Source organism: Xyrauchen texanus, chromosome 47 (assembly GCF_025860055.1).
Source record: "Xyrauchen texanus isolate HMW12.3.18 chromosome 47, RBS_HiC_50CHRs, whole genome shotgun sequence".
In the NCBI taxonomy this organism is placed as follows: Eukaryota; Metazoa; Chordata; class Actinopteri; order Cypriniformes; family Catostomidae; genus Xyrauchen; species Xyrauchen texanus.
Window position 1 is genome coordinate 15,268,572 of NC_068322.1, and position 137,359 is coordinate 15,405,930.

The 137,359-nt window shown below is 37.9% G+C and overlaps 6 protein-coding genes across 7 annotated transcripts; 3 read left to right on the plus strand and 3 right to left on the minus strand.

Moving 5' to 3' along the window:
* Positions 1-1,707: 1,707 nt before the first annotated feature.
* On the plus strand, positions 1,708-16,626 carry slc26a4 (solute carrier family 26 member 4). The gene is made up of 21 exons (XM_052121103.1): positions 1,708-1,850; positions 2,954-3,145; positions 3,253-3,392; positions 3,480-3,590; positions 3,867-4,069; positions 4,259-4,423; positions 4,598-4,750; positions 6,116-6,198; positions 6,577-6,724; positions 7,420-7,533; positions 7,619-7,696; positions 9,457-9,552; positions 10,045-10,151; positions 10,766-10,835; positions 10,976-11,068; positions 11,165-11,260; positions 11,396-11,632; positions 12,162-12,216; positions 12,502-12,647; positions 16,321-16,404; positions 16,512-16,626. The coding sequence occupies exons 2-21, from the start codon at positions 3,012-3,014 to the stop codon at positions 16,533-16,535; spliced, it is 2,337 nt and encodes a 778-aa protein (XP_051977063.1). The 5' UTR covers positions 1,708-1,850; positions 2,954-3,011; the 3' UTR covers positions 16,536-16,626.
* A 14,322-nt stretch (positions 16,627-30,948) lies between these two features.
* Positions 30,949-37,361, plus strand: slc26a3.1 (solute carrier family 26 member 3). The gene is given in 16 exon segments (XM_052120596.1): positions 30,949-31,137; positions 31,268-31,420; positions 31,519-31,601; positions 31,721-31,868; positions 31,959-32,072; positions 32,741-32,914; positions 33,161-33,267; positions 34,296-34,367; positions 34,438-34,522; positions 34,524-34,550; positions 34,644-34,739; positions 35,002-35,106; positions 35,109-35,231; positions 35,332-35,386; positions 35,471-35,625; positions 37,185-37,361. Coding segments are annotated over 16 exon segments (1,863 nt in total).
* Positions 36,924-42,481, minus strand: LOC127639031 (E3 ubiquitin-protein ligase Hakai-like). Of its 2 annotated transcripts, none has more exons than XM_052120850.1 (6): positions 42,436-42,481; positions 41,677-41,832; positions 41,472-41,578; positions 41,295-41,378; positions 41,110-41,183; positions 36,924-39,405 (listed from the first exon to the last, which is right to left on the minus strand). In XM_052120850.1, exons 1-6 carry the CDS (start codon positions 42,446-42,448, stop codon positions 38,370-38,372), a joined length of 1,470 nt encoding a protein of 489 aa, XP_051976810.1. In that variant the 5' UTR covers positions 42,449-42,481; the 3' UTR covers positions 36,924-38,369. The 2 variants fall into 2 exon arrangements, with proteins under 2 accessions (XP_051976810.1, XP_051976809.1); XM_052120849.1 differs by having other exon boundaries at positions 41,677-41,835; positions 42,436-42,460.
* A 3,372-nt stretch (positions 42,482-45,853) lies between these two features.
* bik (BCL2 interacting killer) lies at positions 45,854-48,894 on the plus strand. Its single transcript, XM_052120935.1, has 6 exons — positions 45,854-45,927; positions 46,015-46,043; positions 47,164-47,264; positions 47,422-47,562; positions 47,712-47,820; positions 48,552-48,894. Exons 3-6 carry the CDS (start codon positions 47,170-47,172, stop codon positions 48,666-48,668), a joined length of 462 nt encoding a protein of 153 aa, XP_051976895.1. The 5' UTR covers positions 45,854-45,927; positions 46,015-46,043; positions 47,164-47,169; the 3' UTR covers positions 48,669-48,894.
* An 85-nt stretch (positions 48,895-48,979) lies between these two features.
* On the minus strand, positions 48,980-51,307 carry mcat (malonyl CoA:ACP acyltransferase (mitochondrial)). The gene is made up of 4 exons (XM_052120934.1): positions 50,637-51,307; positions 50,415-50,502; positions 49,507-49,724; positions 48,980-49,407 (listed from the first exon to the last, which is right to left on the minus strand). The coding sequence occupies exons 1-4, from the start codon at positions 51,057-51,059 to the stop codon at positions 48,997-48,999; spliced, it is 1,140 nt and encodes a 379-aa protein (XP_051976894.1). The 5' UTR covers positions 51,060-51,307; the 3' UTR covers positions 48,980-48,996.
* A 3,259-nt stretch (positions 51,308-54,566) lies between these two features.
* On the minus strand, positions 54,567-115,566 carry rap1b (RAP1B, member of RAS oncogene family). The gene is made up of 8 exons (XM_052120768.1): positions 115,487-115,566; positions 75,502-75,581; positions 68,346-68,414; positions 66,911-66,967; positions 63,907-64,047; positions 61,983-62,126; positions 55,506-55,621; positions 54,567-55,306 (listed from the first exon to the last, which is right to left on the minus strand). The coding sequence occupies exons 2-7, from the start codon at positions 75,556-75,558 to the stop codon at positions 55,535-55,537; spliced, it is 555 nt and encodes a 184-aa protein (XP_051976728.1). The 5' UTR covers positions 75,559-75,581; positions 115,487-115,566; the 3' UTR covers positions 54,567-55,306; positions 55,506-55,534.
* Between the last annotated feature and the right edge of the window lie 21,793 nt (positions 115,567-137,359).

Below are 137,359 nucleotides of genomic sequence, written 5' to 3' on the forward strand. Positions count from 1 at the left end.
TTTGTCCATTTTCATCTCAGGTGATTTTACATACATTTTTATGGTTTTCATTGTTGCAAACTTCTATAGCACTCTGGCAATGTGACCTACTGACCTCAAACAAGGTTAAGAATATCCACTGACTACCCTTCTGTATTGCACACCCTTTAGTTTGTCAATTTTCTTCTCACATGATTTTAATAAAACATTTCAAAATGTAGAATTTCAATAGCTCCTTGGTCATGTGATCTACTGAAGTTAACCAAGGTTCAAAATGTCCATTGACTACCCTTCTATATTGCACACTCTTTAGTTTTTCCATTTTCATCTTACATGATTTTACATGCATTTTTTACATTAGAATTTCAGTAGCTCCTTGGTCATGTGACCTACTGCCCTCAACCAAGTTTCAAAATGTCAACTGGTTACCCTTCTATATTGCACACCCTTTAGTTTGTCCATTTTCATCTCACGCGATTTGATAAAATCCCACCCTTAAATACATTTTGTGTTAAAAAATTATTTAGACAAAAACAAAGTTACAGTCAGGCACTTGTAATGGAAGTGAATGGGCCCAATACTGTGGAGGGTTTAAAGGCAGAAATATGAAGCTTATAATTTTATAAAAGCACTTACATGAAATCGTCTGTATTATTTGAGTGGTAAAGTTGTTTTTACAGTAATTTTAGGGTTTACTGAGTTACATGAAAGCAACAAAGTTGTAAAATTGGCTATAACTTTCCACAGAAAAGATAAGTAAGCATTTTTATCTCTGTGAAATCATGTTAACATGCATATTGTTTATGTCTTGTGGCAATACTTATGAAACAGTGAGTTTATTAACTTTTACAGATTGGCCCCAATTAATTTGTATGCCTCACTGTGAACCAGATTGTTTTGTTTTTTCAAGTCTATATAAATGTTTGTGGTAATCAACATTATGCAATAATAATTTTGCTGCTGTTGATTGAGCTTTACGTTCAGCCCCCACATACTCTAAACACATACCCCAGACTGTTGTGTTTTGGGATATTTGACGTAGTTGGACTGTGTTTCTAAAGAGAGTTTTACAGAAATGGACAGAGATGAATAGGGGTCTCACCAAGGATGACTCAGAAGACTTCAACAACATGTCTGCTCCAACACCTAGCAATATGACATAACTGAAAAACAGCAGTCCTATCTAAAAATGAGTTTGACACAAAAATCGGCCATCTAATTTCAGAAGAATTTCCGAGTCAATTCTGGCTTACTGACAGATAGTCAGACACTTTGTATTAAGGAGCTGGCTCAGGTTCTGAGGAGAAATCTGGGCATATCTAGACATTCTGTACTGACAGGGTAAGTTCAGATCACAACGTGCACAGATCAAATCATTCTTCCGAGAGTGTTCAATCGCACCTGAACCTGTCAGTATGTACATACTGTACGTAAGCACAAACACAGACAAAGAACACAGGCCACCTTTGACAGATCACAGACTCTTTTATCAATACACCCCCACTACCTCCCTAAAACACATTCACAACACACACTCATTTACTTACAAGCAGATTCTAACACTTTCTCACATGGTTGGGAGTCACCCTTTGGCAGGACGCATACTGTGGGCCTCTGATGTAATTCCCTTCTGCTTCCTCTGGGTGCCTGAACCTGATACACCTCCCACATCCCAACTCTGCATATAAATGCAATAGTGGTGTATGCTGGTTCCATTAAGAAAGAGACTAAGAGAAGAGGAGAAGAGATATTACCTATTTTGACTCTGAAAATATGCTTTTTTAATGGATGTCTGGCATGCATGCTCCCTTTCTTAAATCTGAAATTTCTTTCTGACATCAGAAGGAGTTAGCTGGGACTGGGACTTAGAGGTAAGACTTTGTAACTAGATATTCAAAATTTTTAAGAGACAAACATTGAATTTTGGGGCTGAGACACTCAACTGTTTCGGTTACAGCTCTGCCAAAGAGTTATTTTTAATAATGGTAAGAAATTAATTTATTCTAATCCAAGTTATTGATGTGGGATTTCATTTAACAACAATGCAGTTTAATGTTATAGTGCAACTGATTCAGATTAGGTTGTTTAGATAAGTAACACATTTATCCACTGAACACGGATACAGTTTTCAATTGTGTGAGCCATTGCTTTGTGTTCTTAGAACTTAGGGATCTGATTCAATGACCTTTAAATATAGCTCAAATGTGAGGAAGAGAGCTAGCTTGGATGCAAACACAAACCCTTTCTTTCAGAGTGTGAGTTTGCATTTACCCGCCTCTTTAGCTGAAGGGCTTCTAACATCAACAGGTCGATCTTAGAGTTCAGTGATCTTGGAGACCTGGGAGAGTGCTGGTCTGTTGAGCAGGGAGGTATACTTTCGGAGAACGCGAGAAGGGCTCTTTTGGTCTGTTCAATCAGATTGTTCTGACACTGGGAAGGCAAGCAACCTTTAAGTACTTGCTTATCTAGACCAGTCATTCGAAAATAGAAAGAATTAATGAAAATGCAAAGGGTGTACAAAAAGTACAACATCTGATTTCAATGTTAATTGCAGTGGTAGTACTATGGGAACTTGTAATGTACTAAAATCTAATAATGACACTCATCATGAAAGGTAATGTAGTAAGGTGGATGATGCATAACATGTCCATGGACTTCTTTTATCAGCATGAACATTTTAGGTAAAAATGTATATGGATCTATAAGTGGAAATTAGTTCAATTTTAATGGTTATGCATTGTGGAATTATTTTTTAATAAGTACACATATTCCATGTAATCTTTTAATTAATATTAAGTCATAAATGCTGCTTGAATAATAAGCTAAATTAATTAGCAAAATAACATTTGAAATAGTATACAATAACCTGCCAAACCGCAGGACGTTAGCTAACTAACTGCAAGCATATTCAACATAAATAGCAAAATCTAAATGAATCTGAATGGAACTAATCTAATAATCTCTTCTCTGACAGATACAAGGCTGCAAGCATAACACACAGAGCACAATTTAAACACAAATCAGGAGTCGTGATGGCTACGTGTCATCATGAAAATGACTACCATGTATTACGACCTATTTACTCAAACTGCGTCTTTGACGAAGTCAATGAGAGACAAGCCCTAGAGGCCAGAAGTTTACAAGAACAGCTGAGCAGAACCTGTAGGTGAGTCAACAAAACACAATATGAGAAGCTTACCACAGACCATGATATAGCATACAGTGTGTGTTTTTCTGAGTTGACATCCTCATATCTAATCAAATACACTACAGATGCACTGATAAGTGGGCCATTCAAAAAATGAAGGGGCTTCTCCCAATCCTGGATTGGTTTCCTAAATATCAAGTCAAGCAGTGGTTACTTAGTGATATCGTCTCTGGTGTCACCACAGGACTAGTATGCTGTTTACAAGGTACGTTCCACTCTGTAAACACAACCATGAAAATTGTAATGTTGTCATGGCGTTTTAAGGTTGTCATGGTTTCATTGTGTTGTACAGGTGTGGCCTATGCATTGCTGGTTTCTGTGGCACCAGTCTATGGACTTTATTCAGCATTCTTTCCTATCCTCACTTACTTTGTCCTGGGCACCTCCAGACACATCTCTGTGGGTATGTCCCCTAACATACAGTAACTGCTAAATAACTAATGTACCTTTTTCTCATTGCCCCGTTTGGAACATAGAAGTAAACTTCAGTATAACAGTTTAAACTTCTACAGAAGTGAATGGGACTGTATACTGGTATTAAATTGTATTAAATGAGTGAACCAGTATAAAATGTTCAGTGGTATATCTTAGGTGTGAAAGGCTGATCTTTCACATCAATGCTATTGATTCGTTTTAAAATCATACTATGGCATTCTCTTACTTGCCTAATCCCCTTCAGGTCCATTCCCAGTCACATGTCTGATGGTGGGCTCTGTCGTTTTGACCTTTGCCCCTGATGAGCACTTTCTGCGTCCAGTGAACATGACAGGTGTGAATGAAACAATAACAGAAGAAACATTAATGGAGGTGGATGTAGAGTCCCGAGAGGCCCAGAGAATCATGGTAGCTTGCACGATGACAGTGTTGGTTGGATTATTCCAGGTAAACCTGCAATAAAATAGTCTTAATATTTTATTATAGCAATATTCCATCCCTATCCTTCAAGAATATTGGATGTTAGAAAGTTTGATCTTAAATATAGTCCTTTCACAGATTGAAATTGGGTAGAAATGTATTGTCTATTATTCTTGAGCTAGTTTGTTGTAAATAAAATGTTTTGCTCAATTCCAGGTGGCCATGGGGCTGATGCAGGTGGGCTTTCTAGTCCGATATCTGTCAGACCCCCTAGTAGGGGGCTTCACAACGGCTGCTGCCTTCCATGTGTTCATATCCCAGATTAAAACCGTCCTATCCGTTCCAACCAACAACCACAATGGATTCTTCTCTTTTGCTTATGTGAGTCTCTTGCATCATTAATATCTTCACATCTACAAGCTATGATTCTTCCCTGATTTATAAATCAAATATGAGTTTCCCAAAACATGTCATCATGTTTTGGGAATGAATACAAGTCATCTACTGTATATAATGTACATAAATGTTTTCTTCCTCTATTTGTTTCAAATCCAGACTCTTAGTGATGTAGGTAGGAACATCAACCAAACAAACGTTGCAGATCTAGTTGCTGGGTTACTGACAATCTTCATAGTTATGGCTGTGAAAGAGATCAACACAAAATTTCAGCACAGGATCCCAGTGCCCATTCCAATAGAAGTGATTGTGGTATGTACCACAATTCCCAAAATTCTCAACTGTAAAAAACAAGATCAAACTTTTGTCAGATAATGAAGTAATCTAATCTAATGAAGAAAATGTTGAGTTTACTTAAAACAATAAATAAAGTAAATGTTTATGCCATTTAAGTCAGAGCAACTTAATTTTTTAAACAGTGAGCACACAATTTCAAGTTTGGTGTTGAAGGTAGAACTAACAGGCTTTGAGTATGCCCAATTTGGTAGAATAATCCAAATAAAAAAAAGTCGTCATCAGGGTGATTAGTGTTCATGATAATAAAGTCATTAAGTTGACTGTACATCTAAATGTTTGAAGTACTTGTTACCTGCACCACCTAATAATTTGGGCCAACTGTTTGGTACTTGTTGGGCTGACACATGACCTCATGCAGAAATGTTTATATGCTTAAAGTTGCACTTATTTTTATGTCGAAGTATGGCTTACACTGACACCTAGTGGCCTGGATGCTGCATCATTCAAACACAGTAGTTTTCAGTTATCAATGCCATTGTAGAATTTCACTATGTGCACAGTAATCCAGGATTAATTTATCCATAAATTGGTCCTTTCTCACCTACAGTCCTGGGTAGGGTTACACCAGCTTAAATTGGGATGTAAAGTTCACACTAAGGGCTTAGTACCTACTATTAGTTTGTAACAAAGTCAGTGCTTAATTTGGTTGCACCACCTGTTCTTAAGGCAAGACTTAGCTAGTAGGTCGTAAACTCTCCGTAAAGTAATGTGAGGTCACATAATATGAGGCTTACTTGTATTGATCCAATAAACAGCCTTCGAATTTGGACACAGAAGTGTTAAAAAGCCGTGAATTTCAATTTGATCTTGCTACAGTTGATGTTCAAACCTTGTTTACTCACGTAACTGCTACCTGTAATAAATTATATCCCCATTAAAATACCATACGTAATAAAAGTATATTTGATAAATAGTATATTTGCCCTGTGTAAATGACAATATATAAGGACTGTGTCTAAAATAAATAAGGGGGGATAAATAAATACTTATACAACAGGCTGGAAAAATAGACTTTTATTCATTTTAATATCCTATAAATTTTTTGAATGTGTGGAAACATGACATCAGGCGACGCACCCTGAAAACTGCACCGTTTGAATGGTTTCATGTGGGTTCAAGGAACTTGCAATCCAACTTGAATTTGAAGTTGATACAACTAAGTTGAGTTGCTTAAAAAAGTTTACTCAACCTTTTCATTTTAACATTGTATAGAGACAGCAAACTGAGCCTGCCTTTATGATATTCTCTTTAAAGTGAAGCTTTGATGATCAAAAACATACAACGATTATTAAAAAAATTATTTTGCTTCTGATCTGATAGACACTGATAGCTTCAGCAATCTCTCATGTGATGGACCTGAACTCCCAGTATGGCGCCAACATTGTGCACAGCCTTCCAAGGGGGTAACAGCACTTCCTGTGGCCTTTCATGCTTCCTGATGTGGGCTAAGTGGACATTCAGTCCCTTTGTATTGAATATATAGTATTATCACGGTATTGTTTCTTTAAAGTTATTCAACAGTCTCCACTAGAGCTTGTGTAGACTTGGAAATGTTTTCTTCAGAACAATGAGATTGACAAATGAATGTTGAATGCCTTTTCCAATAATAACTTGAAACAGAAAGGCTATACACAATAGCCGAATAAAGCCTAGATGGCAAAAATAAAAGTACAATATTAGAAAGTACATCAGAGGGCATAATGTGAAAACAAAGGCTTACAGTACAAGGACAGTCGACAGAACCTATGAGTCTACAATTGTTATGTTTCTGCGTCCCACAGGTTTGCTCCGGCCCAGTCACCCGATATAGCACTTATTGGAAATATTCTGGGTTCCAGTTTTTCGACAGCAGTGGTTGGTTATGCAGTAGCAGTCTCAGTTGCCAAAGTCTATGCAGCAAAACATGACTACACAGTTGATGGCAACCAGGTAAATGAGAATGAGTGTTTGACTATGAGAGGGCATGTATGCATAGTCTGTACCTTTAACAAAATATGTGTGCTATTTAATGGGGAGGTAAATTAAAGGTGATTGTGTGTGCATAACTTACTTTCAGAAATATAATAAGGGTGAGACAAGACCTCTTCTCCCACAGACGAAGAAAGTACTGTAAAGCAAGGGAGAGACAGAAAGATCTAACTGACCTTCTAAGGTCACTATCACCTGCCAAATTCATGACAAATGGAAGAGAGTTTACAACAGCAGCTGCTATCATTTGTGAAGCAGAGAGTACAGCTGAGAGCTTTTGGACATAGTTCAAGATTTTCTATACCATAATACGCCTGCTTAACTGTCATGAAAATTGATACCGAATGAAATTATACTACAGATGTGCTGTTGTTTGTTACTGAATTTTCCTCGTTTGTAATTCATTTTGGATAAAACCATCAGCTAAATGACAAAATGTAATGAAATATAAACTTATTTCTCAATGCAAAAATCTACAAAAATTGGCTTCATTTAATTTATTAAAATATATAGTAATTAGCTTATGTAATGTTTTCTTGGATTTATTTTGGATAAAGTACAACCAGGGCATATTTACAAGTACTGATATAACGTTTACAAGCCCTATGATATAAAAATGATCGGATGCAGTGTTGCTTCTTTTTTATATTCATCAGGAGCTGATAGCTTTTGGTGTCAGCAACATCTTCGGTGGATGTTTCTCAAGCTTTGTGGCCAGCACTGCATTGTCACGGACAGCAATACAGGAGAGCACAGGGGGGAAGAGTCAGGTGAAACACATACACTTACAACAACACTTTCACATGTGCATGTGGAAATGCACATTTGATTTATGTGCTCTCTGTTCTGTTGCAGGTTGCTGGTATAATCTCAGCTGTGATGGTGATGATTGTAATCTTGGCCCTAGGGCCATTTCTCCAGCCTCTACAGAAGGTATGGTTGACAAATCTTATATGTTAATAAAGTTAAAGGAATAGTTAACATAAAAGTGAAAATTCTCTCATGATTTACTCATGACATCCCAGATGTATATGACTTTCTTTCTTCTTCAAGATTTTTTGAAGAATATCTCAGCTGTGTAGGTCCTTACAATGCAAGTGAATGGTGACCAAAAATTTGAAGCTCAGGAAAGCACATTAAAGGTGCATTCAGTAACTTTTTGATTGTGTCATCTTGGACTTACAGTGACACCTAGTGGTGTGGATGCAGCATCATTCAAAATCAGTAGTTTTCAGTTACAGATGCCATTGTAGAAATTAACTATTCATGATTAATTTAATCCATGAGTCAAAGTGTCCAAAGCAATTAATATAATTATATATTTAATATATTACTCACTTAACTGAATTAAGTGAGTAGTATTCAGTTGTTCATGTGATTCTAAAATGGTAGTGCCCATGAGGGGACCCTCTCCATGTAGAATAAAACAGCTTTTACTCTATAAGGTTACTGATATGACTGGAGTCTTCATCTCATGTGAGTGGTCATGATGTTATATATATGTTTCAAAACTACAATTAATTTATTTTGGAGTAAAACTTTTTTAATGGAGAAAAAATTACTGAGTGCAGCTTTAAGGCAGCATAAATGTAATCCATAAGAATCCAGTAGTTTAATCCATGTCTTCAGAAGTGATATGATAGGTGTGGGTGAGAAACTGATCAATATTTAGATTGATCAGAAATAGAAGGTTGACTTTTCTTTAGCTAAAATCAGTCTATGCTTACCGAAATTCGAAACACTGTCCCCAGTGGCCAAAGTGGTAAATGTTTTTGGCTGTATGTAAGTTACATTTTCTTTAAATATTGTCAACGGAAGTGAGCCAAAAGCAAGTTTTAAAGTGAGTTGTTTCCAGCTGCAGGCTGTAATATAGTAAAGATTTTACTATACTATTTAAAGAATTTATAGTAAAAAAGGACTGTTTCTCACCCACACCTATCAAATAGCTTCTGAAGGTATATTTTTAACCACCAGAATTGTATGGATTACTTTTATGCTGCCTTTATATGCTTTTTGAGGCTTCATAGTTCTGACCACTATTCATTTGCATTGTAAGGACCAACAGAGCTGAGATATTCTTCTAAACATCTTTGTTTGTGATAAGCAGAAGAAAGAAAGTCATACACATCTGGGATGGCATGAGGGTGAGTAAATGATGAGAGAATTTTCATTTTTGGGTGAAACCTTGGGAAACATTTGGGTGAAGAACATTATAAACATGAAAGATTTAAATATAGTCTGAACAGGCTTGATTACCTCCAATATACAGAATCTCTTTTATTAGAGCTTTGGGCCTGGTGCAAGTATCAAAATAAGGTTAAAAATAAATAAAATCACAGACCAGACTGTCATTTAATTGATTAGATAATCTGACTTGTGATGCCACTTAAAATAATATAGATATCAAATAGGTTTTATAAATATATTTTCCAAAAACTACACTAAAGACAATACATACATAGTGATCAGTGTATCAAACAAAGACCTGAGACATGCCTTATCTATGTTATTCTAAGTATTTGATCCTCTTTTTCTCTTGATGTGACTTTTGCATCACATTAGGTCAAAATGTATCAGGAGCAAAGATAATCCTTACTGGTTCACAGAGTTTCCCTCACGATTATTCCAATATGGATGATATTGATCATGAAATAGAGAACTTATCTTTTATGACTTCCCACTTTGTCCCACAGTCAGTGCTGGCTGGCATTGTTATAGCCAATCTGAAAGGCATGTTCATGCAGATCTCTGATGTGCTCGTACTCTGGAGACAGAACAGGACAGACTGTGTAAGTACCATCACAAGGCTGATAAATAAACACTAACAGCATCAGATAACAAAGCAGGTTCAGTTGTTTAAAGAAACAGTGAAAAGAATGTGTTCAACATAACATACAGTATAAATGTAGGGTGTGTATGCAAGTGAAGTCTTAAGTGTGTTTTTATATTTACATTTTCTTCCTTTTTCCTCTGTATAATGTAGTTGAGATCTGGCATCGTAAGTGATAAGTGATATGGCATCGTATTTCATTTTGCTACAGCAATAACAAATAATCCAAATTATTAGAAAGTGTCCCACATTGTATGAAACAATGTAACGACTTATGAGTCTTGTAAGCTAATTACGTTTTTTGCTGATTTACTTTGAATCAGAAAACACATAGAATTACATAAATACTTGGTAACAAAAGTGTTTCGATATAATGTTCAAAATGGTGTAATACACTCGCAGACTGAAATGAATACTGTAGGCTACATGTGAAATCCTTATTCTTCTGCAGCTCATCTGGATAGCTACATGCCTGGCATCCATCATCCTTGGTTTAGATGTGGGCCTGCTGGCTGGTCTGGTATTTGAGATGGGCACAGTGGTGGTCCGAACACAATTGTAAGTATCATCGGTAGAAATCTTTGATTCATACTAGAATCATACATGAAAATGTGTGATCATTTTGTTAGCACAGGAATTGCAAAAATAAATGTTGTTTTCAAAACAGCTTTCTGAATACACCCCCCAATCTGCCATTGGTCAAAGAAAGAGATAGTCCTGCCACCAACTCACGACAAAGTATTTTAACACAGAAAAAGTGACATACTTCAGCTGCGTTTAAGTACACAAAACTTGTGTCAGTTTTTGGCTGATGCAATAACAATTCATCATAACTGGGTCATTGGCTTTGGGGGCTCTGTTTGTTTACAAATGTAAGCACTACTTTTGAAATTAGAGTCATGCAGCTTGATGTTTAGGATCAATATATGAGTTTTAGTATTACGTGGTGTCATAAGGAGGCCAGAAGAAATGCCATTTATAGCTCTCTCGATAATGGGGCATTACAATCAATAAGCATGTTATTTTTATGTGTAATATTTAACAGGATTCTATGGACGATAAGAGAATAATCACTGTGAAATTCAAATTAAACAATAATGCTTTATAGTCAATTGTGTATTTGAAAGTTGCTTGGTATTAATTAAGACATTGGTTTCTCCCATTTCATTCAGCCCTTCCTGTTCAACCCTTGGAAATGTCCAAGACACTAATATCTACAAAAACATGAAAGATTACAAAAATGTAAGATATACATTCTATAGTGTCAATAATCAATTATTGCAAGAATGCAGTGCTCTTTTTAAAATCCCACAAACTCTGAATAATGTATTCCTTTAAGTCATTTTTGCCTTAAAAGGATTCAAATATAGAAATATTTACAGATTGCAGAAATTCCTGGGATAAAGATTTTCAAATGCAACTCACCCATTTACTTCGCAAACATTGACTACTTCAAAGAGAAGTTAAGAGATGAGGTCAGTTTCCTTAAGTGCGTATATAACATGACATGGAAAATTGAGCAATTAATAACTTTTTTGTATAATGGGCTAAAACTATGTGAATTCTTACAGGTGGGTTTTGATGCAGTACGGGTATTCAAGAAAAGAAATAAGGCCTTAAAGAAGATTCACAAACTCATTAAAAAGGGGAAATTAAAGGTTTCAGAGGTATATTGTGCACAACACTTTCTGAAATGCATTTTTTGTATATAAAAGTGTGATTTGGCATATGGCTGACCCATCACTGACCTGAGCTTCTGACACCAAATTTTGGTCCTAACCTATTTCTGCTGTTCTTCACAGGATAGTTTAGTACCAGTGGCCTCAATGGGTTTAGATAACAAAGCCTTTGAGACTGAACAGAGTCCTGAGCTGGTGAATGGGCCGGCTCAGCCAGACCCAGAGGTGAAGGTGCAGGTGGACTGGACATCTGAGCTGCCTGTCAGTGTTTCAGTACCCAAAGTCCATATCCACAGCCTGGTGGTGGATTTCTCCGCTGTCTCATTCCTAGATGTGGTAGCAGCCAAGTCTCTCAAACTGGTGAGCCATCTTTATTGCTTTTTGCTGTGTTATTGTATCACTGCAACACAGAGGCTTGGCCAAGATTAGAGCAATCTATACATTAGAAACAGCATTCTTTTAAACCCAAAGTCACTTGATATATCTTTTTTTCCTGTATGCACCACTGTAATTCAGGGCCTCAAAGGTGATTTGTGTAAATTTCCGAATAAATAATTTCCCCTATCCCAGCTTCATATGCAGAGACAACTACTGTATAAGTAATCCATTTGTAGGTAAATTTCACCTAAATGTGTTGTGATGTGGCTCTGTTTGCTTACTTGGACAAACCAGCCCAACATAGCAACATTGGCTCAACCAATGGCATGAGTTTGGGCTAGGACTATCTGTTTGCTGACTAATAGAAGATTAGGAGAGTTATTACACAGAAATTACACACTTGATCTATTACAACAACAAAAAAACAAGTATGATGTATTGTATTGTGTTTACTCAGTAATGTTTCTAAACTATGCAGAGTGCTGAAAATTGTAATTTTTTACCTTTGCAGGTTGTAAAGGAATTCCTACGAATTGGAGTCAGTGTCTATATTGCAGGATGTGATGGTAAGATCTGTCCTGGATTGGTAACACTCAAGTTGTGCCAAATTCATTTAATGTGCTCTAAACAAAACTTAATAAATTTCCTTCAGATTTTAACAGTTGCTATTTTCTATAAAATAGCAAGTACCAGGATGAAATATAAAAAAAGAAGGCCTGGGTGAAAAAGGGTCACCAACCCGTTTTATTTCAGTCACACTGGCTCCATTTGAACATGGCATGCCTCAGACTTCAGCCTGTTAATGGCAGGTTATGACACTGTGAATAACCTGAAGGGTTCTCATGTCACAGGTGAACTTGTCAGGAGAATGGAGGCGCTGTCTTTCTTTGACGAAGAGGTTACAAGAGACATACTCTTCCTTACTGTCCATGACGCCATTCTCTTCATCCAACTGGAAACCATCAGTAGAACTGCACAGGATCCATTAGCTGACAAGGTTAATGCATTATATTAACTGGTGTCTTTGATTATGAATGCCAACATAGCTGTTTGATAACAAAGATTACAGCTATAACTTCAAATGGTCCTGGACGAACTGAATGATAACAGGAATTCATGCAGTGAGCAGGTGACTGGAAATGTTCACATCTGTTTATTGAGATGGCCTGATAATCTGTGAGCCGTCCAAATCCTGATATCCAAGAAATAAATAAGATATAACAAAGTGAATGTTTAGCACATGCCTGCATTGTTAAATGGCTAAAGGCATTGTTAAGAGAAGTAAATAATCCCAACCACCATAAAAAACACAATATCTACATGTTAAAGATGTCCGCCTTAAAGGGAAAGTTCTCCCAAAAATGAAAATTCTTTCATCATTTCCTCACTCTCATGCCATCCCAGATGTATGTGCCTTTTTTTTTCTTCTGTGGAACAAAAATGAAGATTTTTAGAAGAATATCTCAGCTCTGTTGGTCCTCACAATGCAAGTGAATGGAAACTTTGAAACTCCAAAAAGCTCATAAAGGCTCTTTTAGGCAGCATAAATGTAATTCATTTGACTCCAGTGATTTAATCCATGTCTTCAGAACATACATTCTCCTCCCTGTTCAGTAGGGGGCGAAATGCACGAAGCATGCAAATTGCCAAAAACAAAAGAAGAAGAATGTGGAAGTGAAAGTGGATATTGATAGTAAAAAAGGACTTAAATATTGATCTGTTTCTCACCCACACCTATCATATCACTTCTGAAGATATGGATTTAACAATTGGGGTTTTATGGATTACATTAATGCTGCCTTAAAGGTGCAGTGTGTAAGATTCATAAACCCTTGATATTAATGACACGTGTGGCAATTAAGCGAACTGCAGCACCTACTTGTCGCTCGTGCACACACTCCATAGGGACGCGAGTGAGCGTGCGTTGACCAAAACAAGGATGGAACATACAAAGAGACTGAACGTGATTCACCGGCATCATGCTAACAGATGAGGTAGCATAATTAAAAATACACCATTATGATTGTTTTACTACAAACTTTGAGACTGTATATTATAACTTACTCTCCAGTGCTGGAACAGGGCTAAAACAATGTGTGGATGTAGGTCTGACTATGCGAGATTGTAGTTTGAAGTAATCACTTTCTTTGCATGATACATTGACTGCATTTACAGGTGAAACTCGAAAAATTAGAATATCGTGCAAAAGTTCATTAATTTCAGTAATTCAACTTAAAAGGTGAAACTAATATATTATATAGACACATTACAAGCAAAGTAAGATATTTCAAGCCTTTATTTGATATAATTTTGATGATTATGGCTTACAGCTTATGAAAACCCCAAATTCAGAATCTCAGAAAATTAGAATATTGTGAAAAGGTTCAGTATTGTAGGCTCAAAGTGTCACACTCTAATCAGCTAAACACCTGCAAAGGGTTCCTGAGCCTTTAAATGGTCTCTCAGTCTGGTTCAGTTGAATTCACAATCATGGGGAAGACTGCTGACCTGACAGTTGTGCAGAAAACCATCATTGACACCCTCCACAAGGAGGGAAAGCCTCAAAAGGTAATTGCAAAAGAAGTTGGATGTTCTCAAAGTGCTGTATCAAAGCACATTAATAAAAAGTTAAGTGGAAGGGAAAAGTGTGGAAGAAAAAGGTGCACAAGCAGCAGGGATGACCGTAGCCTGGAGAGGATTGTCAGGAAAAGGCCATTCAAATGTGTGGGGAGCTTCACAAGGAGTGGACTGAGGCTGGAGTTACTGCATCAAGAGCCACCACACACAGACGGGTCCTGGACATGGGCTTCAAATGTCAAGCGTCTTACCTGGGCTAAAGAAAAAAAGAACTGGTCTGTTGCTCAATGGTCCAAAGTCCTCTTTTCTGATGAGAGCAAATTTTGCATCTCATTTGGAAACCAAGGTCCCAGAGTCTGGAGGAAGAATGGAGAGGCACACAATCCAAGATGCTTGAAGTCCAGTGTGAAGTTTCCACAGTCTGTGTTGGTTTGGGGAGCCATGTCATCGGCTGGTGTTGGTCCACTGTGCTTTATTAAGTCCAGAGTCAACGCAGCCGTCTACCGGGACATTTTAGAGCACTTCATGCTTCCTTCAGCAGACAAGCTTTATGGAGATGCTGACTTCATTTTCCAGCAGGACTTGGCACCTGCCCACACTGCCAAAAGTACCAAAACCTGGTTCAATGACCATGGTATTACTGTGCTTGATTGGCCAGCAAACTCGCCTGACCTGAACCCCATAGAGAATCTATGGGGCATTGCCAAGAGAAAGATGAGAGACATGAGACCAAACAATGCAGAAGAGCTGAAGGCCGCTATTGAAGCATCTTGGTCTTCCATAACACCTCAGCAGTGCCACAGGCTGATAGCATCCATGCCACGCCGCATTGAGGCAGTAATTAATGCAAAAGGGGCCCAAACCAAGTACTGAGTACATATGCATGATTATACTTTTCAGAGGGCCGACATTTCTGTATTTAAAATCCTTTTTGTTTTATTGATTTCATGTAATATTCTAATTTTCTGAGATTCTAAATTTGGGGTTTTCATAAGCTGTAAGCCATAATCATCAAAATTATATCAAATAAAGGCTTCAAATATCTTACTTTGCTTGTAATGAGTCTATATAATATATTAGCCTGCCGATGTTCACGCTAGTTTTTGCTCGACCACGATCACGTTCCCGCTTAGCCAGATGGGATTCGGTAGATAAATGTTTTTTGTTTGTTTTTTGGCTTACTCTGAGTTTGTGTAGGAGTTGGTGTTGTGCCGGATGCCATCTCTAATATAACGTTACCTAGTGTTGCAGACTGTCTGTTGACACTGTTGAATAGTGGAAGAGAAGCACTGAGGCATGGTACGCATAAATGTCACATACTTTGGATTTTCCCGGCAAAAGCGACCTGCACCCTTCACATGAAAATCAGTCTACAGGCTTTAATAGGCAACCTAGGAAGTCTCATCTTTTAAGTTGCATTACAAGCCGTTCATACATTGGCAAAGTAAGGGTTAATATAACATGAAAATTGTTACATATTGCACCTTTAATGTGCTTTTGGAGCTTTTAAATTTTGGTCCCCATTCACTTGCACTGAACAGAGCTGAAATATTTGTCTAAAAATCTTTGTGTTCTGCAGATGTGAGAAAGTCATACAAATCTGGGATGGCATGAAGGTGAGTAAATGATAAGAGAATTTACATTTTTGGATGAACTATCCCTTTAACATGATGAGTTGCTTTAGGGTTACAGTGAAATATAGGGGCGGTGGTGGCTTTGAAGGGGCAGTGGAGGCTCAGCGGTTGAGGCTCTGGGCTACTGACTAGAAGGTCGGGGGTTCAAGCCCCAGCACTGCCAAGATGCCACTGTTGGGCCCTTGAGCAAGGCCCTTAACCCTATCTGCTCCAGGGGCACCGTATCATGGCTGACCCTGCACTCTGACCCCAGCTTAGCTGGGATATGTGAAAACAAATAAATGTATGTAAAATGTGTGACCAAAATAAAGGCTTCTATTCTAAATATATAGGGGGAATTCTGGTAAAATGGCCACATTTGACAGTTGAAAAGTAAAATGAATAAATATCAGAATTCACTCTAATGAGTATTGTAATAATATGCCACCCTAAGATACCTGATCTGTTCACTGTGTTCAGATTTCTCAGTTGCAGGATGACAAAGAAACGCTTCCTTTTACTGACAATGAGGACCTGATTGAGACCTATGACAACCAGCACTTGGTGAGCTCGCAGCATGTTTTGAATTATGGTTTCAATGTAATCTTGACTCTTATTATAAAAAACACAAAAAACAGCCCATTAAACAAGCATTTCTGTTTCATGTGTAGGCTATTCATGGACTTTCAAACTGAGGATAAACTTGAATTCCTCTCTTTGGTTGGCTGGACTCACTGGGACAGAGAGACAGAGTCTTCCTCTTCATCTGCTGATTATGAGTCAGGAAACGTCCAGTTTTGTCCTGGGAGGACTTGAACTCTGATCAAGAAAGACGCTCTGAAGTTGAGCTAAGAGAGAAGAAAGCTGTCTGATTTGTGACTTTTCACATCTGAATGAATAAATTACAGTAAATACAACTTCAAACAAAAACTGAAAGTTATTCCAACAAAAGGATAATATTGACTCACATTTAACAATTCACATTCATATTTACAACCTAATTTTTTTGAGGCAAATACAAGTATTCATCTGTATTCATCTCCTGGAGATCTGATTATCAGTACGGACCGCAGAGGCCCATGGATAAACAATACGTTTACTTCCTTGCAGTAACTCTCATTTATGGGAGGGCAATGAGGTGTGAAGAACTTCTATCTAGAGGTGGAAAAAAATGACCAGGGACACTTCCTGTGTGGGGAGTTTACAGCATGACTGATACTGCAGCAGGAGGCCCCTTTTTGATAGACCCACCTGTTATATATGTGTGAAACGATGTTTCTTTTTAAGAACTGTTCATTGAAGAACAGAAACATTTGAAATTTGAAAATAAATTACTTGTAAAATAAGAGTTATACATTGTTGTGTGTTTGTGTATTTGAAAAGTCTGATTGACATAATTTAGATGAGAGCTCACTGTGGTTAGAATGGGGAAAACATGAGTCAAACTGAGAAAGTTATTTATAATTAGCACAGCAGGATTCCATTTAATAAATAAAAACACTAGAAAGTGTCATTACAGTCAGGGACTAAAAACAGAATGTTTTTCATTTCAGTGCATTCTGAGCAGAAACTGTATTTTTTCATTCAGGACCTGGTGTTCATCTGCCTCCTTTCCGATTGGTAACTGGTTAAAACTAAATTAAAGAATGGTTAATAACATACTTTTTTTTGTGTTGTTGATGACAGTACTTTGTGCTAAGGGTGGGTAATATGATATAAAAAGATGCAGTGTTACCAGATCTCTCAAGAAAAAAAGGAAACTGGTCTGGAAAAACAAGCTCAAAATATGGTGAAAATGTGAAAACAAAAATAAGTGAAAATGAGCAATATATATTTTTCACAATATATTATTATTATATTCCCCACAATATATATTGTGGGGAATTATCAGCTTAGAAATCATAACAAGCAAAGTATAGCCAATATAAAATAACATCTTTTCAATAAATGTATTCTTAATATTAAATACTGTTGGAATACCGCACCTCTGATGGATCTCACCTTCACCCATACTAAGTTTTGTTGGTCCTCGTGGGCAGAACCACGTTTTCTAAATTGAAAGAGAAGTTTACTACTGCCCTCATTCTTAATACTCCCGACCCTTCACATCAGTTTGTGGTGGAGGTGGATGTGTCAGAGGTCGTTGTCGGTGCTGTTCTGTCACAGCACTCTTCCTAGGACGGGAAGGTGCACCCGTGAGCCTTTTTCTTGCACTGCCTTACCCCAGCAGAATGGAATTACAACGTCGGTAATGGAGAATTGTTGGCTGTAAGATTGCCTTTGGGGGAGTGGCACCACTGGATAGAGGGTGCGGGAGTATTTGGAGAATACCCACGGAGCCAAGCACCTGAATTTCAGACAGGCTCGTTGGGCACAATTTTTTACTCACTTTGATTTTGTTTTGTGGTACCGTCTAAAAACATCAAGCCTGATGCCCTGTCTTGATGTTTTGAAATTGGGACCTCCGCTGCCCCTCCGGATTCCATCCTTCCTGCCTCCCTGGTGGTGGGCATTATTGGGTGGGGTTTAATTATTTGTTTTAATTATAGATCTGCTTCTCGGTCACAACCCGGCAGCATTAAATCTGTATTAATGCATCATATCTAACAATAATTCAAGAATTAACTGTGCAGTAATTATACATAGTTCTCAAAAAGGAATGTCATAGAAGGCTTCATCCACAACATGCATTAAGACAAAGAAATGTGTAATGCAGCAGTTTCCTTCAGAATCAATTATGTTCAACTAAAAAGAGAAAAGCCTAAAATGTACTGTGACAAACCATTTAGAAATTTTTAAAATAACAGGTTAATAACTGGATACCAAAATAAAGTTTTCACTCCGGAACAATTGAAAGGGACTTTGTTCCCATTTTCAGTAAATTTCTGCAAAAATGTTTGTTCTTTTTTGGTTTTCGTTTTCATTTCTTTGAAAGTTTTCAGTCCCTGATTAAAATTAATACACAGTGTAGACATTCATTAAAATGTCTAAATTACTGGGGCATATATTTTCCATGCAAACACTTGCACTTCTTTTAGAAGGAGGAAAGAGAGACCTTGCTGTTTGTCAAAGATTAAACAAATTGTAAGCTTGAACATAAAACTCTGACTTTCCTGTGTTTCTTTATCTGGAAGTATTGTGTGTACTTATTACATTCATGCACACACACACACACACACACACACACACACACACACACACACACACAGCTGTGTTTCCATGTTTTATGGGGACTTTCCATAGACATAATGGTTTTTATACTGTACAAACTTTATATTCTATCCCCTAAACCTACCCCTACCCCTAAACCTAACCCTCACAGAAAACTTTCTGCATTTTTACATTTTCAAAAAACATAATTTAGTATGATTTATAAGCTGTTTTCCTCATGGGGACCAACAAAATGTCCCCACAAGGTCAAAAATGTCGGGTTTTACTATCCTTATGGGGACATTTGGTCCCCACAAAGTGATAAATACACGCTCACACACACACACACACACACACACACACACACACACACACACACACACACACACACACACACACACACACACACACACAAAGACAGACAGACAGACAAAAAATATATATATTTCTATATGAAAACGTGGATTACTAGGTGTTTAATACATTTTCCCATGTAAAATATAGTCTGTAGTGTAAAGTATAATCTCCGTAGTATAGTAAGATTCATATCATAAAGATAAAAAAATTATTACAAAATAATGACAAGGATTAAAAATAAAATAAAATTAAAAATAACATAATATTAAATCATTTCAAATAAAAACAAATATCTATTAAATATAACACCTATATACAGTAAATGTATATATTGGTTTCTTGATGAAATATCTCGTTTAAATTTCAGTAAAGAAATTATGTTCCTGTGTCCCATTCATGACAAACTAGAAAATAGTTAGAAGTTCATTATATGTAACTGTATTCTGAATTAATGTTTAAAATAAAAAAATATTTATGTATATAATTGATATTATCTGTTCATATACTTGGCCACCTTTTCCTCTGACCTGCCAAATATCAAGTACTGTACATCTTCTCCCTCATATAATTTATTTTGTGAAAAGGGGTTATACTTAAGCTAATCTACTGTATACAGTTATCTGAGAAGCCATTTACAATGTAATCTCACAATGTAACAGACACATCTTAAACCCCTCATATCAAACAGCTGCAAGATCTGACGCTTGCAACTGGACTTCGAGAAAACAGAAGTGTAAACTAATTTGATGATAAAAGACACAGGTTCGGATCAAAGAGAAGGGCTGGATATACTCATTCACAAATTTCATTAAAGGACATGTTGACAAAATGTCTACTTCTAGAAACAACAGAAAACAAACAACAAAATGCAACACATTAATGAAAAATTGTCACTGGTCTAAGTCTGAAACTGTTAACTTAAATTGAAAATGTAACAAAAAAGTTAAAAGTCACGTTATTTATTTCTACAGGCACATACACTCATACCAACATACCCGCATCGCACATAATATAACAAATATCTGAATGCAACGTCACTACTCACACATGATGAGAAATGGAAGTGATTTGTAAAGAATGAAAAGAATTTGGGAAAGGATCCAGTAATTTCTGCTCAAATATTGGTCAGTTGTTTTTTAAGAATTATTCAAAAGGTAAGTGCATTATTTTCAATTCGTAGTTGAGCAGCTTACTTTCATGACAGACCAACAGTGCTGTTCCATAATGGACTAAACCAGGGCTTTGTTCTATTAGGTTATTGACCAGTCCTTTTCATCCTTCAAAGGATGCTGAGATTAAAGACTAAATACAGCTGGAGCTGCTGACCTACTGCTGTACATTATGAGAAAAGAAGAAAAAACTTAAAGAGACAGTCACCCAAAAATTAAAATTCTGTTATCAGTTACTCACCCTCATGTTGTTCAAAACAGCCTCAGTCAACATTTCATTCTATGAAAAAAGATGCAGTGAAGGTGAGACTAACATATTGAGTGCCAATCTTTTAGAGTTCCACGGAAGAAATAAAGTCCTGGTTTGGTTTGGAACAAAATGAGGGTGATTAAATGATGACAAGTACGAAAAATAACTTTAAATATCATGTAAACCTTTATCTTGATACAGGGATAATTAAATTGTAGAAAATCGAAGAGAATCTGTATCTTAGATTTATAAATCTAAACGTACAGATGGGCAAACATGCAAACTTTCATACACTCTTAGACAGTCAAGTGAACTGATGCACGATGTTGCATGATGTTTACACAGTGCATTTGAGTGAACACCTACTGCCTTACACATAATGTCCCAAATTGTCAGTTCAAATACAAATTTGATCAATTCTGCTTGACAATTGCCAGTGCTGTACACATAGTTCAGAGGGATTTTAACCCCTACAGCTCTACTGGCTCACAATGCTCCTATCCTCATCACAGAAGCATGTGGTGACAAGGCCATTCTATTCAGAGGATGCCTTTGAGGATTAACATGCAAAAGTTTACAGGAAACACAAGACTCTGCTGAACCATGTTAATCAGTACTTCACGTAAGCCAGAACGTTTACTTACTAAGACGTGCAGAGAAATATCTTCACACTGATCATTTCTGATCATTAAAGGCTAAATATTATGTGCTACAACAATTCATTGCTTTGATTCTGAAGTATTTTAACCTATCTTCTTTCATAAGACACCATGGTTATGGGGCGGCTGTGATTCAGGTGGTACAGCGGGTCGGCCACTAATCGCAGGGTTGGTGGTTTGATTCCCAGCCCACACGACTCCACATGCCGAAGTGTCCTTGGGCAAGTCACTGAACCCCAAGTTGCTCCCAATGGCAGGCTAGCGCCTTGCATGGCAGCTCTGCCACCATGGTGTGTGAATGAGTTACAGTGTAAAGTGCTTTGAATACCGTTAAGGTTAAAGGCAGAACAAAAGCCATCCACTACTAAAAACATCTCCCATCATTAAAAACATTTTGTTGAGGCCACATCCTACCATCTGGTCAACTTTTAATCACTTACGGTGAATTGCATTGCTGAAACATTTGCAACACAATTAAACTATTAAAGGAGATGCATGATAGGTAAAATATGATATCAGGTCCTGAGAATGTAACATTAGATAATGTGACTGACTTGTGATTAGTCATAACTGAGTATCTGCTAAGCACTATATGTAGTCTATTGTTAGATAACTCTGTTAAAGTAAAAAGTGCATTTATCAGGGACCTGTGAGTCAAATGATAAACATGTCACTAGGAGAGATTGTCCAACAATGCATTACATATTGAACAGAGGAAGACTTTTTTAAAATTAAAAAGTTGGCAGACAAATAAAGAAGTACTATATTTTCTCTCACAATTATTAGTAGTCTGTCCCTGGAAAATCTTCTAACTAACCTTGAGAGATGCTGAGCATGGTGAACAGGGTTTTAGATATAAGAGGTATACTCAATAAACAAGGGCATCCACAGATCAAATCTGTAGCAATATTGTAACTGTGGTACCCGGGTTTGGTTAATAATTATCTTTCCACTTCTTAGGACTAGCCTACAGTTAGCTGGCATCTATTTCGCCTCAGCATGGATTATATGCAGCTTTTTCCCTAGTCCATATTTATTTTCTCCTGGGCACCTCTCAACACATTTCTGTGGGTGAGTTCCAGTTCTGGTTATAAATGATACCAGGTTATGGGGATGAGATTTACAACATGGCATTGCTGACATGCAAAGTCCCATTTAAGACAAAACATGGTGCACTTGACATCTACTGTCAAGAGGCTTCTTGCTCAGGTTAGCTGATCCTGAAAGTATTAGATTTTTACTTCCATTCTTATTCATTGCTGCATTGATACACCAGTAGCAGATGTTAGTTTTAGCACCACTATTTCCAATTTGGAACCATTAAGCAAAACCATGTGAGATGCAGCATTAACAAGGTAGCATTATACCAGTGGTTCTTAACTGGTTTTACATCAAGATTTTAATTCACTACACAAAACAATGTGGTCTTGACAAAACATGTCCTCATTTCAAGAAAAGCCATTTTTACGTAGTCTATTTTTAGAGAATGATTGTCATGTCACACAACCTTTGTTGGTCTGCCAATGTTGGGAGAACTCGGCTAGTCGAAGAGCATTGATGATTGGTTAAAACTAATAGTGGGTGGGGTTTGGACATGAGGTTTTTTTATTTACAATCACGCGTGCCATTTGAGGAGCCGTAACTAGAGTTGGGGTACTCGAGTTTGGACTCGTCCATGTCACAAGTCCAATTTTAATGGTCTCGGATGTATTTTTACACGGACTGACTTGGACTCGAGCCTTTTGGACTTTTTTCAGAGTCTGGCCGGGTCCATGGCATTTATGACCATACGTCCTCTTTTCCCCAGACATGTCCTCTTTTCAGACCTGAAAAAAGCATCTAGCCGGGATTTCAAAATTGCCTCTAAATGTCCAGAATTTGGCTTTGTCTTCATATTGATGTGCTCTGTACAGTTAGTACTAGCATACATTCTGTCTATTTGATACTGCGCATCAGTATTTAAACGTTTATGTCTTTACGTGTGATAATTCTGGCTGAAAGCAGCAGCATGCACTCTTTCAAAGTTATTTTTTTAACTCTCTTGCCCATGTGCCCATACTGTATGTGTGTGCAGGAAAAAGATCACTAGATATGCTCTGCTACTCTCATCCAGAAATATCAATAACACAAGCACACTTTAAAAAGTATGTTCCCCAAATCTGCAAATTATTAAACACATCAGACTGACAAAATGTTGACTATATCCAGACAATCAAATTTACTACTTATCAGGGACATTTAAACTAATATGATGGATGAAAGAGACCATTATGGAAATTGTAGATTAGATTATATTTAGGACTAGGTGATACAATCCCTTGTGTGTTGCACATACCTTGAGGCCTTGCTGTTATGAGTGGGAATGATGATGACATCTCAGGGTTTTCAAGTGGGTACCCTCCGTCCTCAGTGTTTACGACTTATCAGGGACATTTAAGCTAATATGACGAATTAAATAGACCATTATGGAAATTGTACAACTCAGTCCGTCACATATTTGTAGGCAAACTCTGTGTGTTACCTGTAAAGCTGGCACTTGGCACTTACAGTGAAGAACACAAGTGAGGGGTGAAGTCTCTATTCACCTATAATCCATCAGCCCGAGGTGAGTTTGATCTTGACTTTAGGGAAGTAGGCTACACCTGAACACAGCAGGTGGACCGAAATGTGTGAAGTGTAAATCTGTTGTATATAAATGTTTGTAAATGTTTATTTAATGGTATCTGATCTTTTCTGTTTTTATTTGATGTTGTTTTATTTAATTTATGGGCATTAATAATGTTTTAATATTACCATTTATTAAATGTATTTAACACATTAAATGTTTTACATTTATTACATAAAATTTATTTCACCCATAATTTTAGATAAATCTAAACTAAATTGAATGGACAAATTTTAAATGAAGTAGAAGTAAAAATTTAATACAAATTCGAAATAACTAATGACTAATGTAGATTTCACTTTCTTTGCTGTATGTTTGGGTTGAGGGGAAAAAGCAACAAATAACTGAAAATGTCAACAGATCACCATAAGAATTGTGTTGAAGGACAGTTTTTTCTTCATACGACTAAAGAATCTGCTTTCATTCTAAAACCACTTTCTAAAAACAGATTCATTTGGACTCGACTCGGCCTGTTATGGACTCGGTCTTGAGTCCGACTCGGTCCCTTTTGGACTTGGACTCAATTCTGACTTGATTGTTTAAAGATTTTGACTCGACTAAGTTGGACTCGAACCCAGCACTAGTTGTTACCTAGGTTACTGTGGTTAAAATGGATAACTTTAAGGTCCGTCTCTCAGAGATTGTGCAGAACTATACTTTTTACATGATTAGCAGCACAAACTCAAAGAAAGCGTAGCCACGACAAATGAGTGGAGAGATTGGAGTTTTAAAAAAATGGAAGGGGCTCTGTGACAAGTTCAATAAAGCAAAGAAGTGATACAGTGCTTAAAGCAGCAATCCATGTAGAGAAAAACCTGCATTATTGGCATTACTTCCATGGCTGGAACAGTACGTTAAACACGTGACATCACCCTAAATTAAATAATTTTAAAAGATTTTGTGCGTAGTATAAACGTCGGCTTCTTTTGCTTAGGGTCCTTTAGTTCATCCAGGAGAAAAAAACTTTTGGATTTTCCATAGTATAAATCATGCTTTATGGATCACTTTTATGTTTCCTTTATGTGATTTTTGGAGCTTCAAAGTTCCGGCTACCAATCACTTGCATTGTATAGACCTACAGAGCTGAAATATTCTAAACATCTTTGTGTTCTGCAGAAGAAAGAACGCCATACACATCTGGGATGGCATGAGTAAATGATGAGAGAAGTTTCTTTTTGGGTGAACCATCCCTTTAACTCTGCACAACATAACATATTGTTAATATAGTCTGGATCATTACAATAATAATAATTACAGTACGGACATTGAAATGTATTGCCCTGGACACATCTGCAGTCCTCATGCCTCCATGCAGCATGCTTAAGGCTCGTTCATGCAGATTAGCAGGGACCCTGGGCATCTTTCTTTTGGTGTTTTTCAGAGTCAGTAGAAAGGTCTCTTTAGTGTTCGTTTTTATAACTGTGACATAAATTGTCTACCGTCTGTAAGCTGTTAGTGTCTTAACGTCCGTTCCACAGGTGCATGTTCATTAATTGCTTATATTTCATTGAACAAGCATGGAAAACTCTGTTTTAAAAAAATGCTATTGACACAGCTTTCCATTGCATTAATTTAACAGATTGTTGTTGTTGTTGTTGTTGGTGTTACATAGAGTCAACCCACGGAAGGCTGCTGGTTCAGACAACATTCCTGGCAGAGTGCTCAGAGGATGTGCAGACCAGCTGGAGGATGTTCTTACCGACATCTTCTACATCTCTCTGAGCAGCACCGTCGTTCCAACGTGCTTCAAAGCCACCACCATTGTCCCCATGCCAAAGAAGTCTTCAGTGTCCTGCCTCAATGACTACTGTCCCGTCGCACTCACACCCATCATCATGAAGTGCTTTGAGAGGCTCGCCATGAGGCACATCAAGACCCAGCTGCCCCCTCACTAGACCCACTGCAGTTTGTGTATCGTTCCAACTGTTCAACAGATGACGCCATCGCCACCACCCTCCATCTGGTCCTCACCCACCTGGATAAAAAGGACTCATACGTTCGAATGCTGTTCATAGACTTTAGCTCAGCATTCAACACAATCATTCCTCAGCACCTGATTGGATAGCTTAACCTGCTGGGCTTGGACACCTCCCTCTGCAACTGGATCCTGGACTTCCTGACTGGGAAGTCTCAGTCTGTCCAGAACGGGAACAGCATCTACACCACCACCACACTGTGCACTGGGGCCCCCCAGGGCTGTGTGCTCAGTACACTGCTGTTCACACATGCAGCAATGCACAGCTCGAACCACATCATAAAGTTCGCCGATGACACGACCGTGGTGTGTCTCATCAGCAAGAACAACAAGTCAGCATACAGAGAGGAGGTGCAGCAGCTAACGGACTGGTGTTGAGCCAATTACCTATCTCTGAATGTAGACAAAACAAAAGAGATGGTTGTTGACTTCAGGAGAGCACAGAGAGACCACTCTCCTCTGAACATCAACGGCTCCTCTGTGGAGATTGTCAAGAGCACCAAATTCGTTGGTGTTCACCTGGCGAAGAACCTCACCTGGTCCCTCAACACCATCTCCATTACCATGAAAGCACCTTTGCCCGGCAGCGCCTCTATATTCTTCGAAGGCTGAGAAAAGTATATCTCCCACCCCCCATCCTCACCACATTCTATAGAGGGACTATTGAGAGCATCTTGAGCAGCTGCATCACTGCCTGGTTTGGGACTTGCACCGTTTCGGACCGCAAAGCCCTGCAGAGGATAGTGAGGAAAGCTGAGAAGATCATCGGGGTCTCTCTTCCCTCCATCAAAGACATTTACAAAAAACACTGCATCTGCAAATCAACCAGCATTGTGGATGACCCCACACACCCCTCACACAAAATCTTCACCCTCCTGCCATTTGGCAAGAGGTACCGAAGCATTCAGGCCCTCATGGACAGACTGTGTAACAGCTTCTTCCCCACAAGCCATCAGACTCCTCAATACACATAGACTGGACTGACACTAACACACACACACACACACACACACGTGCGTCCAGTGTTGCGCTTAATTCATTGTCATTTTATACCTGGCTGCTACCTCAATAACTGCTATGTCCATAGAACACTATTTCATAGTATGTTATCTTTACATTCTGCATTTTTATAAATTGTCATCTTTTTGCACTACTCAGATTAGAAATGTATACTGGTTTCTCACTGTCTCTTACTGTGCCTATTGTCATGTTTACTTTTTAGTAATTATTGTACTGTCCTGTACTTTTTGCACATGTTTGCACATGCAATTTATATGGGAATGTGTAGGTCTTATTCAGTCTGTGTAATCTCATGTGGTTCTGTGTTTGTCCTATGTTGTTTTATGTAACACCATGGTCCTGGAGGATCGTTGTCTTGTTTCGCTGTGTACTGTACTAACTTTATATGGTTGAACGACAATAAAAACCACTTGACTTGACTTGACATATCCCGACACAGACTGAAACCGGACAGGAAGTCAGGATCCAGACCCCATGTTCCAGACATCAAACAAGACAGACCAAAGAGCGCACAGCAGGAAAACAACTCCCGGCATCCCAAAAACGGGAACATCAAACAATACACAAGACAAAATGTAGACTTTCTTGGCTCTCAACGAAGGCGGTCCTCGCCTTCGCCGCTTTGTACCCCCAGTCTGACAGGCGGGTCTGTGACCAGCGCCGAACATGGCTGCAGGTCCGGATGGCTGCTTGCCTGTGCTGGGCCACCTCCACCCCCCAATCCCCTCCCCTGTTGCAAGTCTTGTTCATGTTGTAGAGTGTACTGATTATGTGCTAATGTTGCTGAGGTGTTTTTTTTCCTGTTCCCACACTGTACTTCTTAAGGAGCATAGTCTGGGGGCTGCCTTTTTTCTCCTCTCCTCTCCTCATGTCATGCTGTATTTCTTTCTAAATTCCCTGTCTTCCTGTCCTGTATACCCCCTTGTATGGACAGGTCGATGGCCAATTTCACTGGTTTACTATGTGACAATAAAGCACTACTACTACTAACAGAAAACAGAAAACACAACAGAAAGGGAGATAAGGGACGGAAACCAGGGAGGGAACTTAAGGAAAGTGGCGGGGTCCGGCAGACTGGAGGGAGGCCTCAGGCCGGAGGCAGGGTCTGGCGGCCTGGGAGGAGGCCTCAGGGCAAAGGTGGGATCTGGTGGCCTGGGAGGAGGCCTCAGGGCAGAGGTGGCACAGTACTGGGCAGCGGCAGCTGCATAGAGGGAAATGGACTGGGTGGTGGCTGCTGGACAGGGGCAGTGAACTGGACAGTGGCCACTGGACAGGGTTCAGGAGGGAGTGGCTCAGGGGGCACAGCCTTGACCGTGAATGCTGGCTAAGACTGGGAAATGGCCTCCATGGCCGTAAGAACTGGCAGGGAAGGGGGAACGGTTTCCGTGGCCATTGGCACTGGCATTTACAGGGGAATGACCTCCTTGGTCGTGAGAACTGGCAGTGACAGGGTAATGACCTGCTTGGTTGTGAGCACAGGCAGTGACAGGGGAATGAACTCTGTGTCCGGGAGAGCTGGCAATGACTGTGGAACGGCCTCCGTGGCTGGGAGCACTGGCAGCGACTGGGGAATGGCCTCTGTTGCCGAGAGCGCTAGCAGCGTCTGGGGAATGGTATCCATTTCTGTGAGCACTGGCAGTGACTGGGGTATGGCCTCCATGGCTGGGAGTGCTGGCAGCGACTGGGGAGCAGGAGCCTTTCTCCTCCTCCTCTTCTGTGCAGCCATGAGCACTGCTGTGGGAATGGCTTTCGTGGCCGAGGACACAGGCTGTGAGATGGCCAAGGCTTCAGGCGCTGGCTCTGGACAGATGAAACTTTAGGTGCTGGCTCTGGGATGGATGAGGCTTCAGGCACTGTCTCTGGGATGGACAAGGATTCAAGTACTGGCTCGTTGACCGTGGTAGGCGTAGGCGCTGGCTCGTTGACCATGGCAGGTATGGGTGCTGGTTAATTGACTGTGGCAGGTGAGGGCGTTGAAGCTGATTGTTACTGTGAAGCTGATGTGTTACTGTGGAGCTGATATGTTACTGTGAAGCTGATGTGTTACTGTGAAGCTGATGAGTTATTGTGAAGCTGTAAACTAGGGAAGAGGTCAATTAGTCCCCTACATGTATTTGAAGAATCCAGGTCCAGATGTCCTTCCTTGTTACACTGGCATGTGTTTTTTTTTGGGGTTTTTTGCAGGACAGGAAACTGGACGTTGATCCAGACACCAAACCAGAAACAAGACTGAAAAGCGTACCATCTCAAAACCTCCCCTCTGTAGAACAGATAACTTCACAAATCAATGTAAATAAACAACTAATTATTTTGTAGGTTGCAGTTTTGTGCTTCGTGTACTGTATGCTATGCAAAAAGAAGTAGCCTTGGATTAATATATGTAAATGTGTCATGTCACTAATTTGAACGAGGATGTTTTACATACATACACATGTTTTATTTTTTCTGTTTGGATGTGTATTTTTTATGTGCACTATTTTTATTCTAAAACAAAGAAGAACACTTTTACAAAATATGCACTGTCTTTCTTTGCTTGTAACAAAATGTTTTAAAGAAATTTTGGGTACATTTCCTGTAACAGAGACAGGTACCAGATGAAGATATTATTTGTTTACTGTTGCATGTAATAAATCTACTTCCTGGCTGTAAACAAACCATTGTGTGTTCTGGAAAATAAGTTGAGCTTGAGGAAGTGAAGATATAGTGAGATATAAAAAGAGAACTGGCCCCCTTTTTTTTTAGGAAACATTGCTATTTATACTTATTTTTTTACAGATTTCTTTTAACAGTTGATGAAGTTAATTTCACAGTATATTGGGATTGAAGCAGAACTGTGGGACAAAGGCTAAGCATAATAAAAATAAATACATAGACTGTGCAAGTATGTTATTTTAATTACAAATAAAACCAAGATTTTAGTATAATTTTTTTATTATGATTTTTGGTAATTCAGTTGCACACAAATTAGCTGGTATTTTAGAGAAAAAAATTTTTTATATCATTATTTAAAAATGTATCTTGCATTATACACTAATCTGAGTTAAATCAACATATAATGTGACTAAGTGCAGTATCCATAATCTTTCCTGTTTACTAAATCAGTTTATAGAGAGATTAAATTTATTAAAATTTTTTAAAGAAAAGGAGGGACAAGTCAAAATAGATTTTTGTGGTATTTAATATTGTCACAAATGCTGTTAATTGAGCTTAACTTGTATTGAACCCGGAATATTCCTTTAAGAAGCTGTATTGAACTTGTTTCTATTTCTCACATTGTAGTTGTGATTCAAAACGTGCAAAGAATGCAGCTCTTTCACTTCTGCCCATTATTGGATGGATGAAAAACTACAATATCAAAGAATGGCTGTTGGGTGACATAGTTTCTGGCATACGCACTGGATTAGTTGCAGTGCTACAAGGTAATGGCAATTGAGTAACATACTTTAAGAAAAATAATCCAGGACAATGTGAATAATTAGGTTAGAATGCAATGGAAAAATGTTGCTAAATTCTTAAAAAAAAAAAAAAAAGTAACATGCTGTCAAAGCTCAGGAAGCATACACTCAAAAAATGCAACTGTCTAAACTGAGACAGTTCGTAGAGATAAATATATATACAACAGGGCTAAAGGCACGTCTCAAGGAAAAGTGTTTTTTCTGGTCACAAAATGTATCAAGAGGAAAAAAAAATATTTTTTTAAAAAAACTTTTTATTGAATATTCACTCAATATTCTATATTCAATATATTTTTAGTGAATTCACTTTCACTGTATGGACAAAAAAGATGAATGGTAACTGGTGCTAAATTATGCATGACATCTCCTTTGGTGTTTGAAACAACATGGGGGTTACTGCTTTGACATATGGAATCTCTTCTCCTCATTTAGCTCATAATGGGGCTACTACATGTCGGCTTCATTGTCATGTATCTGTCTGATACTCTGGTGTCGGGATTCACCACTGCAGCTGCTGTTCAAATTCTGGTTTCCCAGCTCCGGATTGTGTTGGGACTAGACATTCCTGGTAGAAATGGCCCAATCGCCATTATATATGTTTTAATTATTAATAATTAATGTATTAATCCTGGAACACTTTTAAGGTACCAGCAATGAAGGAATTAGTATTCAGTAGCTCTGTATGATTTGTTGGTGGACATATCAAACATTTGGTTTTTGATTTCAGACCTTAGTGGACGTTTTCTCTCAAATCACTAACACAAACGTGGCAGATCTGGTGACATCTATTGTGATCATGGCAGTAGTGCTTATTGTGAAAGAGATCAATGATAAATTAAAGTCGAAACTACCTGTGCCAATACCTATAGAGGTCATCGTGGTGGGTATGATCATTGAGTTAACACATGAACTTCAATATTAAGACAAAATAGCTTTCATTAACCAAACCTCACCACTTAATTTACACCTATTCATCAGACTGTAATTGCTTGCAGAGTCTCCTTTGGATTCAATTTCGAAGAGAGATTTGGCGTGGTCGTTATTGGGGAGATGGTAAACGGGTAAGAAATCTAGAATATTGACGGATGCCTTCAAATGTATTTAAAGTAGAAATAGATATATTGTCCATGTAAGTGACTATTCTAAATGGAAAGACTTGACATCTCTCTTTTGATCTCAGATATGAATCTCCTGTTGCTCCAAATCTGGAAGTCATTGAGCAGAGTGCAGTGGAGGCTTTCCCTATGGCCATAGCAGGATTTGCTGTGGCTTTCTCAGTAGCTAAAGTCTATTCTGTCAAACACGACTACACCATTTACGGAAACCAGGTCAGTCCAAAGCAATGCAAATGCTGGGGTAACACCTCAAGAGTTACTTTTAAATAAAATGGACACATTTTTATTTATTTAACTGCATAGGAGCTCATTGCGTTTGGGGTGAGCAACATGTTTGGTGCATCTTTCCGTTCATTTGCTGCCAGCGCAGCCCTTTCAAGGACTGCCATATAGGAGAGCACAGGAGGGAAGACGCAGGTAAATTCTTATGCCATTCCGTCTGTTCTCAACACTTTTAATGTACTCCACTTAACATATATGGATCCATTTTTGTTCCAGTTTTGCACATAATGCAAGAACAAAAGCTTAAATAATATTTTTTGTACACTTAATGGGAGCTTTAGTCTTTAAACTCACCATCACCCAACATTATTAATGTGTGTGTGTGTGTGTGTGTGTGTGTGTGTGTGTGTGTGTGTGTGTGTGTGTGTGTGTGTGTGTGTGGGCAGGTTTAAGTGGTTAATGACCAATTTTAGGTTATAAACTGGTAATTATAAGTGTATTATGCTATAAATGTGGTTTATGAGGACATTTCTAGTGTCCCCATAATTCAAATCGCTTGAAAAACATACTAAACTATGATACTTTTTTTTTTTTTATGTAAAAATGCAGAAAGTTTTTTGTGAGGGTTAGGTTTAGGGTTATGGGATAGAATCTATAGTATACAGTATAAAAATCATAATGATAGCTGCACCAACATGTGTGTATGTGTGTGTGTGTGTGTGTGTGTGTGTGTGTGTGTGTGTGTGTGTGTGTGTGTGTGTGTGTGTAAATATTTTGTAATAATTCATAAAGAAATTCCTATATCTTGCTCTGAAATTATCCACTGACTAGATACAAATTAACTTGTTTTATAACATTTGTAGATAGCTGGTATTCTATCTGCCATGATGGTACTGATTGTCACTGTAGCAGTTGGATTCCTGCTTGAGCCATTACCCAGGGTGAGAATTTCAACTCTTTAAAAACATAATACAAATAGCATAATTTAGGCTGTTAATATAACTGAAGTTCTATATAGTCATTGTAGTAGTGTAGGAGTTGATCTACTAAATATGCACAAATAATGACCATTTTGTGATGTGAGTTTGTGATGTTGTTTTCAGTAACTGTGACTTCAACATCTGACTTTCAGCACCAGTAGCAACAGTTTCTTAAAGCTGTTTGTTATAAACAACCAAATCAGATGCTCTATTTAATTAATTAATGTATTATATTATTAAGTTGATCTAAATAAATGTATCTAGATCAGTATTTCAAGCCAGTATCTTTCACTTCTTTTTCAGGTTACCTGGGTGGTGACCTTTGTGGCATCTATTATCCTGGGGTTGGATCTGGGGTTGGCTGTGGGCATTGTGGTAGAATTGTTCACTGTGGTCTTCAGTGCTCAATTGTGAGAGGATGAATCCTTTAAATAAAAACAAAGTCTAATGTACCTGAGTGTTCTTGCGTTAAACAATTTTAATAATTCAAGTAATTCAAATGTGGTTACTGTTAGATAATTTTGTCATCCAATGTATTTAATTTATTTTGTTGATCTGCAATCCCTGTCTCGATATGGCTCAGCTGAGGGTAGAAAGAAATGACACAGACACCCAATGGTATCAAATCCTTCTTCCAAGTTTATTGTTCAGCATTCTGTTATATGGTTCAGAAAAAACACATTCCACTGGACCCCCACCAATGAAATAGTTCTTTACCTTATATGTGGGTGACATACATGTTTGAGCTACGTGTGTTACCTGAGAGTAGAGACAAGAAACACATTCCTTTAGAACATCTTTAGAACAATGAGCAGCTGCAGCTACCCAACAAAAGAAGTTTAAAAGAGGCCTTCATTATTCCACATTACATCACCAGAGATGTTGTTGAGGAGCATTAATTATTTCACAGTTACTGTGGTAAAATCATGGTAATTTTTTTGCGAGGGAACACAAAACTATCTCCAGCGTGTGATGGACGCAGAAACATTCGCTGTGAACAGCCCCTTCCTGCATTTTTCAATTATCTTTCTATGTAAACATGCGCAAGACGAACGTTTTTATGGTAAGCCGATTTAGCTTTTAATGCTTCCCGCGTTACTCGTTGTAATTGCATTTGTACTATTAATATTTTAAATAGAGAGTTCTACAATATATTTTCTAGTAGTTCAAATTTAATTAATAGTTTTACAAATAATTTTTATTTTATAATTAATTAAAAATAATTAAATTGATTTTATTCAGTTAGAGTGCTCTGTAAATTCTTACTAGTAAAAATGCTATAATGGCAGTAACTTTGGGAACATTAACAGATAATTCGGCCTTCCATACTACATCTCGCTGTTTTTTTTAGCATCTCTTGCAATAGTGCTGCGATTTTAGATGCAGTGTAAGTCTGAAAAGCCCCTAACAAATCCAAACTATTGTTTATTGTTTGCAGCCCACGATGTTCCCTCCTGGCAAACATCACTGAGACTGACATCTACAGGGATCGCAAAGACTATCTGTCAGAGTACTGGTCTCTATTCAACTTCCTTTAGATTCCTCTTTCTTTTACAAATACCAAAGAACGTTGCATTAAGCATTTTAATGTAATTTTAGATTTACGAACCTGAAGGAGTTAAAATATTCAAAATACCCTCACCCATCTTCTTTGGCAACATTGACTTATCATTAACATAAGCTGGTGAATGCTGTAAGTTTCTCTGACTCATCTCTCAAGTGCCTCATTACCCCTACAATCTGTGTGTTGTACATCTGGAGTAAATCTTTGTTTTGTATTTTCCAGGTCGGTTTTACTCCCTTAAGAGTTTTGAAGAAAAGGAACAAAGCCCTGCAAAAGATCAGAAAAATGTTGATTAATGGAGAACTGGAGGTGTCTGACGTATGTCCTTTCCATTATTACTATTCATTTGTACATTTTAATGGACTAAAGCCTGTCTTTGCTTAGTCTGCTCAAAGCTGAATGTGTTATCATTTTTATTTTATTTTTTTGTTTAAATTGATTGAATCAATCTAAGAGTAGTCTGCATCTTTCTGGTAAAGTTTTTAAGAAGCATAGATTAGTTGAAGTCAGTTCAAAACTACTGCATGATTTGGGATTCCTCCGGTCATAGTAGGCCTATTTGCATCCTTTCCGAATCTAGAGGGGCCTTCAGATAACACATAAACCATCTACTGGCAATTCAGAAGATGAAAGCAACATAGAGGGTCTGGACCAGCCCACAGACAACTCAAATCTTCCCATCCCATCATGAACTGGAATGCCGAACTTCCTGCCAACATCTGTGTCCCTCCTGTGAACATCCACAGTTCGGTCCTGGACTTCTCTGCAGTCTCGTTCCTTGATATATCTGCACTCAAGGGCCTTAAAATGGTAAAATATCTTAATAGGAGGTAGGCCTACAATATATTCTACACTTCCACTGGTCTGGTTTATCTAATTGAATAAACCGTGGTCATGTTTATTTATGCAGGCCCTGAAAGAGTTTATAAAAATTGAGGTGGACATCTACATTGTTTCCTGCGATGGTAAAACAACCTAATTCATTTTCTATATTACCAGCAATTTTATCCCAAATGCTCTTCATTAAGGGAGCTCTGCTCTCTTTACAGTGTACATCATGGAGAAGCTTCTTCAATGTACATTTTTTGATGACAACATAAATAGGTCCATCTTTTATCCCACACTACATGATGCCATGGTGCACATTCTGCAGATGCATCCAGATTATAGACAAGCAGAAAAGGTACATAAGCCGTTTTATTTTGTAAGCATCATGAAATGTACATAACCGGCTTACAGACTTTTTAATGTAAATATGTTTACAACAACCATAAAAAGGAATGGTCCACCCAAAAATGTAAATTCTCTTATCATTTATTCTACCTCATGCCATCCCAGATGTGCATGACCTTTCTTCTGCAGAACACAAATTAAGATTTTTAGAAGAATATTTCAGCTCTGTGGGTCCATACAATGCAGGTGAATGATGACCAAAATTGGAAGCTCCAAAAAGCAAATAAATCTTATCCATAAGCCTCCATTGGTTAAATCTACATATTCAGAAGCAATATGATAGGTGTGGGTGAGAAACAGATCAATATTAAAGTCCTTTTTTTGGTGAGTTACTTGACTGACAGTAAAGGAATTCATCTGTTGTTGGTGGATTGGTGAACTGTCTACAGGACAGGTGGATGAAGTCATATGGGGCCAGGGGCATAGATTTCAGGGGAAATATGCATCAAAACAAGTAAGTTTTATATTTATACCAATACTATTGGAAACATGTAAATGCTTCACATTGCTTGAGTCCACACCATCCCAAAGAAGATGAATATAATGTGTGCTGCAAAGCATGCTGAGGCCATTGTTATGTTCTGTTTATATATCATGTCTGTTACGGTTAAATTGCATATTTTAGTCTTTTGTGTAAAAAATGTAATGTGGAGAGACAGACAGACCTACACCGGAATGATGTATTAGTTTACAGTAACAATGTGAATTTGCAATACACCTTTAAATAAAAAAATATTTCATGTAAATATGAGATTTTTGTAATACATACTTAAAACAACTTTTGATAAACTAAGTAAAAACCTACATTATGTCTGATATTCATTTTGCAAAAATATTTATGTGATATGTCTGGTGAGATAAATATGGATGCACTTATTATGCACATATTTTTTACAAGATACATTTTACAAGATGTGCCTTGCATTATGTGTATTGTGAACATCACTCAACACATCATGAAAAGCATTTACACTATTCATGTTTTTCCACTGCCTAAAGATGACAAAAACAACTTGTATAGAATGAGAAAGATATTCCAACACTATATTAAAGGTGTCACGAAATGCTTTTATTATTATTATTATTATTATTTTAAAATGTTTTTTTTGTTGTTGCACAAAACAGTCATATTTTCCGCTCTCATTTTGACTCTGTCAAAAACTATTTTGGTGCAGCTTCTCCTTTAAGACTTGACAGTAAATGTGCACTGTTATGATTGGCTCTCTGCTCTTGACTGACATGACCCTGACTTGACTGACATGATTAGTTTTGCGGCCCATTTCCCAAAGCTATTGTAACATAAAGTATTACACTTTTTTGGTACATTACTGTAACGGCAAGAGAGGAGAAAAAAAACAGTTGAAGTGTTTAGAAAGTCACATTTATTGTTCCTGAGAATCTTGCCGCTGGGCTGGGTCAGACCAAAGAACCTCATCAACATCACATGCAATGCTAGCCCTGTCCAGTCAGCTGGGGAAGTACCCCCAAATACTGGCCTGGCTGTATCTGTTCTTGCTCAAACAATCTCAGAGATCATCAAGAAGATGTGTGTCATTGTGGGCCCAAGATGCCTTGGCAGTGGACTACTCCTTGGTGGATGACGGCAGCACACATTGTTACACTGCCGCCACACTTACCCAGAACATCGACAATTACCCGGTGGCCAACAATGTTGTGCCCTCTTCTCCATCATGGAATTGTTTATAGTGTAAGCACTTGAGAAAATCTGTAAATACCTAAAGCTTTATGTCGAGACATTAATTTCAAGATACATAAGATTATGATTCTCTCTCTTTTTTTAAACCTACAAGGCTAATAATAATATTAATGATAATAACTAAATAAATAAAATGGATAGTCAATATGTATGAATAGTTAAAATTAGTTAACAAATAAAGATTTTGTGTGGAAAATTGGCAGCAAAGTGGTGGCATAATTGTTGCAGAGAACTCTATACATTAAAATGAGATGAGAAAAAAAAAGGTCAGTGACAATGGTTTATAGAAACACTCTTAAATCAATTGTTATTGGGAAATGAGGCCCTGCTCTCCTTTTGCCATCACTACTAACCACTACAGGGAGGGTCCACGGAATAAGGTAAAGTAGGCATAGATGTTGTTGTGGAGGCGGTCAGATGCAAATGTCTACCACAGTGTGACATCACAATGTGGAGGAAGTACATGAGTCTTTTGGCAGCTTGGCTTCAACAAATGCTCTTTTTGCAGAGAGGAGGAAGTTTTGAGTTATGAAACTTACATTTTATATTTATAGTACAATGACCTCTTTTATGTCAAAAGACCAAGGTCCATTCGATTCCTCGTGTCATGACCCATTTAAGAAGAAAAGAATGACCTGTAAGTTAATTACCATATGAATAGTAAAACTGATTATTTTAGTTAAAAAGTCCAGTCTAAGTGAGAAATACTAGGTCAATAAAACAGTAAGAGCTTCATTTAATTTGTATATGTAATTATGATTACATTCAACAAAAAACACATTCAACAATCAACAAAAGCCCCTAAATTGCAGCATGTGTGGGCTCAATCATTAAAAACAAAATGTTTGAATATTTGACACAAACAAGACTTTAAACCACCATCAAGTCCTGATTTTCACTATTCAATTAAGAGTTTTCAGACTAAAAAATGAATACTCAAATCCCTGCCAGGTTACATACTATATCAATTTATTCATCAGTAACTAATTAACCACCTTTTACTGGTAATATGGTCTATAGCGGCCCTGATCTGGGTGATGTAGCCCAGGCATCTGTCCCTGTGGTGGGGGGCCCTGCATTCGGGGTGGTGGGGGCCCCCGGGGTGCAGGCCACATTCCTGGACTCAAACCCCCAGGTTGGTTGAACGGTGGACTGAGAGTGCTCTTGTCCTCAGGGAACTGGGGGTTGTAATGGTGGGGTGGGGGGCCATTAACAGGGTGACCTCCGTGCTGAGGGGGAGGCCCTGGTGGAGGGTGGTTCATAAACGGTGGCATCTGACCAATGTGGTGTCCAGGAGGTGGAGTAATGGGTGGGGGAACAGATGACAGTGGAGGGGGTGCTTGGTTAAAAACCATATGGGGTGTGTTGGAGCCCTGCCCTGGGTGTGGCATGGGGTGACTGATTGGTGGAGGGGGAGGTGGGGGCCCATAGTGCTGCTGAGGCGGTGCCATCATGTGATGTGTGTGGGTAACAACAGGCTGCCCTTGATAGTCTCCAGGGTGGTGGTGAGGAGGCGGAGCGTTGCCTGGCTGAGGGTGTGGCTCACGCGAGAGACCGGAGCTTGAATCATCCTGGATTGGAACCGTGATGAGGTTGCTGTGTTTCCTTGTGGTAACCGTTGAGATGCGGAAGGTCTCTTGAGTGAGAGAGCGGGACGGCCCCATGTCTGCCGAATTAGACGGCTGGCCTTGTGGAGGTCGGAGGTCATCATGGGAGCCAGAGGAAGGCTGGCTGTAAGGGTCATGACCACCGTGAGACAGCGGGGGAGGGATGATTACATGGGGTTTGGGCAGGTGAGGTGGGGGTACACGGAAGCGCTCAGGCACCTCCGAGGTAGGAGGAAGGTGGACAGGGTCAGATCGGCTGCTAGAGGTCTTGCCTGATCTCATATGTCTGTGATTAATGTGGGCCTGCAGGTCTCTCTGAGAGAGATATGTGCGTTTGCAGCCCTGAACAATACTGCACATGTAGAGCGAGCCACGGTGGGACTGCTCAATCCGCTGGACTGGGTCTGTACAGCTGTACAGGTTTAGACTGAAGACAAAGAGATATGCAGAAGCAAGTCAGCTTAAAAGACACATATCAGAGAACCGCAGTACTGTAAATATTAGAACAAACTTGAACAGAGCGATTTATTGAATAGTCTTGATATATTTGCAACAATTTTGCATGCAATAAAAAATTAAGAAACACTGAATATTATGATGATTTTAATGCGCTTTTCATTTGGCCATTCCTAAATTTCCTGAAGACTAAGGGTGCTCTGATCACCCACCAATCGGTATCGGACAATATTCAAGTCCTATGACTCAATCTGTGATAGGTAAATTGGCAGAACGCCAAAACCAATCGCTTATGTCGCAAAAGACGCATGGCTCCTTTAAGACTTCAGCAGCACTGTAATGGCATCACAGTCTCGGAGTGTGGGGAATACTGGTATAGTGTTGTAAGACAACAAACTTGATTCAGCAGGTAAGAACAATGCAGTGGGAGAGCTATGGTAAATATGAAATGTTTGTGTACTGTACTGTTAATGTTGCAAGCTTAATTTGTATGGGGCTAGTTATCTTAATATAGAGAATATTCTGTTAGCCTTTTTTCTCAATACAACTTGTGTTCATTTAGCATTTTGTATTTTACTTCCATTAAATGTATTAAATCTGCCGAGCTACAATAGTTGTTTGGATGAAATGTTGGTTGCTTAAAGGAATAGTTCACCCAAAAATGAAAATTCTCTCATCATTTGCTCTCCCTCATCATCCAGATGTGAAAGTGAATGTCACAGGCACCACATGTGACATTCAGATGTAAAAGTGAATGGCTCCTTTTTGACTATTTCTCCCCCACAGCTATCATATCATTCTGAAGAAACAGATTTAACAACTGGAGTCATGTGGATTACTTTTATGTTTCCTTTATTTGATTTTTGGAGCTACAATGGTCTGATCACTACAGAGCTGAGATATTCTTCTAAAAATCTTAATTTGTGTTCAGCAGAAAGAAAGAAAGACATACCCCAGATGTGGGATGGCATGAGGGTGAGTGTGGGATGGCATGAGGGTGAGTGTGGGATGGCATGAGGGTGAGTGTGGGATGGCATGAGGGTGAGTGAAACATGAGAGAATTTTCATTTTTGGGTGAACTGTCACTTTAAGCTCCTCATTCCAATGCTGTCATCTCCTACATGTCGATGAATTAGTTTTGCAGGATAAGTTAACTTAATAGCCAAAATATTTGGAAATATGTGAATGAGAAAAAATTTTTTTTTCTTCCAAGTAACAAAGCATGCAATGTACAGATCATGCAATTTTGTAATCATTGAAACATGTTGCATGAATTTAATTAATTGCTTAAATTATAACATAAAAGGATGAGACCGTAAGTTTATAAGGTTAGAATAGGAAAAAAAATTGCCCCTGTAAAGGTAAAAAAAAATGCACTGGAAATCAAATATTTCCCTAAAACAGAAAAGTTTATTTCTGACCCAGGTTTCATCTGACCTATACAGGATTTAAGTTTCAGTGTTACGAGTTTTATCCCCCACCCCCCATTTTCAGAAATGAATTTCAGGCCCTGTTGACAATAGAATTTTTTTTTTACCTATAGCCCAGCACTACGTCTGCACAAAGCATATTTAGCACCAGTAATCTCTTAGATACAATGTTAATTAATGACAATGAGTCAGAAAAGTCAGTGCACATGCCTAAGACGACATAAAAAACAGCTCATTCAACTTACCCTGGACACATCTTATCACCCTTTCTTTCATGATGTAATGCACACTCATAGCAGAAAACATGTTTGCATGGGATCTGCAAAGAAAGTTTTCATGAAGTCACATCAATATTAATTCAGGTCATCAAGCTACCACGTTTTTTAAATTCAGCATATTTGTATTCATTATAACTGCCAATGATTCTCACCATACGACCATATGTTTTAATTGGCAGTCCACATTTGTCACACAAATGAACTGGGATGTCATCTTTTTCACCAATCAAGTTTAGCTGGAAGAAAAACGAGACACAGTGTGACCACAGCACTTTATATACTGGCATCTGAGAGTTAAGCAATTCAGATTCATGCAATAAGGCCTTTACCTTGTAATCCCAGTACAGCTGCTGTGGGAACCGTCGCTGGCTTGCAAATGCATCACCTGCTTTCGAGCAGCTATCAAACCTCTCTTTCTGCTTGAAGTTAAAGCTTTCTAGCAGGAGCACAGACCAAAAAACATTGTTTATTTGTATCTTGATGACTGATCACATGCTTAATAAGCATGCATTTTGAAATGTATTAACTTGATACCTTCATCAGCAGAATTGGTTTTGGAAGGTAACCGTCCAGCAGGTCTCTGGGGTCGCAGAGGTTTAATCCTGGTCTGTTTGGGAAGGAGTTTAATTGGTATCCTCCTCCTGACATCAGGACCACCTAACGGACCCTCCGTGCCCTGCATATCGTTGTCTGCTTGCAAGAAACAAACAAATCAACAGTACATATTAAACTTTGATACGTTTTAATGTGCAATAAGTCAGTGTTCTACACTAACATATAACAAACTTATACATAACAACACGTTATTCGGCAGTGCTAAACAAAACTGCAACCTCAAAGATGCGTTATTCCAACACACCAAACTCTGCATGTACAAGACACATAAAAACGGATATTGATGTACACTGAGGTTTGATGTGGACTCATTTATTTACACGCACTAGCAGCATAACAGCAAACACACAACTCACACACATGAGCAAATGACTCTAAAACAATCTCATAAAATGCATGCTTTCAATTAATGTAGTTGAATTTACTTCGACGATTTTATTTAGCGATTACTTCAACTCAAGTTCGACTCAAACTCCGCAATAGATAAACGCCACACTGACACAGAGGCCACAAACGATGATGTCCGGAAATGCCTGTAACTTTCCACAAACATTATTCAGCTCGCTTATCTATATGTAAAAGTATGCATAAACCTAGCACAACTTATATTGCGGTCATTAGCAACGCGTTCTGTATCAAATAGACTAGAGAGTGAAAACTTAACATTTCCCTGCTTACCATTGTGGTCCATACTTGTGTGAAGTCAACGTACATCGGCGCTTCCTGTTTCCTGCCCTTCAAAACAAAAGTCGCTCATCGAGATCATAACGTCAGAATCAGCTTTATTGCCAAGTATGCTTACACATACAAGGAATTTGTCTTGGTGACAGAAGCTTCCAGTGCACAAACAATACAAAACAGCAACAAGACAGAGATTAAAAAAAATGAATAGAATATAAGTAGCCTGTATATTGAAATACACAATAAGACAATATAAATACACAGGTGGTCAAAAGTTTGGAATAATGTACAGATTTTTATGTTTCTGAAGGATATTGGTACTTTAATTCACCAAAGTGGCATTCAACTGATCACAAAGTATAGTCAGGACATTACTGATGTAAAAAACAGCACCAACACTATTTGATCAAATCTAGACAGGCCCCATTTCCAGCAGCCATCACTCCAACACCTTATCCTTGAGTAATCATGCTAAATTTGGTGCTAGAAAATACCATTATATCAAACACAGTTGAAATCTATTTGGTTCATTAAATGAAGCTTGACACTGTCGTTGAGTTGTCACAGTATGCGATAGACTGGCATGTCTTAAGGTCAATATTAGGTAAAAAAAAATGGCAAAAATTAAACAGCTTTCTCTAGAAACTCATCAGTCAATCATTGTTTTGAGGAATGAAGGCTATACAATGCTTGAAATTGCCAAAAAAACTGAAGATTTCATGACAGTCTTCAAAGACAAAGGACAACTGGCTCTAACAAGGACAGAAAGAGATGTACAACTAAACAAGAGGATAAGTACATCAGAGTCTCTAGTTTGAGAAATAGTTTGAGAATCACATGCCCTCCGCTGACAGCTTCATTGAATTCTACCAACTCTGCATGTACTTTTTTTTTTTTTTTATCTCTGTCGTGTTGCTGTATTGTTTGAGGCAAAGGGTCAAAGGGGGAGAAATGGGTGCTCTGGAGTAATACAGGAAAAGGGCCATATGCAGATGTGCCAGACTTACGGTTGACCTTGTTCACCTCAAGAGCACGAGTATGACCTAATCACCTCACAGAAATAAGTATGTGGAACATCATAAAGAGGAAGAGAAGAAAACGGTCAGCAGTTGCTAAATATACTGACTCACTAACGTGTGCACTGCAGCCTGCATCTGGGGTCAACTGAACACACATGGAAGGCCAGAAACTATACACAGAGCAGAACAGCATGTGCAATTTCATATTTCTCACACACTGGAAGATTCTGTCAGTTTCATGTATAACAGTGAATAGAAGAGTAAGGGTTGCAGGCCTTATAGGAAGAATTGCAAAGAAAAATAAACTTTTGAAACAGAAAAACAAAAAGAAAAGGTTAGAGTGGGCAAAGAAACACAGACATTGGACAACAGATCATTGGAAAAGAGTGTTATGGATCTTAACCCCATTGAGCATTTATGGGATCAGCTAGACTGTAAGGTGTGTGAGAAGTGCCCAATAAGACCGTCACATCTATGGCAAGTGCTACAGGAAGTGTGGGGTGAAATGTCATCTGAGTATCTGGACAAACTGAAAGCTAGAATGCCAAAGATCTATAAAGCTGTCATTGCTGCACGTGGAGGATTTTTTGATGAGAACTCTTTGATGTAGTTTATCAAACAAAACTCTTGTACTTATTATTGTCAGGAGAAATGGAGAGTTCTACTCCAAACCACATAGTGGTTTAGACTTTAGAAAAAATAAGAAAACACGTAAAACCACAAAAGCAGACGAACTATAAAAACTCAGTACAGTAAGACAAAATACATGTTAAAAATACATACTCTGAAAAAACGAAATATCTTATTCAGTGTTGTTTCTAAAACAAGATCAATCAAAATTATAATGATCAAGAATATGATTTTTGCCCTAATATCAAAGATCTTACTAGAATAAAATAAATTATGATCCAAAATGAATTTTCTTGATAAAACATATAAGATCCTGTCTGGTAACATGTGGTTGTAAAATGGCTATAAATAGCATTTTAGCTTAGCGTAAAGCTGACAATTTACACGGTTTATTTCTATTTCTTCTACTCTAAACGTACTTCTCTGTATGCTCGTATGAATGTAACACATCATAAGAAAGTGTTTCACCGCTGTTCAAATGCACTTTGGATCGCATCATTTATATGTATAAATGTTTTCCATCTGAATAAAATACAAATTGAATGAAACAAATGAAAATATAATGCAAAGTAATCTCTTCAGTAATCAAAATACTTTTTTTAATGTAACTGTATTCTAATTACCGATTATTTAAATTGTAACTGTAGTAGAATACAGTTACTTATATTTTGTATTTTAAATACGTAATCCTGTTACATGTATTTCATTACTCCCCAACCCTGTTAGTTGTGCTGCCCTAACAAGACAAATCTTTGCTTGAAAAACAGCTAAAAACCAGCCCAAGAGCTTGGCTAGGCTGGGTGATCAGCTTAAACCAGCTAAGACAAGTCAACCACGTTTTTTTTTATAAGGGATACTCCAGGAAAGACCAACCTATCTGCAGCATTCCCAGTAATTTGCAAAATCAAGATGGTTGGGATTAGGGGCCTGGGTAGCTCAGCAAGTAAAGATGCTGACTACCACATCTGGAGTAGCAAGTTCGAATCCAGGGTGTGCTGAGTGACTCCAACCAGGCTTCCTAAGCAACCAATTGGACCAGTTGCTAGGGTAGGTAGAGTCATGTTGGGTTAACCTCCTTGTGGTCAATATAATGTAGTTCTTGCTCTCAGTGGTGTGTGTGGTGAGTTGTGCATGAATGCTGCAGAGAATATGTCTCCGTGGTAATGCGCTCAACAAGTTAAGTGATAACATGCACGTATTGACGTCTCAGACGTGGAGGCAACTGAGATTCGTCCTCCGCCATTCGGATTGAGGCGAGTCACTACGCCACCATGAGGACTTAGAGAGCACATTGGGAATTGGGCATTCCAAATTGGGGAGAGGGGAGAACACCCCCCCCCCCCCCCCAAAAAAAAAAGAAGATGGGTGGGATTACATTGTGTACATTGAGATGCACAGACAGAAAAACAGATAAATGTGAAGATGAGAGTTAAACAAGTTAATTGGCCTGCAGATTACGAATGAGTATAATACTAACCAATGTAACTTCTATCTGAGCCCCACAGACACAACACAATATTCAAAATATTTATTCATTTATCAAAGATAGGTGAAAGGAATTGTTTTTGAAATATGAGAAAGGTCCAGAAGCTCAATGTCTGTGTTTTGGCCAAGAACAATTAATTAACAGATGAGAACATGCCATATAAGTGTCTAGACTGCTTAATGTATTATGAACAAAATTACTAATGAATACATGAATGCATTGACGTTGGACTGATATGAAACTGACACCAGGAGCTGCTTCCTGTGTGTAAAGCTGTAGGCGTGGCTGTTGGCAGCAGGTAATCATTGTACTGAGTCACATCCCAGGAAGAGACGAAGATTAAATGACACTGCTGTAAGTCATTAAAATATATATTTTTTTAACAAATATTAGTAACAACAAATGTACCTTATATTTAAATGACATATTTCAATGTTACAGGGCGGTGTCCATTTTAATCTACAAACAAGGTATGATTTAGCGTTTGCTTGCATTATGCACCTGTCCTTTGTTATCAGACGAGTCAAACAGGAACATGTTGACTACTGACTTTAGTTTATGGTGAAAATCATAGCTAAAAACATACATATTTGGTCAGAATTGTATGTTTAAAATACCTTTCAAATATTTAGTAGCATACCTGAGGATTAATGTTAATACTTTCATTATCTTTCTTTTAAATTAAACATTGTTTGATCAGAATGTTGATTTGGAATGGTGAAAATAAAGCTTCAAAGTACTTTGAAAGTCAGAAATGAAGTCAGAGGTTAAGGCATTTTCATTATTTGTATCTGTCCCTGCTATCTCAGAATAATGACTAAGGTCTCCAAAATAGCTCTGCGTCACAGTTTATTTTTACAAAATACTCTGCATTATTTAACATGAAAACATAGTTCATTCTCTGTTTTAGGCGTAGGTTCTTCATTCGTCCAAAAAAACAATTGTAATTGTTCAGAAATTTCCATTTTGTTCATTTGAAAGAGCATTTGCATTAAGCCCAATGTTTTCGAGAGTCACATGAAGGAGGAAAAAAAAAAAATACATTAAGCTTTGCTTTCACTGGATTCACACAAATTAGTTACTTATGCAACAAATAAGCAACATGCATTTATCTTACACCCTCTTTCATAACCTCGAGCAGTAAAAGTAAGACTGCTATAATAAAGACAAGGACTGAATAAGATTTTAAACATCACTGTGTCTGTCTGACTTTGTGGAATTTCATTTTTTTTTTTTTATTGTTTCAAAGATCAGAGTGCCTCTAGCATTAGGCTTCCAGGACATTATGTTTATGGCTGCAGGTGTTTTGCAAAAGTCGATTGTATGGGTAATGATGTAATCTTCAACACTATGGCTGCAATAGACAGAGACGCACCCAGTGTTCTGAAATCACATGACCTGTGTGTTTACAGAGTGAAACTAGTTCGTTGAAAGCAATAGCTACACACAAACAAAATAAAGAACCACAGCAGCAAAAGGAAATTGAATACTCTTGATAATGGGATTTAGGCAAATTGTTGGTTAAATGGGTGGATTGTGTGATGCTAGAAATGGTTGCAATAGTTCTGTAAACATGATTACATCTTTCAGAACACAATGGTGGAAGTAACACGGCAGCGCAAAAGTGCCACATCCCTCCAGGCTGGACCTGGTGAGATAGACCCCAACAATCTCTATGCCATCAATATGAGGTAATCATGACTAAAACATTTACTCAAAATCACGATGTTGTAGTGTCACAATTTCATATTTATGTCACACCTATAGGACCATTTTAAATGCATTTGGCTTGTAAATTTGAGGCCTGGTTCACACATCTGTTACTACCTTTTCTTGTCTGAATAACAGAGTTACCCAGCTTGCTGGACGACAGCTGGCTCAGATAGGGGATGAATTGGAAAACAAATGGCGTCAACAATTGCCTGTCCAGTGGCATCATCTGAACATGGGGATATATTCTTATATCCGAACCAGGAGGGCATTCTCTGAGTGAGTTGTGTCTCTATGAGGAATCTAAGACAGCATTCCCCCTTGGAAAAATGGAATTCAAAGCATAAGCCATCGGGGGCAAAACTTGACAGTACTGGGCGTGGTTTGTTAATTCAAGATTAATAAATATATACATTGTTTTTAAACAGGATCCTTGGCAGCCTTTGGGGGTCTAAAATGATGTCAATGTTAAGGAAGTCCTGGCTGGTTCCAAAAATTCAGACTGGCTGTCAGGAGGCAAGAAAGTGGGCAGCCTGGGTAAGTAGAGTATTTCTATTGCTAGACCAAGTAAAAATTAGAGATGTCACTCAACTGAAATGTAAAAAATGGCTTTAACAGTCAATATATTATTTGTATTTCCATATAATTGAAGATAAGCGCTGGCCTTCAGTCCACAGCAATCCAGTTTACAATTGAGTTTGTCAATCTGTTCGAGGTAGACTTAAGAGTTGTTCTCACAGCATACATTTTTGTTGATCTATGTACAAATGCATCAGATTGTCCCTTTTGGAGCGTCTAACTTTGGCTGCATCACTTCTTATTGATTTTCAGCATTTCACACTAGAAACACTGCATTTGTAGGATGGTGTCACATTAAATGTAGTTTGAAAATTTGAAAAATGCCTCTCGAGACCCCTGCACTTTGTTTGGGCTCTGTCTGTATAAAACACAAGGAACATAAGGTTCTGCAGGGTGGGGCTCATTGGGAAATGTAATTTTTTTTAATCTAATTAATTGCACTAACATAACACATTCAATTGACAGTCCTACCAAAAATGTATGAGTCTTCAGTGTAAAGATACATAAATGGTTTATTTAGTTACTGTAGTCCAGAGAATTTAAACAAGGTCATATTCAGGACACATAGCTCTTATAGAATTTATAATAGGGGCATCTGGTCTTTGAATAAAACATCAGGGTGTTTAGATATGCTACCTGTATGATTCTGAATTAATCTGTGATTTAACTTGGATTTGTTTTTTTTTTAGGTGTCTAATTTGAGCGTTTCGTATTGGTCAAGGAGGACCACATATATACTGGCCTCTGCTTTTTCATTGGTCGCTGTGTCTATCTTCCTTACTACTTGGAATGATTCTCAAGGCTGAATGTCACACTGATGGGGTCAACAGCTGGTCTTTGGCTTCAAGGCGGTCATATTTGACCATCCAACTGCTTATTTTACATTCACTTTTATAACTGATTTGAATGAAGTGCTGGTACACATACATACAGTATATTCATATATTCAGGCCAATGAATTGTTAACTATTCCTCTAAAAGCATTTCTGCACTACTATAGGAAGCTGGACTTTCCAAACACATAAGTTTGAGCAATAAAAAAAAAGAAAAAAAGAAACAAAGTGTGTGGGTTTTTTTTAAGCTACTTTTATATCTGAAATTAGAAAACAGAATTTCGTTACAACATAACATTGATTATTCTTCTGGCAGAACAACATCTACATGTGTATAGTTCTTAAAAGCCTTCATGTTGCATTTCTGTAGCATTGAGCCCAACTGTTTTCCAGGCCCCACCTCATAGGTGTGAGGAAAATCCTGCCCCTGGGCTCTTTCATAAATCTCATGCAGCGTCTGCTCCCATTTCACTGGAGACACAAGCTGTTTGGCCAGCTGTTTCCGAACGTGCTTGTCATGCATGTAACGCTTTCCATCCACATTTGAGTGTACAGCGATCTCAGGGCGCCGTACCTCTATCTTTCTCAGGATGTCTCTCAGGGGTTCCTCCGCCGGCTCCATCAGTGGGGTGTGAAAGGCCCCGCTAACTGGCAGCAGTCGAGTTCTCATGAAGTGCAGCTCTCTAGAGTTCTTTTGAAGGAATTCCAAAGCCTGGGAAAGAAAACATTTGCTAAATTGTTCCTGTAATTCATTACATCATTACATTTATAAACAATAAATTACATCAACTAAATGATTGGCCACTCTTACCTCTTTGTGGCCAGCTATTACCCTGCCATCTGGAAAGAGGTAGTTTGCAATGGCGCACACAGGCTCTTGGATACCTAAAGACAAACAGTGCTCTCTAGCTTGGAGGCAGGCATATTTGTAGTTGGCCTGGGGTCGGCCAACCACAGACAGCATGCCACTCTGTACTTGGTCGGAGGCCTTCTGCATTGCCTCTGCCCTCACTTTTACAGCAAACAGAGCTGAGAACAGAGAGACATACATTAGAGAGAAAAGGACCATTACCATAACTAAATGGGGGTGAAGTATCACAAAAACTACCAAGAACATGACCAGGTTACATCTCACCCCAAAATCAAAAGAAAACCATGAGAAACCATACTTTGCTTAAAGAAAATGAAGCCTTAAATAGATAGTTCACCCAAATTATTATTCTTTTTTTTTATTAACCGTCATGCATACACTATGTGTTTGACTTTCTTTCTTATGTGGAACACAAATGAAGATTTTCAGAAGAATATCTCAGCTCTGTAGGTCCATGCAATGCAAATGAATGGTGAACAGATATTTGAAGCTCCAAAAAGCACATAAAGGCAGTATAAAAGTAATCTATACAACTCCAGTGGTGAAAAAATAAAAATGTATTTTTTAAAATTGTAGATTTTTCATACATCATGATAATATTTTTTGTAATGCCTTTAATATATGCTGAATTAAATGAAATAATGGTACTATATGAGAATAAAGGGAATTACAAGAGAATGTGCCTAATTGTCACATAAATATATACAGTATATTCTTTATGCAATATATCATTGTTATTTGTTCTGTTGATTTTGAGGTGAAATGTGGCCTGGGTATATTTTCAAGAAATTCATTCATGTTAAATTTTCTATTTTTTAATGGTTTATAAAATAGAGGATCAGTGTTACCTTCAACAAAATCCATTGCACCAGAGAAGACCAAAGCAGCAAATTCCCCAACACTGAAACCTGCAGCAGCCACACAGCTCTCAATAGCCTGAGGGGGTCAACGGGGTTTCTATTAGTATTGACCACATGGGTGCCTTTCTATAATGAGACATTTATGTCACTGCCAATATCCAATGACATCACTAATTGATACGCTTTGGACTGATCTTATGGCTCACATACAGCAGGATTTTCGTGGTTGAGTCTTTCCACAGCAGCCAGTGAGCAGACAAACACAGCTGGCTGGCAATGAACAGTCTTCATCAGATCTTCCTCGGGTCCATTTAAGCACAGAGACAGCAGATCATAACCCAGAAGCTTCTGTGCTACAGAAAACATCTCCTTGACATTCCCATACTTCAAAAGTCCTCTTCCCATGCCGACGAACTGACTGCCCTGTCCTGGGAAGAGAAGAACATGTGCTCTCCGGGTGGTCCTGTGCTGCTGAGATGTGCTGGACTGAATTTGATCCGATGAAATGGGAACATTGTCTGATAGTCTTCTACAGTGGGAGAGAGTCGCCTTACCTCGAAACAGATTCACTCTTGTTCTAATTGTCATACCGAGATTCATGTTAAAAATATTTGATCTTGAAACGAATACCATCAGATTACAATTTTACCCAAATTGTGAAATTTTTTGAACAACGATCCAGAACACTCTTATTGCGGAGGTCAAATGCAAAACATCCTCGTTTTCAATCATGACAGAAAGGAAAACGTCACTAAAGTCATGCGAACTTGACAAAAATGTATTCCTATCATATCATCATTTTAATAGAGGATATTAGAGTTAACGTTGTCAATATTAAGATTCCTTTATTACTCCGGTGGTTCTCACGTGTCATGTCTGTATTTGTCTTCTTCTCGAGTAAAGTGGAGTTTGGCGGGATAAAGGCGCACATCGCCATCCAGCGTACTGGAGGATACTGTCTGTGTTTACGCCTTACTTGATCATTTTATATTTTATTAAATAATGTGTATATGATATATATATATATATATATATATATATATATATATATATATATATATATATATATATATATATATATATATATTAGTTTTAGATTATTTAATAAATTGAGTCTACATTATTAATAAATAAATAATTAACATTTATAATAAATAATTCTAGTAAACCAGAACACCCCCCTTAACAAGCAATCTTGTTCTGAATAATAACAAATCTGTCCCATATCTTTTTCAAATTGGGATCCAGGGGGCCACAAGGGAGTACTAGGGGTACACAAAAAAATTCTGAGAAAAATAAAGTATAAAAACATTGATGTTATTTGACACTTTCGCAGTTAAGTCTGAAATCATTACATTTTGTTCTATTGACAGCAACAGTAACATTTAAAACAAACAAACAAAAAAAAAAACAAAAAAAAATCCGCAAATAAATTCAATCCTATTTGAAAGAAAAGGGTTATAATTCACTTTTCTCTGTAAAGCTGCTTTGAAACAATATTTATTGCTTTTTTGGTATAGTTTTACTAATTTATTTATGTAGTGCTTTTCACAATAAATGTATTTAAAATAAAATATATATCTTGTAATATTTATTTTTTAAATTAAACTTTTCTTTTTTTATTCTGGTCTATACATCAAACATTACTCCAGCATAAGACAGATACACTGTCAACTTAATAAGAAGTACATATTTTACAAATATTACATTTTTTTTTTTTTTTTGCCTTTAGTACAATGACCATATAAAAGACAATTATTCACGTGCAGTCAGTTCATGTCAAACTACAGAACCATTCAAATAAACTGCATGGGTTTGTCCACACACAATATTACTAACCTTATGAGATCTTTATAGTACAATGTAATATTTCATTCATTTATTGACAATTATGCTTTAATCATATTTTACAAATAATTATTATAACAACAGTTTTAAGTCAAACTCTTGAGAGATTACTAAAGTCATGTACTTTTAATTCACCATATAAATCTAAATGTATATATATATATATATATATATATATATATATATATATATATATATATATATATATATATTGCAATGTGGTAACACTTTACACACAAAAAAATCCTTTATTAACAAGTCATTAATAAACATTATATAATGCTCAACAGATCAGTATTTATAGTAGTAGGTAACATTTACTCACCCTCATATCGTTCCAATCCAGTATGGCTTCATTTCTTCCGTGAAGCACAGAAGATGTTAATGTCAATGAATCATGACTAAGGCTAACATTTTACCTAAAGACTCTTTTTGCGTTCCACAGAAGAAAGACAAACAGGTTTGGAACTACATGAGCGCGAGTAAATGATGACGGCATTTTACAATAAACATGTCCAAATATATGAAATTACAAAAGTTTTAAACTAACATTAAATGATGATCTGTAGAGCATTGTATAACGAAATGTTTATTGATGACTAATTACATTTATTATATAGCCTATAAGTGTTATTATTATGTGTTTTAAGTGTTACTGACAATGGTCCTCAGTGATCATGTATTCTGATTGTTACTCAATATTCTCCAACTTCAATAATAAGCCATATTACAAAATCCCAGTGGTTATGCTTGTTTCAAGTACCTTAAAACGTTCCTGTCCTCCTGTTTGTTTTACTTTCAATTTCTGCACCGATGTGAAATTCTTAATCAGAAGATAATAACCATACATTTTAAAGCAAATGTTTCATGATAGTGTAAGATAAAACTGTTATCTTTTTTATTTGACCGATAGAAAAATGCTAAAACAATACACAAGACATTCAAGTGACAAAAACTGGCTTCTTGAGAGTTCTTGCATGGCAATCCAATTTATTAAACTACAGATGCTTGGTTATACAAAATTGCACCACTTTAATTAAGGCTTTTAAGTTGACATTTGGCCACCCACAATTCCCTCCCTCACTCCATCCATCCATCCCTCCATCCCCCACCCACCAGAAACAGACGACATTGCATTTGAAATACATTGCCTCGGTCTCAGGCCCAAGGTCCTCATATCAAGGACGTTTATTCCCATTTATTTCCTTTTTTAAGTCAGAGCAACAAGGCATTTGCTTGTGGTAATCAGAACAACACACAACTTGAAATGTTTACCTGTGTCCACTTCCTCTATAGACACACCCTAGGAGTTGTGTTCTTCACTTTACACAGTGCAAATCCTCAAAGCATCCATAAAGAATCCATTTTGAGTACATACTGCATGCTACACCCTGTAAAGAGTCATTACGATGTTTAAAGGAATAGTTCACCCAAAAATTATTTTATCATTTATTCACAGTCATGTCATTCCAAACCCAAATGACTTTCTTTCTTCTGGAAAGAAGGTGATATGGTTTTGGTGAACAATCCCTTTAAAGAGACACGATCAAGCTAATGCTCAAGAAGTACTTGTGCACATGCTTCACAGAGCACATTCAGTTCTTTTGTTAGCTTTATGAATACCAGTTGATGAACACTTATTTTATTGTTTTATTTTTTTTTTTATCAATTCTTCCTGTTTTTTCTCTCTTAACACAAAGTTCCCAGACCCCCAACATTCAGTTAATCCCAACAGTAATGAAGACAAAAAACAGGTTCAAATTTTACAAAGTTGAAACAGTCACTAACAGACATCTTGTCCTCACTCTTTACTGACAGGATCCAATATTTGTTTTCATATCCTCGGTTTCACCTGATGCATCAGCAAGCTTGAGGAGGGCGGCTAGTATAGGGAGTGACCCCACTGATGATTTTATTTTATTTTAAATCCTGCATTAAAAAACCCAATGATTTAAAATATATACTTTGTCATGATCAGCTTGGTGAAGGGGGATTTGACTATTATAAGACCACCCAAAAAGAAGAGCTTCCGAGAGACGAGTCCCTCGTTAGTGAAGTTCAAACCTAAATGGTCAAATACCGCTTTTTTTTTTATTTTTTATTTTTTTTTGGAAATACCCTTTTTTTGAAAAAGCCTGCTGAACAAACTTCTTTGTAAACAAAGAAACCTGACATGGCCTAAGAGATGGACCTAAGATCACGGAAATGACGTGTAGATGGATTTTCTCCAGGGGAAATAAAGAAAAAGACAAAAAGGTCTTAACACATTTGAAGGCAACATCTGAGGCTAAGGACAATATGATAAGTGACAAATTATATTTTTGAACTTTTTACATGTACATCACTGTATCCACAGGTTTTTTTTTTCCTAAAGTAAAACTCATATCAATAGCTGTTGTGATTATAACATCTCCATAGATGAAAAATCTAGTAATTTAATAAAAGAGAAAAGGCAGGAGAGAAAGAAATCATGAATAAAAGCAAAGAAAACAAAACAGTTACAAAAAACAAAATCATCAAAATTATGCAAAAGAAACCAAGAAGTGAAAGTTAGCTGTATGAACGGTTTATATAGGAGCTCTTTGGACTTCCTCTCCTCTCTGGCTAAAATAGTGGTGCTTATAAATATCATTGTAATTGCCATGGCAACGTGCACAGCCTGATTAGACATTCCCTCATTTACAACGGTGGCTGTCTCCGTTAGCGATAACACTGCGTGTAGGCTTTGTATTATTTTAATTATTTTGTCTAGCTCTTTATTCATTTACTCATTTCATTTTATTATTCAGTTGCATACAGTTAGAATATATATTTATATAATTATATGTAAAAATCTTTTTCTCGCGACATTGGAAAGTGATGATGGTTATCTATGTGCAAAAAACTGACATGGTACTGTAGCCGTGAATCCAGTGGTTGGTTGTTGGTTGGTTTGTTAAAGGGGCATCACCACACAGGAAAGTCCATTCGATGTTAGGTTTTAGTAATGTGGGAATGCTGGCACTGCTGAAAGACACAGCAGTAAATCAGACCTACAGGAAGAAAGGAAAAAGGAAAAGGTTAAAAGTAGTTTTTATTTTCTGTTGTGAACTACATGTTGCAAAATGAGCTATTTAGATTGCAAGCAATTTCTCTAGGATTTCTGGAATCTGAAGCTTTAAAAATGGCTCCAGAACTTGTTTTTTGATGGACTGTCAATCATTTCTACTCAGCCAATGATTGTGCTCTTACCTGGCTCAGAGCAAAAGAACAGCTGTATATTAGAGCAGCTGGCAGGTGGACTTTTTGCGTGCCTTTCCAGGTACTGGAGTTTTCCTGTTGATTTGCCGGACCAGGTCATAGAAGATCTGCAGAGACCAAAAACATTCCCCAGTGAACACTTTTTATTTTTTCTTAAAATCTTAGAACATTACAGAACAGTTCTTTTATAGACCAACATTTCTCTAATCTGATTGGACAAGCAGCATTTCAAGAGGGGTGTTTATTATAAATATCACTATAATATAATAACTTATTAAAGCAACATCACTCTCAAAAGTATACCAGTTTACACAATTCATGATTAAATCAAAGATTGATGTACACTTTTCTCTTGTTGCATATCCCGTTTCCCTCACAAAATGAAATGCGTCACATTAATAAAATCAAGAAAATGGGTTGTAAAAAAAAAAAAAAAGGCCCTTGTTTATTTAACCCTCCGTTGGTGAGATTTTGGGACCCTTTTGACTTTTCTTTTTTGACTTTTTTCCTTCATCAGAACTTTCTTACTGGGCGCCTGTGGCTCAGTTGGTAGAGCAGGTCGGCTGCTAATCGCAGGTTTGGCGGTTCGATTCCTGGCCCACATGACTCCACATTGCCTTGGACAAGACACTGAACCCCAAGTTGCTCCCAATGGCAGGCTAGCACCTTGCATGGCAGCTCTGCCACCATTGGTGTACAAGGGTGTCTGTAAATGGGTGATTGGGACACAGTGTAAGCGTTTTGGTAACCTCTAAGGTTAAAAAATGCGCTATATACATGCAGACCATTTACTGTTCGGGGTCAAATTTGACCGCCATACGAAATGAATGGATGAGATTATAACAAGGAGCATTTTCTTATCAAATAAAATCAACCAATCAGCCAAAATGTGGAACACACACACACACACACAGAAATTATGGGGTGCGACTCTATCACATCCACGATGCAATAAAAACATGCACACAATGGAATGAATTTGTGAGACTATAAATCAGAGCATTTTTTATTTTGTCCAAAAAAAGAAAAATAAGGCACAAGCACAAAGTTTTGTTTGACCCCACATTATTGCTGTTAACATCACTGATGTGATTTGAAATGTAAATTGTTTTATCACTGTTCACATCTATTTATTTATTTATTGTACACTTGAACAACTGAATTCGAAAAATTATAATTTATTTAAAAGAAATTTGATATTTACAATCAAATTCCAGATGAAATGCAAGAGTTTAACATGATTCATTTATTGACATTCATTTCCTTCATAATTTTTTTTAATTGAATGTATGATTTAACAAACAGAATTCAAGGGCTAAAAAAGCTACAGTTACAGTGAGGCGCTTACAATGAAAGTAAATGAGGCCAGTCCATAAACGCTAAAATGCACTTTATTGCATAAGAATAGCCACAAGATGTAAACAATATGCATGTTAACATGATTTTAGTGTGATGAAACTGCATACTAACCTTTCCAATATGACAACTTTGTTGCCATGGCAACCCAACACCCTGTATAACATGAAAATCAAGTAGAACAGATATTTTATCACACTAAAATGATGTTAATATGCATATTGTTTAAATCTTGTGGCTATGCTTTTGAAACAGAGTGTGTTTTAATGTTTAAGGATGTAAAATAAACTTTAAAATATATCAAAACATAAATCAGAATATTCCTTTATTCTGAAAAATCTATATTTCTACCCTTGCCGAATGACTAGTAAACTGTGATGTCTGCATTGTCTGCCCATTGTTTCACACATTTTAGTGACACCTAAAAACAAAGCTTCCAACTCTTAATAGAATGCACATCTAGAGTTTGAAATGTGGCTCTTGTACACAAAAATATATTTTGCTGCTGAACTGGGTTGAGTACTACTGCTCATGACTGAAACACAGAGAAATCACTCATTCAGACGTGTGAATGCTTCCCATCACAGATGTTCAGTTCCCACAGTGTAAAAACAGATCCTGCATCATCAATCAGTTCAATAAAACATCTGCAGCTTTTACAGTTGTTGCTGTTGCTTTGACTACCACAAAACGACACAGTAAAGCAGCAGTTATCACAGATAATATACTGTAGATGAAGGACAGCGTTGGCATTAAAGATCTCAGTCATTATGTGTTGTGTTGAGAGGCAGATATGGGATGTGTGCTTAGAAGGATAAGCTCATAATCCATGCAGTCTAAGCATAAAAACAGATGATCCGAGTTATGCCTGATAAAGATTGCCAAAGTACAGGATGCACCTCAACGAAAAATATGAATGAAAAAAATATAATCTATAAACACAAAGTAGCAAATTTAGGAAGATTAATACAGTAAATGCACCTGTCTAACCCTTCCTACAAGAATGACTCTTTCCTTAATTCAATCAATGAAAAGGTACAAAAAGAAATGACCAAAGCAAAAAGTCAAAGAGGTAGAGTCCTGGCAGCACCAAATGTTCTCATTTCATGTCTAAACAGTTTTTAAACATTCAAACTTCACTGTATTAATCATTTTAAGACAGTAATAAAGAGATCACAGTTTTTTTTTTTTTATCAGGTTATTTTTTTAGTATCGGATCAAAAAGATAAAAAGTGGTATTGCTCATCACTAGCATGTACAGGGGAGTGTTTTGTTTCACTGTTTGCATCACAGGTCAAACAGTAGCCAAGCTTTATCTATGTGCAACACAAGGAAGTATTATTAAGGATTCCTGAAAGTGACTTTGACTGTGGTCACTTGCAGCTAAAGTTCCTCATTATCTTACTTAAGTTTCATTTATTCAGTATGTGAATTTCACTTACGGGAGAGTGAAAGGCAGACACTGGACGTGTAATAATGATGCAGGTCTCTGCTGTGACATGAGGAAATACATTTTTTTAAACCATTCCCAAATCTCAGAATAAAGTAAAAATCCAAAGATATTTTATCACCACCCCAATGTCCTGTAGCAACCCTAAAAAACCTGAATACAGTCAAATCAAGAGTGAACCAGTCTAGGGCTTTATCACTTTTTAGCCTTTTGATGATATTCTAAATGTACCTTAATATTTAGGTGTTTCATTTAGTAAACACAGGAGGCATCGTTTCATCTCAATAGCCAAAGTAGATTAAAACGATGCAACGAGATAAATAAAGTAAAAAAAAAAAAAAAATTTTTTATAATCAAGCAGACTGTTCACACTGTGAATTCGGTGACAGTAGGTCAAAAGTTCAGCTACTGAAATTCAACCCCTGCCCCCAGTGGTTAAAGCTGGAATTGTTGTTGAACATATTTGGCAAGTGTGAGCACCAGTTTCTTTTCTTTTATTTATTTGTATATGGAGAGTACAAAAACATAATTTCAGTACAAAAACTAAAAAAAGATGCATTCTACCCCCTAACCCAAACCCCAACCATAAACCTAAACCTAACAGTCAGTGGAGTAAAAATATAATTAACTGTTTGCTAAGCTCCGCCCCCATTGGCTACCGTCATTTGCTCTGACGAGCTTTGCAGAACTTCCAACTAGAATGAATGGGAGACTGCCTTGAAGACAGCAAAACTGGAATAAATATGACATTGTAAAGTGTATTTATCTAATGTTCTTGCAAAAGAAATGGTTAAATTACACTGTAATTTAATTGAAAACTGTGCAGACTGTGAATCAGAATAGAGGCAAATGATCACAGTTGCATAAAAAGAGAAAATAAGTGAACAGAACTGCTAATAACATCTCAAAATACACTACGTGCATCCTCTCTATGTACCTAGTGTCACAATTACAACTACAAGTGACCCATCTACAATTTTCTTTTTACATTTTGTGGATGTTCTGTAAAATCCGTTTACAACTGCTCAAACACACATTACTCTTGCAGACTCTCATTGGACAAAAGCAAATGCTTGTCAGAGCAATTGTGCATGGCAACAGTTGCTAAGACAAGATTGGTCAAAAATGCTTTTAAGGCAAGGATTAGCGAAGGGTCCATGTAAATGTAACCTCCGAATCCATTGTTTCCATGAACGTGATTACTTCCTGGTTCCCACAGGACCAGAACCCTTGTCTCTGAGATTGTTTGTGAAATGTTCTATCAGTAGCACCTCAGGAAAAGGTGAACACATTTGAATCAAAAATGTTTTATAGGGGATAGTGCTTGTCAGTAATTCAGCAGAATTAGATTGTATTCATGGTACATGAATTTTCGGAAGCAACCCGTTGATTTCCTGTGTGATCATGCCACATAAAGGCATTTTGTTTCCACATGGTTTTCTCAAATTGAAGAATAAACGAGGAATAATTTTCATTTATATGCACCAATATAACAAAACATAGCAAACAGCAATATTTACCAACCTATATGTTTACTAAAATATTCTAGTATATGACACATATCACATGGAGGCTTCCGTGAACATGTTTGATTGGTTTGAACAAATTCTTTTGAATAGGCAGTTTAGGCAGTCAAGATTAATTCACAGAAATATATCAAATTTACTAACCCGAATGCCATTTTGCCACTAAAGTTTAATCTATTACATCATTTCAGTCTTAATGCCATTCAAGGTGGGATCACAAAATTAGTCAGGAACATAGCATTTAAGAAACTTAATGGCCAAATGAAAAGTACATTAAAATCATCTCAATAGTCACAATGTTGATAAAAGTTATATCACTAGCAATATATTATGAATATATCATGAATTTTATTCAGTATATGATCCAACCCTACTCCAAACAGCACAGTAGGTCTTCAGAATTCATCTTATAAGCAAAACCAAGCAACCGTAGTCTAGTTGCTATATAACAAACTGCTGTTTCTAATTGCCTGAACTGAAAGCAGCACTATGTCATGTAGTCAGTGGCCGTGGCAGAGTCATGCTGCTCACAAAAGGGCGCTCTGTGTCGGACTGCTGCAGCTGACTGGCTGCCTTGCTAATGTGTGACTACGCCTTCATGAAGCGATATCACTAGCTGACAATGACACTGTTCTGAAAGTTCGGCACAGAAGAGCAGCTCCGTGGTGACGCCAACACAGGCATGTCTGAAGATAACTGAAGCCTGACCTGAACTGAAAAGCCTGGGGAAAAACACCAGTCTAAAACACATGAACCGAACGTGGTTGATGGGGAGAACTTGGCTGTGTAGCGGTCATAACCAAATAAAAGTGTTGAAGATCCAATTCAAGCAGACACAGATCAATATAATGTAGCTTAAAGGTTTAGAACTGTGCTTCACCTCTAAATTCTTGGACTTGGAGCAAAAAAGTTTTTTGCAGCACAGCCGCGCCTATGAGCGGGGGACGGGGGATTTATTGCCGCTAGACAACAGAACCAAATATTTACTTTTACTCTAACAAAAACAAGGCTGTGAGGGATAGGCATACAGTCCATTCAATATGTTGTACAGTTATTCAGACGATGAGACACTGAAAAATGTCTTTCCAATAGGGCTGTCGATTTAATGCATTAATTCAGTGCAGTTATTTATTTAAAAAAATAATGCGCTAAAATATTAAGTAAATTAATTATGCAACACGGACGTGATAAGGAATTTTCCAACCATTGGACTTAACTCTAACCTAACATTCTTATTTTTACAAGTCTCAGTCCTCAGGGGGCAGTAAGCACAACTGCAGCTGTACAAGCCACAAAACACATTTACTAACAGCAGACAACACAAGATGAGACTGCTTTCTTGTATTCAAACACAGATAGATGGAGCACAACTCCAAATGTAGGGGTCTCAAGATGTTTCAAACTATGTTTAACTTGATACAACAACCTAAAATGCTGTTTATGACACAACGCAAAAATATTTGACACTCCAAAAGCATACGCGTGACGCATGTCCTTAGAAAAGCCACGGACAGATCGACTAATTCAATTGAAAAGGTAATTGTTGTTGACTCTAGACTATGTTCAATAATATGGAAATAAAAAAATGCTGTCTTCTAAAGCAACTTTTTTGTATTATCTTCTCAATGCTTGTCTGTCACAATAATGTAATGTATTTTAATTATTTGAGTTACTATATTTATTTTTGAATATTATTTTTATACTTATTTAAATATAATTACTTAATGGTTGTATAGTGAATTCTTTTTATTTTTATTTTGGGCAAATATTGATATATACAATTAATTGTGATTAATTCAATTGATTAAATCAGAATATCGTGTAATTAATTCAATTACAAATTTTCCTCAATTGACAGCCCTAATTTACACAAATTTAGAGGACAAAAAAAAAATCAGACAACATGGGTTATGACAATTAGATGTAACCTAGGAATTTAAGACAATATGACATATTAAACAGACTGTATTTCCATCCCTCATAACCAAATTTTCAAATCATGTCCAAATATGCATGCCGTTTACACTAATACTGCGAGTTTGCGACAACTCTGCATTAACAGGACACAAATGATCTATGTGTAGTATCATCTAAGGGAGGTCTTGGTGGTCACCATGCATAAGACTTCAGGCTCACCTCATTGACGTTAATCTTGGACTTTGCAGAAGACTCCAGGAAAGCGCAGCTGTTCCACTGGCGGGCGAGATTCTGGCCCTGTTCTTTCCCGACCACCCTCTCGTCTTCCAGATCACATTTATTACCCACCAGGATCATTGGCACCTGAGAGACAAAAATTTGAATTAGCATCAGGTTCTAACTATGATCCTGTCGAAACTCTGAACATAAATGACTTAGGACGTCTTTGATACAATACATGAGTTCACATCAACACGTCAGGTATAAACTTGTCATTTAAGGATGTCTGAAAAAAGCTGGGTCTTAATTAAATGCATTAAGAAATATATAACAAACATTTTCCATTTGAGAAGCAGTGAAAAATAACTCTATATAACACACCTCCGGGAACATATAAAGTAGTTGATTAGATGATCACAGCAAAATACAATGCAATTTAGGCATGCACGGTCATGCTTTCTTGAAACGTACTTCTACTTGTTGAAACGTACTTCTACTTTTTTTTTTTTCACCTAGGAACTTATTTAGAGGCATTAACTGAAACTACGATGATCAGGATTCTTGCGTGGCCAAAGGTTGCAATAGCTGTTCTTCAAAACACTAAAAGTGAGACAGCAAAAAGGGAAGGAACAAAAAGGGAAAAAAAGAGCAGAGAGAACCCTCTTTGCCACACTGAGGCTCAGAACAGATTCCTATTTGCTTAACTCCGCAAACTCATCTCTCAGCTTTCAAACACAGTCCGTCATGAGACAAAGAAGTGAAACTGTGCGACACAGCATTTACATTTTACATTTATTTTTGGCAGACACTTTCATAGCAACAAGGAAATGCTCATATTGCGTAAATGATGATAGCCAAAGCAGGAAGCGAAGGCAGAACACACAAGTGAAACTGGCAATGTATGATAGCGCAGGTCAACTGAGGTCATAACACTATAATCTTTCCCTGAAACCCTTAAGAACGAGACCCTACATAAATACTCTCCCACACACACTTTTCACAAGGCATCATTTCCTCTCACTCTCAACAAAGTAACTCAAACCACGCCTAAAGATCTATGCCTAAACCAAAAACCAGTAAAACTAGAAAACTTTAAAATTTTCTGAAAATGTGAGTGGTACTTTCCATGCAAAACTCCCTGCCATGATGCTAAGGTGTTCTGGGCAGATGTCAGGGCATTACTATGCAATTGTTAAGGTGATGAGGGATTTTTAACATGTTTTAATGTAAGGTTTTATGCAGTTGCTATGGTGTCGAGTGGTTGCTAGGTCATTGCTAGGGGGTTCAAGGTGGTTGCCAAGTTGTCGCATGCTGGCCCAAATCAAAAGACTCCCTACCCCAAGACTCTATGACATTCTGGCCCCTAGATATTACTCGGGTACCTCCTTCAATAAAAGTCTATTGGATTTTTCATCCACCAATCGCAATTGAAAATCCTAAGTCTGATTGCTTGCAAAAGTAAACCACTTCTTAACAACCCGCATGGTTTGAGGTATCATTCATATCCATAGCACAGTCAGCGCCGGATAAAAAAAATACAAAATACCAAACCTTACATATTAGCAATAGTAATAGTGATACTTGTCTTAACAAGCACCAATATTAATAAACCTTACATCAACTATACAATAACTCAGCTATTAAATAATCATATCTTTGGCCAACCAGTACAGTCAAAAAAGATGGCGGAGTGTGCTGGAAAATACTCCTTTCGTCTCACTTCTTCACATGCTGAAAGGTCAAGCATAAGGGTTCAGAGCACGTGTGATAGTTCAGTGCCATGTTAGAAAGGAGACACTAGAGCTGAAACCATCCAATGACAATGTTAGATGAAAGCTACAGGTAGAGCAGTACAGACACTGAGAGTGCAAGCTTTTATAGATGAAGTAGAGTGCTGTTTGAACGTAGAAAGGAAAAGACTCACGTCATCTGTGTCTTTGACCCGCAGAATCTGTTCTCTCAAGTCCTGCAGGTCATTGAAGGTGGACTGTGCTGTTATGGAGTATACTAGTGCAAAGCCCTGGCCATTCTTCATGTACAGGTCCCTCATGGCTGTGAATTGTTCCTGAGTGGGAGAGAAAAGAGGCGGAAGATTTTAGACAATGTACAGAGGAGTTGCGGCACTCCTCTACAGTCAGACTAACAAAAGAAATCTTTAAAAACAAAGACTTATCCACATACCGATGCAGATCTATTACACTACCACTCAAACATTTGAAATCCTGATGGGATCCTATGTTTTTGAAAGAAATGTATACTTTTAAGGCCCTGGCACACTTCATATGAAACAAAGGGGGGAAAATGGCCAAAAAAGGTGTTTTTAAGTTCTTTGGGTGGTTTTTAACAATTCGCTAGGGCAAACATTAAAGAAAACATCTTACAGGGGTGCTAAACATCTTCTTACTGCCATTGGTCAATATCATCGTTAGGAGTGACCAGGAGCTCCACCTACTTTGAGGCTGACAGCTAATTCATATTCAGTCAGTTAAGATTAGTCAACATGAACACACTGGTGGGTAGAGTTATTCACGAACTGGTGCAAACATATCTACATATGAATGACCACTCAAATACTCTCAAGTGCCCATTCAATCATGTGCAATCTGCAGCCGAAAAGCATTCACACATCTGCCCAAAGTAAGATTTCATTATTTTGTCTGAGTTCCACCTGTTGACACTCTTTTATACACCCATTTTTGCAGTAGTATCAGTGTTATCATAAATTACAATATAACAGTGTAATCGTTGCATATTATGCATGCGTATAGCGTGTTAGCGCCATGAATGCAAAAGGTAAACAATAAAAAACATTCTAGTGCATATTAACTTAAATCATCATCGAGTACTTAAAACAGCTTCTTTTACTGATCATAAGTGAACTCTACTCATAGAATGAGGCATGAAGTCATTGATAACAATTTATAATGTCACTTTAGTTGATGTTTTACATGTAGTATTGAGCGTACTCATATTTAAGCATACCTCTAACGCCACCCACAGCGGTGTGGTCAATGTCTGAATGTTCACAAACAGTATGCCATTGCTTAGCTGTTCCGAACTTCTTTTTGGCTCTGAGCAAAGGATGAAAAAGCACTTTGCCATGAGTGTGCCGGGGTCTTTATTTACCAAGTTGCCTTTACATTGATAAAAAACTACAGCAAAAACATGTATTATGTTATAAATGACTTGTATTTCAAATAAATGCTGTTTTATTCAAACTTTCTGTTCATCAAAAAATGGTGAGGACCTTAGAGGAGTCTGTTTTTCAAGCAAGAGACTATTTTACCATTCCTTTTGTTGTTCTTCTCTTTCGGTTCTGGTTAAATCAAATCCTTTAGAGACAGCAGTGCATTCATCTCTCAAAAGAACAACAGACTTTCTAGAGAAAGGTGTTTCTTTGTGGCCATTTCTGCAAATGCGACGTGAACAATCCCATTAATGGCTCTATCACTGAAGTAACGTACAATAATTGCAGATAACTGCTTGTTGATAAACAACTTTGTGTTCCATCTCTCAGTAAACACTCTGTGTTCGGTCTGATTGGTTTTAGCTGACCCAGTTTCAGGATTTCATTAAGATGATGTTTCAGAGTGCCCTGCACTTTATTTGGAACAAGGAAGATTTATATTTAATACTAATTTGACCCCTTTAGATTTGGAGTCAAGCAAGTGCCAGTCTTACTGTACAAAAACTGCGGCCAAGGAGCCAGTTTGTAGTTCACATCTCCCGACAGAAATATTGTCAGTTAAATTGGCAGGGTTTCATTTAACTGTGGCTCCATTCTGGGGCAGAGAGCCCAAGGACAGCATTCACCATCTGTCACCACAACTCAAGAGTTGTAAAACAGGGGATTGCAGAGCTGGAAATACGTCCTTATCCCTTAAGGGAGGCAAAACAAATCTGTAAACTACATGACGGCTACAGAGTGCTGGTTATTCCTCATGTAGCAGACATACCAGTTTACCTGGATCAAGAATGACTTGAAGGGACAGTTCACTTCACCCAAAAATGAAACTTCTGCTATCATTTACAACCCTTGTTTTGTTTCAAACCCATTTGACTTTCTTTCCTCAGTAGAAAGGACTTTTGAGCAAATATAGTGTTAAATTTATGATTGCAATTTTATGTAAATCAATAACATCAACTGGTTCTTGTGTCATAACTTCATGATGTTTGGAAATGATACGCGCAAGAACCAAATGAGGTTTGATGTTATTGACGTGTCGCCATATCTGATTTGGGTTGAGTTGATCAATGATTTAATTTGATTTGTGAATGAATAACAACTGAAATTTCAGTCTGTTCATTATATAAAGTGATCGTATGCCTTCAGAAAGCTTTGAATATGAAGCACAAGTCACACAGACTATTTTATGACACTTCTGGGAACTTTTTACGATTTTTTAAGCTGTCAGCTCGGACAAGTCTGACCATTCTTTGTTGACCTCTCTCATCAAGGTGTTTTCGTCCACAGAACTGCCACTCACTGGATGTTTTTTTGTTTTTGGCACCATTCGGAGTAAATTCTAGAGACTGTTGTATGTGAAAATCCCAGAAATACTCAAACCAGCCCATCTGGCACCAACAATCATGCCACGGTCCAAATCACTGAGATCAATTTTTTTCTTCTTCTCTCCATTCTGATGGTTGATGTGAACATTAACTGAAGCTCCTGACCCATACCTGGTTTATTTTATGCATTGCACTGCTGCCACACGATTGGTTGATTAGATAAGTGCATGAATATGTAGATGTACAGGTGTACCGTAATGAAGTGCTTGTTGGGTGTATACTCGTATATCAGAATCGGCCACTGACGAACACTGCCAACCAACCTAGATCTATACACCTTTCTGATGCATTTCTAAAAGTGTACTACACATAGGCTGTTTAGTTTCGTTCAAATTTCACATTTTTCATAGTCTTACCGTTCCGGCTGTATCCAGAATTTCCAGCATACACTGCTGTCCATCCACCTCCACTTGCTGCAAAGGCAGAGAAACACAAAATCAGCACAACACAACAAACTGGCATTGGCAGTCGCATCATTAAAAAGTGAAGTCTCTAATCAAGTTCATCTCTTCCTGAGCGTCTGTGCTGTTAATGAGCTCACTCATCACCATCACCCCTGCAGAGCTCTCCATGGAACATTCCAGCACTGCTACCTTCCTGCTGTCTTTAATTGAGGTGACAGCACGCTTTCGGTATGAATCACTCATTTAAAGAAGTCTATAGGGGGCTATCAGTACAAAGACTATGATGCGACCTGGTTTCAAAGCCATTGCTATCACATTTTTGTGACATCATCAAAACATTAAGATGATGGTCGTTTACTGCCAAGTATCATGTCCAGATCTTGTTGTGTTCTGATTTGTTTGCATTCTCATTATGAAAATAAAGTTATATTTTGTTATGTAATGCAATGCAATGACATTCAACACCGGTAAAAATTGCCAGGAATAAAAGGAAGTGTCTATGGGACACCAGCGTAAGCAACAGAGGATGGGAATTGCTGGTCAAGATGGAACTTCCTTTTACTGTTTGAGTGAAAGTTCATTTTTAGCAACAGCCTTTGTCTCAGGGTCTTGGACAGATGCCATTCAAATATAAACAGCATTGAACACAGCAGTCTAAGTAGAGGGAGACCTCAACACACAGACACACACTTTGTTTACGTGCGCTACTAAGGCTGGATATGGCATTTTTATGGTGCAAAGGTAGAAATATATCAATCCATAGAGATTCCACTATACTTATTATATTGCGGTGTACCGTCAGCACCATTTTTACAATTGGAATCCAGCAAAAAGCTATAAACTATTCAGGAAACTGTGCCACAGATGGTTGGTTTTGCTTATCATAATGGGCGTGATTTAGATTTGCTGCATTGTGCCGCAATGCTTGCATGTAGGTGTGGTGTATCTGTAGGATGTTTATGGTTACTAGGCAACGTCACAGCTGGTGTGTTAATGTAGAATTCTAATTATTTGTAGTAGCTGTTTTTGTACTGATGCCAGACTTAATATTTTTCTATGAAATAATCTTACATGAAATCCAAATACATTCCAAATTTTTAAATTAATATCAGTGGATTATAAATATATTATGCATGTATTATAAATAAACTCTGCATTCGATTTACTGAATTATAATGTATTACTACATAATTATGTAATATTTAGGCATTTTTAATGAATAAATAACTATATTGTTATAAATACCATTAATGTGATAATTTTCATAACCTTTGATAAGATTTTGGTTATACCACCTGCAAAGTATGTTCTGAAAAACATCAGACTTTTTTTTTTTATATACATTGGCACCTTGTAAACATTCAAAATGATGCAGAATCTGACTTGCCTTTCTGTATGAATCTTCTATTGTGGGGTCGTACTTTTCCACAAAGATGCCTTGGACAAACTGAACAGTCTGGAGAGGGAAAGAAAGATGGGAAGAGAGAAAAAAACACGTCAATTAAATGTCCACGATACTCAAACATGAGCATGTTTACATAGCGCAAAATGACTTTCCCTTTTAGTGGCTGATGGAGAATTCAACTGTAAAGGCTCTTGAAGGATTCACATGTGCTTTTCACAGCGCCCATGCGTGCATTTTCCTTTTCTTTGCCCTGAAAACTTATGTAAAATGCTTATATCAAACCGCAAAGGGCAGCGAGACACCACAGAATGCCACAAACCTCGCACTCCTGGTCAAGGATCACAGAGCATTCCAATGTTGCCAGGATACCGGTTACCTAGCAATTAACTAGCGGTTTATATATAGACAGCTTTATCAATGACAAACAGGTTAAATTGCAGGGGGTTGAAGAATTATTAGATAGAAAACAAAGGACTGAATTAAGGCATATTGGCTCATTTATGAAGTGCAGATTTAGTGGAGAATATCAAAATGATGTGTTGCAGCCCACAGGTGTGGGGGCTTCAGTACCTCCTCCATCACTGGGGTGACCTTTGATCATCCTTTGATTTGCACTTCACCCACAAAAGACCTGAGCCTAGGTTTATTAATGAAAGCCTTGTTTGGACACTCACACACAAACAACAGAAAGCTATTAAGATGCTGATCACCTGTGGGTGGAAGACAATGGCTTGATGTGAGGGACAGGAAGAGACTGATTGGGAGAATTAATAATGTGGCACAGGGAGGTGATGTCAGTCACACGGTATGAACGAATGAGCTCATTGTCGCTACATATGAAGGCGTTGTCCTGGTAAAACGAGAGCTCATTTGTTTAGCTAATGCCTCTGTTCCGTGAAAAAAGAACGAAGCTAAACAAACAAGTCCCTTGATGAGCAAACAAATGTTGATGAATTAAGATTTAGGTTTGCTGCCCGATTATGTGCCGTAAATGTTTGGTTTTTGTAATTCCTGCCAAGATGAGGATGGTTAAAGTTAACAGAGTGAATAAACTTAAAATAAATATTCCCGTTTCAGTACAAGTTAAGCTAAATCGACATCATTTGAGTAAGGCGAGTAAGTTAGGTTTTGCCTACATTGTGAAGACCAAATGTCTCCACAAGGACCGTAAAACCTGAAATCACCCTCATTTGGGGGTGGGTGGAGGTGGGGGCAGTAAACGGTTCACATGAGGAAAATAAACATACAAAATAAATTTTTATGAAAATCTAAAAGTGTTTATGTGAGGGTTTGGGAATAGAAAATATTTTTAGCCAAGTCTAAAAAAAAAAAAAAAAGTCAAATGGAAAGTTCCCACCATGATAGAAAAATAAAAGTGTGTGTGTAACATACTGTCTCAGTCTCTATTACTTCCTTAGGCCTGAATGATGTCTTAAACCCACAGTTGAATGTGAGCAGCTATCCCACCCAGTTAAACTTAATCTTAAACATCCATCGGGCATGACAGTGTTCCATGTCAACTGTCATCAAGTGTGTCAGTAAATCTTGCTAGGCATCCTGGGAAATGCCTAACCACACATGCCATCTAATGACACATGCAGCCAACTTTATCTTTAGGGCAAGCATAGTGTCAGCATGTCTGGACAGTGCAGTGCAAACAAACACAAATATTGCTGTGTCAAGTTAAAAAGAACTTCATCTCTTGCATCTCGAGACAGGCTGATTAAACGGGCAATATTTAAAAATTTTCTGCAACTGCCAATAACAGTGTTCACTTGGCTGATTAACAGAAGTGTGAACTTTCCCTTGTGTCAGTTCCAAATCTATCAATAGATTTGTCAATGGATAGTCAACACTTTCAGTTTTCAAGTTGTTGTTTTTTTTTCTCCAGTTTATGCAAATTTGAGTAACAAGTGTTTGTTTCAATTTAGATATTTTGTGTAGATCTGATTTGCTTTTGTTAATTTGTTTTATATTTATCGGCATTCATATCAGCCATCCTGCTCTCTTGATATCCTATCGCCATTGAAAAAAAAAAACATCGGTCGATCACTTCTCGAGACACCTCTATTCTGTTCTTTTTGTTGCGCTGCATCTCACTTTTTTCAGTGCAACAATGCGTTCGGCCTGAACTGTCCCTAAGCCTCCAAGTTCTGGTTTTTATTTTGTTTTCAGTTGCCTAACATCCTCGTTTCAAAAGCAAGCGGTAATAGAATGCTTTCAAACAAAAACGCATTGGTCCGAAAACCAATTTCACTACATATTTCACTATGTTTACGCCTCTTATTCACACTGCAACAGTGTTTTCCTCCACCGAAAACTGAGACTTTCAAAATGCTCTCCATAATCACACAGAGTTTTCAAACAAAAACAGATTAGTGTGTGGATGTGGTCAAAATCTCCCCTTGCATCTCTAGCTCTGAGCATTCTATTATACATGTAGGTGGCAGGGGGCCTGGGTAGCTCAGTGCTAAAGACACTGGGTACCACCCCTGGAGTTCGCTAGTTTGAATCCCAGGGCATGCTGAGTGCCTCCAGCCAGGTCTGCTAAGCAACCAAATTGGCTCAGTTGCTAGGGAGGGTAGAGTCACATGGGGTAACCTCCTCGTGATCGATATAATGTGGTTCGCTCTCGTGGGATGCATGGCGAGTTGTGCATGGATGCCGCGGTGGATTGTGTGAAGCCTCCACATGCGCTATATTCTCTGAGGTAACTTTATAAGATGTGTGGGTTGACGGTCTCAGATGTGGATTCAGATTCATCCTCCACCACCCGGATTGAGACAAATCACTATACAACCTTGAGGACTTAGAGCACATTGGGAATTGGGCATTCCAAATTGGGAGGAAACAAAAAAAAAACATCTAGGTGGCATTTATATACAGTCAACAATCTCTTGCTGTTGTTGTTAAACAAGATGATTTGTTGTAGACCAAATGTCGCTCTTCAACAACCCCGTACACCCACAGGCCAGTGCTGGACCATAGAGCACCTGCAAGGGACAGTGTACATGTATATAAGGTGTAAAGTGCATCCGGGAATTATTCACAGCATTTAAAAGAAAACAAACTTCTTTCAAATTGTCATTATGGGGTATTGTTTGTAGAATTTTGAGGAAAATAATGAATTGAATCCATTTTGGAATAAGGCTGTAACATAACAAAATGTGGAAAAAGCAAATCGCTGTGAATACTTTCCGGATGCACTGTAAGTTAGGGCATTAATTCCATGGTAAGGAAGACCAGAGGTTTTGAACTGCCCCAGGGAGGAGATGTGTGCTGATACAGCAGAGTTTAACTGATGTGCCTCAGACAAACCAGACCACGTGCATGAGTGACAGCGTGCGTGTGTGTGTCAGCTGGCACATATGCTCTCTCTTTTATCCTGCAGCTCTGTTCCCCATTCTCTCTGGCTGCCTCTCTTTCTAATACACTGCGCTCACACACACTTTCTGGCTCTGTGGAGTAGCTCTCCACTACAACCACACACACACACACACACTGGGCTAAAAATATTCCATATATGGGGAGAGAGATGTGGAATCAAGGCATGTCAATTCAGTGGAGGCCACTGATTACAATGCTGCAACAAAGAGCAGTGAGGATGTATGAAAGAGTGTTTTGTGTTGAGTGTGTATTTCTTTGCTCTCTGTGATTAGATCAGATCCAAAGCACTTGGGAGAGTGGCAGGCTCAGTATGTTCATATCCCAACAGCTGTGAAAAGCAACAAATATTCTGGAGATGGTGAGGGTATCAAAGGATTATTAAAGGTCATTGTTATTTGCAAAAAGCTCCCTTCACTTTCTGTTACAATAAAAGTAACAGTGGGGTTTTTATGTTTATTCCATTATTCCTTTAGGACTGTGTGTGTACTTGTACTTGAATAGTACATGACACTTTTTCCCCTCTGCTAACAAACATCTGTTTTATTCTCAGATCAAGGCCCTTAAAGGAATATTCAGAGTTCAATACAAGTTCAAGGAATAGCTCAGCCAAAAATTATAGTTCTCTCATCATTTACTCTCCCTCATGCCATCCCAGATGTGCATGTCTTGCTTTCTTCTGCAGAACAGAAGAAGAATATCTCAGCTCTGTAGGTGAATACAAAGCAAATTAATGGTGGCCAGAACTTTGAAGCTCCAAAAAGATACAAATACAACTTTTCTGTGCCTCTCTGAATGTCTCTATTCTGCTCTTATGGTCTGGTTTGTATCTGAGGAGATGAAACATAATTTCCCCAAAATTATTGAATGCTTCAGTTTGCATCCACAATCCAGCATGAAGTAGTTACTGTTCCTCTATCACAAAAAATAAAAGATAAAATATGTTTTTTGCTTTTGCACAGTCATGGCTATCGATAGCCATAGTTGAGCTAGAGCACATTAGAATCTGCTGTCTCACCCAGGCATCCAGAAGCCAGCACTATTGCCCATCTCAACGGATACAGGGTCCTGCCTGCAGGCAGATGGGCTCTGTTAGCTCTGGCAATCCATCACAACTACACAAGCTGACACTGTTGCTCCTGTTATGCTCTCTATACTCCCCCAAACTACCTCAATTCATATGATGGATAAACTAACAGCACGTTGCCTGTTGAAGATTGGACAGTTCCTCCAAACTAAGTCACATGCACAGAACAAATCAATATTTGAGAATGGCCCTACTCTTTTGTTGTTGTTGTAGTTGCTGTAGTCAAGGATGCAGTGCGCGCACACACACACACACACACACACACACACACACACACACACACACACACACAGAGTCACGGTAATGGCCAACCCATGAACCAAAAAAGACTCCATCACTAAAGGGGCTGCAACAGTCATCAGATGATTTAAGACTAACTAGTCACTGGGACCTGAGACAAAGTCCTATGATTGAGCCCTATATGTCAACCAGATTACCTTCACTTTAGCCACAAAGGCATGACCAAACAGTGTGGTTTCCTCCTCATGGTGATTTAATTGTGTAAATTTAGCCATAAATGCAAGTCTTGACCTAAATCACACTATTTGTGGTGCAGTTCTATTAACAAAATTGTCCAACAGACCAGAACTGAGGGCAACATTAGAGTTTTGGAAGTAAAAACCCGAACTCAAAATCCCCAAATTACTTTTTAGCGACAACATGCAAACTTTTCAAGACAGGCCAACGATGAGCTTCGCTACGTGGTAGGTAACATTAGCTAATGTTAGCAAGCAAGTACCTTCTTAAAATGCACAAGGAGAAAATGAAATGTACTTCAGAAAACCCAGGCCACTGAAAAAGGGGGCATTCTCTGTTGCAGTCGATACAGCTCCATTACAGGACACCAGGCTGACCCACACACAGAAATGATCTGATTTTACAGACCTGTCTCTCTCTCTCTCTCTGCATGGAACAGGAGAAGAGCTTAATGAGAATGCATTTACAACACGATTAACTCTGCATAGGCATTTCATCCATAGTGCTCCAATTAGAGTTAATGGACAATAAAAGTCTATATGCACTACACCAAAAAATGTCTGTGCTGAGAGTGAAGAGGATGGAGGCGGATGGTTCTCACACTCTGTGGTACACATACACCCAATGGGCTCTTTGTTGGGCCCTGAGGTGAGTGGGTCGGACCATTGTGGCTTCTTTCCAATGGGCGAGCCATTTTAGTTCACTTGGATGGAACAAACTAGGTCAAAGTAGTGTCAGTGGGATGTTTGGTATTACATGTGGAGTCCTAGCATGCCAAGGATTTTAAAGGAGAGCAATCAGGCTACTAGGGATATAAGCAAACACTGACTCAATAATAACAAACAATTCACAAGTATGCTAACAGTTTACAACAAGGTTCTACAAGGTTAACTATAGTTAATGCATTAGTTATCATGAACTAACAATAACATAATAATATTATAACATTACTTAAACTTGGTTTCCAATTTATAAATATCCTATTGTCTGTTCATGCTATCTCATAATGCATTAACACACACTACTTTAAATGGTAAATATGTACAGTATATGTAAATTAAGTGTAACATAAGCCTTTAAAATTGCCAATAGCCTTCAGTTTCGTTATTCAAGTTTTTGCCATATACAATGATTTGCTACTTTCTGGTTGGTTGCAGGGGAGGGACATTCTAATTCTAGAGAGTATCTGATTTCACAATGTTTTATCTGTTTTCCCGAACGTTTTCAACATTTAGGAGTACAATAGAATATTGATGGCCTCAAAGCAAATACACATGGACTAAACGCCACAATGTTGTATTCTCATGGGGTCTTTAACATTAACAAATATTAATAAATGCTATAATAGTATTGTTCACTGTTAGTTCATGTTAACTATTGCATTAAACAATATGAACTTAAACAGCCTTTTTTTTAGTAAAGTCTTATCGAAATAATTCATAATTCACTCTCTGCTTTTTAACTTCACTGTAAATGTGCAATTTCACCTTAGCAGTGCCGGGTTTAGCATTAAAACTACTATTATCGGCTAAACACAGACATTTTCCATAGTGCAATACTTTGTAGTTCTGACCCACTGAAAGTTTGGAGAAGAGCTGCCAAACTACTTGTGGTTTCACAATGCCATTCCGACATACATTATGCTGACTGAATGGCAAATGCCATTGTGATGAGGCACATCTGAAGTCATTTTGCTGTATCTGTGACTCAGCTGTGATATTTGAGTGGCTCAAAAAGGGCATAGCAATCGACTTGAGGCCAATTTAGTTCTCACAACCTTAATTGACCTGTTTGAGGACACATGTTCTCCAGGGACGCTCAGTCTTCTACATAGCTGGACATTACAGAACGGCTCTTTTAGATGTGGAAAACCAGTTTCCATATAGTTACAGTAAATGATGCATGTTTTTCCCCAAATATGGGATATTATGTGACACATATGGTGAGAGGATTTATATTATGAAGGTGCCACCAAAGCAGGAGGAATTTTTCAAAGAGCTGTTGTAACAACACATAATTCAAATGGAGAGTTGGTACTAGAGAGAACAGAAACAGACTCTGGATCCAGGCACTGCTATTACACAGCAGACTGTAAGATCGTTTTGGAAAGTGAATATAATTTTGTTTGGAGAAAGAAAGAGCAAGAAGAGACAGAGAAAGGCCACAAAGGGCAGGGTGACGGCCACTTACCAGCGCAGACTTGCCGACACCTCCTGATCCGAGGACTACTAACTTGTATTCACGCATTGTGCAGTGTGTCCGTTAACTACCTGGTGGAAAAAAAGGAAAAGATGGTAAGTGTCCATTTTGCTAGTGAGATGCTCCTACAAGCAGCTTCTTCAAAGTTTTAACTCTTATTTTAGCACAGCGGTTGATTGACAGGTGAAGGGTGGCGCTTCGCTGCCATTGGTGACGCATTCAGGAAGGATTAGCTTTTACACCTCAAATATGATGTGATTATATGTGTTTTTGACAAACATCGTATGTGGTTTTTCAAAATATTTTAGACCCTGTTTAGACCTCTATTTAGGGATAAACACATGTGAATCGATCCCACGGAATGCATCTTAATACCAGGTGTAAACTCGATCAAACGTACTTCGCTAAATGTACATCATGAATCAACTGCTCACTGTTTATGCAAAGTGGCTTTGGATAAAAGCATTGGCCAAATGAATTAACGTAAAAGTACACTAGGGTGACTCAAAGAATAACCTAAAGCTTTGAGCCATGACCAATCATAAAGCAAAGAAACTTTTGGAATTTAAACCTGTTGTCCAACCTCAATCTCTGTAATATCAGAATACAGAGAGTGTGAAATTGCTATGAAGAGGAGTATCTAATCTGTACTGCACCCTAAAGACTTCTGCCCACTAGAGGTATACCGATATATAGGTTTTACAGATTAATCAATGCTGATTTATTTTATAAAAAAATTTTTCCACCTCTTCAATAAACCTCATCTGGTTAAATAGGTTTATATGTATTACACAGCTCTCTGGAATACTCGATTCTGATTGGTCAATGTCGCCATCCAGCGGTCAGATATTGCTTTGTAACAACTGTACATTATCCCTTACATATCGGGTTTATATTATGCACCAAATCTTAATTTTTCTGGTTAATATTGAGATTTTGGTTGCACAATAAACAGCTTTTGAGATTAACTCAATTTGGACTCTTGTAGCCACAATGTCTGTGCCCGTCATAGTAAGAAAATACTAAGACAAATCTGATTAATCGGTTATCTGCAATTTCAACCACCTTTTCCAGTTATTGGTATCAGGATATAGGTCGACCTCTACTGCCCACTCCTTTGTTATTAGACTATTACATAAAGTTTGCTTTGATGTCACAACTACGTGTCAGCTTCCTGAATCTGCATAGCTAAAGGGTCGATTTACTTTGCATTTCTTTACAGCACCACAGTTTATCAATCAGCAGATGCACAAGTGTATGATGATCATTAAGGTGTTTGGTTTGAGGTTGCATGGCATAAACTTGCATCTAATTCCTTCTTCACAGGAAGAGCACTGAGTGGAACAAGAGCAGTGTGGTGGGGCTGAGATCACAGATAAATGTGACACACATCATACAGTCAGATGTGAAATGCTCCACACCCAGTCTCTTGGTCCATTCTGTCTTTCTTTCCTTGACTGTCTCATGCAACACTCAAAAGAAATTATTCACAGACACAGTAACCAATGGTGCAGTGCTTACTTACATACTTTACTCAAGTACATAAACGCAGATGCCAATGCTTGGTCAATATGATTGAACTTGCTTTGTAAGATTCTCTTCATGCAATGCCATGTCTGTAGTTAATCTGAAAGAGAAAACTGACTGTAGAAAATGGCTGTTGACACTAATATAGCTATGGCGTCCCTTGTGGCAACCCTGAGAATACAACTCCACCATACGTCTTAACACGTTTCTGAACGCAAAAGCGTGCAAAATCAGCATAAAATGGGTGGCTAGAAGCACTTGGTTTAACATATTTGCATAGTGTGTGTTTTGGGTATTAGAGTCATTAATACTCACAACAAACACAAACATCTGTCCCTGTAATTTCCACCATTCCACCCAGACATGAAGCTGCAGATCAGAGTTAGAGGAGAATGAGTTTACAGGAGAAGACAGGAAGCCCATTTCAGATCCAGCATGCTGGGTTTTAGAGGGCATGATGGCCGAGTCTGGAGCCAGACTGACTGCGAGACTCCACTCAGTTTGAGATTACCACTTATTTGTTCTAATGTAATAGACACAAGGGTATCTGAGACAGAGAACTCCCCCAGTCTACTGCATTCCCTCTAAGCAAGAGATCAGCTCCGTGCTGAAGAACAAATCCTCTGCTGTCATCTAACATTCTGCTTTCCATTTACATTGGCAAAGGAAAGCGAGGCAATGGAAGAAAGAGCAGGGAAAAGAATCGTGTGGAAAACATGAAATGAGTGATACGGTTAGGGGGATAGAATAAGACACTATCAAAGGTGAAGATGGCATGCAAAATGGAAAAAAACATATTTTAAAGGGACATATAGGTGTATGATGTGTCAGTCTGTTAAGTGTGCTTTAGATCTGCCCTGCCAGATTCACTTATGTGTACACGCTACGTCTAAAACTTTCTGCAGATAAATAAGACTTCTGAAGATTCGTGAGACCTATCACTGGAGAAAAAAGCCCAGAAGTGCTAAGAATAACATGGTTATTCAACGTGGTTGGTAGGATCAAATTGACCATATCCATGCAGCTCTTAACAACACAGTGCATGACTACAACAAAGACAAATATGGTGTGAGTTTGGAGTAGAAATAGTTTTTATTTGGCACAGGTCTAGCAATACACACACACATTTTTTCAAGAAAAAGGCTAATTCCAATGCTATGCATTCCACATATGCTTTTAGTTCTCAATAAAGGCCGCAGGCAACAGGGATTTATAGGCTTACATCACAGAAGTACGAGAAATTGTTGGTAGTTAAAATCTCTGTGAAATCATCTTTATTACAGCATTCAGGGCCATTCTGAACAGTTAATAGGTGTGAGTGTTTTCATGTGTGTGTGTGTGTGTGTGTGTGAGTGTGAGTGTGTGTAGAAGAAGAAAAAAAAAAGAAGAGATATTTATTCCAAAACTCTGTATGGGTAGCAAGATTTGGTTTCTGATAAGGCATGTGGCTCATTTAAAAAGCATTTTAATTTGAAAGTTTATCTGCCAATCACTTTAACTACAGCAGCTAAAGGAAGTTCAATACAGCCATGTGTTATCTTACCAGGCTGACATCAGATTAAAGAACTAGGAAAACTAGTAAAATAGTAAATAGTAAAAACCTTTGAGCAAAATGTGAGTGATTCTGCCTGTAATGATCCTTGGGTGTTGTGAGTGCTGCTACAGTATGCGGTTGCTATGGTATTTTGGGTGGTTGTTGGCCATGTCAAATGTGCCCACCTACAAGTATCTATGATTTTCTGGTCCCTAAATATGGCATAGGTCTCTATTTCAAGTATATGTGATGTTTTTGTCACCCGTTTTGTCATTGAAAATCATAAGTCTTCTTCACTTAGAAATGTAACTACACACCTCTCTTCAACAAGCTGCATGATTTGAGTTATCATTCATATCTGTAGCACAAATGGTGCGGGATGACTAAACCACTTTAATATTTAGGGCTAGAATTATAAAAAAACTTTAGTAGTTATGCTTACCTTAGCAAGCAGCCTGAACTCACAGTGAAACGGAAAAAGTAGGTAGACTTTTCTGTAGCGAAAATCGGTATTTAAAACAATAACGAAATTTAAAACAATGCCCCCAGTGGCCAAAGCGGGAAGTGTTATTGGGCACATAAGCACCTGTAAGCTCCATTTATGTCCAGGAGAGGTCAACAAAAGCTAGTTGTGAAGCGAGTAAAGGCTGTAATACAGTGAAAAGGAATGCATTTTAATGTCTCTATCCCTAACCCAAACCTAAACTTAACCATTAGTGGAGTAAAAATTTAAATGTTAGGGAGAAGAGTGCAACCTCTGAATCGCATTAAGTCACTGATTATGCAAATGCGATTGCTTTCTGGTTTCAATGTGGATTCGAACCACGGTCTCCAACACTGCTGACACAACGCGGTGCCGATTGAGCCACGTGGGAAGATAAACATACTGAAATCGATGCAAAAATATCCAGTGGAAAATGCCACATGCCAGTTAGACGGCATACTGTTGTAGGGTACTGGAACTTTCAGAAACAGCATGCTGACTTTCTGCGAGATCATGCTGTATCAAGCACCACTAGTAATTACTACAGTACTTTTTTACCTTTGCTATATGAATGCAACAACAATCAAGTTGGCAACACTGCAGAAAGCTAAGAAAATTATTTAGTATCAGGAACATAGTTAGCATATACAGTAAGTGAACAGCTACTTAATTATCTGGCTTTAGTCTGATAACATTTACCTGCTGCCAGGACCTAATGATAATTATATCTCGAGTCAGGAGTTATAAAACATTACTCAGAAACCACAAAAGCAGTGGTGCATCACAGTGCAACAAACAAGCAATGTGGGCTGTGGTTGATTTTGCAAGCGTAAAGGGAGAAAAAAGGCGTAAAGGGCTGGGTTGACTGAGCATTTTCTGATGGTCATAATTAAGCAAGAGTGTGGTACACTTGACAGGGTGGATTACGACAGGAAATCATATTGATTTCTCATTCCATCCCCTTTTGACACACAACGCCCCTTCTGGGCTATAAAGTCAAGCAGTGGCAAGTTCAGCTCAAAATAGCTGTGCATGCTGAATCAGAGACTGACAAGTACCTTTAGTCTTCTATCTGGGTGACTAAACAAGAGACATGCGGCATGCAGCATGTAATCACGAAAGTCCCAAACTTAGATGTCAAACTGTGGACTAGGGAAGTGAAAGTATGATTCAAATTTGGGATGGGGCACAATCATCCAACAATTGACAACTGGATAAGTGAGGTTGACTAGTTTATCTAGATTTTTTCTTCTTTTTTTCCCCTTCCTTTTTAGTTCTTCTTTTTAATCGCCATACATTGAGACCAAAGTCTTTGGCCATTATGTCAAAGGGTTGTCAACTGGTCCAAAATTACCACATTTTCCCAGTTCGGACAGTGAAACATCCTGTGTTAAAGCATAAAACAGCTACATTGGATGGCGAAACGCTTGAGGGAGACCCCAATCCAGCCCTGAAGTGAAAAGATGGCAACCCTATTAACATCTTGAGCTGTTTTTGAGGGTCCCGCAACAAGCTTTGCGTAAATAATTTAGCCTTTAAAAATGCATCTCTGAATACCTGCTTTCTATTCCATTCCATTATGCTCCATTTAGGCCTATCCATTTTTGTATTTCTTATGTAAACTAGTCGATTTTGAAAATAGTAGTAGTTTGGCACATCCTTCAGTTCCCATTCTTCCCATTTTGAATAAAATGTCTTGCCAAACTAGAGTCACTGCTGGAGCAGCACGCTGTGCAAAAGGGATCTCAGTAAAGCCTTGATGAACAGGATGTTGGAGATGTTTAATATTGTTGAAGCATAATTCCATTTGATCATTGACTATTAGAAAAGGGATTCATAAGCTAGCTGAACTATACGGAAAAGAAAATTATGTTGTTGTTGTTTGATCAAACACTAATCCTGTATCTGTTCCGTTGGGAGTTCATGTGAAAGCCAAGAACATGCTCCCTAACACGTCTCCTTTACACTTTGCTGAAAAATTAACAAGCACATTGCGATGTGCACAACATCAAGGCTGTGAACTGATCACTCTGCTACAATGCTTTCTCTCTAGTAATTAACCAAGCAAGATTCCATGACGCTGTGAAAGAGGATTTAGTAATGAAGAATCCAAAACAGAAAGCTGACTGCTCTGATCCTTCATTCAGGAATGACTAAGGTCTGGGGGTTGAGCATGTTAATTACCAAGCAAACTATTTAGGGAAAAAGTATCTGAAAAATGTCCCCAGAAGTTAGCTGAATCTAAAAAGGCTCCTTTTGGGGACAAACGCAAAAGGAAAAATTCTTCCTAAAAAGTTTAAATAATGTCATTTGTAGCTTCTTAATTTTTTTTGGGTTAGGAGCATGCAATTACCAGAGGTGGGGGACTCGAGTTACATGACTTGACTCGAGGCTAACTTGTGACATTCTTGACTTTGACTTGAGAACCAGCGAATCAAGAATTGACCTGAACTGCATGACTCGACAATGACTTTTTATTATTATTATTTTCAATAACTGATTATAAACAGTTATGAAATGCATAAAAAAAAATATTGCGACATCAATTAATTCATATGCAAAAATGCAATCCTGCCAGCACCACTTATCAGCATCTGCGCAGTTAACGCTGCGCTCATAACGTGCCAAAATGACAGATGATTGTCAAGTTCCCAAAATAATTTCCTTTGGATATAAAGATTTCGAATTGGACCGTGTGAATAAAAAAAGATTTGCCAGATTCACAATATGCATGACAAAAATATCCGATACAACCACCACAAACTCAAATTTTCAAATGTTTGAGGGTTGTCAGTACATTAAAATGATTCACGATTAAGCTCATGTTTTGTAGCGTGACAAGTTTGAAATTACAAAACATTTCCTCTAAATGTGTGTGTGTACCTTTTCTAAACCTTCAACAACAGTAAACAATATACCATAACCATTTGTTGGCAATATAAAAACATAACAGGCAGATTTGCAGTCACAACACATAGTATAAAATTTTGCTCCTACCTCTGGGAATTACATTTAGCTTAATTTGAGAATATTAAGTCCACACTTACATAGGTAAATGCGATTGTGCATTTACATTTGTCTTTGAGTGTGTGGCCGTGGGAATCTCAAAGGTGTGTGGTATGTAAATGAGTTTTATGTATGTGGTTAGAGGGCATGGTTTTGTGTGTGAAAGGAAGTTAGTGTACACACAAGCTGAGTGTGCTTATAATGGCCACTTTGTGCAATTGTTTCAATGTAACTTTTTCCTATCTGAACTTAATATGCAGAGTCAACTAGAAGTCATTTATAGAGTCCCCCAAAAGTGTAAACATTGCAGCTCTGTGGTGCTTTCAAAACATTATTTATTTATTTATTTATTTATTTATTTATGTTTTGAGCATCCCATTCAGCCCGATAATCTGTTTTTACAACCAATGGAAGACAGTATAGGCGTCCTAGAAACCTGTTTGAATACAGTGATAATAATTTAGCACTGTCAATTTAACACATTATTTCAGTGTGATTAATACAAATGTATGCCTGTGTAGCTCAGCAAGTAAACATGCTGACTACCACACCTGGAATCGCAAGTTCGAATCCAAATCATACTGAGTGACTCCAGTCAGGCTTCCTAAGCAACCAATTGGCCGGTTGCTAGGGTGGGTAGAGTCACGTTGGGTTAACCTCCTTGTGGTCGCTATAATGTGGTTCTCGCTCTCTGTGGGGGGCATAGTGAGTTGTGCGTGTATGCCGCAGAGAATAGAGTGAAGCCTCCAAACGCACTCGGTCTCTGCGATAACATGCTCAACAAGCCAGAAGATGCATGGATTGACGTCTCAGACACAGAGGCAACTGAGATTTGTCCTCCGCCACCCAGATTGAGGCGAGTCCCTACACCACCAGGAGGACATAGAGCACATTGGGAATTGGGCATGCCAAATTGGGGGGAAAAAGGGGAAGAAATTACCAACAACGGATCATTTCTGACTAAAAATTATGGAATTTCATAGTTGTAGTTGTGCTTTTCTTCTCTGAAACGCTTCGTTTCTGTTGTTTCTTGAGTTCCAGCACTTGACAGATTGAGAAATTATGAGCAGAACACAAGTAGGTGCACTAAGAGGCTTCAAAACTGACAGTTATATTATATATAGGCACCTGTCTACAGGCAAAACCTGAGCAATTTCATAAGTGAGAGCTCTAACTAAAGGAAGTGCGTTCCTGTGTTCAAAATTATCTTTCAACCCATGTTTTGGCAAATGCTTCCCTCTACCTGACTCTATACATTACATAGTGACAATTGAAGGAGAGCAGCATCTTTAGTGTTTGGGCTAACTGAAAAGTAGCATGTAATTGCTCAGCCTCAGGTTGTGCTCAGAGAAGGTCAAAAGGGTGAGAAGGACTTGGTAGCATTGCAGCAAAAGGGTATTCAAAAGGGTGTGGTGAGAGGATTCAGCCTTTAAGGAAGACACTCGAACAAGGCATTGAGGAGATTAAAGCCATTGAAAAAGCATTGGAGGACAACTATAGTCTATCTGGAAACACACACAAGGTCACCAAAGAACAAAGAGTTCACTAATGCATACATAAATCCTGATGTCTCAAGGCACCATTTAAATGAAAAAGATATGGGTCAGTTGACACAAGGAACACTCAGACTCTCTCAGTTCAGTGTTATATTCTGAGGACTAGGGTATAGAGTGCAGTATTGTCCACCCACTTTCTCAGCCGTCTTGGTTCCGAAAGTGTTTGTCCTATTAATTTTCTTCATAAAGTACTTCATAAAAGATTTCTAAAGCATGAACCAAACATCCAGCACTGAAGTGAATCACAACATTACAAACTGTGATTTACAGCTAAAAGAAGTATTTGAAAGTTGGAAAAAAGACAATGGTACAAGACCATGTAGGCCTAATTAATGTGTACTTGAGGGAATTAACTAAAAACCTCAAGCACTGCGAATGACTTAATCGGATTAAAACGATGGAAACATATTAAAAAAAACTAGCGATTTGAAGCTGTTGATTAAAGTATATATTAAAGATCTGAAAATGTTCAGATCAATACAAATATAAAGTATAAGTTGTTTGAGAGCGTATGGAGACTGACTCATCATTCAGGGTGTGTCACTGAAGTGGGCGGCCACTGCAGAGCTCTTTTGGTGTGCATTGATTCCCGCAATTCTCTGATTGGTGGATTGTTTCTTTTCAGGATGGGTAATGTAGTTCTTATTTAAGAATTCCACTATTTAACACCATTATTAGTCAAGTTGAGATAACGCTGACTGATAGCTTCAGCAGAAGCATATACCTTTGATGAACAACATCGGAGCTCACGGTAGGACTGTCTGTAAATGTTAAAAAGTTATTGCTAATAATCAATTCCCCTATGGAAAAACATTCATGTGATTTTTACTTCCTGAACCAGACTGTTGCACTCTATAGGGTTCCTGTTGCTGAACTGCTAAAGCACAGCACTAGGTTTGATTCCCTGGGAATGCAGGAACGGATCAAATTGAGCTATCCCTTCAATCCACTGTTGATACAATCTATTGATACAAGGACATAAAGTAACAAATCGTGAGATATCATAAGAAAAGGAATTGCAATACAATAACATATGATTGGATTGACTGTATTGATAACATGAAAAGGGGTTGGGTACTTTGACAATTTTGAGAATTGTCATTAGCCAAAGTTAACTGTGCTCCTCGGTTACTATAAAAACTGCAAACTATCTTATTAGCTGACTGTGCCCTGGGCAAAACACAGCGTATGCAGAAAAAGTATCTCTGCTATGCTTTGTTTGTGACCTACAATTTAGGCTATATGGTAACACTATATAGCCTACTTCTTACTTCATCTCAGATCTTCATTTATTAAATTTTTTTTTTTAGAGCTTTCCATTTGTGTTTATGATGCATACTGATTTAGCATAATGTAAATAAGACAACATTTAGGCTAACTGAGCACAGAAGAGCAAGGTGTGAGACAAACTTGGCAAACCAGATTATCTTATGTGGGCCAAACAACAAAACATGCAGCTCATACAACAGTCATCCTTCAAAGATCCACCAGTCAGCCCATTTGACCAGTATTTTGGTGTGCTTATATAAGGGAGATGGAAATGTGCAACAGAACGAATCAACTGTCTCGCTCTGAACATACACTGCCAGTTATCTAGGCTAGATTCCGCTAATCGCTGGAGAGTATGCTGGAAAGGGCTGTATCAGCGTTACAACATGCTGCTATTAGCCTTCTTCTAAAGGCTGGCACACAAACCTACTGGCATCACAGCACAAGAGAACAAGAAACCAGAACACTCTACAACTGAAAGTGAGCATCAAAGCACACAGCAGAAAACAAGAGCGTAACATGGAATAGTGGCATCTTGGTTTGAGACATTTAAAAGAATATTTAACCAAAAATAAATACATTTTTCATCATTTACTCACTCATGTGTTATTCAAACCCAATGAATGTCATTCATCTGTGGAACACAACAGGAGTGCTCTTATTCATAATGTGGATTTCCCAAAAAAGCACTATAAATGCAGCTCTCATATATCATTCACACTTGCGTTCAATTTAAATATGGTGCTCTGATTTGAATAAGTTTGTTTTGAGAGAGTTTTTGTAATAGTTTAGTAATAGTAGTTTTTTCTCGCACAAAAAGCAATAGTGTGGCTTCAGAAATATTGCATGCAAGTCATATGGACAACATTATGGTTCTTTTTGTAATTTTTGAAACACCACAGCCACAATACCCATTATATTTAAATGAAAACTATGGACATTCTGCAAGATGACTTCTGCAATTGTGTTTCACCAAGAAAAAAAAAAAAAAAAGAAAACAATCAGGACATAATTTCATATTTTTGGTGAACTAACCCTTTAAAACTTACTGATAAGGCTTTCTGGCCTTTAAAGACACTTGTCTTAAGAATAACCTTTCCGAGCAGAGTAATGCCATCCTCACATGACAATGTCTCAGTCGATCAGGCTTACAGACGCTGTGTAAACAAAAAACAGTCGCAACACAAGGAAGAGAACAATGCTCAGGTCAAAGTGTTCATGCAACAGATTGCAATCCTAAAGTTACGAATCAACACTATAAATAGAGAAGAAGAATATTATCTCTGCTTGAAAGATGGTGGCGTAGTAGCCTGCAGGCAGGCTTAGGTGTCAACACAAACTGACAGGCCACAGACATCGGGAGTCAATGAGAATGAAACATATTTCCACGACTGTGAGGAAAAGACAGTATGCATCATTTGGGCACATTGGGTTCTCATATTTCAAACCTTTTTTTTCAATGAACTTTTATATTGCAATGATTGTAGAGTACTTGGTCAACTGTCATTGTTTCAACTGTGCAATATAAAAAAAACAAAGAGTACTCTATCTCAGGCAAATTCATTTCATCATGTTAGCAGAGCACTGGAAATAGGCAACGTTAGCCAGCTGTAATGTGTGACATTCATGGCTTTGCACTCTGGCTGACGACTTCCCTGGATGAGAGAGGGAAGCTTTTACAAGTCCTGTCCCTGCAGCAATTCAGTTCCACAGTTATAAGGGGGCAATATAGCCCATGCGTGCTGAAATTGACATTAGGACACCTTCAAATGAACGGCTGAAACCCAGAGGATCACACCAAAGCAAACAAATAGAATTGCAATCTAGTTTATTACACTGTTTCTGGAATGCAATAAATGATCTCTCTCTTCCATAGTAATCTGAGATTTCAAGTCATGTCGGAATGATTGTATTTATAAGATGAACACAAACAAACACTGTTAAGTGTTTATCAGTGGGAAATCCAGGAGATGTGGCAAAATGAATCATACAAGTTCATACAACAAGACTTGATCAAGTTTGTTTTTGATAATACATTTTTTTAGGCAACTTAATTTTAACCACTGCCCTTTTATTTTGTCAAACACTTGTTTTTGTAAGTGTAGCAATCTGTGAGCTTGTAGTCTCTGCAATAGACAATGACATCTTGCTGATGAGTTATAAATCAAGCTTTCCAACCAGACATGCGGGGTCCTTAACATCCAACACACAAAACACAATGATGGTGACACTCAACAATCATATATCATTTTTTAAATAGATGCACTCACATGACACAAAACCCAAAGGAACAACCACAACACCACCCATGCAAATACTGCAAGACAAAAGCAAATATAAAGACATAAATTCTCAATTTCTCCTCATGCTGCAGTGCATGCTGGAAGCTTGACATCCCATGTACGTCTTGTTGTGGCCTATAAAAAATGTGTCCCTAAAAAAGCGAACTTGAAACACGCAATATTAAGTTGTGACAAAACATTCAATAATTGTTACGTTAGCTCATTTTAAGTAACTATATTCAACATGGAGCAAAGATTCCTTTCGAGTGTGGACCGAACTAGAAATGTGTCATGTTGCACATTGTTGAAACACCTAGTTACAGATCTTCTATGGAAGTGTGTATTATTCTACGCTACACTGCCATATCTCACATGATGTTGCTATATGGATTTCCATTTTTGATGCTGAGTGATGCTGAAGCCTTTGCATAGCAATGTAAGGTAACAGACATGCAAACACACACGGACTCACTGCGCAGCTTGCCGCAAGCCTGAGAGGATTAGAAAAATCACAGTCTTGGGACCGAGCAGAGATGAAAAGTTTCAGTAAATCTCAGGCTTCACATTGATAGGCCAGATAATACACAAAAACTGCCCAACAGTGGCTAAAGCAGGGCTCGGCAATAGAGTTTGAGCCTAATAACACCCTGGAAACACCATCATCTTTGATACAAAATCAATAATGCCCTGGCATTCACTCTTTTTCTCTGCATCAACAGCTCAGGTTAGTCCATTTTTATCTGCACCAGTGTTCCATTTCTGTCCAAGCTTCTCGACTTCCTCATGTCTCTTTTGGGTACCGAGGAAGCAATTAGTCCGAGTGAAACCCCACAGGGAGCGGAGATACACGAGAGCCATTTCCACTGCCAAGTTGCATGTGAGTGTAAAAAGCCCCCCTTCTGTGCCATTTGGAACTGTTAACCCTCTCTTAATCGCTTTTGTAAAGGGTTACACAACGCCCCTTTAAAGAAAGCCGCACGACCCCAGCTGTTGAAATAACACAGCTGCTTCACCCCAGGTGTGATGTCACTGACTCTAGTGTACACTAGAAATCACAGTTATCAGGCAGAGAAAAGTGCCATATAATGTATGTTTTGTTTTGAAAGCCATTGATAACAAGGGTCGGTGGAAGAAGTGATATCACAGTGCCATAAATGCACAACCTGCATCAGCATCAGCACAGTTACACTCCACAGCCATGAATTGTTTTGAATTAACTTGAATACTAACATGCATTCTTGTATACCTGTGGTGGAGTAACAAATCTCAGTCCTCAAAAGGACGAAAAAAGCTACTCTCTTAATTTTAACTGAATGTTTTGTTATTCAGGTAGCTAGCTACAAACATGTCAACGGTTTAACCAGGTTTATCTAATTTTCACAGAAAGATCTTTCAAACGGATGCTACACTATGAAAGTAGTTCATGAAAGTAATACCCAAAACAGAAAACTGACCATAGAAGTCTATTCATGCTAATGCCTACTTTAATGCCCCTTTTGGCAAAACTGACAATGTACCATGTACTCGCGTTACATTTGTAATAGCGCTCACATGAGCTTTCATGCAAAAAGCAATCACATTCCTGTACTTGCATGAAGTACACAGACGTCGCTAGGGTGAAACACTGGAGCCTTGATTGATTATCGTCTAGCCTTGAACGTTTTTTGTTACGAACAGAAACTTGAGTTGAACTGAAGCCAGGAGTTAAGTAAATGTTGGTTCTAAAGTTAAAAAAAAAAGTACTACGGATGGTTGAATGGCTAACATGTTTTGTAAATGTTTTCCTTTGCCTGTTTCGAATTAGAACTAGCGAGGCCTGATTCACAAATAGGCCTAAATGGTCTGCACTTATATAGTGCCTTTTTTAACCTTAGAGGTTACCAAAGCGCTTCTATACTGTGTCCCATTCACACACACACATTCACACTCGCACTCATACACCAATAATTACTTTGCAAACAGGTCTGAATTGGTTCATAATTCACTCAGATTTATTCGGATACCTCCTCCAAGGACTGACTCACTTGGAGCTGTTTCTCACACCATATAACAGTTACGGGATAGTTTAGAACAGTAAAGTAAATGTTAAAATACTGAAATTTGTATATTATTTTAAACATTCTCAGACAAAGAACACTTCTTCTGCTGTACAGCTCCTCAAGTAAGAGTTTTAGATGAGCGTATCCGCTCCTGAGTGTGCAGTTTCAATCTCTCTCCCCCTTAGATTGGGTCTTTTCACGCGACTCATAGAAGCGGCACTGAACGCACAGAGAAATGCCAGTTTCGGAGTTTATACTTATTTATATGACCTGCTTCATTATTACTTGAACTTAAACAAAGGCTCATTAAAGATATAATGCCGGGGTGTTTCCTTTAAAGATGCTCATGCTAGTTTTGCTTAAGAAGAACGGCAACTCCAGCTCCACTTTATTTCACAATGAGAGTGCTTCTGTATTTACTTATTTTGCATTTTTGTGTAATTCTCTCATACTTTTACGATCTACATCCCCTGACGCTACCATGAGTTGTCATCTTCATCTCCTTAATCAGGTGCGAGCTGAAGTGCTCCTCTCATGCATCATTAGAGTTTAATATGATCTCATGTTATGTTAAATTAAATCAAACAATTATTTGACAACTAAAATTGTATCGTCGAATTGTAGCAAAAATAATCCCAATACAGACCGCTCTTATTTACTGCTACGAGCTCTGATGCAATGAAATCCAATATGAAAGAGAAAGCATAAACAGAAACACATAAGCAATTGTTTATCTTTCCCATAAAGTGCACCAATCCAAGATTGTGTATCACCTACAAAGGCCGTTCTCTGATTTTTACTGATTATCTGATTTTTATTGTTTACTTCTGCAGTTCCCGTTGGCCCTTTTAAAATTGGTATTGGATGCAACATCAACCGAACAATTTGGAAGCAAATAGCATAGCAGATGGGTGAAGCATGGTGTCAGGGTAAGATATTGATCTCTGCTTGTTCAGACGAGTCCATCACCTTTACCCTGGACACACCTAGACCTCTCACCCATCCTTTGTCATTCCTCGGTGAGGTCAAATCGGGCAATAGATAGCCTGAGCCAGATAGAAGAGGGAGAGGAATGCAAAGGTTCCACAAATCATATGACAAGGCAAGCACATCTCATGACAGTGGCAAGACTAATATGTGACTCACAAATACGAAATCCCAAAAAGGCTGGGTAATTTAACACATATACAGAATGTGTGCATTTGACAACACAGTGAAGATGCCATTAGGTCTGTATAATTGCACTATTTTAGGGTCATGTCAACATGACATTGAACAGATGAGTCTCTACAGGGGTGTTCACATATAATATGTTCTTGCACAACTCATGTTGAGTTTAGAAATGTACTTCTCTGAAAAGTTTTTAACATGCTGATAGTCCATGATGACAACAATTACTGGTAGCATGCTAAAAGCACAGCTACAACCCTTTCCGAAATGATGCAGCTCTAATAGATCCCCATAGATTAGTTCACCCCAACTAGTCGACCATCCGGAACCCTCAAGGTACTCCATGTGACATACTAAAAATTTTAAAGCATGCATGCACAGAGCATTTTAATATTTACTAGTAAGCCATCAGGCAGAATACTTCCCATGAGCTCTCAGATAGGATTAAAAATTCCAAAGTTTCATTGTTTACAGACACAAGCAGACAATTGAACAGATCCTGCTGGAAGTAAAAAATTAAAATTAGTACGTATGGACCCAGTGGCAAATCCATGCCCTGCATGTTAGGACACATGCAGTGAGATGTTCAGAGTTCGTAATAATGTGAACCTTAGAACCTTAGAGCCAACTTAGATTTCTACATGGACAGGTTACGTGACATGCCATGATCATCGGAAACACCTCAAGCGAAGACGGCTATGCAAGGTAAAAAAATTATAAATAATTGTTTTGCTTGTTTTGGCTGGGTTGCCACTTGATGTCCAAAGTAAATCTAGATTCTCAAGCAGAACCACTGGTCTACATCAGTGTATCCAGTGCTGAGACTAGCACTAAATCAATTACAATACAGTTGCCGCCATCAAAATGCAATGACTTAGCAGGGTTTGGACCACTAGGAGGTTTGAGGTCACAGTTCACTGCTCTGTCATCACTCAGGCAACAATTGCCAACGTGGGGTTGTCAAAATGCACACCTCTGATGGGAGAATAATTACAGACAAATAAAAACCCACACACATTAACGCAAATGGACCTTAACCTCAAAGCAATGAATCATAAAAACTTTAATGTGATTAATTAATGCACTATACACAGACAGGATAGAGAGAGGCCACTTTATGCAGAAACTGCTGATAATAATAAACTATCTACAGCATTGACAGCTAGTTTATACACATCGTCTGGTGCATTCCAGTAATATTCTCACTTTAGGAGTATATTTATATTTGTTCACTTGGCAGATGGCTTTATCCAAAGTGGTTTATTCATGGTAGAGCTACATTTCATCAGTTTGTGAGTTCCCTGGGAATCGAATCCATGACATTGTCACTGCAAGCGCTATGTTCTACCAACTGTGCTACAAAATATTTTAACTTAATTTGTATTTATTTATTGTACATTATGTAGTTACTTAATTATATGTATTATTAATCAAGTACAAATTATTATTATGATTTTATTTATGTAAATAAATAATAAATCAGTTTCCCAGGATCGTAATGGTTTTTGGCTGTCCGTCCTACAAAAATTAAATTACATTTCGGGATGGAAAATGGACACTTTATTTTGATGGAATTTTATGAAATTTAAATGCATATCTTAAAAATAGGCAAAATAATTTTTAGTGCATTGATGTTTTTGTTTGATCAAATTATTTGCTATATATGCAATAATTTTCATATCAAACAAGGAGTGAACAATCATAAATAATAGTTTTATTTCTTGTACAAAGGCCAGCGATATGTTTTTCTATCAATGTGTCCAAGAATTTTCCAGGGCCAAGGTAGCAACCCTAGTAAACAATTTCATTTCAGTGTATATGTGTACATATCAATTGCTTTAATTAGCCTATATCACATATATCAACCATTGAAAAAATCAATATTGGTTGACCATTATCCTAACTCTTCAACTTCATTTTTTGCTTGTGAAATGCACAAAACGTAATTTTAGCCCCTCACAAATATCTAAATAAAAGTTAAAATAAAAAAGCTCAAGTTTGATATTCTCTAAACTTTGAAACATCTGAGATAACACCTCAATAGCACATCATTGTATCTGCACTTCATTATTAAATGTGTTGCTGATACTTCTTGGCCACACAGTTATAAACTCCCACACAATAAAAGTCACTGCCTTAACAATGTACAGATAAACAAGCTAATGATGCTTACTGCAAAATTCCCATGCCTGGTGAAAATATAAGAACTCTTCCAACCTTGATCCATGGACTGACAGTTAGCATGACAGAGTCCAGATTATTACCACTCTCCAATCTGGTGCAATGTGGGCATTTCCTTCATGCAGTAGAGCTAAATCAAAGCAGGCCAGGAGAGCTGGAGGAAGGGTGGAACAATGCAGGAGAGACAAGCAGCATTTCACACTCTTCTCCATTGCATGTGGATTGCGGTTGTTTGCATTGGCCGCTCAGCCAGCCCGCTATATTGTATCAAACAGTCCCTGAGCCTAAGGAGGAAGAAGACCTGAGGGAATTTAACTCTGCTTTGTGTAATTTCACATGGTAGAGCAGGGGAGCATCTCTTTTGTCCCAAACGGAGTCTCCATAGGCAGTCATTGAAGGAGAGGCACAGTAGAACAGGTCCCTGGGGGGTCTCACCCTAAAACGTGAGCTTGGGCGTTGCCGGATTTGGCCTGAGGAAGCACTGAAATGTTCTACAATATTCTGAGGTTTTTTTCTGTCACACCAGAAATAACATTAGAAAGGGCAACAATTAAATGTTTTAACTGCAATGGCCTTCACTTTTCAAGAAGTGTTACATCTAAAAAGGTTTTTAAAAATGAACTCAATTTCTGAGTGAGAAAAAAGGCTGAAGGAAATTCAATGCAGCAAACAAGAGAAGAGAATATCATAAGGTGTTTCCCCAAGGATGTTTTTCAGCAGTGGTGCTGTTGTGCGCACGTCCACAAGCCTGCAACGTCAGACCCGTATTAACATGTGTTGTCGAAGAATAGATTAAAACAGGGGTGTCAAACACAATTTCAGCCAGGGCTACATCACGGTTTATTTGTGCCCTCAAAGGACCAGTTGAAAATGTTGCGCTGACAACGTTACCTGCTTTGGTAACATCCATGCAAATAATGTTACATGTTATGTGCATTGAAATGCACATTGACAGTACAGCATTGATTTTGAGGTTGGGATGCAGATGAAAATAATGATATTAACAAAAGCAACGTGGAAAAACGAACAGCTAACTTTAATATGGCTAAATTGAAATATTCTGACAGTGTGACTAGGTTGGGTCTTCTTTAAAGATTCCTTTGATCAGGCTATCCTACTAATGAAACTAAAGACATCTCTTGAAGTTTCTGTAGGCAAACAAAACAACTGACATTTTCCTTCAATCAGAGAGCATTACAGCAGCACAGATGGAAAACTGATAGCTTGGTCCATAATTACCATAGTTCTTCCATAGTATCCATAGTTATAACAATGATATTTGTAATAGTTCATGGTAACCATGTAAAACTGTGCAAGGCTCCTCACTACCATGGTTAGTAACTATGGCTTCTATATAAAGAACTATGGCATTTTTGTATTGAAAAACAGTCTAAATACATTTTGAAAGATTTTCTGCTATACCATAGGTAATAAAGTAGAGTTTGTGTTACTACAGTAAATCCATGGTACATTTTTGTAAGCGTTGTGATTTGTGAATTGAAAAGCCATCTAATTTATGTTTTATTTGTCAGTGTTGTTTAGAATGTGTGCTGCTATGATTAAACCATGCTGATAATAGATCCATGTAGCGCTGTTTCATTCCGCTGTTGAAACGAGCAAAATGCGCCTCAAAACATACAGATGACAGGGGAAGGCTCAAATACACACACACACACACACACACACACACACACACACACACACACACACACACACACACACACACACACACACACACACACACACACACACACACACACACACACACACACACACACACACACACACACACACACACACACACACACACACACACACACACACACACACACACACACACACACACATATATACACATATACACCAATCAGCCAAAACGTTAAAACCACCGCCTTAATATGGCATAGGTCGCCCTCGTGCTGCCAAACTGCATCTCATATTGGCAGTCTGAGATTATATTCTTCTCACCACAATTGTACATAGCGGTTATCCGAGTTGCTGTAGACTTACAGTTCAAACCAGTCTGGCCATTTTCTTTTGATCTCTCTCATCAACAAAGGAATTTCCATCCACAGAACTGCAGCTCACTGGATGTTTTTTGTTTTTAGCACCATTCTGATAAATTCTAGAGACTGTTGTGTGAGAAAATACCAGGAGATCAGCAGTTACAGAAATACCAAACCAGCCTGTCTGGCACCAACAATCATGCATGTGATTATCTAATCAGCCAATCGTGTGGCAGCAGTGGAGTGTATAAAATCATGCAGATACGAGTCAGGAGTTTTAGTTAATGTTCACATCAACCATCAAAATGGGGAAAAAATTTGATCTCAGTGATTTGGACTGTGGCATGATTGTTGGTGCCAGATGGGCTGGTTTGAGTATTTCTGTAACTGCTGATCTCCTGAGATTTTCACACACAACAGTCTCTTGAGTTTAATCAGAAAAGTGCCAAAAACATTCTGTGGATGGAAATTCCTTTGTTGATGAGAGAGATCAAAAGAAAATGGCCAGACTGGTCTACAGTAACTCTGTATATATATACATATATATATATATATATATATATATATATATATATATATATATATATATAAACACTTATCAGTCACAACATTAAAACCACCTGCCTAATATTGTGTAGGTCCCCCTCGTATCTCCAAAACAGTGCAAACCTGCTATTATTCTCACCACATTTGCACAGAGCGATTATCTGAGTTACCGTAGACTTTGTCAGTTCAAACCAGTCTGGTCACTGAAGGATTCGAAACGAGAACTCGTGAGCTGGTGAAGCACTGTTTTAAAAGTATTGCTCACAAAAGTAGTTTAGACATGAATCGGACTAAACCAGTCACCTTGTTTGTTGAGTACAGCCAGTGAACACGATGCAATAGAAAGTCGCATCGATTTGGTGTTATTTCAATGTGCACTTTTTTTAATGTCACCACATTAAATTCCAACTGCAATCTCATAACTTGGGTAAAAAATTATTTTTTTAGTGATGCTGGTAGATCAGCGGTGGAGCAAAGGTAAATTGGAGCAGGAAAATTGAAAGATGCTGTTTTCATACCTAACACTGGGGTAAAAACAAACATTTATTTTTCCCACCAGCCACAGTGGCTGTGAATGTCAATTTTACCAGCCACTTTGATTTATTTTTTTGAACCAGCTCCTTTGGTTATTCATAAAGGTAAATAAAACACCCCTTCTAAAGCTGTGGTGAATTATGACACGCACAATAATTAATTAATATTGCTGCAAGTAATTGCTTTGTATGTTATACAAATGCTTTAAATGGAATTAAGAAATGTTGCATTCACAATGCGTGAACTGCTCTGTGGAAATAAAGCGAACCATTAAATAATGAAATAATAATATAATATATATATAGAATAATGCCCTTAGTCATATGTGGCGTTTGCTGATACGCATAACTGAATGTCACGCATAATTAAAGGAAGTTCCTCTGATCATGCGAACTATAACATAGCTACATGCAACAACACAAATGTAAATGTTTATCTGTTCAGTATAGCATGAATACTTCTTAAAAATTATGGGCAAAATCAACGTGAATGTTTTCAAACTTTACTTATTTGTTTTTTCCACAAATGACTCTGGCACGCAAGCCCATGTTTGCCACCACTGCGCTAACTGAATGTCACGGATACAACAAAGGTTTAGAATGAACAAATATCACACCTTCCATCAATTTATTTACAAAGAATAACCTTTAAGTCAGAAAAGAGCTGAGCTGCATCGTCTTGTTGCATTTTCACCAATTTTGTAGCTCTGTAACAGGGCATGGCTAAACAGTAACAGAATATCTGAACTTTGCGAATAGCTTTGGGAATGTTCATGTCTCTACACGTTCTCCAGAGGCAAGATGTCTTCATTCAGATGTTTTCTGCTAAACCCAGTTAGCCTGAAGATGTGCTGCCACAGCTGACTTGCATGCGGTCATTAAGCAAGCCAATGCTCACAGACTGACAAGTCTGGGCATCAACAATAAATGAGAACATATTGGAGAAGAACCATTAAGCAATAAAAAAAATTAAATAAAAAAACAAAAAGACATTATTTAGAGGTGGGCCTGGAGGCTATTGAATCTACAGTACCGTGGTAAAAGTAATACCATGTTGTGAGTTTGCAGTCTGAATTTAATGTTATGAGAGAAAAAAAACGATATAAATAATAGGCAAATAAAAAACGAATTAATAAATAAATAACACATTTTTATTGCATTGTCCTCTCTGGCTGCAGCAAAAAAAAATTATAATAATAAATCCAACCAGTCTAGATTGTCAAGAATATCTTCTCAAATGACCCTTTGAGCCAATTCTTTTAATGAATCGGTCAAAAAGAGTCATGAACACTTGATCTGCATGATTCTAACAATTAACCTCTGACTCACTTCATACACATCATATATGTACACATTAACAGAAGAAAAACCTAAAACATTAACATTTTACAGAAAACAGTATTGTTTTGTTTGATTCCAGAAATGTTGGAATCTAATGGGATTCCAGGTTTTTGGAATTAATGAAACTGATTCAAAGAGTCGATTCCAGACAAAAAATAAACAATTTCTAAAGAAAAAACTAGGCAAAGTAAAATTGTATAATAAATAGTGCAATATATAAAGCATACTTTATAATATTAGTTATTTATAGTATGACGACAAAAAGTCATGTCACGCCCCTGAGTGATTCCAATGCCTCCAAATCAGAGAATTGATTATTTTTGCAATCCCTATCAGTATGTTATGACTAATTATGGCACGCAAAAACAGAAATCTGTAGGAAACAATGAAACAAACACTGCATCAAGCTTTTTTTTATGTGTATTTACACACATTTATAAAAGGAAAATACTGTATTGTGAGACAAAATTATTTAAGACAATAAAGCACAGATTTCTATGTTGAGGAACTTGCGTATTACATTTCATTATGCCCTTCTTTACACCCCTGAGCAAAAGCATGGGGCGGCCTGATGTGAGGGCCAGTTTCTCTCTCTCTCACACACACACACAAACACACACACACACAATTCAGCATTTGCTCTAACACTACTGACAGCCACATGCAGGAAGACAAAATGTAGGTAGTGGTTTGGTGTAAGAAGCTAAACACATACACACAATCAACTGAGGGTGTGGAACGCAGCTGGTCTGAGGTCGATTTAAGGGCTCCTTGTGAGCCTGACAGAAGAAGTTGCTCTGCATGTTTTTTTGGTGTGGCTGAGCAGAGCCAGGAAGCTCTTGCTGCTTGTGATTAGGCTGCAGGCCCTTCCATCTCCCAGGCTTCCCTGCAGTAACGGAAACCAGATATCTGCGTCTACCAAACAACAAGCTGCGCATCTCTGAATAAAGGGGCGGCCTCATGCAACCGCTGTCTTGTGTCTTTATAAGGACACACAGGCTTGCTGATGTATGATATTGGCAGTCTAAATCCAAAGTACCCATCAGTTAATGCATCAGCAATCTACAGGCAGCCTTTATAGTTTCTAAATTTAAGTTAATCTCCAATGTTAGTCAAGGAGTGCATTTACATGCACAACAACATAATGATAACATGAGATTTAAAATCATTGAGTTATTCACTTTTGATATTAAAGCGTATACAGGCATGCACACAACACTTGCACACATTCGATAAGCTGGGTCAGGTAAATGGAGTTAACTAGCAAAAATCTAGGCTGTGTGTGCACCGATCATTATGACCATACCACTATAAAGGTATACCGTTTAAAGCATTTACATGACCTTATACATTGCCAGTTAATCATGCATAATTCGTAAATGCACTAAAGGTTTTGTTGCTCTTTTTGCATTGAAACCAAGTAATCACATTCACATATCAGTGACGAGTAGGATCCCACCCCCCAACAACATTACGTTTTTACTCCACTGATGGTTAGGTATAGGTTTTGGGTTTGGGGTACAGTTAATAAAATGTACAGCTGAAGACAACTTGCTTCACAACTCGCTTTTGCTGCCCCTCCATGGACATTACACCTGGAAAATGGAGCTCACACATGCTCATACTTCAATTAACCTCTATAAGATTTAACATGCGTCATCAACGAAAGCACACTACAATAATGCGGTTTAGTGCAAGGAATATCATTTTCAAAATAATGTATAATAATAATGACATGAGGAAATATAATCCTAATGTAGTAATGTAAATGTAATGTCTGAATTGATAAAATATTAGAGCCTACATTAAAATATTGTAGATGTAATCATTGACAATATTAATTTAGAATATTTTAAATGTATGCAATCATGTGAAAGCATATATCTAACATAATTCTGAATTATTAATAGTTGTGTGTCACCATTGCCCTGTGCTGAGATGATTTTAGTCCCAGTACATCTATATATCGCATTTCGGTAGGCACAGACCGATTATAGCTAAAGAAAAGTCAACCTCCTATTTTCAATTTCACTGTGAGATCAGACTGGAAAATATTGGGGTGTTTGCAACAACTTCAGATCGCATTTGCTGAATTGCTCATATTTGACGAGCATCGGTAACGCAGCAAATGCCAATTTGGTGATGATCTGAGGGCCGAAATAAACGCCTTTTAAAAGCACCCTTTCAAATAATCTGTAAGAACAGAATAGTCTGCAGTGCTCAGGCTACTAAAGAAAATGGCACAATAGTGAGATGAGTGGGGGCAGTTAGGATGTGCTTATTGTGTTTATTTTTCCCATTCCAGACTGCGAGAGTGGAGATCTATGAGTCCTTACCTCACCAACAGCTCCTGGCTGCAGGCCAGTCAATCTATCTAACACACTGACCTAGAGTGTGTGACTGAAGACAGGGAAATGCGAGGAAAAGAGAGAGAAACAGACTGTGAGAGCAGCGCTTCTCAAATTGTTTTGCTTTTGCACCCCTAATTGACATTGTATCAAGCGTAGGGCTGAAACGATTAGACAATAAAGCTTGTCGACAAAATTTATTTTGTCGAGTAGTCGTTTGATCTCATTTACCGTAACATGAGATCACATTAAACAAGATATGTTCTCTGAAATGTAAGATACATTCTCTTAAAGCAAGTCTAAATATCTTATATGTTGCTTCTCAAGTAAATTTATCTTGTTTTAAGGATTTTTAGATAATTTTAAATGGAAAACAAGACAAAGATTTCTTTACTGAATTAAACTTAAAAAGTATTTGTTTCCCTTTAATTCAGTGAATGTCATTTTAAGGTATTTTTTTAAAGATTATTTTGTCATCTTTATTGTTAGTAAGAACATTTCATACAACCTTTTATGTCGGGGCACAAGCTGAATAATCGGTTAAGATCTAATGATTGATCATTGCAATAATCGCTAGATAGTTGAATAATCATTCTAATAATCAATTATTAAAATAATCGTAAGTTGCAGCCCTAATCAAGCGATAATGCCAATATGGTTAGAACACGTTTTACTACTTGCATTTAGCATTGTTACATTCCTCCCATCCACAACAAAATCAGAACAGACCTGAGCCATTTTTGGGTAGCAGCCCACCAATTGAGAATCATCAGTATTGGGGAAGTTACTTTGAAACTGTATTTTGACAAGCTACAAGTAGTTAAGCAACAGTCAAGCTACTCTTTTGAAAAAGTAGTTGGCTACACTACAAATTACTATCAAAAAGTAGCTAGCTACATTGAAGCTAATTATTGAGGCAATATTTTGAATGTTACTATCAAACCAATAATATTAATAAAAACAAATAACAAACTTTCCTTGGACCGGCATTTTTTGTTCTTGTCACATAATATTTTAGTGTGGATAATTTGCCCCTTACCTGGGATCATGCTCATTGTATTTTTTGACTTTTTTGCAATTGACATGTAAGTGCCAGCTTTACAGGTCACATACAGAGGTTGCTCTACAAATATTTGTTTGCTTTGTTCAGGTCCAAAAAAGTGGAAGGATGGTCATCTTAGATTGTTGCATAATAATACATGCAATAAATGATTTCGTTCACCAATCACTTCATTTATTTTACATGAAAATAATATATAATTAAATGCTAAGAAACGGAGAAATCTGTTCTGCATGATATTAATTATTATAATAATATAAACTGTGTATTTATAAATATTATAATAATATACACTGTATATTTATAAATATAATAATAATAATAATAATAATTCACTCTCAATAATTCTGCTCCCAATAACGCACAGATGACGAGAAGCGAAATAAACATATTTAGAACAGAAACAAAATCCCTCAAAAGGCAATAATAACTTTTTGAAATTATTTATTTAAAATAGTAAAAGGTAAATATGCTGATCTATTAAGAACAATGTGTCTAAAACATTCTTTGTTACATGAAGTATAAAATGGTGTTCTTTTATCATTTTCAGATTTATCTGCCCCTGCACGTCTAGTAAAGGTAAACAAACTGTGGTTGCTCACTTTACATAACAATCAGACAATCTCTTCTTACCCAAGTGAGCTGTAATAAGCTCTCAGTGGATGGCTTAAAAACGTAGCCAAGTTAGTAGCGTCACCACATGTACTGTAGTTAGCTACTCCCAAACACAGAATGGCAAACATAGTGTGCATGCACAACTCCTGCAGGTGATGTCATTAGAAAGGACATGACCACACATGACACAGAGATTCACTGCCAGTATCTCAAGGATCTTTACATAAGAAACCTTCTCACAAGCACTGATCACTCATCTGCCCTTGTACCTGGAACTCTGAAACCTGACTCCATTTAGAAATGAGATGATCACTGTAACTGATACTCTGTTGGTAGACTGTCACGCTCTACAAAACCCAGCCATCAAGACAAGAGTGAAATAGGAACACAAATAATTTAAAATGGTGTGTATGTGGAGTATCTTAAGTATATGTTTGAGAACGAGTTAGTGTTATTTTGAGAAAAAGACATTAATGAGGTTTTAATGGCAGTCCTTAAAATTAGAATCAAAGATTTCAATGAAATGTTCAGGGTAATGGAGGATTCATGCATTAGCCTGCATTTAACAATCCTCTTTTTCCTTTTAAAAAGAAAATTTCACAATAGTTTTTTTTTTTTTTACTCTCGTCGTTATCATTCCTTTCCATATGTTTAAAGAGAATGAGTACGGAGGCTGTCAAGCTCCAAAAAAAAAAAGACATACACACCATAAAAGTGAACCTAACAACTTTGGTGCTATATTCTAAGACTTCTTAAGCCTTAATATAGATTTGTGAGGGAAATAGACTAAAAGTTGTTTTTCGCTCAAATTCATTAACTTTCAAATCTAATTTTTGCATATTTTTCAAATATGAGATGTTTTAAAAAAAAAAAAAATGTGTTCCATGAAAGAAAGTCATACTGGTTTTGAATGGCATAATTTTTGCTGAACTTTTCCTTTGAGTCTTTGTATTCTGAAGCAATTCACATGAATATGCCAATATGTTTTTAAAATGTGTAAGAATTACATGTGTATGAATATTAGGCTGCCCATTTTCTAGAGTCAGTATGGTATTCTGTGAGCAGAATACTCTATACAGTGAGCAGGAAGAGGCTAAAGAGGCTGCTAACGGGTATAAAAATGAATTAAATACAACAAATAAACATGCAAATACAAAACTGAGTACACGTGATGTAATATGAGTCATGATAATCAGACGCTGTGTGGAGCAATAGAGACTGTTTGAGCCATCATGAGCACTTTTAGCTTTAATCTCTTAACATGAGTGCTCTCGTTGTCAATAAAACATGCACGCTCTCCAGGTGCTCTCAACATCTCATCATCAGTCACTCATCCCAGCGCTATTCTGTGATGATCCCAATTTAATTCAGATTAATGTTGGTCACATTAACACTAATAACAGATATTACGGTTTAACCTTTAACGTCAGCACTGCATCTTCACACATTTGCTTAATAATTAGTGATTTGTGTTACAGCAAAATGCCAAAGACAGTAAACAAATCATAGAAATTAATGATTTCTCACTGGAGCAGTTTTAGAGCTTGTAATGGATATATTTTTCTTATATTGGAAAGTAGCTCTGCTGTGTGTGATGCTCTCATAGTTTTTACTGGTTACCAGTATGTCACAATGACCTTTTGATATTGACAACAGAACTATACATAACTGTTTGCAATTTGTGTAGGGTTTAAAAGCAGAATTGTGAAGCTTATAATTTAATAAAAGCACTATGCATTAATTCTTCTGATTAAATTTATGTATTGTTTGAGCTCTCAAGTGGTTTAAATTGTCATTTTAGTGTCTTAGGGTTTACACCATTACATCGTCATGACTCAAAGATGAAAATGAAAAATATTTGCACAGAAAAGTTTAGTAAGCAATATTATCACATTAAAATCATGTTTTTACATTGTTTACATCTTGTGGCCATACTATTGAAACAGTGTATATTTGAACTTTTAAAGATTGGCAATGGGGGGAAGTGGGAGGGCTGAATCAATTCCATTTATGGTTCCAGGAAGGATAACTAAATATAATCGCTTTCAATTTGAATAAATCAAGCTAAGAAAAACAAATATTTACTGCAAAGTCATCGGTCGATTCCTGAGCAAATGGGATAAGGAGGACAGCATAGAAAAGACAGTCAGCCTTCCGGGATCACTCGTGCCGGCTGGTGCCTGGCAGTTTGCTTTTCTGAGCTCAACAGACTGCTGGGATCTGCAGGGGTGGTTAGCTTTGCTATTCTGAGGCACGTGGAGAAAAGCACCGCATTCTCCCACGAGATTCATCAGACACATCACTCCAGAGAAAAGTCGACTGATATTTCGTCAAGAGAGGCTAGCAGGACGTCATAAAAATAGACTAAGACTCACAAATATACATGCCCGTGAAAAGATGCACATCCCAGGAGAGATGAGTGAGCTTAAAAAAAGCATCTTAAAACATAAAAGAGATTTCCTATCAAAAGGATGTGCAAATGAACAAACAGAGAGACTCATATACACATGAATGGATCACACACATGCAAACACACACACACAGATGATACAGAACAGCTCTACAGTAGCACACTAAAGCACAGTCCCTGAGTCTATCTGAAGATGCTGGGATTAATTTAAAATCTGCAGAGCTGGTTAAGGCCGTCTATTTAGAGAGCCATGCAAAACAACTCGGCCTGAGCTGACAGCTACAAATCAGACTAGCAGACTGGATATACCAAGTAGTAGATTTAAAGGTGGGTAGATCTGTGGATTCAAAATGTATCAATGGTCAATCCCAAGTTTTATTAAAGGAATAGATGTACTTATCCTCTAGTTGTTCAAAACTTGTTTGATATTCTTTCTATGACTTTATTTTTTTAGTTTGTGGGAGTCACAAAAATACCTTGCAATTTTCAAAAAAGTGAAATGAAACTTTAGAACTTAATGGATAACTGAACCAGCAAACATGAAAAACAATTTTCGTGTTTGGTGATGTGGCATACAAACACCTGTGATTCTGAGAAACCCACACTTTGCTGAATGGCGTCACTTCTCTACGGTATTACTTTCGTAAAAAATATGATTCCGGGTTAAGCTCAATGGACATCATTTGTTGCATTATATTGATTACCACCTTCCAATGTATAAATGTATATTATACAAGTACAGTTTAAGTCAGACGTTTACAAACACCTTAGCCAAATACATTTAAACTCAGTTTTTCACAATTCCTTTTCCTGTAATCGTAGAAAACATTCTCTGTCTTAGCTCATTTAGGATCACTACTGTATTTTAAGAATGTGAAATGCCAGAATAATAGTAGAGAGAATTATTTATTTCAGCTTTTATTTCTTTCATCACATTCACAGTGTGTCAGAAGTTTAAATACACTTTGTTAGTATTTGGTAGCATTGCCTTTAAATTGTTTAATTTGGGTCAGACATTTTGGGTAGCCTTAAACAAGCGTCTCACAATAAATTGCAGGAATTTTGGCCCATTCCTCCAGACAGAACTGGTGTAACTGATTCAGGATTGTAAGCCTCCTTGCTCACACATGCGGTTCACTTCTGCCCACAAATTTTCTATCGGATTGTGGCCAAACGTTTTTTTATGGTGGGTTTTGGAGCAATGGCTTATTCCTTACTGAGCAGCCTTTCGGGTAATCGCAATATAGGACTTGTTTTATGTGGATATAGATACTTGTCAACCTGTTTCCTCCAGCATCTTCAGAAGTCCCTTTGCTGTTGTTATGGAATTGATTTGCACTTTTCGCATGAAACAACATTCATCTCTAGGAGACAGAATATGTCTTCTTCCTGAGCGGTATGATGACTGCGTGATCCCATGGTGTTTATACCTGCGTACTTTCAGGCTTTTGGAAATTCCAGACTTGTGGAGGTCCACAAATTTGTTTTCTGAGATCTTGGCTGATTTCTGTTGATTTCTTTTATTTTGAAAAGAGGCACTGTGTTTGAAGTTAGGCATTAAAATACATCTACAGGTACACCTCCAATTCAGAACACCTCCAAACAGAAGCTAACTGGCTAATTGTCTAAAACTTTGACATCCTTTTCTGGAATTTTCCAAGCTGCTTAAAAGGCAGTTAACTTAGTGTACATAAACTTCTGACCCACTGGAATTGTGATATAGTTAATTAAAAGTGAAACAATCAGTCTGAAATCAATTGTTGGAAAAATTACACATGTCATGCACAAAGTAGACACACACACATAGCACAAACAACTTGTGATGCACTCATGATTATGCACTTCTTCCTGAAGTGTTTTGCCAAAATAAAAGTTAAAGAATTACAATGATAATCTTACAACAATTATTATCGTATAATATAATTATAATAATTATTAACAATAATAGTATATTACAAATTACAATAATATTTACATTGACTGGGATATCGTATCACAACTATAGTGAACAAAAAAAGAGATCCATATAAGAATCCATTCTACATCCCAAGTTCACACACAATGTAAAAAAGGGCCAATAGAACTGGCTGTGTTCACTAATGATTTTCTCTGGAATTAATAGTTAATTTTGCTGCTGCATTATCCAGTAGAGCAGATAACAATAAAGGCATCTAATTCTACAAATTGTTTGATGTAATTCTTCTCTTCTTACTGCAACCACGTTTTTGCTTTATTTTAAATACACAAGGCACAAATTGAAATAATACAGTAAAATATAGTTGAAGTATATTCCTTTAAAATGCGGAGAGCTAAGAAGTTGTTAAGAGCCAAATATACACCAGCCTTCAACATGGGAATCCTTAAAACCCTTTCTCACCTCATTTTACATTTTCACACAATCCATTTCTTTTATGAGGTTGTTTATACATCACTCTGTGGCTGTCTACCATGAATTGCAACCCCTTAAACTCAGGAGGCCCAAAGCCTGACCTCTGACCCTGACTTAGCTCTAGTCTCCACCTCATATGTAAGCTAGGCAAAGACCAAGGACCTCCCCAAACCACTATAAGTAACATCAACGCAGAAAAAACAGTCAATATCCATTGCGATTAAGGGTCTTTTGGACTCATCGGAATCCTATAAGCTGGGCTTTGTGTGCCAGGTTCTAAGTGTTTTCCATGTCCCTGAACACAAAAACCCATCAAGCAATCATATGGTTCGTGTTATCTTTTGCTCAATGGTTGGTCCTTTAGAGCGAAATCTGTTCGCTGCGGTGCCATAAATAAAATAAATTCATGAAGCTTTTGCAGGTTTTCCCATAGGAGTCACTTTGTTCAGAGACCGCATTTTTCTTTGCATGCCTTTGCTTAAATTTAGAAAACTTGACTATCGGCATAGATTTTTGCCAATAACCAATAGTTTCCAAAAAGCAGCTTTTGGCACTGATTAATTGTTAAAACCGATATATCTGTCTCTCTAATATTAGCCATCGGCCACCCTGCTCTCGCTGTCTCTATATAGCAAAGAATTATTACATCAATAACCACATTTTAAATGCACCCACATCAGTTAGGTACATGAGTGAAGTGATACACTCCATGCATGATTGAAACCCAGTAGGGTTGTGTCAGATAAGTCTACAGGTGTGAGATATGCCAAACTTGGGAAACTCTGGAAGCCAAAAGGTCTGTTGCAGTCAGAATGGATCCAGTAACCTGCCAGCCAGGTTATTAGCACCTCAGCTAGCAGCCGACTATCAAAGCAGAGCGAATTTAGCATGGTAACTCAAAGTCTGCAGTAAACTTGTGTAATAGAAGCATTGTCTAGTGGTAGTGACTGCATTAAATGGTCTTGTCTGTTATTAGCACAAACTTTAGCAGGGCTGAAAACAAATGCAGTACTTGTGTTTTTAACCCACCTCAACCCAAATCTCGATGAAACCATATAATCAACTCTAGGAACCAAGCACAAGGGCCATTATATCAGAGTTACACTGCAAATAAAAGGTACAATGACATGGCATCTATAACACAGGGAGTACTTTGAGCAGTCTGGCTCACTGTTTCCCATCAATTGTTTTGTTCCATGTGAACAACAGGTTCAAAAGGAATCTATTAGAGTAAAAATAAAAGTAAGACACACTGATACGCAAAAGGCTTATTAAACTGCATTATAAATGAGAAAATGCTCCTAATCGAGAGTGTGAATTAGCAGTTGAATGATAACTGCAATGGTTTAAGCTAGTATGCTTTAAGAGTGCTTAAAAACACAAAACCTTGTGATCTGAGCTCCACCAGCATTGAAGACAACCTGAAAAGACCAGTGACACCACATTCACTGCTATCACTGCTTTTGTTTTGGTAAATGGCATAGTTTTAAATGCCGCTGTCAAAATCTGTGTTGAACCATGTTATTTGCAAGTCAATAAACTCACCTAGGATACAAGTTGTCAGGGAGAATGAGTGAAAAACAAACATGGAGTAGCAATCATGGTTTCACAATCAGGTGTTTCCTTTTGATGTGATGTATTGGTTGAGAAAGCATCTAAAAGGATTCAAAGTGAGCATTTGATGTGTCTCACATCCTTTCTCAACTTGTCGCACTGTCTCCATTTCAGTTCACCATGTACTGATGCTAACATTCTGTCTATCTCCTTATGTGCTCTATGGGGAAAGAAACTCGTACAAGTTTGGAACAGCTTTAGGGTGAATAATTACCGTTAATGACAGAATATTCATTATTGGGTGAATGATCTATACATTTAACATGGACACAGTAATTTTGCCCTCTCAACAAACACTTTAGATCAGATTACACTAAACTACAGGGCAACCGATGGCCAGAACAATTACGAACACTGGCTTAAAGGGCAAAGGGTGTAAAACATTTCCTGTCACAACACTGTCACTAAGACTGAGGCAATAGCATGATTCCCATTGCTAGAAACACTAAGCGACTTAAAACATCGAGTCAGGAGGCAGATTATGGGAGGGAATGTAGCAACGGGAGATGAGATCAATGAAAACTCAACCTAACCTCAAGTGTCAAATGTCAACACCTGGCAGGGCATCTGAATGACTACAGCATATAGAATGCACTCCAGAAAATTTTGCACTTCACCTTTATCTTCATCTATCTATCTATCTATCTATCTATATATCAATCTGTAGCCCAATATTTTAAAAACATTTAATCATCATTTATGTTTCTAACATATCTTAACCTCAATTTTATAACAAGCTTCCCTAACATCTACTTTTGGCCCCAATCTTGCAAGTCACAAATAGCTGTCATAGTCATCAGTCATGGTTTACATGCCTAAATGAGGACAATGATGTGTGGGGATAGATTGTGGAATTGCATTTGGATTAAAGCATTAGAAATTGTGAGTGCTGAAGCTCAGCTACATCACATTTGCTCAGTAACCCTTGGTAACATCTTGAAAGCCAGCTCTGCTTTTATACCATACCTGCACTGAACTATTATAAAACACAGTACATTTATAGTGTGTGGACCAAACTGACTGCTGATAGCACAGAACACATCAGCTCTCCCTCTCACACAATAATCTTATGACTAAAAGGAGGAAGGAAAGGATGACAGGGCCACCAGGTTTCATAAGGACCTTTGGCCTAAAGAGGAAGTGGTCCAATTCACTGACGGTGCCAACAGCTTTCTTTTCCCCACTCTGTCCCGTTCTTCCTCTCCAGACCATCTCTTTTCCTTTCTGCTCAGTTGGTTCCTCTAAAAGTATCAAACACTTACCGACAGCTGGCAGTTAATGTTTTGTCATCTCATTACCCACTGTTTTCAAAAACGGCATTCTGTTTCCTAGTCAAATTACATCCACACAGCTCACTAGCACGTTATTTCTATTCTGTATGATTTTGTATAGGAGAACAGCTAGGATGTAACCAAATATTAAAGATCAGATGGGGAGCAAAAGTACAAATTTAATCTGACATTGAAACAATGAAAAATAACCACTAATCTGAATGTCTATGGAGACTACGACTTGTGATAGACCGGTATATCAGCCAGTAGGGCTGGGTATTGAAACAGATTTCCAGATTTGCTTTGATTCTGATTCACAATAGATTGGATTATTTGATATGATTTAATTAGATTCTGATTGATTTGGGTATATTTCAGTTATAGTGTCCATTTTGCTAACATATGAAAGAAATTATCCCACAGCTAATGCTGCAAATTATAAAGGGAACCTTTTAAGTTGGTACAGTAAGAAAATATAAAATAATATTTTACATCAGGGCCCAATCTATGCAGTTCATTTGCTTTTTTTTTTTTTTTAGTGATACACCGATGTTAATCAGTTTGACTGATATTTTAAACCAATACTTGAACATTTCCACTTAATCGGTCATCAGATGTCTAAAATAGGTTTTACCGATGAAGTTGGACACAAAAGACTTTACAGTTTTGGTTGCAATATGCTTTTGTTCGAAGCTACTCACTGAAGATCTAAAATGTAGTCAAATAATTTTTGTAGACTGTGTGCAATATTAGTTTTGTAAAGGAGTATATCATATGAACTTACTAAAGTAAAAGTAAAAGATTTTAAGAATCGATATTGGGATCATTCAAATGAAGATCAAGATTCATCTGAAAATCTGTATTTTTGTCCAGCCCTATCGGACAACCTGATTAACTGATATTTGGCCATTTTGGGATTATCAGCATTGGTCAATAATTATGCCTGCTTAGTCGATTAACAGAAGTCTTTGGTTCCATTTGTGTCAGTTCTAAAATCAACCAACAGCTTTGCAACTGGAAAATAAAAACAAAAATTGTGCATTCTGAGTACAATCAATTTAAGCAATTTGTGTACATATAATTTGCTATCACTAAACTGTATTTTGTATGTATTGGCATTATATCGGCCACCCTGCTCTAGTCTCCAGATTTCAGTACTTGCATTGGCCATAGGAAAACTTATAGCCTATTTTCTATCACTAGTTAAGGCCCTGTAATACAGTGTGTCTGGGTAGATACTACGCATGATTCAGGCTAGCATGCAGGTTTTTTGACACAGACCTCCTGAGAAATCAGTCCAGACAGCTGTATTAGAACACCAATTTAAGAAGTCAAAGTGGTATTTGCTTCCCTGACAGACCCTATGTTTGTTTGCATTTGACTTGACTCTCACAAGCACTGGGTAGCTCTGAAACAGCACAAAGCATAAACGAGACTTTCACAACTGCAACATAATCATTACTAAAATTATACAAAAGAAACAGGATCTTTTTTAATAAATAAAAAAATGAATTGATACACCTGATATAAACACATCTTTGCAAACTTGCATCTAAATATAGATATTTTACATTGGACCCACCCTTTGTTAAGCCTTCTTTGAAAGGAAGTCCACATCTCTTCATTTTGTTATTTTCAACAGAGGCTTCAGACCGGCATTCCTCTTTGCCCAAGAGGACACACTATCACAGAGATTTCCTTCCTCCTTACTCCAGGAGGGAAAGGATCGGGGTCAGACACCAGTAGGGTGAGGTCACCCCAACCCACCACTTACAAAGATCAGCGACTAAGTATACATGGACACCAGAAAGCGGCTTGTTGCGAGAAAGAGTTGTTCCCATATACATACACTCAGGGTAACTGCAGTGTTTCTAAGGGGGCTTTCACACTTGGTTCGATTGCCTGTTCCGAACCAGAGTTCGATTGCTCCCCCCTCCCCCCTGCCCCCGATGGACTGTGTTCACATTATATATTTGTATCCGAACCGCGATGCGCTTAGCGTCATCAAGCTGCAGCTGGTGCGTAATCGTGTTGCTTGATAACCGCGAAATGAAAAGGCGTCAAAATTCAATGAATAGACTTGCTCGGTTCACATTTGTTCTTCTTTTTTTAACCTTTGGTTTTGTTTTCAACATCAAGATACAGAAACACACTTAGCGTCTGTCTGCCGCAAAAATACTGAAATCGTTCAAAGACAGCGGGCTGTCCGCCGAAGACAATTTTTGCGAAGGCAAGCAGAAATCATCTCTCTGCTTGCAGTGCGTGTAGCGTCAATCCCGCTTTAGTCAAGGTAAGTGTATACACACACACACACACACACACACACACACACACACACACGCACACACGCACACACGCACGCACGCACGAAAGTAAACTCTTTCCGCTCATTTTGAAAGTGACGCGTGTGAGACTGACGACCACATTATACGTCATCAATAGCGGTTCACTTCCGCGGTTTGGTTCGATTGCGTTCATATCAGCAGCGAACCGTACTGGAGTTCACATGAACCGTACCCCAGACCACCTTTTTAAGCGGACCCGAGTACGGTTCGCGGGTGCGCACCCGAGTTCGGAAGACAGCGTTCACATCACTCTGACTCTGAACTCTGACGTCATTCGAACCGGGGTGCGCATCAAAAGTGCTAGTGTGAAAGCCCCCTAAAATCAAATTGAAGACTTTTTAAGACCTGAACAAATAAAATTAACACCTTGTGTCCATAGCAGATTCCTTTTGTGCCAGAGAAACTAGCGCACAGCCATTTGGAAAATTTTGTCTTGGAACTTCTGTTCTAGCAGTTCTATATATTTGTCTATGGTATTGATGTCAAAGTGCAATTAGCTAATGAAGTGGATTTACAGGATATAGAGTTGTCGAAACTATGAGTACATTTAAGTTGTTCAGGGGATGTCATTCACAAATTTCAACTACACATTTAACATAAATTATTAACAAGTTGAAACCTAAAATTTAAGGAGAATTACACGTATAACAATGAAACGTTTGTATTATGAAAAAGTGCAGTGTGTCATAGCTGTCTGAATGTGATCTGCCAGGTCCAATTTACCTCCATGGGCGTTGGAAAAAAACAAACATTTACAGTGACAGAAAAATCCCTTCATGTGCATTTTCACATAGTAAAGGGGTTGTGTAGACTCACACCATCAACTCTTGTTGAAAAATATTTTCTGTGCCCCCCATGTAATCCATTATGATCGACTCTTCTTAGTATTTTCAATTCAAACAAATTCAAAGTTAGATGGCAAAATTTGGAAGAGTGGAGCGTGGAAAAGGGGCGGGCTGAATAGGTGAATAGCAGAACACAAACCCACACAATCTGTGGGTGTAAAAGAAATGTATCACAGATTCTTTTACTCAAACAGGCTGGAGCACACATTCAACAAGGCATTAACACTAAAAACAGGTTATCAGCCAGTTTAAAATATATAAGACATGTTTTAACACACACAAACAAATGTATTTATCATTATAACAATACATACTAATTAGAGGTTGACCGATATTGGATATTGCTGATATGATAATATGTTGAAAGAAATGCAATAATGGATTAATCTAATGATGGTTGTTAAAATGAATAGCCTATATTAAATGTGTTTAAAAAATGCTTTCCTTCATGAGACGGGGCAAGTCAGAGAGGCTTCAAGAGTCCAAATTTAATTAAATCCCAGATGCAGTTTATTGTGCAACCAAAATACCACTACCAACAAAACAAAAAAATGTTGATGCATAATGCAGTACTTAATAATAAACAAGCCCAAAACACACCGGGGACTCACCGCTTCAAGCTGCTCATTTAAACAGATAAGGGAAATAAAATTTGCGCTCTTACAATAATCTACAACCTATTAAAATATAAACACTTCTAACACATTGTCATTATTCATCAACAGTGAATCATCAGCGATCCCTTGTCATAAATGTCCGGTAATCACTGAGTGCAGACCGCTCCGCAACCACTGGAAACAGTAACACGAGCTCCCCACGTGCTTGGAACAAAGCCGCAACTTTTAAGGACACAGCGCATTAATTTATTGAATTAAATCATATCTTTCTGAAGTAATCACATTAGGACATTTCGCAATTCCTGTCTTTCCGTACCTCAATTTAAGACATCTTTAAATAAAAATGAAGACTTTTGTTGTATTATATATGACTTTATATGATCTTAAATTTGAGAAAACTGAATTTAAGACATTTTAAGACTTTTAAGGGCCCGCGGGAACCCTGGCACTGTTTAAACGGCACACTGTTTTGGTACTCTCCGTGCGAAGCTTGTGTAAATAACAAGCATCACATCCGAGGGAGACTTCGCCATTTTATTCTCTGTTGCTTTGCTTTATTTCCAGATATTCCAGTGTTGTCACTGTGTTTGTTTCCTTAACTTCCCATCGCAATCTGTGGCGGAATTGCGCTGCAACAGCTGGGTTTCCCTCTTATGTAAAACTCGGAGATTCCCCCAAAGCATATACGTGAATGTGAGGGACAGAATATTTTACACTGGTTTTATAAACGGGTATATTTTATGGTGTATGGGCTTTCCAACTGTACTCCCAGAAATTACATCCACTATGTTGACTTGTGTCGCACATGCAGCGCACTCTTCAAAAACCTGTAAGAATGACGCAAATGATTTTACATGACCACATAAGCCACGCTTCCCGGGAGAAACTCTGGTGTATAGACTAATGAAATTTTCTGTTGTTTTTTCGTTTCAAATGCTGCTTTCTGCAAAAACCCTGGAATTAATCATTTCTCAAGTGCTTGCGAACGTCAGTGTTAAGTGTTCTCTGTGTGGCAATGAGCATTTGGACAAGTCCAAATAAAACATTGTGGAGCGGAGGGGGGCGGGGCCGGGCCGGTCTAGAATGCCGCACGCCCGGTCCCCAATCGGCCTGATGGGGCGCGCGAGGGATAAAGGCGGCCGGTGACAACAGTTCGGGAGAGAGAGAATTACGGGCATGTCCGTCGTGTGTGTTTATGTTTGTGCTTTTGGTTTAAGTTTTCATTAAATTATGATTTATATTGACAAGACGGTTCTCGCCTCCTCCTTGCCCATCTTAACTCCCTTACAAACATCATCACATTTTATTCTATTTTTTACTTTCTGAAAGGAAAAAAGAACAACACAGGCTAAAATAGGTTAAAATCCTCCATATATTATATATAGCCTGTATTGGTAGAAATGACTAAACTGAAACAAAAACAAATCAATATCATTTTTAAAAGGACAGTTCACCCATAAATGAAAATTAAGTCATAATTCTCCCTGATCAAAGACACACAAGACTTTCTTTCTCATGTGGAAAACAAAGGGGGTGTTAGGCAGAATGATAGGAACCGGCAGCCTCAGTCACAATTAACTTTTATTGTATGCCAGAAAGAAACAAAAAAAGATGCAATAAAAATGAATAGTGAATGAGGGTTTTAAACAACATTAGTGTGAGTAAATTATGTTTTTTTTTGAGTAAACTATCACTTTAACTCTGACAGCCACCCAATGTTAACACACAGACAAGCCAGACAATACGTGTCGATTTTGACACAGGAAATGTTAAGGGCTACACATATCTTCATTGGCAGTGACAGATATATTACTGCCTACTTTTCCTCGATTGGGAATGACAAGTGTTTGCTTCAACACTGCTTCAAAAACAGGAAATGGCATTCACTAGGTTGGTGGTAACACAATTTATCACACATATTATTAAACACACACACACACACACACACACACACAAAACCCATGGTACTTTCAAAAAAAGAGAATGGGAAAAGAGCTGTAATAATTTGACAGCAGTATCCAACAAGAGCGCAGGCATTAAAAATCAAACCATTAAAAATGCATGAAGAAGCAACAGGATCTTCTTTAACAACTTCAAACATCTTCAGCTCTCAAACAGCTTCATATCTCATCTAAATGGATCATATTCAAAATGTCACGTAGCCTACGAATTCTCTGTACGTCTAGGCACTATAATGTGTGGTCTCGAGAGTGAAATGCAACATGAATGTCTATCTGGGCTCTAATTCTTTCCAAGGCCATGAAATGCTACGAGTGCAATGAAAAGTATTCCTCCAGTTACTCCAATGTGAAATACATTTGGGTATATGTAGCTCATTTTCTCCCATTTCTTTTGAATGAACAAGTCACCTTCTCGACTGAGGAACCGAACAGAACTAGGCGGGGCCGGTAATCAGTCAAATCTAAAAGGAAAGACGGCATTAGAAGCGCTAAGTCTACCATATATTATAATGCCCGACGCTGTCATGGTACTCTCTGGACATCACTTTCCGTCGAAAACTATGCTTTGACGGTTCGAATGCGATAATATGTGCTTCTTTAAACAACTCATTCGTACAACTTTTCCATTTCCGCTATAACTTCCAGAGTGCTGTGGGCATGATACAACAAAAAACGCCATTCTTCACACACCACAACCACGCAAACCCCGTGCATTACTATACAAAGTTAACGCAGACACGCGGTTGTTATTATATACACACATCTCAGTCTAGTAAATCTAAGGAGTTGAATTGTTTCACTCCAGCTCCGCCGCCATGTTCTAGACATTTGAGCTGCTCTTCCGCAAACCCAGTGCTGTGAATATCTAACCGGTCTCCTCTGCAATAATGTAACATTCTAAACCTATAAACCGCTCAAGTATGCATCAATTGAGCTATGACATCATAATCACTTCATACGTTCACGTGCAAAACGAGCGCTGTTACGAGCAAAACGCCATAGAATCGCCCGCAAGCGAAATACTTACAGCAATCCGCTACCGTTCCAGCCAGCCAGTCAGTATACGCCTGTGAAAGAGCTGCTCGTCTCTGGGAGGGTGGGTGAGGTTCGGAGAAGTGAAGTGTGAATCGCAAAAGAATTGTTCCTTTAAACCGATTCTTTTCAGCGACTCGAACGAACCGATTCTCCTCATCGCACAAAAGCAGGAAAACCCGTTAGATAGGAACATTGTTGTTAACCAAATGGAAATAATTGGAAATGGTCTGAGAGAAAGAAAACTGTTTTGGAGCACTGAGCACCAGAATAGCCAGGAACAGTTTTTTTTTTCCCTCAGGCCATCCAGTTAAAACTGCCTCCAAATACTTTCCTTTTTGTCAACACAACCATGTGCAATATTCAATCCATACGTTCCTACTTATATTCATATTTAATTTATATTATTTAACATATCCTACCTCTTCTTCAGCATGTTACACCTGCACATAACTGTATATCAGTTAATAAAATATTCTAACAACATTATTGCTCTGTTGTATATTAGTCTTTTTTTTTTTATCTGATATATCTTATTTTGTTATTTTTATGTCTATAAAAATATCTATGTATACATGTTTAAATGTATATGTATGTATGTACAGTATATATGGTTGCATTCTCTTTGCCCTGGAAGCTTCTGTCACCATGACACATTTCTTGTGTAAGCATACTTGGCAATTAAGCTCATTCTGAGTCTGATTCTGATAATTAATATAAATAGCCTAACATTTATTGTTATTATTATTAATGGAGGGAGACACTGTTCTTGTTCTGTGAAGTTTATGAATCGTGGCAATGTTGTTATCAAAAATGCTGGAGCAATTGACCAATATATGCTGACCTAGTGAACAATGATGTCCACAGACCTATAGCAGGGACAGGGGTAGAAGGAGAAAAAAGTTATAATTTATTTTTATTGAGTAGTAATTATAAATACTTAACTAATTTCTTTGCTTTTGAGTATTTAACCATTTTCTTGTATATACACTGGTGGCGATTTTGCTGTTTCGGAAAGAAATTGGTACTTTAATTCACCAAAGTGGCTTTCAACTGATCAAAAATTATAGTCAGGACATTACTGATGGAAAAAACAGCACCATCACTATATGAAAACATGTAACATCCTACAGTATTTCTTAATGTTCTGTTATAGTTATTCAATTTATGTCAGATAATATTAATTAATTTCTATTTAATTCATAGACTTAAGAGGTAATCAATTTGCTTAAGAAACACGTCAATTAAAGGGAACGTTCACCCAAATATAAAAATTCTCTTATCATTTATTCACCCTCATGCCATCCCAGATATGTATGACTTTCTTTCTTCTGCAGAACAAAAATTAAGATTTTTAGAAAAATATCTCAGCTCTTTAGGCCCTATAGACCTGCAAGTATGGACTTACAGAGGTCTGTTCCCACACAAAACCAATTAGATCGCTTCTGATGACATGGATTAAACCACTGAAGGTTTTTGGATTACTTTTATGCTGCCTTTATGTGCTTTTGGAGCTTCAAAGTTTTGGTCATCATTCACTTGAATTGCATGGACCTACAAAGCTAAATTTTTCTCTTAAAATTCTTCATTTGTGTTCTGCAGAAAAAAGTCATACACATCTGGGACAGCCTGAGGGTGATTAAATGATTTTTATTTTTTATTTTTGGGTGAACTATTCCTTTAAAAGGAAGCATTTGACATAAACTGTTTTTTTTTTTTTTAAACAGTTTGTGTTTAATGTGGTTAGAAATAAATACTGTATAAGCCCTCAAATAGGTAAAAAATTCCCCCTGAAAATCAAATCCAGGAGGCAAATATGCCCCTTTGAGTAAAAGTTTCTGACACTGGAACGCATCCATTTTATTAAATGATTACCTTATTACCTGTAAATTGCTTTTACATGGTGCTGTAGGGTACTTAAAAGAATACCATGGTACTACCATTGTTCTACCATGCTTTTTGTTCCATCGTGTTAATGTGAAATTTGTATGTTGTCACTTTTGGCACTTGCTTGACTGTGATGATTTCCCAGCAAATCAAAAATAAACATATGAAGTGAGCAGTTTTTTACTAAACAAAGCACATGCCACTTTTTAATGTGTTCCATGGTTTATACTAAATTTCAATGTCATCATTCTAGTATAGCATGAATGGTCTCCTATTTTCCCAGAGCAGCAACACTCATCTGTCAGAGGCTGACTTTGCCACTCTGGGGGAAAACAGCCTCAGCACCAGTCAAATGGCTCATTGAGAGTGACTGTAAGAAGCTAGGAATGCCAAGTATGCTCTCTGGCATCAGAAATGCAGGCCCACTCCCTACTGTGGACTACCATACCCACCCCTCTGCCAGCAGCTACATAAGGGGTGATGCATATTTGGTGGAGATCTTAGATGCAGATCAGTGACCAATCTGCTGCTTTGCTGGTCGACCTAAATGGTGCCACTGAGACATCAGACAAAGTTAGTATGTCACCACTGTTTCGACATTTGACTTGACTGGAGAATGACTGGGTTAAAAGGAAACTAACTGTGACTTCTGCCTAAATTTGTCTTTGTTTTAGATGCAAAGTTTTATGTATTCTTATTTATGCTGACTTAAACCACCAGTGCCGGTCCAAGACTTTTTGGGGCTCTAAGCAAAAATTTGTGTGGGGGGCCCCATCAGCATGTTTGTAACACTACTTATAATGTATTTGATGGTGTGGGGGCCCCTTGGCGGATTGTAGGCCCTAAGCAACTTGCTTACTTTGCCTATAGGGAGGACCGTCACTGTAAACCGCATATAAGATATACAAGTTCCAGTAACCACTGAACTACATGAGGAAAAGTGGAATTTGAGCTATGCATTTGCATTCAGAATTGTACAAGTCTGTAAACGTAAAGGCAAATGATCTATTACCCTGAGTTCAGTTTTGCTAAAATGACTGGCCTGAGATCAGACCTGTACACATCCAAAGACTATGGACCTTCATGCAAATACACATAAAATACATCGAGATGACCTCTTCAAATTTGTCCGAAAGTACAATAAGCCGTAACTAAAAGAGGAATTTCAGTGTATTTGCATTTAGAATTTAAAGTCTGTAAATTTTGCTTGGGGGCCCACAGTAAATTTAATAGAAATAAGATTTTGGTGTAAATGATGTAAAAATGTTTAACACAGTTAAGGACATTTTTAATTAAACTGAATATGTTTTGGATTTAGTCAATAAAAAAAATATATATATATATATAACAAGCCAATTTTTAAGATTTACGCATTTCGGTTTTATAACATGAAGATAATGTGAAATGGTTGCCCTAACCCCAAATAAACAGATACAATGAAGTGTGCAACAAATGTCAACACCACAATACATGATACACCTAAACATATAAAAAAAAGATCCATTTAAAACGATATTTCATTATATGAAATTAAAAAAGATTCAATGAAAGTGAATGGTGACTGAGGCTAACATTATGCATAACATCTCCTTTTGTGTTCCACAGAAGAAAGAAACTCATAAGGGGTTTGGAACAACATAAGGATGAGGATGATGACAGAATTTTCATTTTTAGGAGAACTATCCCTTTAAAAGGGTCTCTCCTGTATGGAGAGACTGAGTCTTCCAGATCTGATAGTGTCTAGACTAGAGAAACTCCTGTCTGTGAGGGTGGGTGGAAACTCAACCCCTTACTATTCTTAGCTATGTCTACCTGTCAGGGTGGACGGTCAAAGTTTCTCCATGACAATTACAAAACGTCTTTGTTGCTGTCATCCAAACTACACAGCTAAAATAAAGGACAATAAAACAGAGTGAGAGCATGAACAATGAGCCTTCAGAGGATGAATATCATTAGTGTGTGTGTGCATGTGTGTGTGTGTGTGTGTGCTGTTCATGTCATAGTCAAGAGAGAGTGTTGTTGCTCTGTATAGCCCACAGGCATAACTAATAAGTATGACTTCAGTACAACTCATGGCTTTCATAAACAGTCATTTATATCTCAGATAAATGAATACAATGCTCACTCAGACATTAAATTTCTCTAATTTACACAATGTCTAGCTTCATCGAAGTTCCTCTGTAGAGGAGACATTATAGGAACAGAATATTCTTTTGCTCTTCATGACGCTCAGCTTGCATGAGCTTGATCACTGGATTAATGGGAAGATTTTGCTATAAATAGGTAGCTGGTCTTACATACAAATTTAAGCCATATGTTCAAGGTTATATTGTAACTCATTTGGAACGCATCTGTGCTAATCGAAACAGAAAAAGCCCATGGATATACTCGAAAAACAATAAATTTACTGCAGCCCCAAAATAATTTGGACACTTGCACACTTATTTCATTGCATTACATACAAAATATTAAACTAAGCGGCATCTGAAAACAAATGAGTTCCTGAAAACAACCAAGTCAGTTCCCCTAAAGTTCACTCAGGTGCCGTAACAGAGTCACCACAGGTGTAGTTCATTACTCTGGACATCTTCTGCTATTTTCGATCTAAATTGAAACTATTTCTATTATTTTTGTATTTAAAGCCCAACACACTTCTTTTTGTGAAATGTTTAGTTTGAGAATTGTGCTTGCTGTCTTTCTTTTCTATTATTTTCTATTGATATCTTCAGTTTTGTAATACATTTTTATTGATTCAAAGAAAAAACACAACAGAGAAAAACACAACACATACACACCGAATCAACATTTAACTTTTAACCCCCAATAATATCCCTCCCCAAACACCAACCCCATCCTAACCCCAATCGAACACCCTTGTGGTCACATAAAATAATACACACACAAACAAACAAACCAAAACTATAAAAATAAAATAAAATATATAATAAACATAAATAATTCAATTCAACTTCTCTCTCCCCATCCCTTCCCCTAGAGTCCCCCAAAACCACCAAATACCTACCCCACTTCCTGATAAACAAGTCCCCAAATCCCAACCTTCTACCTGCACATCCTCAAAAGCTGCCAACCTCCCCATCTCCGCACACCACTCCAGAAAAGATTGCGCTCCATCTTTCTTCCAAAATCATTTGTCTGCCAATCATAATACTAGCAAGAACCCAATTTTTTATATATTTGTCCCCCAAATTTATGACCGCCCCATCACCCAAAATAAAAAGTCTGGGGCAAAGTAAAATTTGAGTGCCCAAAACGTCACACAAATAACTCTGAAATTTCAACCAAAAATCTTGGATCATAACACACCCCCAAAAGACATGGGTTGTATCTCCAACTTCTGATTGGCATCGCCAGCAGGTGGGTGTGTCATTAAGACCAAGCCTATATAATCTAGAGGGGGTCCAATAAAATCTATGTAAAATTTATTATAGCCCACACTACTTCCTCCAATACAAAGTTAAAATCTTTCTCCCACAATCTCTTGATAGAAGTTTAAGCTCCATCCCCCAAACTCTGAATTAGCAGGGAGTAATACAGTGATGCTTCATGACCTTTTCCAAAAGCAGTAATTACTTCTCCCAAAGGATCTGCCACTTAAGGGGGTGTTTGCTACTCCCAAAAACAGTAAAGAACAGGTGGCACAGCTGTAAATACTTATAAAACTGAGATCTGGGAATCCCAAAATTATTAACCAAATTCTCAAAATATCTCAACACTCCGCTCTCATACAGGTAAAAGAGTGTAGTAACCCCCCTAACAATCCACTCTGACTAACAGAAAGGGGACTTATTGATATGTAATTTAGGGTTCAGCCATATGCTTGAGGCAACATTTAAAGAAATGTCCGAATTACACACTTTTTCCAAACCATGTGCAAATGCGAGACAACTGGTTGTGACTTAACTTCTCCAGTTAGTTTGATAGAAAGGCTTTGCAATGGCAAAATAGGGTCAAAGAATTCCTGTTCAATTCGAAACCAGGGAGGGGCTCTCTCAGGTGGAAACGTCCAATGAGCCAAATGTCTGAAACCAAATGCATAATAATAAAGCAAAATCTTGGGTAGGCCTAGCCCACCTTTGTCAATCAGCCTCTGTAACTTGTTGAAATATAATCTGGGACGTTTACCATTCCAAATAAAGGACTTTGCTATGCTATCAAATGACTTGAAATAAGAGAGGGGGACATCTATAGGGAGAGATTGTAGCAGGAAATTGAATTTTGGAATACAATTAATTTTAATAACATTAACTTTCCCAATCATAGATAAATGTAATGAAGCCCACCTACTCACATCACTCGAAAACCTTTTTATTAAAGGGTCAAATTAACACAAATTAGCTGGGGATAAAATGCTCAAATACTTAATGCCCTGTTTGGGCCACTGGAAGGTGCCCAGCTGAAAAGCCATTACTGGGCAGTACGCTGTCAGAGCCAAAGCTTCAGATTTAGACCAGTTGAATCTGTAACCTGACAATTTAGAGAAGGAATTAATAATCCTGTGGATACAAGGCATACATCTAATGGGGTCAGAGATGTATACTAAAATATCATCTGAGTAAAGAAAAATATTTATGCACGACACCTCCAGCCATCGCTCCAGGAAAATCATCCTCTATATCGTGGCTGCTAATAGTTCCAGGGCAAGACAGAACAATAATGGGGAAAGAAAGCAACCCTGTTGGGTGCCCCAATCCAGAGTAAAATAATCTGAAATTAATACATTTGTTTGTACCGCTGCTATACCGGTGTCAATAAAGTAACTTAATCCATTCTATAAAAGTATTCCCGATCCCGTACATTTCCAAAATCTTAAAAAGATAATCCCATTCTACCATATCAAACACCTTTTCAGCATCAAGTGAGATGGCAGCAACTGGAGTCTGATCATTCACCACTGACCACATGATATTGATGAAATGACTAATGTTATCAGAAGGTCAATGGCCCTGAATGAACCCCACCTGATCTATATGTATAAGAGATGTCATAACTTTACTTAATCAGTTAGCCAGAATTTTTGACAAAATTGTAACATCTAGCTGGATCAGGGAAGTTGGACGGTAACTCTTACACTTGCTTGGATCTTTCTCCTTTTTTAGAATCAGACTGATCTGGGCTTGTGTCATGGTTAGTGGAAGCTTTCCCTTCTTTAATGATTCCTTATAAACTTCTAACAAAAGTAGAGCCGGTTCTGTAGTATAAGCTCTAAAAAAGTCAACAAAGCTATCTGGCCCCAGAGACTTGCCTCCAAGGTTATCTCAGAATCAAGAGAATTTTTCAGTCATCTGTTTAGGGAAATCTAATGGTTCCACAAAGTTTCTACTCACTTCTTCAGTAGACGAAGACGTGGAACTATAAAGATCAAGATATAATTATTTTAAAGCATTATTAATATCAATGGCCGAGGTAAAAATTTCCCCACCAGCAGATTTCACTGAGGGAATGGTAGAAAAATACTCTTTCTGATTTATATATATATAGCCAAAAGCTTCCCTGCTTTGTCCCCCTACTCAAAATATGACTGTCTTGCCATAAATAAGGAAAACTCCACCTTCAATGTCAATTCTCTGAGGCCATCAGATGACATTCGGCACTTCAGTTCTGTCTCTGTACTTTTAATATTCTCTTCCAACTCCATGAGTTCTCGTGCTTTGGATTTTTTGATGAATGAGGCATACTGTATGATCCGACCCCTATGAACTGCCTTAAGTACCTCCCAAGCCACGCCCACAGAGGATACCGAAGACCAGTTGGTCTCCATTTAAACATTGATTTCAGCCTTTAATATTTGTTGGAAATCAGGATTTTGCAAAAGGGATACATTAAAGTGCCAACTATATGATTTCTTTTTCTACATACATGGCAAACCTCCAATCTCACTAGGGTGTGATCTGAGACTAATATGTTTCCAAATGAGCAATCAACGACAGAAGAAATGAGGGACTTAGATATAAAAAAAAAACTGTATAATGAACTAATCCATATAAATTAACTGATGAAAATGTAAATTTATAGTCCCTACCAGATGGGTTCAAATGTCTCCAGATATCTGTAAGACCAAGATATTTACACATACTTTGAAGCGTCACTGTTGCTCTAGGGGGCTTGCACAGTTTTGCTTCACAATGATCAAGGACTGAGTCCATCAATAGATTAAAGTCTCCACCTAATATTATATCATGAGTGGTGCCAGTTGCTTGCAACATCCTTTCAAGATCTATTAAAAAGCCCTGATCACCAACGTTAGGTGCGTAAATATTAGCCAAAATCAACCTTTGCAGCTGAATTTCTGCTAAAACAATAATGTTAACTATAACTAATAACTCTTTCTAATTTATCTATAATCTGTTTGAGACTTTGTAGATGCTTACTTATCAATGTAATGACTCCCCTGCTCTAACTTCAGCTAGCACTAAAGAAAACATTTCCATCCCATATCTTCCCAAAATGTTCAGCTTCCTGTGGGGAAGGATGTGTTTGTTGAAGAAAGACTATAAAATATTTCTTACGTTTAAGAAAATAAATAACCTTTCTTCATTTTATGGGGTGCCCCAGCCCATTCACATTCCACATGGTGAGAGACAATCCACTCACATTAAAGGGTTAGTTCTCCCAAAAATGAAAATCATCCCATAATTTACTCACCCTCAAGCCATCCTAGGTGTATATGAGTTTCTTCTTTCAGCCAAACACAATCAGAGTTATATTAAAACATATCCTGGCTCTTCCAAGCTTTATAATGGGAGTATATGGTACCTTAGATTTTGAAGCCCAAAAAAGCACATCCATCCATCAAAAAAGTAATCCATAAGGCTCCAGGGGGTTAATAAAGGCCTTCTGAAGTGAAGCAAAATATCCATATTTATAACTTTATAAACTTTTATCAGTGGTTTCAGGTAACGGCCATCCACGCACAAGAGAGTCGAGTTCCAGCATATGATGTATGTGTAGCGTAAGCTAGAGGGGTAACAACCTCAGATGTTACAACTATTAAAATAACAGGACCCTTAGCATTGACGCACATTATATTCAGCATCATATACAGTTTACAATCATTTGTAAATGCAGTGCACATTCACTCTTGTGCTGAAAAGTCACATTGTTGCTCATTATCCTCCATGCACTCGCATGAAGAGGAGAACAGTGACAGTCAAAAGCATGTTGTTTAAAAATGTAACAGCTGGTCACCAAGCAACAAGTCAATTATATGTTTATTAGATACAAGTCAATTATATACTGCCTCCAGTTTGCAGAACAATATAAAAAGAACTCTGTATTCATGAAGTGCCCACTGACATTTGCCTTGAGTAAATATAGCAAATCGGTGCAAATGTAAACTTAGAACAGTATCTAAACACAACATGCCAATAGGCCATATGCAACAAAAGGAAAGATGCTGGTGGAAAAACACAAGGAATGCATGGCATAGATGTGCTTTTTATTTACTCAAAGGTGACAGCTGAAAATCATGGAATGGGAGAGATTATACAGAGCACACATTCTCTGGAGAGGGAGCATCATGGCCGATGACTCTGCTGCAAGTACAGTCTTGCAATAAACACAGTTCTGAAAGTAGATATCTGGAACTGATCCAAAAAATAAAATAAAAAAATGTTCCTGTGTCAAGGTACTTTTGAGATCTGCCAATGTTTAACTTTAGCATTGCAAAGACATGCCATTTGATGTAATAAAAGAGGTCTCTGTATATAATCTGAACAGGAAAACCCAACCTTAAACACCTGATAATAAATTCCCAGCAATCTTAATCAATCTCACTTAATCTAAGATGGTGCCATGGATGGCCAACTCAGTATGGATCTCTCCTGTTCTTTTGCTATTTTTGTTGGTTTGTCCTGTGTTTAGTAATTTATTTCTGATCAGTTTTACCAGAGACGAGCTGCTGAATATTTGCCTGCATATGCCAAATAAACTTTTACCGGTTTTTGATTATTCAGATGTTCTGTTGAACATTTTAGTTGGAGGAGCTGCGGTGCTATACAAGCATGCCAGAATACACAAACGTGGGAAACGAACTGGCATGCTGGTCAAGCTCCAACAACGCAGCTTTCGATACGCACTGCCAAGCAACCATCTAGCGAATCTCCACTCTCTTCCTAACAAAACAGACAAATTACTTCTCATCCGCAAAAATAAGGACTTCAAATTCTGCTGCATTGTGCTTCACAGAAACCTGGTTGAGTGAAGCCATTACGGACAACGCTTTACATCTACTGGGCTTCCAGCTGTTCAGAGCAGATTGTACCGTGGAGTTAACGAGGAAAACGAGAGGTTGTGGAACGTGATTTTACGTCAACGAATGTTGGTGTATAGATGTTACAATGCTGAAGAATATGTGTTCTCCTCTTCATAAACTGTAATCTTTTCTACTTGTGGGAGTTTTCCTCATGTATTCTCGTGTGTCTATATTCCTCCATACACATGTGTGAATGCAGCACTGCAAAAGCTGACTGATCACATCACAGACACAAAGCAACAATACCTGGACTCACTTATTATTATTCTTGGAGATTTTAACAAGGCATATCTCATACGTTAACTGCCCAAAAATAGACAGCACATTACATGCCCCACTAGAGACAGAAATATACTGGATTGTTGCTACACAACAATAAAGGATGCATTTCACTCTGTCCCACGTGCAGCTTTAGGACTCTCTGATCACTGTCTGGTTCATCTTCTTCCGATCTACAGGCAGAAACTAAAATCAGCTAAACCTGTAGTAAAGATAAGTGACTTTGTGAAACCCTAGTTCACTGCATATCTACTTACCTGTTATACTACGAGTACCTCTATGAACAGGAAACGTGACTGAGAACTCTGAAAATACTGTGTTTTATTTTCTAACCTGCTCAGTTTATGAACGTGACTCACCTGTGACCCTGTCTACAGTTTAAGTAACCTGTTTGGGCATGTGTTAATTTGGAAGTTACCATTTATGGATTTGTGCCTTCTGCCTTGGTTCTCAAAGTCTCCTAAAACTTGGTACTGTATCTGAATACTTTCCTCGCTTGCTTACCTGCTATCCCTGTGTCGAGTATAATAAACTCCCGCATCTTGGTTCTTCTCAAGCTCATGTGTTGGCATATCATTACAATAGTGCTATTGTGCATATACAGTATCTCACAAAAGTGAGTACACCCCTCACATTTTTGTAAATATTTGATTATATCTTTTCATGTGACAACACTGAAGAAATGACTCTTTGCTACAATGTAAAGTAGTGAATGTACAGCTTGTATAACAGTGTAAATTTGCTGTCCCCTCAAAATAACTCAACACACAGCCATTAATGTCTAAACCGCTGGCAACAAAAGTGAGTACACCCCTAAGTTGGGCCCAATTAGCCATTTTCCCTCCACGGTGTCATGTGACTCGTTAGTGTTACAAGGTCTCAGGTGTGAATGGGGAGCAGTGTGTAAAATGTTGTGTCATCGCTCTCACACTCCCTCATACTGGTCACTGGAAGTTCAACATGGCACCTCATGGCAAAGAACTCTCAGAGGATCTGAAAAAAAGAATTGTTGCTCTACATAAAGATGGCCTAGGCTATAAGAAGATTGCCAAGACCCTGACACTGAGCTGCAGCACGGTGGCCAAGACCATACAGCGGTTTAACAGCACAGGTTCCACTCAGAACAGGCCTCGCCATGGTCAACCAAAGAAGTTGAGTGCACATGCTCAGCGTCATCCAGAGGTTGTCTTTGGGAAATAGACGTATAAGTGCTGCCAGCATTCCTGCAGAGGTTGCTCAGACCAAACGCTCATTGCTCAGACTGAATCAAAATGGTCTGCATGGCTGTCATCCAGAAGGAAGCCTCTTCTAAAGATGATGCACAAGAAAGCCCACAAACAGTTTGCTGAATACAAGCAGACTAAGGACATGGATTACTGGAACCATGTCCTGTGGTCTGTTGAGACCAAGATAAACTTATTTTGTTCAGATGGTGTCAAGCGTGTGTGGCGGAAACTAGTTGAGGAGTACAAAGACAAGTGTGTCTTGCCTACAGTCCAGCATGGTGGTGGGAGTGTCATGGTCTGGGGCTGCATGAATGCTGCCGGCACTTGGGAGCTACAGTTCATTGAGGGAACCATGAATGCCAACATATACTGTGACATACTGAAGCAGAGCATGATCCCCTCCCTTCGGAGACTGGGCCGCAGGGCAATATTCCAACATGATAATGACCCCAAACACACCTCCAAGATAACCACTGCCTTGCTAAAGGAGCTGAGGGTGAAGGTGATGGACTGGCCAAGCATGTCTCCAGACATAAACCCTATTGAGCATCTGTGGGGCACCCTCAAACGGAAGGTGGAGGAGCAAAAGGTCTCTAACATCCACCAGATCCGTGATGACGTCATGGAGGAGTGTAAGAGGACTCCAGTGGCAATATGTGAAGCTCTGATGAACCCCATGCCCAAGAGGGTTAAAGAAGTGCTGGAAAATAATGGTGGCCACACAAAATATTGACACTTTGGGTACAATTTGGACATTTTCACTTAGAGGTGTACTCACTTTTGTTGCCAGCGGTTTAGACATTAATGGCTGTGTGTTGAGTTATTTTGAGGAGACAGCAAATGTACACTGTTATACAAGCTGTACACTCACTACTTTACATTGTAGCAAAGTGTCATTTCTTCAGTGTTGTCACATGAAAAGATATAATCAAATATTTACAAAAATGTGAGGGGTGTACTCACTTTTGTGAGATACTGTATATATATAATTTTTTTTTTCTTTCTGTCATATCGTTTTTAATTTTGTATGTCACTATATGCATATGTTTATATGTATGTATATATGTTGCATTTTCTTGCAGTGGAAGCTTCTGTCACCATGACAGATGGTGTGCGTTGCTTATTCTTTTTATTGTTTATCACCAGGCCAATTATTTTTGAGATACGTGTCCCAATAACTTCTCTTGGCAGATTGTGTGGCTTTTGGGCAGGAGACTTATCTCAAATGTCACCAAAATTTCACCTAAATGTTGGCTATGGATATTGCCCCAGCCAAAAATGAAACATTTTTAACAAACATTTAATATGAAAAAAAAAAGAAAAGAAACCGGAGCTGCTGTGGAGATTTTTTTGTTTTTTAAACAATGCTTTATTTTCAATTTATAAAACAGCGTGAAGGAACAACTTTTGTTGTTTTGTTTATTATCTTTCAGACTTCAAAATGTGTAGGCCTATGTATATATATACACACACCCTGGAAACAGAATCTGGACCAGCAAAAACCATTAAAAGATGTGAAAACAAGAACACCTGCATCCTGATATCATAGTAACACACGGTACATCAAAAAAAGAGGATTATTTTACTGTTAGACCCATTGCAACACATTATAAGGATATCAACTTTTTACAGTAGCCAGCATACTGTATGTTTCTTTAAAGCATGTTTGTAATATGTTTTTATCTTTACAGTACTTTTTTTTTTTTTTTATAACTGCCACAAGTCTTGTTAATTATAGTGCAGCTGCCTCATGTATTTTACAGTTTATCAAGCTACTTGCTAAAATTGCTCCATGTGGTTGCATCTAAATTAACTGGCTTTATTCAAGTCAAAATTATTATTTAACATAATAAGTAACAACATATCCACTTTTTGCAGTGTAGTATAACGAAAGACATACTCTTCACCCAAACAAGAATTGTAACATCGCATCACATCTGATCTGTTAGTACCAGACTGTCCACATCATGTGTTCTTCATCCCCAATTAGTTGGTCAATGCCCTTAACGCACCGAGTATTTCTCCTAGTGCAACTGAAGACCTGATCCTGATAGAGAAGAACATACGATCATCTCGATCCTATTCGCATCCTGTGAGCAGCAGCACCAGTCCGTGATGGGGCGTGTTTCTCTGTCCAGTTGTCGTCTGCATGGCCAGATCCTTGAGGATACATCAGACCCCCAAAAGAGTCAACCAGACCAAAGAGAGCCACCAGAAGAGAAAACGCCGTTCCAATGAAGTAGACCTTCAGAAAGCCGAGTCCAGCCATGATTCACTCCGTATGTCCAGGACTGATCTCTACAAAACAATAAAAGCGTACATGAAACACGCTGTCTTTAATTCCGGAAGTGAATGGTTTATAAAGCCATAATAACGAGATATTATTGTTTCAAATTAAGAATAACAATTTTATATTTTAATCAAACTTCACACCTAAATGAATGTTTAGCTGTAGCTCTGCATAAACAGTAATAAATGCAATTCGCATCGATATAAGTGTTGATGGTCTTTTGCGTCTAAATATGCGGCGCGAGGATCAACAACTGAAAGTAGCGCAGACGAAGAATAAACGGGTTAGGTATCAACTGCCCCTAGCATTACTTCTAAGACATCTTCGATCACATGAGGCAAAGAAGAGTGAAAAGACCACACTAAGCATGTTTCTTACCGGGAGAGATGTTGCTTAAATGTGTGGGATTTATCTGCTGTTCCCGAAGCGTGCCTGTGCGCCGTGTGAATGCGATGTGTATGCAGCTTTGGGTTTCGTGCCGTTGTGACATCATAGGACAGGCACCATCCCAATATGGGAGTTTCCAACAGATAATTGAACCTCTGGAAATTCCAAAGTTTGTTGCTATTTTACATCTATATTTGCATTCCCCTAATGCAATGCATAAATTGAAAGTATTATTCCGTAAAAAGCAAACGTCAGTTATAATCCAATGTTTATCAACGCAATCAGAAATCATAAATTGGGGGCTCATTGGTCATTCCAGTGAAATATGAAACAGGATGTTCATTGTTACTCATCAGAAAGTACCAAGAACATATTGGAGATTTGTGAAATAAAAGGATGATAAAAGAAACCTTTCATAGACTAAAAACCTTTCATAGAACCAAGCATCCAGCATTTCTCCATCTAGGATTTCAATTGGCATAAACCTAACACTTTTCGCGTTTATGGTGCAATGTTTCGTTTTGGGTTTGTTTTTCGAACCGCACAGAGAATGTAGTAGGCCTACTATACAGTATTAGGAATTGCGCAATGTGAAAAGGGAAGGATGGATGGTCTATGCTTCCCTCGTCTGGTAGAAAGAGATACATGCAGACTGTGGAGAAATAAGAGCACAGGGAGAAAAATATCAATTATCAATCAACTTTTAAAAGGCGAGAAATAAAAGTAGCTAAAAGTACCTTTATTTTGAACATGTAGGACCAGAAGAGAAGTATGTAGGGGTGTAAAAATGCATCAAAATTGCTGAAACTTTGATGTATTGATTACAGAGTATAATGATCAATTATATGGCATAATCAGCAGTCTACTTACTGTCTTTTAGTGTTTTTTTAAATATAGTTTTGTATTTATTTGTATTATTATTATAGACCAAATCTCCCTTTAGACCATTCATAAAAAGATTGTTTGGGAAAGATTTTGAATCTTCTTAGGGTTGTGCATTTTTCTGTTCTACACAATGCATTTCTTATCCACAAACACATTTTTGAACTGGTGAATGTAACCTAAACCCAAGGTGTTTTTTTGTTAGTTTTTTTTATTGTGCAACTTATCCCAACATTTATATTTTCGTCTTTAGCATATTTTAGAAATAATTATGGATACAAATTAAGGCTATTAAGCATAATATGTTGATACATTTAGTTAAGCTTTAAAAGTGACAAAAGGCAAAAATAATAATAATAAAAAAAAACATATAGGCCTATATTTGAAAATATTTAATTGATCATCATTATTATTATTATTACATTTATATAAAAATCAGGCTTTAAAGTTTTGTCAGGCTATAAATTCAACTCCATCACACCAACCATTTTCAGCCAATTGACATTTTGACTTCACCCTTATGTGACATCATTCTTCTTTCTTCAACAGTGTGGTGCAGAAAAAGGTAAGAAATATCCTAATTTGTGTTCATTTTTTGAAGTGTGTTATATCAGGTATGATCAAGGTTAATAACTCAACCCACATGACATTAAGATATTAAAAACAGTACTTTTCAAAATGATATTTTATCCTTAAAGTATGCTTTAAAGAATATATTAATTTCACACATGCCATGTGGTCTTCTGTGCTACACCCCACACAACCACTACACAACTCCGTCACACACAAGCCTGTTGCATTTCTTGACTGTCAATCTGTAATAGGGTTGAGTTATTCATAACATTGATGAATATTGTCACAAAAATACGGAATTGTCAATAAATGATACCTTACAAATTCTATATATTTACTTCAAAGAAACATGGTGTTAAAAAATATGTGGGTGTACAAGTAGCCTAGTGGTGATGGGGTTGAGACAAGAGAGTTAATATTGCATGTTTCAAATGGAAACACAATTAGCATGGCCTGACGGCTGAGCATGGCCTGACATGTCAAGGACTTGCACAAAAAAGTTGGGGATTTAGTTAAAAATGTGAATTTAATAAATTTTCATAAAAACTAATAAGACCACACACACACACACACACACACACACACATGTTGTGTTTCCATGTTTTATGGGGACTTTCCATAGACATAATGGTTTTTATACTGTACAAACTTTATATTCTATCCCCTAAACCTAACCCTACCCCTAAACCTAACCCTCACAGAAAACTTTCTGCATTTTTACATTTTCAAAAAACATAATTTAGTATGATTTATAAGCTGTTTTCCTCATGGGGACCAACAAAATGTCCCCACAAGGTCAAAAATGTCGGGTTTTACTATCCTTATGGGGACATTTGGTCCCCACAAAGTGATAAATACACGCTCACACACACACACACACACACACACACACACACACACACACACACACACACACACACACACAAAATTGGCTGTAAATCTGTTTGAAGCTACATCACATAACATTTTCTGTCATTCATGTTATATTTGTAGTAATTACATTGTAGGGTGGCCAGACATCCCATTTTTCACGGGACAGTCCCATATTTAAGCACTGTTTCTAGTGCCCTGACATATTCTGAAAATAAATTGTGCTTTCCCCTTCTCCTAAAATTTCTCTATCGCCTATGTGGCTTTCTCAGTCACGTGAGTATTCTAATCAAATGTAATCAAAGTCATGTAAAACTAATAAAATCACACCATGTTATATGAAGTACTTTATTGGATTAAACTATACAATCACAATCCCCTATCAATAGATGTCCAGCTAGTGAACTGATCGAAGAGTCAGTTTGAAAGAGCACACAGATGTGGCTGGAAAAATGTCAAGGAAGTGTGCATGTGCATTTAATGAGGATCTTTTTTATTTTATAGTGCTTTTCACAACACACATTGTTTTAAAGCAGCTTTACAGGAAATCATGCAGTAACAAAAACAAAAAACAAAACTGTAATATCTATAATGTCTTACAGTGATCATTGTGTAGTTTGATTAAATATGATTGTAAAAATGTGTATAGAAATTAAATAATTAAATAATAAATGTATTTAGAACCCCTGTGAGCAACCTAAAGGCGAGCGACTGTGTCAAGGAACACAAAACTCCATGAGATGTTGGTTAATGGAGAAGAATAACCTTGGGAGAAACCAGACTCCCTGTGGGGGCCAAATTCCCTCTGTCTAAACATCATGAATATAATGCCAATACTAGTTATTTGTGGTAGCCATATCACCCTGCAGCTATTGCCTGGTTGCCCACTAAATCTAAGTAGGGTTGGGCCTGGCCAGTACCTGGATGGGAGACCTCCTGGGAAAAACCAAGGTTGCTGGTGGAAGTGGTATTAGGGAGGCCAGCAGGGGGTGCTCACCCTAGTAGAGTGACGGGGACACTATACTGTAAAAATAAAAAGCACCGTCTTTTGGATGGGATGTTAAACTGAGGTCCTGACTCTCTGGGGTCATTAAAAATCCCTAGGGCACTTCTTGTAAAGAGTAGGGGTTTAACCCTGGTGTCCTAGCCAAATTCCCCCCCGGCCCCTATCTATCATGGCCTCCTAATAATCTCCATCCCTGAATTGGCTACATCACTTTACCATCTCCTCTCCACCAATAGCTGGTGTGTGGTGGGTGTTCTGGTGCACTATGGCTGCCATCGCTTCATCCAGGTGGATGCTGCAAACTGGTGGTGGTTGAGGAGATTCCCCCTATAATATGTAAAGTGCTTTGAGTGCCTAGAAAAGCGCTATGTAAATTGTTGTTGTTGTTATTTGATTGCAGTGGATAGCCTAGTAAATTGAGGTGTGAGATGTCATATATTGGTATGGGGGACACATGAGCAGTAGGTAGATGTTTATTTTATAACAGGTATTGTGTTTAAAATAATTTTTAAACCACTTTCATTATGTTCCTGACAGGGTTGAGGTATAAATAAATAATCAGATAAAAAGGAGGGGAAAATATGATTTGTTGGAGGTTTAATATGTGCTAATGTTGTGGAGTATTCAGACAATTAATTAAATGTAGTAATTTCCCCCAAGTGTTTTCCCTCTGCAACCCAGGAATGACCCTACAATTCACACATACCTTTTTTGTTGTGGATGTCCAACACAGAGAAACAAGCTTACAGCTGCAAAAACCTTAACAGTTATTATGTTTACTTAAGTGAACAATGTTTTATAGTTATTGAGAACATAAACCAGATAAACAAAATAAAATTACGAAGTACAGAATGAAACAAGTCATTTTGAAAGGTGTATGTTTTATAGGCTACAATTATCCTTTTTAAATGTGAAATTTAATAAACTGCTCACTTTATGAGGATCATATACATACACTTTTTAACCGTATTAATAGAAACACATGCTCTCTCTCTCTCTCTCTCTCTCTCTCTCTACACACACACACACACACACACACACACACACACACACACACACACACACACACACACACACACACACACACAGGCAAAAGGTCAAGAGAGGACCTCTTTGTCATGTGCTTGGGTCTGTCACACTCAGTTTATTGAACAGGACTCTCTAAACAACAGTGTGCATGAGATTCATTATCATGGTAACCACATGAGAAGAAAAAGCTTTTCACATATTTAATGGATTGGCTATATACTGCAACAAAGGTTTGCTACTTACTGTATCTGTTTCAGTTTATGAAGGCAACAGTACTATTTTCTCCTTATGGTCTAAGAGAATTTCAATTTAAGCTACTGTCTCCAACCAGCGTTCACCTGCTTTAGATTATCACCAAGAATAAATGGAAAGACAAGATTCAGTTACAGTGCAAAATAGAATTATTAGGTCAAAGTTGCAATTGAATTAAAAGTATTTTTCTGCAGGTTTGCACATCTAATATTACACTAACACAGTGTAGAAATAAGTTCTCAACTTAATACAAAGTGATATTTTTTTTATTTGATATTTTACAGTAATCATGTATTTAAATTTTCTTAATTTCCTTTATTACAAAATAACAGCCAATTATATAATTTTGGGAGCCACACATTGTCTTTATAATATGACACTGTATAAAAGGGAGTTTATATGTAAAATATAAAGCTGCCTATATATTTTTAGAAAAGAGGTCCCTCACAAGGGGATCATCATGTTTGGGGTCCTTGGCAGCAAAACGTTTGAAAACCCCTGTTTTGGAGTAGTGCAAAGAAGTCGTAATGCACATGCGATGAAAGCATTCGTATGGGCTTGCGGTCAAAAGATTATTCTCACTCAATGCAAATACGTGAATGCAGGCGCTTCTAGCTATGCAAGCTTGAATTCTTGCGTTGTTGCATTCCAAAACGTGTCAGACAGCAATTCATGACAATTGGGCAAGCGTTGCAGTCCCTATGTTGCCACGAAGGATGCTATAGTGGACATTAGTGTGAACCGTCCACTTCTATAGTTAGTTTTCGCTTTCCAGTCAACTACTGTCATGGTGGAGCAAGAGTTTAAAGAGAATATTGCTGAGCAATTAAAAGACAGAACGGCACATGGAAAATGTAAGCAAACCCTAGCCCACTACAAACCCCTAACCCAAAGTATCAAACTTTGGCACATAACTCATCCCATACTGTTAGTGCTTTGGACATAAATGATACCTGAAATTATGTGACATGCTGAGGTGAGCTATTACTTCTTTTAGTGATCTGACTTATGTTTTCACCTGGTAAATGATAAAACAGACCAAAAAAAAAAAAAATCCAATAAACAGTACTTTCACTGAAAAACCCTATATCTAGTGATCAGAATATCATAAGGGGGTGGACTCTTTTGACTTGGACCACCCTAGCAACCCAGAATACCCTAGCAGCCACATAACAACACTCTAAAAAACAATCAAATGCAAGTGCCTAACAATGCCTTGGTAACCACCCGTGACACTGTAACATTGTGATGGTGAGATTTGTAAAGCCATGCACCACTCACATTTTGAAAATGCAAAGATCTTGTTTGTTTTGTCTGTTTGATTAATGTATTTTATGCCACTAGCCTCTGACGCTGTGCACACATTCACATACATAGTCATGGAAGTGCGATCTTCTTAATAGCGTCTAGGTTTATTCTCCAATCCTCTTCATAAGGGTGACGCATACACTTGACAGAATCACAGCTTAGAAACAGAGAGAGAAAGAGAGAGCACAAACACTCTATCACCATGTCCTTGTTTTTAACTCCCTCAGGCTTGAGCACTCCTTCGGTATCTCCGTCTCTGTTCCCTTCCATCTGGTCTATTCGACAATCCCTCATTTTCTCTGTCCTCCTATCACATACACTGTCCAGAGGGATTGAGAGGTGGGACTATCTCCACGGCAACACCCCGGTCTCCATGTGAGCAGGTGCGCAGAGCATGGACCCAAAGTTCCTGGGAACTCGCTCACCCTGGATAAGTCAAAGCAAACCTGGCTGCTCACCTCATCAGTCACACACAGCCATTGGATCCTGGAGAAATGAGCCATTGATAACTGCTGTTTAATTGAGTTATTTCCTCTTTTTGATGTATCTTCAATTTAGCCTCAGCAGATACACTGATTTTTATATTCCATGCTTGAATTTGAATCTTGGCTCCATGAGTTTTCTACTTTGAAAAGGTTTTGGAGACGATCATTTGCGTTTACACTGGGCCACAAGCCACACTTTGACTGGCTGAAAGCCTGTTTTTTTTTTAACATGGATACTCTACAGTCTCTATCCCCAAACAGCACAAATATGGAGGAGATTTCAGATGATTTCCAAGTACAGATGAACCACGACATGATCAACAACTCTGAAAGTCCTCTTTGCTCCACTGCTTTCCCAGAAGTCCCTCATGTGTGTGGACATGAGTCTGCAGCCCAGCGCTACACCGTAATACGTTTACAAGCAGGTTTTCCGAACAGGTAAGTGTTAAGTTGGAGTTGGGTCAGGACACCCCCTAGTCAACTCTCACACTTACTTTTGGGCTTATATCTACTTTTGTATGCATGTAACTTTGATTATAAATGCCTGTTTGGCATCCTATCTTCAACTAATGCCAAACTAAAACTAATCTCTGATCTTAAAGACCATCAAGACGGGCTTATAAACAGGCTTGTATAATTTAATGGCTTCAAATCATGTGTCAACAAAAGTCGTAGAGCTCAGAACTATTCTTGGGACTGCAGATCAGGTACTCTCCTCCAGCTATGTGGTGAGCCAGAACAGTATGTAGTCCTGGCTGTCAAAGAAGTTCAAATGGGTCAGAATCACGGTCTGATATAGCCACTGGTGCAGGCGGATATTCTGTCCCACATGTCCACTGACCCAATTATGGCGAAGTACACCGAGCCGTGAAAGGGATACAATCTTTTCAATATTAGAGATTTTAAAAGAAGATTAAAAATACTCTCCTTTATATTTTTATTTCTTCATTTATTTTATTAAACTTTCATAATAGCACTGTATGTTTTCAAATCCACCACGTAACCATAAGTGTTCCAATGCTCAGTGGAAGAGCACCCTTATCCCAAATTCGTGTTCACAGTATTCAAAGTGTGATTCACAACATTGAGCTAGGGATATTATTGAGGCACAGCCCATTGTAA

What these genes read in the sequence shown, in the direction of transcription:
- rap1b (XM_052120768.1), bottom strand. Translation starts at nt 75,558, where the DNA reads ATGCGTGAATACAAGTTAGTAGTCCTCGGATCAGGAGGTGTCGGCAAG. An exon ending in GTGTCGGCAAGTCTGCGCTG is followed by an intron (nt 68,415 to 75,501) that starts GTAAGTGGCCGT and finishes TTCCCTCTCCAG; the next exon opens with ACTGTTCAGTTTGTCCAAGG. An exon ending in TTCTGGATACAGCCGGAACG is followed by an intron (nt 64,048 to 66,910) that starts GTAAGACTATGA and finishes TCTCCCACTCAG; the next exon opens with GAACAATTCACAGCCATGAG.
- slc26a4 (XM_052121103.1), top strand. Translation starts at nt 3,012, where the DNA reads ATGGCTACGTGTCATCATGAAAATGACTACCATGTATTACGACCTATT. An exon ending in TGTTGGTTGGATTATTCCAG is followed by an intron (nt 4,070 to 4,258) that starts GTAAACCTGCAA and finishes GCTCAATTCCAG; the next exon opens with GTGGCCATGGGGCTGATGCA. An exon ending in TTCCAATAGAAGTGATTGTG is followed by an intron (nt 4,751 to 6,115) that starts GTATGTACCACA and finishes CTGATCTGATAG; the next exon opens with ACACTGATAGCTTCAGCAAT.
- bik (XM_052120935.1), top strand. Translation starts at nt 47,170, where the DNA reads ATGGTGGAAGTAACACGGCAGCGCAAAAGTGCCACATCCCTCCAGGCT. An exon ending in ACCAGGAGGGCATTCTCTGA is followed by an intron (nt 47,563 to 47,711) that starts GTGAGTTGTGTC and finishes GTTTTTAAACAG; the next exon opens with GATCCTTGGCAGCCTTTGGG. An exon ending in CAAGAAAGTGGGCAGCCTGG is followed by an intron (nt 47,821 to 48,551) that starts GTAAGTAGAGTA and finishes TTTTTTTTTTAG; the next exon opens with GTGTCTAATTTGAGCGTTTC.
- LOC127639031 (XM_052120849.1), bottom strand. An exon ending in AACCAATTCTGCTGATGAAG is followed by an intron (nt 41,579 to 41,676) that starts GTATCAAGTTAA and finishes TGCTCCTGCTAG; the next exon opens with AAAGCTTTAACTTCAAGCAG. An exon ending in AGCTGTACTGGGATTACAAG is followed by an intron (nt 41,379 to 41,471) that starts GTAAAGGCCTTA and finishes TTTTTCTTCCAG; the next exon opens with CTAAACTTGATTGGTGAAAA.
- mcat (XM_052120934.1), bottom strand. Translation starts at nt 51,059, where the DNA reads ATGGTATTCGTTTCAAGATCAAATATTTTTAACATGAATCTCGGTATG. An exon ending in TCAACCACGAAAATCCTGCT is followed by an intron (nt 50,503 to 50,636) that starts GTATGTGAGCCA and finishes TGACCCCCTCAG; the next exon opens with GCTATTGAGAGCTGTGTGGC. An exon ending in TGCAATGGATTTTGTTGAAG is followed by an intron (nt 49,725 to 50,414) that starts GTAACACTGATC and finishes CTCTGTTCTCAG; the next exon opens with CTCTGTTTGCTGTAAAAGTG.